Source organism: Dermochelys coriacea, chromosome 9 (genome assembly GCF_009764565.3).
Source record: "Dermochelys coriacea isolate rDerCor1 chromosome 9, rDerCor1.pri.v4, whole genome shotgun sequence".
NCBI lineage: Eukaryota > Metazoa > Chordata > Testudines > Dermochelyidae > Dermochelys > Dermochelys coriacea.
This window is the reverse complement of record NC_050076.1, coordinates 100,061,243-100,205,421: the sequence shown is the minus strand read 5'-3', so window position 1 is coordinate 100,205,421 and position 144,179 is coordinate 100,061,243. Positions and strand designations below refer to the sequence as shown.

General features: G+C 42.2%; 3 protein-coding genes, 1 long non-coding RNA gene and 1 other non-coding gene across 11 annotated transcripts; 1 reads left to right on the top strand and 4 right to left on the bottom strand.

The window, feature by feature from the left end:
* Positions 1–27,672: 27,672 nt before the first annotated feature.
* LOC122455754 lies at positions 27,673–41,760 on the bottom strand. The gene is made up of 3 exons (XR_006274206.1): positions 41,631–41,760; positions 40,766–40,889; positions 27,673–27,809 (listed from the first exon to the last, which is right to left on the bottom strand). It is a non-coding gene; the product is annotated as an uncharacterized LOC122455754 (long non-coding RNA).
* Positions 41,761–46,671: 4,911 nt separating this feature from the next.
* LOC119861227 (P2R1A-PPP2R2A-interacting phosphatase regulator 1-like) lies at positions 46,672–61,790 on the bottom strand. The gene is given in 13 exon segments (XM_038416056.2): positions 46,672–47,378; positions 48,659–48,755; positions 53,632–53,696; positions 54,427–54,515; positions 55,952–56,053; positions 56,265–56,319; positions 56,396–56,439; positions 56,869–56,925; positions 58,768–58,846; positions 61,230–61,438; positions 61,441–61,710; positions 61,712–61,736; positions 61,738–61,790. Coding segments are annotated over 13 exon segments (1,296 nt in total). The 3' UTR covers positions 46,672–47,227.
* LOC119861990 lies at positions 47,470–47,615 on the bottom strand. The gene has a single exon (XR_005295105.1). It is a non-coding gene; the product is annotated as a small nucleolar RNA U109 (small nucleolar RNA).
* Positions 61,791–73,994: 12,204 nt separating the features above from the next.
* Positions 73,995–102,364, top strand: LOC119861225 (P2R1A-PPP2R2A-interacting phosphatase regulator 1-like). 5 transcript variants are annotated; one of them, XM_038416053.2, is made up of 10 exons: positions 73,997–74,460; positions 83,770–83,848; positions 91,595–91,651; positions 93,927–93,970; positions 94,053–94,107; positions 94,664–94,756; positions 95,399–95,487; positions 96,812–96,873; positions 98,490–98,586; positions 100,237–102,364. In XM_038416053.2, the coding sequence occupies exons 1-10, from the start codon at positions 73,997–73,999 to the stop codon at positions 100,394–100,396; spliced, it is 1,200 nt and encodes a 399-aa protein (XP_038271981.1). In that variant the 3' UTR covers positions 100,397–102,364. The 5 variants fall into 5 exon arrangements, with proteins under 5 accessions (XP_043348225.1, XP_038271981.1, XP_038271980.2 ...); XM_038416052.2 differs by having other exon boundaries at positions 73,998–74,460; positions 96,809–96,873; XM_043492290.1 differs by lacking the exon at positions 100,237–102,364 and having other exon boundaries at positions 73,995–74,460; positions 96,809–96,873; positions 98,490–98,590.
* Positions 102,365–113,811: 11,447 nt separating this feature from the next.
* On the bottom strand, positions 113,812–142,941 carry MOSPD1 (motile sperm domain containing 1). 3 transcript variants are annotated; one of them, XM_043492292.1, is made up of 6 exons: positions 142,638–142,781; positions 136,197–136,454; positions 135,928–136,003; positions 130,288–130,511; positions 125,784–125,945; positions 113,812–113,852 (listed from the first exon to the last, which is right to left on the bottom strand). In XM_043492292.1, the coding sequence occupies exons 2-6, from the start codon at positions 136,348–136,350 to the stop codon at positions 113,827–113,829; spliced, it is 642 nt and encodes a 213-aa protein (XP_043348227.1). In that variant the 5' UTR covers positions 136,351–136,454; positions 142,638–142,781; the 3' UTR covers positions 113,812–113,826. The 3 variants fall into 3 exon arrangements, with proteins under 3 accessions (XP_043348227.1, XP_038272856.1, XP_043348226.1); XM_038416928.2 differs by lacking the exon at positions 113,812–113,852 and adding an exon at positions 116,980–117,374 and having other exon boundaries at positions 142,638–142,941; XM_043492291.1 differs by lacking the exon at positions 113,812–113,852 and adding an exon at positions 123,857–123,933 and having other exon boundaries at positions 142,638–142,782.
* Between the last annotated feature and the right edge of the window lie 1,238 nt (positions 142,942–144,179).

Here is a 144,179-nt window from a genome sequence, read left to right as displayed (position 1 = left end):
TCTTTTAAAAGGCAAGGGCTCTTGGTCTGGAGTGATCTGGTATATGGTAATAGATGGGGTGAGAGGTACAGTGGCTGCAGAAGACGGACTCAGAAGTAAACCATATGGGAAAATGTTTTTCCCTTGATGGAGGAGACCTGCACCATCCCTTCCCATTGATAAAGAGCCATGAGGAATGTGGGTGCTCTTACGCACGTTTAAAACAAACATTATCCCAGCAGACAGGACAGACTCCATCTCTCAGTAAAGTGACCGTTACTTACTACAGTGGCTTCTCCTCTGCAAACGATAATGTCGCCTCTGTCCAATACATTCTTCAAGGGAAGGATTTTCCAAAGCACTTGGCAGCGGCCTGCCTCTGTTCCTGTTGAAGTCAACAGGAGTTTTACTGAGTTTGGCCAAGGCTTGAGCACTTTTGAAAATCCCACTCATAACAGTTGCTCTGGGATTGATCCCACTCCCTTTTCAGTCAAGTGGCTTCAGTGGGAGCTGGAAAGAGGCCATGAGCTCTGGCACTTTGCATTGGTCCAATGCAAGGTAAACACACGGAAATACAGAACAACCAAAGCTTTCTTTGTATGTATTGGCTCCCAGTCACTGCAGAATGGCCTTTAAAGAGCTCTGTAGATAGGAAGACCATAGGGTACGAACTAGGCCCTGGGAGATCGAGGGTCTATTCCCAGCTCTGCTACTGACCTGTTAGATAACACCTTAGGCAAATCATTTCTCTGCTCTGTGATTCAGTTTTCTCATCTGTCAGATGAGGATAATTGTCCCTTTTAATGACATGTTTCAGAGTAGCAGCCGTGTTGGTCTGTATTCGCAAAAAGAAAAGGAGTACTTGTGGCACCTTGGAGACTAACAAATTTATTTGAGCATAAGCTTTTGTGAGCTACACTGAATGCATCCAATGAAGTGAGCTGTAGCTCATGAAAGCTTATGCTCAAATAAATTTGTTAGTCTCTAAGGTGCCACAAGTACTCCTTTTCTTTTTATCCCTTTTAAAAATGCTTTGAGAGCTACAGCATGAAGTTGCTCCATAATGACTAAGCTGCTATTATTATAGGCACCAGAGACAGAGTCATTATGTGCCTTTTTTTATTCTCTAATATTGTCATGCAAAATTTAGTCAATTTCTTAAATGTTTCTGCAAACATATACATTTTTAATCAATAATAATGTTGCTTAAATATTTGGGGAAGTGCCTGAGCTTTGTAGCTTTTCCTGTGTTTATTTTTCCCCCAGGAATACTATTTTCTTAATCTTCCTCTTTTAACATATTTTTCCTGCTTTGTCCTCTGACCTTTTTGGTACCATTTACTGTAAATAAACAGCATGTACTGTTTAAGTACTTACATGTAAAAGTATATTTGCTTCATGAGTAACTGAATGAGAAACATAGTCAGAGAGGATTTAAGGTGATTACTGCTCGTGTCTGCTAAATTTATTTAGGGGCTTCAGGGGCACAGGAATAAATGGAACGCGGTCTTCCCCCCCTTCTGAGGGTCTGTATTGTACCATATATGAGGGAGGGGTCAGAAGGGTCCTGCCCTCCCATGTAACACGGCTTAGTAGGCCAGGTGCTTCTGTAGAGCGGAGGTGGGTTGCCTTCTTCTGGCATAGTCTAACAGCTGAGTCACGGACCCAGACTTGACGGATTATTGGTACATTCCGGTATGGCAAATCCTGTGTTTCAGTAACTAGGCACAAGAAGTCCCAGAACTGATTTATATAGGTGTCATGTAACTATTTGCCACAGGACCATACAGAAGCACTTAGTGCAATAATGACAGAAGTGATAGAAGGCTGGCCTGGCTGGACCCGTAGAGTTTGATTTAGATATGGAACATGTTTTCATAATATTACAATAGGGAGTTCTGGTTTTGGTACAATGCATTGTTACATACGCCAAGATAAGCTGACATTTTTGGCTCTGCAGTTCCATAGGACAGCAGAGTTTTGTTGTTCTCCCAGCAGTATATTGTGACCTGTGACCTACACATGGTGTCCTTTGGTGGTGTTCTTTACTACTTCTGTAACAGACAGCACTCCACCTAAAAAAAATTACTCTGGGATGGTGAAGAAATTTGCTGCAAAAGGAATCTGGATTTAATCTGGGAGTTTGCAAGTAATAGGTGTCTCAAGAAGGCAGGTGTGGGGAAAAGATCAGGAACTCTGTAGGGGAGGAAGGGAGTGGGAGGTCACAGAATCATAGAACCATATGGTGAGAAGGGACTGCCAGGGTCATCTGGTCTAACCCTCTGCCAAGATGCAGGATCTAAACCATCCAAGACAGATGGCTATCCAGCCTCCTTTTGAAAACCTCCAGTGAAGGAGCTTCCCTGGCCTAGGGGAAGGATCGTTACTGTACTGGACTTAAGATATCACTAAAGAAAGGTCAGTATTGTTTTTCCTAGCTACCCAATGCAAGAGACACTGGGGTGTCTCAGATCCCATGCACAGTACAGAGCCGATAGCAGAGCAAGAGGAACTGTTTCCAGCTCTACTGCTGCATCTCACTACCCAACAGTTTATGATAGTATCACTTCGGTGTTTGGAACCTGGGGAGGTGCGGACGGGGCTGCCTAATACCCCTTTGCTGTTTGGAGCTGCGGATGTTACACCTTTAGGCTCTGGATCTTTCTGCGTGGTCAAGTTCCACGGATTTATCAGAGTGGCAGATGGGTTGATTGAAGATTGAACCTAAGTGCAAAGTAACTTGTAACCAGGGCCCTCTCGCTGGGCTACTTTGGCTACTTGGTGATCACTGTGCTTTCTGGTTGGTGGCGCTGTTGTAATCAAAGTGAGGGACATAACTGACTGGCTGTACGTTATAAGACATAGCAGCCCCTCCCCAGAGAGGGAAGATGGGAGACATGAGTAGTGGGCGTCCCTGGGAGATAGCCAGCAGAGCTATGGGAATAAGAAGAAGTGGGCGTGCTGGTCACTCATTTGAGGGGTTAGAGGTTTGGCACTTGCCCTGTAGGTCAGTGCAGAAATGACAGGCAGTCTGGAGAATGGTGGTAAGGTGCCAAGTTGGCAGAGTGTCTTTCAGCTCCAGACCTGGCATGGACTGAGCTGGCAGTTAGCAGGAACAGTACAAGCACAGAGAGATTTCTTGCCAGAAGAAACTCTTTTCCTTTGGCTCCATTGGCCTGGTTATGATCACTGTATCTCGATCATCCAGGGGCCCCACTGGTTGTTTAGCAGGCTTCCTGCTTCTGATGTACTTAAAAAACATTTTGTTATTACCTTTTTGAGTTTTTGGCTAGCTGCTGTTCACACTCTTTTTTGGCTTTTCTTATTACATTTTTACATTTAATTTGGCAGTGTTATGTTCCTTTCTATTTACCTCACTAGGATTTGACTTCCACTTTTTAAAAGATGCCTTTTTATCTCTCACTGCTTCTTTTACATGGTTATTAAGCCACAGTGGCTCTTCTTTAGTTCTTTTACTGTGTTTTTTAATTTGGGGTATACATTTAAGTTGAGTCTCTATTATGGTGTCTTTGAAAAGTGTCCATGCAGCTTGCCTGGATTTTGCTCTAGTCACTGTACCTTTTAATTTCTGTTTAACTAACCTCCTCATTTTTGCATAGTTCCCCTTTCTGAAATTAAATGCCACAGTGTTGGGCTGTTGAGGTGTTCTTCCCACCACAGGAATGTTAAATGTTATTATATTATGGTCACTATTTCCAAGTGGTCCTGTTATAGTTACCTCTTGGATTAGATCCTGCACTCCACTCAAGACTAGGTCAAGAGTTGCATCTCCCCTTGGGGGTTCCTGAACCAGCTGCTCCAAGAAGCAGTCATTTAAAGTATCGAGAAATTTTGTCTCTGCATTTCGTCCTGAGGTGACATGTACCCAGTCAATATGGGGATAATTGAAATCCCTCACTATTATTGAGTTTTTTTATTTTGATAGCCTCTCTAATCTCCCTTAGCATTTTGTTGTCACTATCAGTATCACTGGTCAGGTGGTTGATAATAGATCCCTACTGTTATATTTTTATTAAAGCATGGAATTACTATCCATAGAAATTCTATGGAACATGTGGATTCATTTAAGATTTTTATTTCATTTGATTCTACATTTTCTTTCACATATAGTGCCACTCCCTCCCTCCTCCCCCCAGCACAACCTCTTCTGTCCTTCCGATATATTTGTACCCCGGAATGATTAGTGTCCCATTGATTGTCCTCACCACCAGGTTTCTGCGATGCCTATTATATCAATAGCCTCCTTTAACACGAGGCATTCTAGTTCACCCATCTTATTATTTAGACTTACAGCATTTGTATACAAGCACTTTAAAAACTTGTCACTGTTTATTTGTTGCCCTTTTCTGATGTGTCAGATTCTTTATGTGAATGTTTCTTGTCTGATCCGGCCCATACTTTGTCCTCTTTCATCCTCTCCTCCTGACTAAAACCTAGAGAATCTCTATCAATAGACTCTCCTCTAAGAGAAGACGCCGTCCGATCCACGTGCGCCTCTGCAGCAATCGGCTTTCCGCCATCTCTTAGTTTAAAAACTGCTCTGCAACCTTTTAATGTGAAGTGCCAGTAGCCTGGATCCACTCTGGTTTAGGTGGAGCCCATCCTTCCTGTATTGGCTCCCCCATCCCAAAAATTTCCCAGTTCCTAATAAATCTAAATCCCTCCTCTCTACACCATCATCTCATCCACACATTGAGACTCTGAAGCTCTGCCTGCCTACTTGGCCCTGCGTGTGGAACTGGAAGCATTTCTGAGAATGTCACCGTAGAGGTCCTGGATTTCAGTCTCTTTCCTAGCAGCCTAAATTTGGCCTCCAGGACGTCTCTCCTACCCTTCCCTACGTCATTGGTACCTACCGGCTCCTCCCCAAGCACTGCACATAAGTCTATCTACATGCCTCGAGAGATCCGCAACCTTCGCACCAGGCAGGCAAGTCACCATACGGTTCTCCCAGTCACCACAAACCCAGCTATCTATGTTTCTAATGATCAAATCTCCCATTACTAACACCTGCCTTTTCCTAATGACTGGAGTTCTCTCCCCTGGAGAGGTAACCTCAGTGTGAGAGGATACCCCGACATCATCTGGAAAGAGGGTCCCAACTACGGGAAGGTTTCTCTCTGTTCCCGTTGACTGCTCTCCTTCTTTGGTCCTTTCATCCTCCTTAACAGCGCAGGGGCTGTCTGACCAGAGGTGGGACAAATCTACAGTGTCCCAGAAAGCCTCGTCAACATATCTCTCTGCCTCCCTTAGCTCCTCCAGTTCTGCCACCCTGGCCTCCAAAGCCCGTACATGGTCTCTGAGGGCCAGGAGCTCCTTGCACCAAATGCACACATACGCCTCCCGCCCATAGGGCAGATAATCATACATGCTACACTGAGTGCAATAAACAGGATAGCCCCCATTCTGCTGCTGGGCTTCTGCCTGCATTTTCTCCTACAGTTACCTGGGTTAATGGTAGGGCTTTTGATTAAATCAAGAAGTTTTGATAATAGTTTAGTGCAAAGGTTTTAAAGAATGGCAAGTGTACCTTGTCCCCTTCTCACTCTCCATTTATAAAGCAGTGAGTAAGCAACCAGGGAGCTTTGCGAACAGGGGCCACTAACAGGGCGTTTCAAGAGGGAGTTCTCAAGGTGAAGGAGGAGCAAATATGGGACCCTTGGGGTAAGTGGCTGTCTGTATGTGTGTTTGTGTTTGGGGGTTATGTGCTGTGTGCTGAGCTTGTGTTTGTCCGTCTGTCTGTTTGTTTGAAGGACCATGTGCTGTGGCTGGCAGTTGGAAGCTGTGAGCTTCTAAACAAGGTTTTAAATCTAGAAGGCTCTGTTCATTGGCTGAGCCTTAGGCAGGGGGTGGGGCTATAAAGGAGGCCAGGGCGTTATAAAGCAGTGAGCAAGTGACTGGGGAACTTCGCGACCAGGGGCCGCTAACAGGGAGTTTCGACAGGTGAAAGGAGAGAGAGAGGAATGGGAGATGTCAACTCTTCTTGATCCCGGCAGTTAGTCAAAGCCCAAGGCCCTGGAAATGTTCCAGCTGGGAATACAAATTGATGATGGATTCTAGTGTTTTTTTTAATACAATCTTGTTTATTTACAAGGAATGTGCAGAGTCCTGCTTCTGTGAACACAGGAGGAACCAAAAGCTTAAGGAGGAGTTTCTTAGCTTCCTCTTCGTTCTTCTCTGCCTGCCTAGGTAGACGTTTTCCACACCTGCAGACACAGCCACCCACTGGGCAGAATAATGCCTCATTGAAGCCTCCGTTGCATCTGATGAAGTGAGCTGTTGCTCACGAAAGCTTATGCTCAAATAAATTTGTTAGTCTCTAAGGTGCCACAAGTACTCCTTTTCTTTTTGCTCCGTACACATGGTGTTAGTTTCTGGGCAGACTTTCTTTGTATGTCTACACAGCATTTTGGAGCAAGCCTCCCAGCCCAGGTCACAGACTCAAGCTAGCAGAGCTCGGGCTAGTGCTCTAAAATAGCTGTGTGAACAGCCCTTGGAAGTTGCAGGTCAGGCTGTGAAGCTCACCACCTCTCCCTTGGCTTCAGACCCAAGCTTCAGCAGGAGTCCTGCTACACCAAGTCTGTGAATCCGGCTGGAGGTTTGCTCTACTTTGCTCCAAAATGCGGTGTGGACATACCCTATGAGGCCTCATTTCAGGTGTGGCCCCTTTACTGTCTGTTACAGCGATCTTAAGTGAAGGACGTGTTTACACATCAGTTTCAATGAGGTTTTAACTCGGCCCATGACTAGGTTTAACCCAGCTCATAACAGCAGGGCTTGAATGACTGAGAATTAGTAATTTTTCTAGCTGGAGCCAGATTTGTGAGCCATAGGCAATTTTAGACACACTATGTGGGTGTTTAGCACTCTGGTGGGGCAGAGGGTGGATTATACTGGGCCAAAGTCAGCCTGGCTCCATTGAAGTCAGCAGGGTTACATTAATTCACATCAGCCAGAGATCTAACCCAGTGTGTTAACTGTACAGATATGACTCTTCCATCCAGTTCCATGCTTACCAAGCACTCAAGAGGCCTTGTAAATTTATCACATCAGTCTAAAATAAAACTAACTGAGACAAACACAACAGCAGGGAGGGCATATGCTTTATGGACTATGTAAACTAGTCCCTGTTCAGTCTGGCTAGTGCCAGTTGATTCTCTTGATAAAGCACTGGCTTTTGCAATGTCACTGAACTGTTTCTTATTGCTTTATGTTTGCTTCTGGGAAACAAAGAAGGACAAACCAATCAGTGACCCAGGACACAGTCTGTGCCTCTTTTTGCACCACATCCCTTGCACCAATGTGAACCATTAGTAAGTCCACTGTGGCTCCACCTTGGGAGGGACAAGCCTTATGCAGAGGTAGTGGAACAATGGACATGATTTGATTCTCCTTGCCACAACCGGGTGTCCATCTATTGACTGTGGAATATCACTGCCATGTGTCATTGCTTACCTCATGTCTAGCCTCAGTGATTTCATTATGAGCTTAAGGCCATTTCACCTTGTTTAACCATTTGCCAGTAATGTGAAAATCCCCTCTGTTCGCTGATATTATTTCCGAGAAGGCATTTCCACAGCAGTAGCAAATTCCTTCTCATGCTCTCTCTCATAGACAGGATAGATTGAAATCATTTATTCTTTCTGCCTAGGCTTCTCCTCTGGTCCTCGAATGATGTTAGCTGCCCTTTGAGTTACAGTCAAAGGTCCAGATCCTCAGCTGAGCTCTCTGCAATCATGGAGCAATTCTGCAGGCTCCTCAGTCACCCAGTCACCCTTTGCGGCTCTTCAGGGAGTATCTGAACACATGTGCACTCTGGCCACACCTACTTTTGTTGGTCACAAAAGGCCAGGGATGGAGTGGTGTCAGAGCCATTGTGGCTCCCCCAACAGATCATTTAAATCAGGTTCAGTGAGACTGAGGATTTGGTCCATAAACTTCAGTACCCATAACATCTTGTATCACAGTTACACACAGGAAAAGTGTATCATAAGGTAAGTATGTCTATCAAGGCCATTCAGGACTCTGTGTGTATGTCTTAATATATACACAAGAAAATGATTTGTGACAGATAAGTATTTTTTCCCAACTGGAATGCTTCCAACTGAGCCACATACAGAACTCCCTTTACACTCCCTGCTCTTCATTTTCTTGCTAGATGCTGCGTCTAGGAAGATGTAGAACAAACAAATGAAATGAACAATGCTTTCCAATAACAGTTCACTTCCGTCGAGAGCTTCCAGGGCCCATGGGCACTACAGAAATACTCTGCTCTTTTAATAAAGGAGGAGCTAGAAGGGTGAGTGTTTATCTCAGCTATCATTCCAATTTACCAAAAAAACAACAACGGATTTGTGGCAAACACGAAGAGCCTCCTTCCACTGAGGTGGATTAGAAAGTTTTTTAGGAGGTGGGGTGCAGGACAGAATACAGCTGTGAGGAACAGACAGAGTGCTTACTGTTTGCATGTTGATGTTTCATGCAGGGTCCAAGGAAGTGCTGATGAAACATTCGCACTTAGCGGGTCATACAAACTGGGGGCAGAAAGCTGCAGAAGAAGGTTGTTCCCAAAATTCTGAAATACCTCCTGCCAGAATGCAGTTGCAGAGTGGCTGCATATAAATTATCCATAAATAAGCTTAACATTATTAAGCAGGTGGAACAGGGCAAGGTCCAAGAAATTATGCAAAGAGAGAACACACAGAGACTTGCCAGAATCATTCTTTGTTCAGGAAAGCTGGGCTTACTTTCTGAGATCGCAATGAGGTAGGACAGGGCACAAAACCAGGCAGCTTTGTGTCTGATTAAACTGTTTGACAGCATTCATATGTTAAATAATTATATGCTGCTATCTAATGCTACAGTGTGTATGTCTCAGCTGCATCACAAATGGATTCATTGAGGCCAGTGTATAGGGTACAGGCCATGTAATTAACAAGCTAAACACACACACACACACACAAAAGGAAAATTCATTGTGGTTTTGACTCTGAAGACATGTCAAGTCAGGAATAAATGAGTAATGCAGAGCGGTACAGATGGGTGTTCAGTGCTTCAGAGTTTTTCTGAGCAGGAGGAAAAAGATTTAGGCAATCCCTTGTCTCACATTTTAAAATCCTTTGACATATATGAGAGACAGGTGATATCTTTTGCCCAGGCAGATGACTGTGGAGTCAGGTCAGCTTAGTCTTCCCAAAGTAAGCCTAGCTTGGTTTTATGCATGCTGCCCATTCATTCTTTTTAACATGCCCCGAGGAACTGAAGGAAATTCAAAAAGAAACAGGGATTAGAAACCCCTACAAGGTCAGTGATACAGACCAATGATATACGGAGGATACTGGAAGGCAAGGCTGGCAAGAAGGAAATAATTTTCTCTGCAGAGAGTTAATGAACTAGCCTTTCCACCTGGGGAGTCCTGTGTTCAAATCCTTTCTTTGGTCACAGGTGAAAATGAGATTGATGAGCTCATCGTAGTAACCGTGTAGTCTCATCATGGAGCCACACAGTTCTGCATGATTTTAGCAGTTCCTGCTTGCGAGAGGCCTAAAGCTAAAATAGCAGGGATTTCCAGGCAGAATTAAGGCCAAACTGCATAGGGGAGGTTGTGCGGCACTGCCTCACAATTTGCCTGCACAAGATAATTTCATTAATCCCTTCCAAACATCTCTCCCAGTCCCCCAATCAGACCTGTATGATACAGTCAGAAATCTTTAATGGCTATGCAAGATCATAGCATAGCAACACAAACTCCTTGTCTTGTAATGTGTGTAAAACACTGGTAGTCCTTAGGCTAGTGAGGAAGAAAACTGACCAATAGAAGGACCTAAGTGTGTTTCCTCAAACAGTGTATGGCACACTAGGTACATGGTGAAAATCAATACAGGGAATATGCCGAATAAATGAATACAGGAAAAAATGCATGATTGTAAACTACTGAAATATTGGTAATCTGGCAGAAAACTTAGTTTCAAAAGATATGTAGAGGTAACCTATCCTACCTGTCTTAGCATGGCATCTGGAATTTTAGATTTTAAAGACTAAACCACATGATAAACCTTCTTTTCTGCCTCCCTGAAATCCAAGTCTCTGAGGTTAGGAAGGATTGATTTTTCTTCCTCTATCCTGGCAGGCAGGTAAATCAGCCTTTCTATTTTAGGCATATCTAATGCACTAATCACCTGGCATCCAGGTTAGCATTGTATGTTCCTCTGCATGTATAGAGAAAATGACCTCACTAGACTACATCAAAGGCCTTCTCTCTCTCTCTGTCTCTCCCTTTTCAGAGTGGCAGCCGTGTTGGTCTGTATTCGCAAAAAGAAAAGGAGTACTTGTGGCACCTTAGAGACTAACACATTTATATGAGCATAAGCTTTCATCCGATGAAGTGAGCTGTAGCTCACGAAAGCTTATGCTCAAATAAATGTGTTAGTCTCTAAGGTGCCACAAGTACTCCTTTTCTTTTTGTCTCTCCCTTGTAGTTCCTATAACCTGAATCCTTTGTTAACTGGAATCTTAGTAGCCATCAGGTAAAGACACTCCTCATAACAGTCACTTTTCCATGAAGGATTATACCATGCCTTTTAAAGAATAAAAATCTACTACAGAAATACAACTAGCCTGCAAAGAGTACTAGGAGGCAATAATTTCCACAGAGAATGAAGCAATTAAAAAGATCCATTTAGATGAAGTAATCAGTTCACTGTGGAAGTGAAGTGCTGGAGTGAAATTTTTATATTTATAAAAAAAGCTAAAACAGACAGTGACTGCAGTTTATCTCCTACCACTTTTGTTGTTGTTACTTTATCAAAGAAAGGGAGGTTAAAGAGTGGGTAGTAATTTGTAAGGCACTTCTTTTGTATCACTTAAAACCAGCAACATTCAATGTTCAAGCTAGATTGCTTCAGGTGTCACAGAGTGGATGACAAAGAAACCACCAGGATACGATTATTTGCAACATTGATTGACAACATGTTCTGTAGTTTGAAGTCCATTTCTGCAATCGCAAACAGGATTGTGTCTCAGTCCCCATTTATGGAGGAGGTAGGTGCATCTGCCATGTGATGTGCAGATGTGGTTCAAAGTGCACCATATTTTCCACAAGAGGGAAAGGCCATTGGGTTCTCTGGTTGATGACATTTTTGTTTGAGATGTTGTCATCCTTTCAACTTGCTCGCCATTGATCTTTGGGCAGGTAGGATGGCCCTGAGTCTTCAAGCTCTTGCACTGAAAGCCAAAAAGGTTTTCTATATTTGAGATGGAATCTTCGTACATTATTTAGGTCTTCATGTATTGGGAAATATTTGTTCCCTTGAATACAATGGAACTCCCAAAGGAGTCTCAGGTCACAATGAAGTTGGGATTGGTAGATGTGCACCAGTACAGGAAGCCATAATTGTGGCATTGATTTTTCTGTGCACATAATGATCCATATGGTGGCGTTAAGATGAGAATTGACGAGTGATGTGTGGGAGCTGTATGTCCAGACAAGAGAGTAATGCTCTGAGACAGAATAAACAGGGCTAATGAAGAGGCCTGTAGGATTTTTGCATTGGCTCCCAAGGTCGCTCCTCCTAGTTTCTGGGTGAAGTTTACATGCATCTTTATTTTGTCATGGACAAGGCCAGTAGTGTTGTCTTTTGAGGATACATTGGACTCTTTGCCAATAGCTAGTTTCTTCCCAGAGAGGTACTGACGGTCTCTGTCTGTGACAAACTCAGATATTCTTTACCAGTGCAGATGGGCTTGAGTCCATTTTCCCTCCCCCATTTCAGAGCACTTGCTCTTGTGGGATGGGGCGGTTCAGTTAGGGAAGGTAGGACAGGGGTTGGTTCAGTTAGGGAAGCTCGTGTACTTTCTCCCTTCTGTCCAGAGACCTTATCTCTCAGCTTAGGTAATATGGAACCTATTTCAAGTGTGACCTCGGCCTGGTCTCTAAATCTGAATGCGCAGAATATTCCTGGGTTTGCAGTTTTGGGCAACCAAATATTCTGGCTGCCTCGCACCTCTGATTTGCTCATGCAAACAGCGTTTGTGTAGGCAGATCAGGAAGTTAAATGCAGAACCCGATTTGCATACACACATCAGAGTTTTGAGTTCCCTGAATTACACAACCAAAACTGCCAGTTTAGAAAAATGAACTTGTTATTTCTCAACAATACGAGTTGCAATCGGGTCCCTCTAATTGACACCTAGTACACAGAGCAGAGAATTGGCTCATCTCTATTCAAAGATGCATCAGCTTAACTAAAGATGTGTGTTTAAATCAGTTTAGTTAAAGTGGCGCAAAACCCAGTGGCCACTCTGTAGCTGAATTAAGTTTAACTGGTATAAATCAGGTTTAAATTGAATGAAGAGAGTCCGCACTAGGTTAAGTTCTACCGTAACTACATTGATTTAGAAACACACCTCTAGTTAAACCAGCGCAATTTTGAAAAGGAATAAAGACCCAACTTTCCTAATTTTGAAATAAATGTTCATAGATTCAGTGTGTTTAAGGCTGTCAAGGCTAATTCCCCACTCTGGCACTTCAAGTGCAGAAGGTGGGGGCCCACAAGGATTCTAAAAATTAATACTGGCCACTCCAGGCTTGTATTAAACTCCCAAGGTTACAGCTTTTCTCTGACCTTGGATTGGTAGATGCTGCCACCATCCAAGTGCAGAACCCCTTTTATAGTCCAGGAAGGTGCACTTGAGAATTCCTTCCTGTGGGGTACCCTCAAGCTCTTTCACCACCCACGCCCCCGGGGAAGAGCTGAGAAGGGGGGGGAAAGGAAATTAAACAATGTGCACAAACCTCTTAAGACACAGAAATCCAATTCTGTTGTTAAAAAAGGTAAATTTTATTAATTAAAAAAAAAAAAGAAAGAAAATACACCTGGGAACTCAGGCTATTGCTAGATTTTAAAAGAGCAACTTCAAGAATTAAGCACCAAGAATCGTTTTCTTGAGGTCCAGCTTAAAGGTTACAAGCAAAACAAAAGCACCTGTGAGTAGCACAGGGGAATCCAAAAGCCATAACAAAATAAAAGGGATAAACCCAATTGTGTAATCCTAGACATTTCCTGATCTACTTACATATCTGAGGTTTTAAATGAGTACATTCTAGGTATGATATTGATGATTTTTTCATACCTTCTTACAATATAGCTGTTGCCCTGTCAGCCTCCCCGGGAGAACAACAACAGACGGACAAAAGGGGAGTCTTTCTTCAATTTTAAAAAGTTCTGGCCTTCTCATTGGCTCTTGTGGCCAGGTGCCCACTCATTGCCTTTTACCTATGCATAGCAGTGAGACTTTTTAACCCTTTACAGGTAGAGCAATTGGAGAACAGTTACTAAGAGGGGTTTTATAGCTACTGGCTGGCTGAGTGCCCATAAAAGGGAGCTCCCCCCATTCATTATCACAAAGGCTGATGTGTTTGGTGAGGGAAAGGCAAACTCTGTAGGCATTGCTACAATGTGGACCCCAAACGTTCCTGGCATTTGGGAGTGTGTGGTATCTCCAAAGCATTTTAATGAAATAAGTCTTATCTAACAGTGTAATTACAATGAATTTACTTTGAATGCACAGTATTTGGATCCAAGTGAAGTGCATTATTCTCCTCCTTATCAAAGTGGAATGCATTTATAAGCATAGTCAATGTGATGTAGATGACATTTTCCCCCAAATCCTTTGACTTCATCTGCATAGTTGCCAGCTCATTTGTCCAAAGCATACAAAAATGGTGAGACAATTTGATATGGAAAAAAGGAAATTCTTGGCTAAGATTCAACAGACCTTGCCTGCCTTGCAGCAGAGGAGGGCATGACTGCATTCTGAACAGTGAGCTATACACTTGGCTAGAAGAGAGCTTGCCAGGGTTCACAATGAACCAGATTGAAATTAAAAATTTTATTGCCCAGCCATCTAGCCCATATCAGCTAGCTGTTTGGCTTGTCCATTCAAGGGCAGCTTATTGCACAGTCTTTATTTTTATTTTAAAAGCATCTGGAGATTAAAATCCTCTTTGGCACTTGGCCACCTTGGATAGTAATCCAAGCATGTCGTCTGGCCAGACAGCTCCGTTCTTGTCTAAGTGGGTGGATCTAGGTCTGGTACACTTTTCTGACTTGAGCAGACATGGACTTCTGGCTACTTTCCAGCAGCTTCAGGATCTTTACAACGTCCCACACTGTGAGTTTGCTTGTTCTTTTCACTGTAAGCATCACACTCATGCACGTCACTTGGAGTCTTTCAGCTTCTACCAACCTCTGAACTAGTTGTTCATACTTTTTTTTTTTTTAAATTCTTCTCAGGCCTCATCTGCAATGGGAATTAGTCCCAGTTTAATCTGTAAGTTTAGCTGAATCACTGATATGGACAGCAAAGGTGCAAAAGTATCAATGGAGCTGGTAAACTACACCAGTGCAAATCATGGATTTTCTTGTCTACACTGGGCACTTGCCCCATGCAGCTACATTGGTGTCTGGCCATTGATTATTGGAATTGGAGCGAATTACTGATGTAGATAAGGCCTATGAGAACTATCTCCAGTTACCACTACCTACCATCATATATGGCAGGAGACAGTTCTACGAAAAATGGTCTTTGAACTGTGTGATATATACATTTATTTTTGCACACTCTCAAAATTACAGACATGCTAAGAATTGCATTACATCTGTAACAGAGCCTTGAAGAAGCTGTCTGTGGACTCCTTAGACTTTGGCTGCCTGGCAAACTCTGATAGTTTAAAATGTATATTTAAAACCTTGGCCCCAAAAGCAAAATTGATCTACATTTCTTCTTCTGGATAGTGCAGGACTGTGGCTGGGTCATCCCTTTGATAGGTTTGGAAAACAAAACAAATTAAATAATAAAATGATCTCATGTAATTCCATTTATGTAGAGCCTTTCGTCCCGCAGGATTCTAAAGTGCTTCCCAAACAGTGAACCACATTCATTGCTATGCTCTGGCTGTTTTGTGGTGCTCCAGTGATGCAAAGTAGCCACAAACTTAACTGGTAGCTGAAGCACACTGGTGAATCTCACTGTCTGTATATATACAGATGTTACTTCACCTGGCATCTCTGAGGCACCTGATTAACAGTATGCAGCAAACTAAACAGCAGTTGTCCTGAGGACAGAGGAAATAAGGCAGAATATCTTATCTGTTTTATACTGTAGGGAGAAATTTAGGAAGCATGTGGAGAAGAACTTTGGGTTTCCATTCCCTGTAATTAGGCCTACAGGGTACTACTGTTGCAGCCAAGAGGGCATTTTTGATGAAAAGGTAAACAAGATGAATAAGCAATTGCTCTAGAAATCTAAATCCTCAGTACTCAACCGAAAGAAGCACTTTAGGATCTCCTAGTATAACTGAAACATACAGCCAAAGTCTGAGGTCCTCAGTTAGTGTTAACTCAATCCCTCAAGGATAGCTTTGCCTGGATAAAGACTGATTAAAGATGTGAGAATTGGGCCCATTATTTTTTTTTTGGCATGCCAAGAAAGAAGAGTCTTGACATAGTGAAGGATTACACTATTCCTGAATGTAGGGCCCCAGTATTTGGGGTGCTGGGATGGTAGCTTCCTCAGCCATCCTTGCCTTATTCTGTCACCATCATTAGATGAAAAGGAGAGAGCCTGTTCCATGTGACCATTCTTGCATTTCAGCAGAATGTGTTGGATGTGGGGGGTAGACAATTGTGCAGTTGTGGAAGGTCAGCACTTCCTGAGTCAGAATTGCTGCTTGGGATTTTTGTTACATTCTCCTTTACCTGGTCTTAGTCCAGAGAGAAAGTGAGCAGCTACTGAGCACCTGTAACTCCCACTGAAGTCAGAGCCTGCATTTAGTAATAGTAATGATGTAAAACACTACCCAAGAGTTCTGGAAAGGATAAACCCTCCTGCTTCAGGGCATAAACCTGCCTCTAACTGGGATGGGGGTGATGATGTGTGGTTAAAGATGACTATTTTATATCATTGACATTACCACTGTTAGACTATTGCAACAAATCTTGCACACACACAAAACAAGGAGTCCTTGTGGCACCCTAGAGGCTAACAAATTTATCTGGGCATAAGCTTTTGTGGGCTAAAACCCACTTAATCAGATGTATGAAGTAAAAGATACAGGAGCAGGTATAAATACATGAAAGGATGGGGATTGCTTTACCAAGTGTGAGGTCAGTCTAATGAGATAAATCAGTTAACAGCAGGATACCAAGGGTGGAGAAATAACTTTTGAAGTGGTAAGAGAGTGGCCATTACAGACAGTTGACAAGAAGGTGTGAAAAGAAAAGGAGTACTTGTGGCACCTTAGAGACTAACTAATTTATTAGAGCATAAGCTTTCGTGAGCTACAGCTCACTTCATCCGATGCATTTGGTGGAAAAAAACAAAAAAAAAAGTTTTTTCCACCAAATGCATCTGATGAAGTGAGCTGTAGCTCACGAAAGCTTATGCTCTAATAAATTTGTTAGTCGCTAAGGTGCCACAAGTACTCCTTTTCTTTTTGCGAATACAGACTAACATGGCTGCTACTCTGAAAGAAGGTGTGAGTAACAGTAGGGAGAAATTAGTATTGGGGAAATTAAGTTTAGGTTTTGTAATGACCCAACCACTCCCAGTCTTTATTCAATGGTATCTAGTTGGCAAATTAATTCCAGTTCTGCAGCTTCACATTGGAGTCTGTTTTTGAAGTTTTTTTTGTTGAAGAATTGCCACTGTGGGGTCTGTTATTGAGTGACCAGAAAGAAAAGGAGTACTTGTGGCACCTTAGAGACTAACAAATTTATTAGAGCATAAGCTTTCGTGAGCTACAGCTCACTTCAGATTGAAGTGTTCTTCGACTGGTTTTTGAATGTTATGATTCCTGATGTCAGATTTGTGTCCATTTATTCTTTTGCGTAGAGACTGTCCTGTTTGGCCAATGTACATGACAGTATATCATGGAAGGTGTCAATGGAAAAGTTACAATTTATCAAGCATGATCATCCTGATTAATCCATGTGACATCTTATATCTGAAGTTATGAATATTGGCTGTGTATTGGTATCTCCAACGCGCGTTTTGTTCCTGGGTAAGATCCACCAGATAGAATGTACATGAGGGCTCAGCTCTCACAATGGGCCATTGAAGAAACTCATCCTGTCCAGATAGCTCTTCCTGAGGATGCCTCAGACAGCGAAGAACCAATGACCAACCCCTGTGATTCAGCAAAATATGTATGGACATGTGATTTGCTCATGTGATCCTGGACTCCATCTTGGGCCAGTAACTTTCTGCGTACAGGGGCTGTAAAATTCCAAGCACATGGCAGAGGATATAAAAGACCCCTGATATATCTCTATTTTGCCTCTTTCCTGCTCAAATTCTCTGGACAGTGGATTTACAACTAAAAAGCAGCATCCTGAACTAAGGACTGAGGACCTTCCAATCTTTTGGAAGTTACCAAAGAGACTGTACGAGCCAGCAGTCGATTCCATCACTGCTACAAACCTAATATAAGGTTTTTGTGATCATTTATATGTATATGATCTATTAACCATTTATAACTCTATTCTTTTCTTTCTGGTGTTAGGGAGTATCCAGCAGAGCAGTTGCTCAGGGCCCCATGCTGCACAGGGCCTCATGAAACTAAATTGCTTGGGCTTCGGCTTCAGCCCCAGGCAGCAGGGCTCAGGATTCAGCTTTCTGCCCTGGGTTCCAGCAAATCTAACACTGGCCCTGCTCTCTGGTTTATTTTGGTGTATCCCCTGAAGCCTGCTCACGGCCCCACAGGGGGCCCCGGACTCCTGGTTGAGAACTTCTGGAATAAACCACTGGTTTTTGGGGATCATCTGCCCTATTTCTTGCAGTCTGACCTGAGTGAGGCATTCTCAGTGTGGCTCTTCGGTACCCGGTCACAGGGTGATTAAGAAGGAACTTTCCCTGTGGACAGGTTATCCCATAATCATGAGGTTCTTTCACCCTCCTCTGAAGTAGCTGGTTCTGAGCACTGTTAGAGATAGGCTACCACACTAGATGGACCTTGGCTTTGATCCAGTCTGACAATCCCTGTGTCCCTAATAAGAAATGAGGTCGTTGATTGATTAGACAAACACCTCTGTAATTTGGCTGAGCTGCTCATCTCTGACAATTTGTTGACCTTGCCTCATGGGAGAAACATGAGCATGTTATCTCTCAGCTGAGATGCTAAAAGTGCCAGGAGGAAGCAGTCTCCTGAACTCCTTCTTTACTCTGCGCAAGGGGACTCACCATGGTTAATATATTCTCCACCACATACACAACTGTTGGATCATCATTTGTTTCAAAGTGGTTTTAGAGACATCTTGTATCTTCTTCAACAGGAAAATACATGTGATGGTGTAGCTAGACCCTCATTGTCATTGCACCATTTGTGCAATGACCTCAACAGACTGCAGAATGATACACAAGCTTTGCAACACCTTCCACTGACTAAATATTACAAACGGCACCACCATACAGTCCTCCTGGTCCCTTGGCAGTCCTTCAGAGTCACAAATGAGTGTGTAGTTGTGCGTGCTAAAGACCTGAATCTGATTGTGCTCAGGATGGAATTTCACTACTTAGGTCGTTTCTGTCTGAAGTGAGGTGGATATGGACTGTTGGCATCTTCAGCTCCTGAAAGGTGTTTCACCCTGCTGACACCTCCTGTATTAGTTATATGTCAGAGGTACTTGTACAGTCATCTTGGTACCAAGGTAGGCACCAATGGAGAATTTATTTAGAAATTTTTCTGCCAAGTTGTCATAATTTATGGAATTTTTTAAATGACTCTCCGTATTTAGAGGAAAACCAAGCAAAGATCCCTTGGGAATTCACCCACTCTTTCTCACAGACATTGTGATCCTCGCAATATTATGATAATCTCCAGAGGTGCTCATCTTTATGTCAGAGGATTATAGATGCAGGAGGGGAACAAGCACCAGAACAAACCAACTCTTAAAAAAATCAGGGTTTCTCTTTTTATGCAGATACCCCTAATGATATATAAGATGAGAAGAGAAATACAGAACATATTACAGTTGTTTCTAACATGAGGGTGCAGCACAGAACTCATAGCCCAGAGGAGGAAAGACTTAAACCAGCTTTGCAGCCGCACAATCCAGGGCTACTCCAGGGGCTGATGAGGCCACAGTGTGATTTAGAGAGCTCTGGGGGCCAGTCTATTAAAGCACTCGACCAGAGTGCCTTAAGGTCTGCAGTGTTCAGTTTTCACAGCATTGTGTGCTACAGCAACTGCCCTGTCTCAGCACATCCTCTACACTGGGACTTATGAAGGGGTCTTCAGAAATCAGCCTTGTAGCTATTTTCTGCCACGCCTGCACCACTGGAATCCTGCCCTGGCCAAATGTGGGGCTTTTAGGGCCCTTTTACATAGTTCTGGCCCTTTTACGCAGTGTACAATGCCCAGAATCAGGGTGAGGATCTCACTCAGTGTTTTTGTAATGTTTTCCAGGAGGCATCAGGCATTCTTTAAAGAGTAGCATTGGCCTAACATCTCTAAAATAGGCATTTGCTAAGTGTAACACTTCAATTAGTTCTGAGTTACCTTAAATGGAATAATGTTATCTGCCAAGCATGCGAGAACTGTGCATTGTTTGAAAACCTATTTGTGTTATAGATTCCTTTTTTTAAGGTAGGTAGCTTTTTTGATTTAACAGTGGTTGCCAGAGCTCTGAAAACCCTGCTCTGGTCTAGATTGTCTTCCTCTATGGTTCCTTACCTGCCTCCTGTCATTGAATACATCTTTATAAACACAAAACAGCTGCTGGATACTAGCAATAAATGCAGAGTCTGCCCCCCATCCCCAAGTAATGTGGACAATGACTCACACTTTTAGCCTCCAGACCTTATTTAAAGCATTCTGAAATCCTACACAGTGGTGAGGCAAAGTCTGCCTGAGAAACATTCACATTAAAAACAATCTCTGTCTGTAGTAGCTACAAAATGAACATTGCCTTGCCATGTGACTTCTTCCAGCCCCAGTGTCTCAGCCTAACACGAACATTCTGAATGTTGCAGCTCTTGTCTAGTGCATACGATCACTTGAGTGATTCGTACCTAAAGATTTAAAAAGCAAAATAGTGCACCATGAAAAGAGAATCAGGTGCCGTGTTTTAAATGTACAGGAAAAGTGGTTTATGTAAAGCATATAGGTGTGCTGAGCATACACTGGCCAAGCACAACATGGTGAGCAGCTAGGGCTTTTCTTCAAAAACTACGAGCCACAACCTCTTGCAGAAAAGACTGTGCCTTATTTTAAGCCAGGAGGCATGTCCGGTTGGACATTTAATGATGCTGACTCACTAGCTTCTGATCACCAATATTATCTTGGGCAGGTGCAGTGGACTCTTTGTTTGATCTCCTGGACTTGGCATGACAACCAGGCAACGAGGCATGGAACAAGCCTCATAGTTGGGATACTCCCCTTGGTGAAGTCATTTTTGGGCTGGATATGGGTTGCCCAGGAATGGGGCTGATCAGCTGGATATAGTGATGGAAGACTCAGTTGTCCTAACCAAGAGAGTTAAGAGTCTTGGCGCTGGAAAGCTACAGGGGTAGCAGACTGTCAGCTCCTAGAGAAAGAGGTTGTGAGCCCTGTAACACTTAGCACAGGAATCCTGTTGAGGAGATAAGCTTTTGTATGGTACTGATAAGTTAGTGCTTGTGGATTGGGACTGTCAGGTTTCAGAGTTATTTCTAAAAACCATTCACTATTCTTTCACTTTCGTATGTGGGCAGATACTTAGTCCACAGTTTTCTTTGCCTTGTAAATACCTTTACTGACTTTTCCTCCTCCCTTACTCATAAGTGGTTGCTGTCTTCAGTCTTTGAAACAGTAATTGGGAAAGGGGAAAATCACAGGGACTGCCTAGACAGGGAAATTTGCACTTGACATAGACTATGTTGCGCCAGTGCAAACCCCTAATGCAGGCATGCAGCACCAATGCAAGAGAGAGCTTTACCAATGAGATTTTCCTGTACAGCACCTCTACACTTCAACACGGTTAGCAGGAATGGCATCTATAAGATCCTGTTGAAAATTGGCTGTCCACAAAAGGTGGTCTCTCTATTCAAGGAATTCCATGAGGGAATGAAAGCAACCATCCATTATGAAAATGAAACATTATCCAAGTTTATTATTGATACTGGTATGAAGCAACACTGCGACTTAGCACTCACTGGTGTTGACATCTTCTCTATTCTCCTTAAGTACACCTTTGGTAATGATCGATCTAGCATATTAATTGAATCGAGGATGGATGGCAGCATGTTTAACATCAGACAATTCCAGAGCAGAAGGCATGTCACCCAGTTTACTATTCAGGATCTACTTTTCACAGGTGACACTGTATTTGTCTCTGACTCACCTGATAAACTGCAGATCAGGATGAATAAGTTCTCTGATGCATGCACCAAGTTCAGCCTGGTAATCAGTATCAAGCAAACCGTTGTCTTGTCACAAGGTACCAACATTCAACCTAAAATCTATGTCAATTATGAAGCTCTGGCCAACATGGATCATTTTTTGCTATCTCGGCTCAATTCTTACCAGTTCACTTAACCTTGATAGAGAACCTGATGTTAGAATCAGCAAAGTTTCTGTTACCTTTGGCAAACTTACCTCACGTGTCTGGAACAACAAGTTGCTAACCATGACAAACAGACACCTTTGTGTTCAGGCTTCTGTCCTTAGTACCTCCTTTACGGTTGTGAAAGCTGGGTTACATACTCCAAGCAGGAGCAGAGATTGAACCATTTCCACCTCCCCTGTGTTAGAAAAATGCTTGCATAATTGAGAACTGGCCTACAGTCTATGCAGACTACACTGGATGTCACTGGTTGGGACACGTGGAGCACATGCCTCCAGATCATCTGCCAAAGGCTGTGTTCTATGGGCAAAATTAAGAACCACCTGCAGCGCCAAGGAAGGCCAAAGCTCCCATACAGTGACAAGGTCAAGCAAGGCCTCAAAAAATTCAGCATTCCCATTGACAACTGGGAAAATTCTGTCCAAAATCGATGAGTCTGGAGAAGCCAGATTAAGACTGGTGCTGTCATGGCAGAGAGCCATCAGAGAGCCCAGGCTGAGGCCTGCAGGCAAGCCAGGAAGCAGAGTAAGCTTCAACTTCCATCTGGTGAGTGGACCTGTAGCCACTGTGGAAAGGTGGACCAACTTTGTTGCATCTCCTTTCATCTGACAAGATGTTAGTTGGCTAGATATAACCTCTACACTGATGTGCAAAATCCCCCAGCATAGAAAAGGCCTAAACTGTACACCTCCAAAATACACTGCCAAACATCTTAGAGGGAAGAGGATCTTTAGCCCTGATTCTGGTTTACAAGAAAAATGTGAGTTGATCTGATGGCAATAGCTCTGTTTTGAATTAAGTCCTTTAAAAGGCAACCCAGCAGATTTCCTTGTCACAGTCACTACTAGGGCTATATTGGAAGCCATTACAAAGATAAAATGAGTAGTAATGAATACACAAAAAACCAACTGGGGTTTCCTGTGAACCTTTCCAGGTGTTCCGGCATTTACCATAATTGGTGGTAGAATCGTTAGAGAGTAAGGCTGAGATTCGAAAAGCACCTAAAAAATTTAGAAGCCAAATCCCACTTTTTTTTTCAAGCATCTGAGCGTCTCGGATGCTTTTGAAAATCCAGCCCTAGTTTCCTAAGTGGCTGTGTGAAGTAAGATGGACTGGATCGCTGCTAAGTGGATCTTTTGGTTGACATGGCAGCAGAAAGAGAACAGGTGACAAATTAACTCTTCTGGTTTGCCTGGGATTTATAAATCATTAGAGTTAGGCCAATGTACAGAAATGTAACTGATTTGTTCTCTCAGAGAGAAGCTGAAACACTGAGTCAAATTTAGAAGCGACATAAATAGTGGTAAGTATCAGAGGGGTAGCCTTGTTAGTCTGGATCTGTAAAAGCGGCAAAGAGACCTGTGGCACCTTATAGACTAACAGACGTATTGGAGCATAAGCTTTCGTGGGTGAATATCCACTTCGTCGCATGCATGTAGTGGAAATTTCCAGAGGCAGCTATAAATATGCAAGCAAGAATCAAGCTAGGGATAACAAGGTTAGTTCAATCAGGGAGGATGAGGCCCTCTTCTAGTAGTTGAGGTGTGAACACCACGGGAGGAGAAACGGCTATTGTAGTTGGGAGCCAGTCACAGTCTTTGTTTAATCCTGAGCTGATGGTGAACTGAAGCTCAGCAGTTTCTCTTTGAAGTCTGATCCTGAAGTTTTTTTGCTGCGGGATGGCTACCTTTAAATCTGCTATTATGTGTCCAGGGAGATTGAAGTGTTCTTCTACAGGTTTTTGTATACTGTCATTCCTAATATTTGATTTGTGTCCATTTATCCTTTTACGTAGGGACTGTCCAGTTTGGCCCATGATAAATAGTGGTGTAAGTCTTATGCCGGCAAGTTAGTGTGAGTGTAAGTTCCAGGCAAGGGATATGGAAGGGTGTAAGAAATGAATAGACCAATGAAAGCAGTGGGAGCATTCTTTCTCCTACTGTAACACCTTCTTCATGTTCTTCCTGTTACAACCCCGCTCTTGTCCCTTCAGTGTAAGTTACACCAACTTGTCCTCAGCACATGCACTCATCCACTGCACTCCAGGCACAGTGTAATGTGATTTGTCATGTCTTCATATATCATGCCCTGTGTAACTCAAGAAGCTAAACCTAGCTGTGTTCTGTACTTATGCGTATGAGAGAGAGAGTGTGAGATAAACAGATCCGAAGGTCAGGTGCTTCATCCATAAAAAAGCCCTAGAAAAACCCCTCCAGAAATCTGGCAAGCTCAATAAATGCTCTTGAAATGATTCATTCCACTTGTTTCTGTTTTCTTTTGGGCTGTTTAATTCCATATGTGAAAAACTTTTTATGTGTATGAGCTTTTCCAAAATTGCATATAACCTGGTTCCCTGCTTGATTTCAAACTGCTTGCTCTATTTTCCCCGCTCATGGGTTCAAGTTCATTCTCATTGCACTTTGTAGACCTGACACATCACTGAGGTATCTTCTCCTCAGTTTTAATGTTTGCAGCTCTGCCTAACCCCACCGTAGGATAACCCTTACCTGAACAACTAGAAGAGAGATTGGTTGCCCTTTAACAAAACGTTTTCTTTCATTCCATGTCTGAATTATAATGAACCAACTGAAGGAAAATAATCCTTTGGTGTCAGAATCTCTCCTTTATTTAAATGTATTTGGTACCCTTTGGTTCCAAAGCTTTTAGTCAGATAAAAATATACAAAACAGGATTCTATAGAAATATAATAGTCCTATAGAATATGATAGAGAATAATATTTTTTCTGTAGGTTTTCTGAGCCATCTGATAGAATTGTATTATTCTTTTAAATTATATAGGATGGTCCCAAAAAACAACTCACCCTTTAACAAAACACACATTTTATTAAATTCTCTAGGACTTTTTCCTGTAAAGGATGATTCATCAACATGCCTGGTTATTCTCTTTCTACAATGCACCATAAGTCTGTTCTGTTTTCTTACGATTGAGATACAAATCACAGGAAAACTTCTCTCCCATGGTGCTGTGGGTGGTTCACAGTAAACAGGAATCCATTACAGAAGGCTTTCAGTTATTAAAAACATGCTAGTAAATGCCAGAAAGCTGAAAATCTGATGTACTTTCACATCTATTGTGCCATCACCATCATAAATGCTTTCTAATTAACAGCCATCTGATTTCCTTTCGTAAGCAGTAAAATAGTGACCGATGCAGAAGGAAAAAAGCAAACATGCAGATAAAGTATTACATGTATACAACCCCCAGTCTTAACAGAGACTTTGTGTGGTGATATTAAAAAGTTATTTATATTAGGATACAGCTGAGGGATGAATATGAGTGAGCGCTCAGCAAAGGAATCACAGCTGTTTCCTTTCTTAAACTTGCCTTTCTCTAATTGCTAGGATTAGCATTTAGAACAATAGCCCCTGCATTAAAACACTGGCAGGCGAGCCAGGGTGGTGATGCACTGTTTGCAACAGCTAAAACGTGAGCCTGATGAAATGCAGTTTGTATGTGTGTGTTTTTAAAGTGATGAATGGAATAGATGTTAGTGGTTTTTCTTTGGACTGAGACCTGAATGGAAAAACATACTAATACTCACTAATGTTTTAAGCACAGTGAGAATTGAGCATATTTTATAATCTTATTCATCATTAAGAAAATTTCATTTATTACTTTTAAAATCTTAGAAACTCTTCCTTTTTGAGATGGATGGAAATTGGTCATTTCCGAAGTAGGCTACAGCTGTGCATGGCTGAAAGTGGATTGAAGTCAGAGGTGGAATTAGTGCTATAGCAAGGCATATGGTGATCATATTTAATGTAAATGACCATCTTTATGTTTCTAATGCTCAGTATATGATGCACAAACAGAAAAGAAGAGAGTAGACCCTACCCAGTGTTTAAGAACAGTTTGCAAAACTTTTCCACCATCTATAATACTTCTGTAGAATTAAATAGATATTATACTGCATGCAGTGAAAAAAAGTAAAAACTAGTGTTGAGCCATGATTCAGAACAAGATACCAGGACCCAAGGTTCCAATCTACATGTCTGAAAAATCAAATAAAGTTTATTTCTGAACAGCAGTGCTGGAACAATTTGTACACTGGGGGTGCTGAGAGCCATTGAACCAAATTGGAAACACTATATATGATGGAAACCACTTCAAGCCAGGGGGTGTAGCAGCACCCCCAGAACCCCTAGTTCCAGCACCTACGTTTCTGAAAGACACTTGTAAAATCACAATATGTAAAATCAAGAAACTCTGCTGTCATATGTTTGTGATGTTTCTTCTCATGAATGTCATCATGGCTTCTGAATTACTTCATCTTTTGACCATGCCTTAATGAACTCTTAACCCTGATTAATTAGCAAGTGGTGAGGTCATCTTACTTTGCTGGTCCCATGCATGCAAACAGAAAGATGACTGCTGGTGAAAGTAACAAAGAAATTCAGTCATTGCCACTCTTATCACTACAGTGGGGTAGAGAATGTTATTGTAATAGCAGACAATATTGTATTGCATTAAGGTAAAGGGATTCAATACATCTCCTCTTTAAAAAGTTCACTATTTAACAGCTGTTCCCACACAAGATCTTCCTGTTTTAGTATAGTGACAGATTTCAGAATGGTATCCGTGTTAGTCTGTATCAGCAAAAATAACGAGGAGTCCTTGTGGCATTTTAAAGACTAACAAATGTATTTGGGCATAAGCTTTCGTGGGTTAAAACCCACTTCATCAGATGCATGGAGTGAAAATACAGGAGCAGGTATAAATACATGAAAGGGTGGGGATTGCTTTACCAAGTGTGAGGTCTAATGAGATAAATCCATTAACAGCACGATACCAAGGGAGGAGAAATAACTTTTGAAGTGGTAAGAGAGTGGCCCATTACAGACAGTTGACAAGAAGGTATGAGTAACATTAGGGAGAAATTAGTATTGGGGAAATTAAACTTAGGTTTTGTAATGACCCAACCACTCCCAGTCTCTATTCAGGCCTAATCTGATGGCAAACTGGATACCATCAGATTTAATTTCCCCAATACTATTTTCTCCTTACTGTTACTCATACCTTCTTGTCAACTGTCTGTAATGGGCAACTCTCTTACTACTTCTTACTTACTCCTCCCTTGGTATCCTGCTGTTAATTGATTTATTTCATTAGACTGACCTCACACTTGGTAAAGTAATCCCCAGCCTTTCATGTATTTATATCTGCTCCTGTATTTTCACTCCATGCATCTGATGAAGTGGGTTTTAACCCACGAAAGCTTATGCCCAAATACATTTGTTAGTCTCTAAAGTGCCACAAGGACTCCTCGTTGTTTTAATATAATGGGGACCTGTGGTATCTCAAATGCCACTCAGGGCAAATGTTGGCATAAACTGGCTTTTTAAAGGCAACTGCTGTAGCTAGACTTTAGTCAGCCTGAGGGCTTGTTTACATGGCAATGTTCTACTGGTATAAGCTACAATGTGAATTTAAACTGATACGGTTATCCGCTTCACTGTGCAAAAACTTATTCTGGAATGAGTGGGTTATTTCAGTTTCTTGTGTGTCATTTGGGAAGGGGTTTAAGCTAAACCAAAAAAAGCCACTCTTATTCCAGAAGAAGAGTGTCCGCACAGGGAGTTATACTGGTTTAACTCTTGCAGTTTAATTACACTGGTATAACTGGTAAAACTTCCTGTGTAGACAAGGCCGCCCTTTGCCATTTGATATATTATGTGCAAACAGATTGTTACAGCAGAGCCCAAGCTCTCCGCATCCAGCTACACCAAAAATAAAATGGCCAGCAACAAACCAGACCAGGGAGGTGAAGGCATTCTACGTCACTGTTCTGTTGGGTCGTTTTTAAATCTCCAGCTCTTCTCCCCATTCTCTTGCTCTCTGCTGGTCTGATGCTGTACATGCGGTTCCAGTGGGCTCCTCTTCAGAAACTGAAAGTTTTCCAAATATTGTTCAGAGAACAAGCTAGAAATAAGAGCAGGCATCAATTTTCCAGCATCAAGATTAGAAACATGTGACCAGGTGCCAGTGTAAAGAATCTTCCTTTGATACAAAGCTGGCCACATACCTAGCTTACTGAGACCAAAGGAATGCACACACAGTCAGATTTCTGTTAACGCACATGGGATAAATATTCTGTCCTCCAGCAGCGTGGCATTTGCCAGGAGTTGAAAGTTGTATTAGCCATGCTTCTGTGGGGCGTAGCCTGCCATCTGCAGAAATGGTATGTCCTAGCAACAGACAAAATAATAAGTGTTGTCAACCACTACATTTTTACTTTATTCATTTAAGTGGCACTGTGTGGTACCCTGGAATAAATCGTCATAATGCACTAATTGCACAGCATTTGTATTTAAGATAAATAATTCTGAAATATCCTTTGATGGCCACACATGCAGTAGAGGGGAGGCTACTGGTGGGGACCCTTTGGTGGACACGTGTGAGTTCAGAGCTAACCATTCACAGAAGTTAAATCTGCCAAAGGGCAGCTTTAAATCATGCACCAGAATTTTTTTTTCCTGTTTGTTCACTTTCTGGAAGAGGAAATCTATGCAAGTTTCTCACTTTGGGCATTTCCACCAATTTTTGTGTCTGTTTCCTGATTCCTGTAGAAGAAGTTCAACTGCTTTCCTTCCACAGCTCTATGCTCAACACTGATTTTTTTTTTTTTTTTTTTTTTTTTTTTAAGGAAAACAAAGTTAATTGACATCTTGGAGTTTGTTTTGAACAGAAATAATGGCAATGAGGAGATGCTTTTCAGTTACATCATTTCACAGTCACAAAGGCATTGCCTCTTCTGTCAGCCATCTAAAGTTTGGACAATGATAAAGGCAAGATATAGATTAAAATAAAAAATGCCAGCAACAACCTGAAATCAGCTTTCAAGTTCAAAAAAGGATCCATCTTATGTTCAGTAAATATTATCATATCTTAAGATGGTTCTAGACATTAATTGATCTTTAAATATTCAGGGTAAATAGGCCTAATCCCCTGAGATGGGATATTAGATGGATGGGATCTGAGTTCCCAGGAAAGAATTTTCTGTAGTATCTGGCTGGTGAATCTTGCCCATATGCTCAGGGTTTAGCTGATCGCCAAATTTGGGGTCGGGAAGGAATTTTCCTCCAGGGCAGATTGGAAGAGGCCCTGGAGGTTTTTTTGCCTTCCTCTGTAGCATGGGGCACGGGTCACTTGAGGGAGGATTCTCTACTCCTTGAAGTCTTTAAACCACGATTTGAGGACTTCAATAGCTCAGCCATAGGTGAGGTTTTTCGTAGGAGTGGGTGGGTGAGATTCTGTGGTCTGCGTTGTGCAGGAGGTCGGACTAGATGATCAGAATGGTCCCTTCTGACCTTAGTATCTATAAATCCACACAATAATCAGTATATTTTAACATAGTATTATTATTTATTTGTATTACTGTAGTGCCTAGAAGTTTCAGCTGAGATCATTGTGCTGGGCACTGTAAGAGAGAGTACCTGCCATGAAGGGTGGGAGAGTGGAAATATTATTACCCCCATTGAATGGTTGGGGAACTGAGGCTAAATGACTTGCCCAGGATCACAGAGGGAGTTTGTGGCTGAGCTGGGATTGGAACCCCGGTCTCCTGAGTCTCAGTCCAAAAGATCATCCTTTCCCTCCAGCTAATAATCAATCAATTTGCTGTTACAGCTCCTAGCTCTGCTTTTTTCAGTGAAGTCCTCTCGGTTATAAGGGTAGCCCCCAGGTAGGTCAATGTTGTTGGGAGCTGTCTCTGCTGTGACACTGAATCTCTTCTGTGAATCAGTGATCCTAGATTTATTTGTAGTGGCTGGAGGAAAGATGTATTGGGCACTCCTTTTGAAGCACAGCTGAAATTCTTGTCCTGGTTCTCTCAGGAATGGTCCCTCCTCAGAAAGGCACAGTGTGAGCAAACACACGAGCACCAGATCCAGTATAAGTGCACAGATACATCCCAACCCTTTAAAATATCTTCTTGTCTTACAGGAAGGAAGTGTGGGGGGGGGTGGGGAGGGTTATTTTGTTTTTTTGTGGGTTTAAGAGGAACTCAGTGTTATTCTGTGGCATTCAACCTGAAAGGCATGAGGAATTAAAGAGCAATGAATGGCTGTTAATGGCTCCAGGGAGTCAAGAGTACCACACAAATAGAAGCAAAATTGAAAGATTTATTGAGGGAGGCAAGTCAAAAAGATAATGACAACAAAATCTAGACAGGCAAAAGGCAATACCAACTAATAACTGCAAACAGCACATCCCCAATTGAACATGCACTCCTCGAATCCAAACATTCTGAGGACCTCTCCACAGTACCCTTATGAGCTAAGTGCACCTCATTTAAAGTTGGCAACTCCAGATATGTAAGAACTTATTGCATCTTTTGTAAGTGCTTATAAGTTTCAGGCGCCATTTCACCTCTCTTCTCCTAACATATTAGTGCACAGAATGGCTCCATACCACATGACTCCCCCCAAACACATGCATTTCCAGAATAGCAGAATGTACTTTTTGATTGTTACAAGAGATAACCAAATTCAGTTCCACTGAGGTGAAAATACAACATAGTTTGCACACCAGTGGTAGCAGTATAATGTGCTATAATCACCAGTATAAGCATTGCTTCCCCGAGGAGCATGTTTGATATTAATCCAAAAGGGAGGCAGTGATTAGGGCCCAGGAATGGGAACCAAAGCTCCTGGGTTCTTTTTCCAGCTGTATCACAGACTTACTGCATGACCTAGAAAAAGCCACTTACCTTCTCTCTGCCTCAGTTCCCTATCTATACAATAGGTGTAATAAATACCTCTCTCACAGGGGTAGTGTTAGGTGATGTGAAGTTAAACGATGAGATCTTTGGATGGAAGGTGTCAGAGGAAAAACATCATTGCTGTTGCTGTACTCTTATAATACCAAAAATGTCTTATAGAAGTTAACTTTCTAACCATAATTCTGTATAGGCTATTTGATATAATCAGCCAAGTAAAAAATCTAAGTAGCAGATACAGTATCGCCTCAGAAATTATTGTAGTGCATAGTTCCTTGGATTGGTAACTATCAGTGCTGCTTGCAGACATAACGTGGGCTTGACAAATACAGGGTTTTATTTTTTTTAACAGATTAAACTATCAGTAAATTTGTATGTGCAAACTGCACATTTTGTAATAAATCACTGATGCTTGTCTCAACTGGCAATAACATTTCTACAAGTCAGTCTATTCTCCATGGATGTTTTATTTGCTTCAGGATTAATTATGCAGTAACTGTTTTGTTAATGTATTATTTTACTTTTAAAAAATTAAATACTGCCAATGCTGTTAAGCAATATGTTCATACAAATGGCAGACATTATGGAATAGGTATTTTAGCATATAGGAAACCCTTATGAATTGGTTTTACACAATCTTACACGTTTATTTCCATCTTTGCTGACAGCATAGAATTGAATTTTGGTTTTATGTCCTACATTTCATGCTCCTCCTTCTCCTATTGAATCTAATGGCAAAACTTCCCTTAGCTTCTTTAGGCTCTGAACTGAACCCACTGTGTATCTCAAAGCAGGTTAAGTTTCAGAGTAGCAGCCGTGTTAGTCTGTATCCACAAAAAAAAAAAAAAAAAGGAGGACTTGTGGCACCTTAGAGACTAACAAATAAATTTGTTAGTCTCTAACGCAGGTTAAAAAGCAGTTGGTCCAAGGTAATATAATGCACAATCTGATACAAAAAGAAAAGGGGGGAACCTTTTATAGTGATAATCAAGGTGGGCCATTTCTAGCAGTTGACAAGAACGTCTGAGGAATGGTGAGGGTGGGGATAAACATGGGGAAATAGTTTTACTTTGTGTAATGACCCATTCCCTCCCAGTCTCTATTCAAGCCTAAATTAATTTTATCCAGTTTGCAAATTAATTCCAATTCAGCAGTCTCTCATTGGAGTCTGTTTTTGAAGTTATTTTGTTGAAGTATTGCCACTTTTAGGTCTGTAATCGAGTGACCAGAGAGATTGAAGTATTCTCCAACTGGTTTTTGAATGTTATAATTCTTGATGTCTGATTTGTGTCCATTTATTTTTACATAGAGACTGTCCAGTTTGACCAATGTACATGGCAGAGGGGCATTGCTGGCACATATCACATTGGTAGATGTGCAGGTGAACGAGCCTCTGATAGTCATTACACAAAGTAAAATTATTTCCCCATGTTTACCCCCCCCACCCCACACTGTTCCTCAGACGTTCTTATCAACTGCTGTAAATGGCCCACCTTGATTATCAGTACAAAAGGTTCCCCCCTTTCCCTCCCCCCACTCTCCTGCTGGTAATAGCTCACCTTAAGTGATCACTCTGGTTACAGTGTGTATGGTAACACCCATTGTTTCATGTTCACTGTGTATATAAATCTCCTCACTGTATTTTCCACTGAATGCATCCGATGAAGTGAGCTGTAGTTCACAAAAGCTTATGCTCAAATAAATTTGTTAGTCTCTAAGGTGCCACAAGTCCTCCTTTTCTTTTTGCGAATACAGACTAACACGGCTGCTACTCTGAAATCTGATACAGTACGTTAGACTTTCAGTGGCTTAGCGCCCACAGAACATTATCTTAATTCAAAAGGAGTACTTGCGAATACAGACTAACAGGGCTGCTACTCTGAAACCTATCTTAATTCAGTAGCTATTGTTAAGCTTACAGAGCTTGCAGGACACTGCTTCTGGCTTTCCACTTTGACTTCCACCTGTTTTAACCCTTTCTGTCTCCTCTACTGCCATGGCCCTCTCTAGGCACTAGCAATGATGAGAGCAGGCCCAGGGAGTCTAGGCATTGTTTTCTTCGCATTAAACAGCCCCTCAGCTGTTGTGATGTCAAGTTGGCTTTAGCACTATGACAGAAAAGAGGAAAATGCCTTAAGAGATATTGCCAGGGTTTTGCTAACACATAGACCCAGATGTTTTTTTTTTTATTAGGCCAAATCCTGATCCCATTGAAGTCGCTGGGAGTTTTGCCATTGACTCAGTGGCTCAGGATTTGGCCTGTTGGAGGAAAACACAGCATTCCATAGTTTGCCAACTCTCTTGATTTTATCGTGTGTCTTGCAATATTCAATGTTTTTACTTGTAGTCCAACAAGTGATTACTTGAGACTATCAGCTCTCTCTCTCTCTCTCTTTTTTTTTTTTTAAAAGCAAGTTTCTAGCCCTTAGGGTAGCAGAGAAAAGTTTGTGCACAGAAGGCTCAGAAACCAGCAGGCAAAGAAATGTGGTTCTAATCCATGACTATGTCTCCTTGGTGCTACAATAATACAAATAATTATTAATTATAATAAAATGAAACCCCAATTGTTTTTAAATCCCCACGAGTGTTAAGCCAACCTCCTGATTCTAGGGAGCCCAGGATTTTTGAACATTTCTGGTTAGTTGTATGGCCACATAGGACAAGTTCCTAGGGGTGCTCTAACTTAACTTCTAGCTTCAAGGGCACCTTATGGACCATCCATGAGCCTGGAATAGCCGGAGTGCAGAGTGCTCCAGCCATGCCCCAGCCCTCCATGTTCTTGGCACGCCCTCTACGTGGGCCTGCAAGGGGGGAGTAGTAGGGAGCTGTTGTGGCAGCTCTGTGCTGTTTTCCAGGAGCTACTTCTTGGCCCCTTAAACCACAGGAACAGTGTAAAGGAGCTGGCATGCAATAGTGACTCAGTCCCCTTTACACAGGTAGATGGCCAACTTGCAATTATTCACAAATGAAAATATAATAAGGCTGATTATCCCTTTACAGCTAGGTCATGGTGAGCATCTGTGCTCCTTTTGCTCTGAAAAAAGAAAAGGAGTACTTGTGGCACCTTAGAGACTAACAAATTTATTAGAGCATAGGCTTTTGTGTAATGAGTGATCAGGTAAGGTGAGCTATTACCAGCAGGAGAGCGGGGGGGGCGGGCGGACCTTTTATAGTGATAATCAAGGTGGGCCATTTCCAGCAGTTGCTCTGAAAGAGACTTGCTTATGGCAAATGCAACATGAGTCTGGCTTTTCTTGCTGCTATTGCCCACATGATTTTTCTGATGGTGTACACAGGGGCATCGCATCACAGAGATGGGAAGACTCCCAACCTGTCTTCTCAGCCTTTTGTGTAAGAACAAATATAATCATTCACAGTCTCCATTGTGGGACAGACTGCATAGGAACTAACTCCAGTAAATCTGGACCTTTCTCATCTCTAACAACTATAAACCTATGACCAGAGAGCCTTCCACACACTAGTGCATGCCATGCTGCCTTTATACTTAAAAGTGTGATGGGGGGGGGGGGGGGAAGGGGGAAAGTCCTAGCAAGCCCCTAGTGGTCTCAAAATATAGAGACTGGGGATGTTGTTCGATTGGTGCACATTATAAGCGTTTGTTAGGCATTGTTGCTATGCAGAGGTAATGGAAAACAGTGGGAGGATCTGGGATACTATTGCTTCATGTTATGAAGTAATGGAGAGAGAACTAATGTTCTTAGACACTCTTAATCTGATGTCCAGTGGCTAAACTCCACCTTCATTTAAGTCATGCATAGTAATAATAAAAAACTAAAACACAGGGCAACTAAGAGCTGTGCACAAGGTCACACAAGAATAAACTCAGATCTCCTTACTCCCCATCCTGTGTTTATACCAGAAGACCATCCATCATCCCCTTAACTTCTCTCTCTCAATTGCTGTGTTTCCCCTAGTCTGTTCCTTCACTGCTTCTGTGGCCATATACCACTCATTCTATTGGCGTAAGGTGCCCTCCGCTCCAGCAGTTTTGTAAAGGTCTGAGAAGCTCTGACAATTCCTTGCAGTGAAGAATGAGACCTTAGTGTCCAGGGGGGTTGTTGTGTGGAAGCGGAGGTCCACTTTCAGCTGCCGCTCAGTGGAAGTACTCAGCCTTTGGTCAAGTGCCCCCACTGTGCATAGATAACTTGTATTGATGAACAATAATAGTCCATTCAAAAACAGTAACAGTGCCTGCAACTTTCCTCACATGATCCCCTTGCATTCCATTCGATTTTGATTTATACACAGGATGCAATAAAAGAGCACATATTCCCTGCTGTAAGCACTCCTGATCATTCCATAAGCATGCCAATTATGATATAGACAGACAGTGCCTCTCTCCCTCTTTTCAGCCAATAATCAAAGTATCAACAGCTGATTATGGCCCAGCAGAAACAGCTGTATTAGCACATACTTTCTGGGGGATGAATGAAATTGCTGGAGCATGGGCACCACAGGCCCATATAACTCACCACTCCTGTGCACACCAGCTCTGCACTGCTGAGGCCTCACCTTTGCCCTTTCTGGGAGCACAAACATTGATTGTGTCTTGGCCTTTGCAGGAACACAAAGGGGGACATCGGGAGGCCAACTGCACCCTCTCCTTCCCTTGCATGCATTCACCAGTCCTTTGGGACTGGGAGTAACCTGAATATTATTGTGATTTTGGGTGTAAGCGACCATCTATCTCAAAGGCAAATTTGCCTGTGTGGCAAGAGAGACTGGAGTACCCCAGGGGCCTGTCTGTGACACCATGGTTAGGCTGTTACAGTGCTTGAGGAGTTCACACTTAAAACTTGGTTGGTGAAATCTAAGTATAGAACTCACAACCAGTTTGCGCTTTGTGCCCTGCTTCTTCACAGGCTGCCCTGGAGTTGGTATTCATACTCATGAGCTGCTCCAGACAGCCTGACATTTGCATTTCAGTGAATCGCCAATGAATGACCTTATGGGGTTTCTCACTCCAACCAGAGTGAGGCAGCAGTTGAGTTCCATTCAGGATATTCTAATAGATATAATAATTGATAAAATTTAAATGGTTCAGAACACAGGAACACTGCTCTGGATTCAATAAGTCAGTCTCCACAGAACAAGGACATTTCCTCTGCTAGAAAGTTTTAGCTGATTAGGGAGGAGGCTTAGAAAGTTGTGATCATCTGTAAAACTTTAGCCAGTTTTAACTTTGGGGCAAGTTGGCTATAATGTGCTGAATTCATCCCTAGGGCAACTCCATCAAATACAGAGGAGCTACAACAAGGATGGATTTGACTGATTGCCTTTACACTTGTCCTCTTTAATTTCCATTTTTAATATACACCAAGCTGTGCTGAACTATCAGTAAAGGAAGTAGGAAAGCAATTCTATGGAATGAAAGGAATATGGATGCTCCACAACGAAACTACGAATTCTACCATCAATGTATGCTATTTGGAGGGCCTGACAACAGTGAAGGTTGCACTTCTACAAACATACAATATACAGAGATTGTAACTGTAAGCCAGTAGGATACTGCTTCCACCAGGCAGCACAATCAATCACACTGCCAGAAGTGGAAATACCTAATATAGTTTGTTTTAGCATGGAATGGCCTAATTCATCTGTGTGATTCTATTGGCTCTGTGGTTTTACACTAGAGATTTGTTTGCCCTTATAAATCTACAAGTTCTGAACAAAACTAACCTGTCGGCTGGGCCTGTAGTATCAAATACAGGTTATGTATGGCAGGTAAACCCAGTTTGGATTTTACATAGTTTTCCCTAGAAGAAGGGATCTATTTGCATGTCAAAAGAGGAGCTAAAATCTCACACATCCCTTCCATCTGACTCTGAGATCACCTTAAAACAAATTCAGAAACCACGCTGGGCCAGATGTCAAGGTGATGGAAGTTCCATCCCAGTAAGGGATGTGAACCACTGTAACTAACAAGCCAAATGGGTGGGAGGGTGAGTTTCTAGCAGGCAAAGCAGCCAACAGGAGGGTGTAAAAGTGCAAGGATGGGTTGGCCTGCTCTTCACCTCAGACTTTAACACTCTGGTTGGTTGCCTGTCAAGCGACCAGCCCCCCTCTGCTCCCTTGGGGCATGCTACACCCACTCACCATCCTGTGACATACACTAACTTTTAAATTGCTTCTGAACTGGATCTGCTTGTCTAAGCCTGCTCATGATCCCGCAACCTGAGGATACAGTCAGCCCTGGCTCGCTCCTTATGTACTCCCTTTCAGGAGTTACCATGTACAGTTACCTTGAAAGGAGAAGAGTTTAAATGCAGAGTCGTGTGTAGTGATCAGAGCAACAGACTGGGTTTCAGGACTCCTGAGTTCAATTCCTAGGCCTCTTGTCCACTTACCCTCCTTGTGCTCCATTTACTCCTCGATAAAGTAAAAATACTGACTTGTGAAGATTGTGTACAAAAGGTGCTAGAGAAGGACAGAGTTATAGCTGTGAGCTCTCAGGGGTAAACATTTAGGTTCATTTGGCTGGTGAGTGGGAAACAGCTCAGCTCAGTCACTCTCTAGTTCAGAGATCTTTTTGCATTATTTTCAAACTTATCAGGAGTGACTTGAATTGTGAATTAACTTTGGTGAGGCAATTGGCAGCCTGCTGCAGTGTACAATGCCTGCTGAATCTACACTTCCTGGCATACACGTGCAAAAGGAGAAGGTATGCTGTGAAAGAGTAGAGGAGCCACTCCCAAGCTAAAGCTGCACTGAGGGCCAACAGGACTGTTCCTTGACGTGGGCTGCAAGCCCAAATCCCATATTTGCGGTCCCCCCTCACCCACCAACCTGAAAAGGAGACTTGCTTGGAATGGAGAAAGTAAAAGGGAAGGGAAGGGGTCTGACTATTAATAATTGGGACTGGGACCCTTTTAGATATAGCCTGAACCTGTACTTTAGCCAGGCTTGCTGGGCTGGTGAGCACAGGATGGCAGGTAAGAGTTTAGCTCCTTTTGCACCTAAACTTGCAACAACAAAAATCTTGGCATCACAAATAGTAGCATTGAGCTCATGTTCCAGGCAGGGGCAGCCAGACTTGGACCTGTGGTCAGTGCACAACTGTAACTGGACACCCACCCAGTGCAGTTAGCCTAAAAAGTAGGGGGAATGATATGGTGTTGTATGCATCTAGGGGGACGGCCGGGAGCAGAAGGGGGTCACACCCCAAGGTAGGAAAACAACAGCATAAGAACATAAGGCCCTACTGAGTCGCACCAAAAGTCCATCTAGCCCAGTATCTTCCAACAGTGGCCAATGCCAGGTACCCCAGAGGGAACGAACAGAACAGGTAATCACCAAGTGATCCATCCCCTGTCGCCCATTCCCAGCTTCAGGCAAACAAAGGCTATGGAGCAACAGCACTTGTGATAAAATCTAAGCTTGTACTTACCCTCCAACCCGCATCAGTTGTATTGATATAAACAGGCTAACCATAGAACTATACGAGTGGACTTCTAAAAAACTATTTACAGTGCTTTAAACATGTTCAAGGAGAACAAATATACAGCACATTCACAGCCAGGCTCACAGTCTCGGAATAGGGCCTTTTAATTAATAGCCTTCCAATTAATTCAATCACTAGTAAATTTGAGCATAATCTCTACTGGAACCAAACTATTTTTAGTACAGAGAACTTCCCTTTAATTTTGATTAGTTTAATCCCTTCACTGTAAGTAAATCCATCCCTAACTATTGAAATTGTCATTTTTCTAGAAAGCAGCAGCTAAGATTCTGAATGAGAGAGAATCAAACTGGCCTAAGACAATCCCACAACAGTAAAATGAACACAGCTCTTAGCTGTACTTTTTTGGACACTGCTATTGACATTATTTTAAGATGCTACTGTGTGCTTTGCAAACTGGTACGCCCCGTGTGGTAACATAAACGTCTTAACTACTTGCTCCAATGAAAGGAGCCAACTGTAATGAAATAAGACAGTATCATAGTACCATTTAGTGAAATGTTTGAAAATGTCTCCAAACATCTAGAGTAACTGGGGAATCCTGACAAGCAGGTGAATTTGGTTATTGCATGATTAGATTGCTGTTTGTAACAATGAAAACTCTCCTGCTTTCCTAGCTATCTATCCTCTCTCTTCCCAGGCCCACTGCCAAGATCACTGCCTCGAGGACAATATATTTTGAATACAGTAAACTGAGTGACCAGTAGCAGTAACACTTTTTAAAAGCAGCTGGTTTTCAGTACGATTCCAGTTCCTTTTAGCTCTTGGCTGTTGTTTCTCTGCACAAAACTGTTTCTTTCTAGTCTTTTTCAGATGAAAACCGCGGCACACACCAACCCAGAACATCCTTAATTCTTATTTAAATACATTTGTCCCAACTCACTAGATTATGGCAGTTCCAGTAGTATTCTACTCATTCAAACTAGTTTTAGGGCAAATAAGTCAGTGGCAAACTGTGGAAGGGCTGGTTTGAGGCAACATAAAGGGTAACATCAGTAACAGATTCAGATGTAGAAAAAGGTCAAAGTCATTGCCGCCAAAGTTCGTTTAACTCACATTGTTTGATAAATACAGCGCACCTTGATTTCATATAGCATTCAGCACAAGCCGTATGTCCAAATGCTTTACAGAATTAAACTTCACCTGCATAGTACACAGTGGAGAATTTTTTTTAACCTTCTCTTTAGAGCAAAGCCATCAATTATCTTCAAAAACAATCAATACCAAAAACCTACCCCAAAAGGGAGAGAGTGTCAGAATCTATGGAGTTCACTAGGGACCTTGCTCTTGGTTTTTATGTGGAAGGCAGCAGCTCGATCTACGTGTTTATCTTAATCAGAACACCTTTCCCCCAATCAGCCCAGCAGCTTGAAGGGGCGCGACTTGTTAACACCCGGGAAACAGCTGAGAATTTTTTTAGGCCATTGCTCCAAGAGAACCAGAAAACAAGGGAGGAAGGAGACAGATCGGTCCATTTACCAGACTATTGAATCTAGGAGATTGTACTTCAACGTATTACTCAGTGACTGAGACTGCTCATTCTCTTTTGTTCTAATGAACTGTTTGGCCCTGTAGTGCCCCAAAAAAAAAGTTCTTATCTGCTACCTTACTAAGAGGGATCATAATGGTGTTGTTCCTGGGATGCTAAGAATGCATTGAAAAAAAAAAACAAACTATTTCCTACATCTTAGTAAATAGAGGCCTGATAGCAAAGAATAACCAGTCTGGTTTCTAAAAGCAGATGTTGTCCTCTTTTCCCCACCCCCTCTTTACTTCCATCCTTTAAAGCTGCATCTTGAAAGATTATTCCAAGAGCAACACAGTAATGAAAACAAATGGACCCTAACTCCCTCAATTGATTAAAGCAGTTGCTCACACTACAGTAACTATGGTTTCTCAAGAGGTTGTAGTTAGTGTGGATCTCACTGGAGGTGAGCATGTGCCTCATGTAAGTGAGATTTTTTTTTTTATAGTGACCTTGGTTGCTGAAGCCAAACATGCAGCCTGTGCCTCTTTGTGCACCATGTGAGGGCCAAGGGCACAGAGGGTGGAGCGGCCGTGGCCCTCCCTTAGTTCCTTTGCAATTAGAAATCCAAGGTAGGTGAAGACTCCAAAAAGTAGGAATGGAGAGTAGGTCATGGGACTCGCACTGACATCATCTCAAAGAACCACCCTAGAGTAACTGGGGTTAACCATTCTTTCTTCAGGACTGTGTCAGCGTGGATCCCACTATAGATAACTGGCAGATCTCATTCCCACCATCCTGAGGAGATGCTGAGTTTCATTTGCAACAGTCCAAATGTGATTGCAGTACTGCTCCTCCAAACTTAGTATCTGGCCTTATGGCTAAGTCCAAAGCATAGCATGTGGCAAAGGACAGGGATTAGCGAGATCTGCAATGTGATGAGGTGGATATTGGCAGCTATTGAAGTAGGCGGAAGAATTGCTTGCACTGTGTGGGGTGAGCCTTGATGTTTGGTGGGAAGGTACAAAGATGCACTGCGTGATCCATTTTGAGATTGTGTGAGGCGACATCAGGGCATTAAAGGTCAAACTATAGCCAAAGAGATGGAGTAGTAGTTTGAATGGTTTTGTTCTGTTAACGTAATAAAGCAAAGTCCTGGCTACATCAAATGCAATTTCCTTTTTCCTAGAGCAGTGTTGGTCAACCTGCAGCCTGTCAGGGTAATCTGCTGGTGGCCACCAGACTGTTCGTTTACATTTGCATGGCTGCCCACAGCTCCCAGTAGCTATGCTTTGCCATTTCCAGCAAATGGCCTCCCTCCCCACCCCCCTATGGGGGCAGGCCTGGGCTCCTAGGGAGGTGCCCCTATTTGGGGACCACTGGTTTAGGGCCTTTCAAAAAGGGGTCCCTTTCTGCATGTTTGCAGGAGATTGCTAGATTCATTGAAAAGTTATGGAGAGCCTGGGATTAGCCCATGTACCTCTTTCCTGCAGAGGTGGATAGTACAGGGCCTTGCAAGTTTTGCACTTGCTCTTGAAGAGTCCTTTATCAGCAAAATCAGTCCAGTTGGCAGGAGTCAGTTTACTTCCGTTGAGGTGTCCGAGCTGCTGCGTACAAGATAAAAAAGTGTCTTGCTGGGTGTTCAACAACCACAACATCAGAACACACACTAGACTTTTAATTTACAAATAGGGTTGCCAACTGTCTCATCGCACAAACACCCACACCTTGCCCCAGCCCCTTCTCTGCCCCTTTCCTGAAGCCCTACCCCTACTCACTCCATCCCCCCCCCTCTGTCGCTCGCTCTCCCCCACCCTCACTCACTTTCACCAGGTTGGGGCAGGAGTGCAGGCTCTGAGCTGGGGCCAAGGGGTTCAGGGCTGGAGCAGAGGATTGGGATGCATGAGGGGGTGCAGCCCCCTGCAAGGCAGGGCTTACTTCAGGCGGCTCCCACAAGCAACCAGCATGTCCGGCTCCTAGGCAGCTCTGCCCGCTGCCCCTGCCTGCAAGCGCTGTCCCTGCTGTTCCATTGGCCGGGGTTCCCGGGTGGGGTGGGGGTAGTGTGCAAAGACTCCCTGGCCACTGCTGCACCTAGGAGCCAGAGAGATGTGCTGTTCATTTCCGGGAGCCATGCGGAGCCACGGCAGGTAGGGAGCCTGCCTTAGCCCTGCTGCACTGCCCACCAGACTTTTAGCGGCCTATTAAAATCACCCGGCTGGCTTTCATTAGCTGCCGGGAGATTGAGGCCGATTCTGGGAACCAACCCTATTTACAAAAGTGGTGGTAATCCTAACTGTCCTCTATAGCTGCAAGATTTGGGGGAACTCAGAAAATACCTGACAAACCTCAAACACCAGCACTTTCTCTGGAAGATCCTCAACATAAAGTGGAAGGATCACCATACTGTCGTCAGAGGCCAACACCTTCACCGTTGGGGCCCTGATTATCCTGTACCAGCTGAGGTGGAGCAGGCACTGTGTGTGCATGCCTGATGCACATCTACAACACCACTTGCTGTACACCCAACTCACTAAAGGAGAAAGGAAAGAAACACTTCTAAGACACCCTCAAGACAAACATCAAGAGATGTGGCATGGATACTACACACTGGGAGACTAGCCCAGGACAGGGCTTACTGGTGAAGACTTGTCAGAGAAGAAACCACCACTTTTGAGGAAAATTGCTTTGCCCTGCTTGTAGAAAAATGCCAGAAAAGAAAAGATAGACACTCATGCAGTAATTGTGGCCCAATCCTGCCTTCTAACATCACCTGCAACATGTTAGGCAACGAATTTGCAGCTCAAGGATTGGACTCCTCTGTAACCAAAGGACCTATAAAAAAACCCCACCTGTGGAAGATGATATCCTCGACCCTGAGATATTGCCACCACCAACAACAAGATAAAAATGTAGGTTTGGAGAAGATAATTTCAGATGGTGTGAGGTTTCTGTTTTTAAGGGGGTTGGGGGGAATATCAAAATCCTACAAGTGAGTAGGACCTTTGAATACAGTGCCCTACAGCAACACCCTACATCACATGCTACTTCTGAACTACACACTGGAGATCAAACACCATTTTGCTGCAGGCCTACCACTTGGTTTGGAGGGAGAGCTCCTGACATTTTGGGGGGGGTGTTAAAGTCTCCCCACTTGAGATATGCTATTAACATTGAGTTAAAATAGATCATTTTAAACCATTCTTTAGAGACTCCAAGGTGAGAACCTCAAAAATTCAAGGCAAAAAGCACCCTGTCTCCTTGAAACATTAAGCTGTTAAACAAATGTGATGGGGTGTTCACCCCACACTAGCCTAGGAGGTGTTAATGAGGCTGAATATGGGATAGTTAATCAGATAGACCACTTAATTCCCCTCAGCTGTGGCCTAAGTAACCCCTGACCAATGGAGCCCAGCTGAGAAGCAACAGGCAGGGCTAGGATAAAGCCAGAAACAGAGGGCTGTATCCCCTCTCTGGACATTAGAGAAGGAAGGAAGGAAATTGAGAAGGAAAGGGTATAGGAAAAGGCTCAGGGGAATAGCAGTAAGGTTTAAGATGGTGCAGACCTTGGCCACTGATTAGAGGATCCCAGAGCTGGAACTTGGAGTAGAGGGCAGGCCTGGGTTCCCCTACCAGCCACCGGGGAAGTGTTCACTGCCCAGCCAGAGCATGAGGAGGCTGCCCGAGTTAGTTTACATGGAGAAACTTTGCTACCCTGGAAAGGAGAAAAGCACACACTGACTTGGCCAAAGGGCCAAGTCATGAAGCAGGAGCACCCCAAACTGCAGAGAGAAAAAAACAGTAGGTGTGCAAACGAGTGACAGAAGGGGGCTTTGGACCTGGAAAATGCTAATTGCCAGAAGAGGCACCTTGTTACAAAAGTATGTACTCTGTTACAGACAGAAAAAAAGGCTTTTTTGGTGGTTGCCAGAAATGAAGTGGCAAAAGTGAATATCCTCCCAGTCTAAAAGGCCTTTCTCGAGACACAGGTGGAATATTTTTAAGACAAATGAGAAATGCAACACTACTATTGACATTGGCTGTCTAGTGATCCTAAAAAACCGAGCTTTTCTTAAAATAACCTTACCAAATAGCTCTAAGGCAATATTGTTTTGCTTGTACTCTAAAGGCAAAGTAATCAAAGGCTGTAAAAGCTTAGTTAAGAGAAGCAATTCAGCTGTACTATCCATTTCGGATAGTAACTTCATAAAAGGATTATGCAACTTTAATACAAAATTACTTCTTTATGGAGTTGCCAGGAAGAGTGTAGGTGGATGATATTCCTTCAGGGAAAAGAAGATCCCTCATCTCTGCCTTTGCATGATAAATGGATTGGTGGTTGGCTCTACAAGAAGTTAACAATTTGCATCTGCAAACTAGTTAACATGAAGCAGATGATTCCATCCTATCTACAAAAAAAAAAAAAAAAAAAAAACGTTTCCCAATCCTGCAGTGAAATTGGCTCAAATAAACCTACACAGAGCCCCATACGCTTAATTAAGGCTCTGAGGGCAAAGGAGTCTGCCCACACAGCTCTCACTGTGGGTCTGAGACCTTAGATTTTCTGAAAAATATTTAAATGCGAGATATGCTGGTTAGTGCTTACAAACACATTTCAGTTTAGTCAGTGACCAACTCTTCTCCCTTCAATGTTTCTACACTACTCAGCAGGAGGATTCATTTGCCTTATGCATAGTAAGACTAGATTTCCCCAGTGAAGTCTGTACCAACTATTGACACTTTCACATCCAACTATCTTACATACAAATAGTGTAGGAAAGCTTGTTTAAACATACAGAATGCAGACAGGAAATGACATTTAAGCACAGGCTTTTGTCCATGATCCCACATTTAAAATTCAGTATTCGCATGAGAAACAGTGAGGTACCCCCCTCCCCCGACACACAAGTCACCAAATCAGAAAAGGGGTAACAGAATAAAGATGATCCGCTTATTAGAATGGGGCTTAATCTACTTGATAGTGATTAGGGCAGCATCCAGTTAAGATTAACCACCAACCAGCCACATCTGGATTGGCCTATGTATAACTATATATTCTGAGACAGTATCCAGAAGGCTGCTTAATCAATCAGACTTACCCTGACATTCGGGTATTTTGATTAGTGGACTTTTTCCTCAACTACTACAGCTGACCCTGACCATTCTGAGAAGTATGGATGATAATACAGAAAATAAGGTACTCCGCATATGTAATACACTATATTTGTTTTCCTTACACCTTTTGGATTTCGATAGTTGGGGCTGGATTAACAGTTTGGGTATCTTTTCCTTAATAGCTTTAGAGTACCAATGATTCAAAATTGGTTCATAACTGGATGTGTATATGCTGGTCGCTCAGATGCAATTTATTCTAAAGTGTATTTCAAAGGAAGATTGACATGTCTAGTTTTAAAAGGAAGTGGTTTTACATACAGCTAGTTGTGTGAAACAAATCAGAGTATCTGAGACTAGGCCTGTCAGGACCACAAGATAACATTCATCATCAAACAAGTGGACAGTATCTTAACACAGTTTTAGTGAGCAGTAGAGACCTCCAAAGAGTGGAGAACAGCCAGACCATTTTTAAAAAAAATGCTGTAACAAAATTGAATAGTTGTGCATTTGTTTTATGAAGATTACATTCTACAAAGGCCAGCATTTTATGACTCCCCACTACTAACAACAGAAATCTTGAATACAATCACTTGTACAGATAGATTAGTCAGCTCCCCCACCAACCCCAGAATCAATAGCTGTGTTCTCAGCTATAAGAAAGCATGCAGAAGCTTTATTGTTTTGCTACCTCTTGTGCAGATTTCTAAGTCATAGTACCAATAAACGCATGGTATAATGAAATTGGGGCAATGATAAGTTGTACTTTCACAAACTATTGATCAATACTTTGCAAAATGTCAAAACAACCCTGCAAAGTATTAACATGGATAAAAATTCATTAAGTTAAAGCAATCCAAGATACAGCCAAAATGCAAGAAATAGCACTGTGCATATACAAACATTGAATACTGTAGAGCTCATTTAAAAATGGCACCACTGGACAATATTTTACAATAGGCACATTTATTTGAGGCAGGGAAACTAATGCTCCACAGGTGAAGTGATAATACAGATAAGTGCCTCTATTGGCCATTTATGGTACTTAGTACAATTTAAAAACAAACACTTGAAAAGTAAAATGCTATGTAGGACAGGTCTATTGGAAACTAAACATCTTTAGAGTGGAAAAAATATGGTGCTCCCTCCCCATTCTTAGCCAGACAGTATTGCCAGAGACTGTGCTCATCTTTAAAGCACGCTTACTTTAAATTCAGTGCTATTTTCTTTCAGAAAATCAGAAGTTGTACTTTTAGATGACAAAAGCATTTGTGTTACTTTACAAACATTCAAACTGGAAGCTTAGGATTCTGGCAGACAATGTTGCATATTAAATAGAAACTACCTAGCAATTGTTACTGAACATAAAAAACCTTATTCAATCATAAAAAAATACTATAATTCATCACCACAGACTTTTTTACATAGTTTATAAATAATAAATAACAGTAGATTACAAATGGATTTACTTTAGCCCAGTTAGGTCTTCTTAAAAAGTATACTATTGTATTACCTCAGACTGACCAAGGTATTGTATCAAGACTCCTACTCAAATAACTCCTTAAATGATATGCAGAGCTAGTATCCAATCCAACCTTAAAGCCTTTCCCTAGAAATTAAAGTTAATTTAGTGGCCTGCCCTCTGTAAGGCAAACAAAGGCATAAAGCTATACAGCAGCTTTGTGTGTGTGATGGGAACACACACACTGCTATCTTACAAAATAATTGGGATTCTCCATAGCACCTCCCAATGGAAGAAACACCTTGAAAAATAGCAAGCACTAAGAGAAAGCAGCACTGAAGACAGCATCTGGTAAGCACTCTACAAACAACGTCCTTTGCCCACCCACCAATTTTACATTCCTTAATTTTAACAATGTCCCCTAAGGCACAAAAATACCTATGGCCTCAATGCCACAGGAGACATTGATGGCGCCATACACATTCTTCTTTACTCAGTAGTTTAAGTAACTTAGTTACTTGCACCATACATTTTAGATCAAAGCAGGGATTATTTCTCCTTGGCCAAATATCTATGAATATTTACCATATTCCATAGAATCTACTGGATGAAGGGTGTGGGGAGAAAACTATGCAGTTATGTTAACCATGTTTCACAGGGTGTTTGTATTTCCCCTATTGATAAATATGCTAGTCACCCTAGAAGGGTCTGCATTTTGTTTTAAACACAACCAACTTCTAGAACCATAGTGTTCAACTGCAATGAAGCAATTACCAGTAGCACTACAGACAGCCAAGCATTTCTTCCCATTCTGTGGAAGAAATGGCTCGGGATAGCTGCAACTACAGAGTTGGGGGAATAATTTTACTTTGAGTTGGTGGGAGAAATTAGATATTTACCCCAACCAGAAATTGTGTTTATGAAATAAAAATCTAGCAAAATCTAATTTACTAAAAATAATCAGTCAACGAATAAATGAGTATTTCCCAAACATCTCTGCAACCACCACGTTTCTCCAGACAAAGTGACCATGGCAGTAACAGTACACAGTATTTTCCTAGAAATAACATTAATATTGTAAAAAGATACCTGTTCAGGAATCAAAAGGTTTTTTCTTTAAAACAAAGAAGAGTTAGTATAAACTGAACAGACATCTTATTTGTAAAATAATCAAAACCAGACATTAATATGGTCTAAAGTGTCCATTAAGGCTAAATCAAAACCACTGGGAAGAGTTGTCAAGAAATAAGATTACATTAATTTTTCCATTAGTATTTTAATCCTCATGTTAATGATTCTCAAGGATCAGAGTTCTTCATTTCTCTGTACGAGTGTACAGCACAGCTAAACACTGAGTCAGAACAGATTAAGTCACTTAGGTGAGAGATCATCCATCAAAATGAATGGAGAGCATGAATTTGAGCATGTTACTGGAGATTCTGTGGTAATGCTGCCTTTAGCCAGTGAATCAGAGGAAGAACCAATACTGCTGCTACTCCTATCGAGAATATCTGAAGACAAACTGGAGACACAGGAAAATGGTTACTTAAGAACATGTGAACTATGAATTGGCATACCAAGTTAATGCACTTGGGGGAAAAAAAAAAAAAAAAAAATGTAGGAGAGACATACTACCACTCAGCCTTTACTGCAAGACTGGCAGCCCTGAAGACTCCTTATTTTCCTCTAGCATGTTATGGATACATTCATGCTCCTTAAGGGAAAGGGGAGCAGAATTTTTTTTTTTTTAAACATGCATTATAAATTGATACAAACTTCAACCAGCTGTAGAATAGAAAAGTCAGTTAACAGAAGTAGTGCCTTTAACAATTACAAGGAAATAAGGAATTTTTTTTTCTGATGAAGATTCCAATGACACAGCTATTCTGATGCCACTGATTAGCCTGTTTGCTCTCAAATAAAACATCTTTCAAAGCAGGATCTTGCAAAATAGTTTTTTTTCCCTTAAGAAAATTCTCCCACACTTGAATTTTAAAGGCTATCATGATTCCAGATTTTTATTTGCAAACTGGCACTTCATAAGAGTTGAAAAAATGACAATTCTCACTAATTGTAGGTGGCTTTCCAATTCTACAAAACTCAGGAAGAAGTTTGTTATTTTAAAACCACTTTATCTGATGTGTCTCCTTGGAAAGAGACAAGACTCAAGCCAGACAAGTCACCTTCCTGTTTCTATGAAATGGACAGACAGAGATGCATCAAATTAAGATGCGAGTGACATCAATATAATTTTATCTGTGCAATATCATAAGAATTTGGCTTCATATCAACTATTAGCCTATGGGAATGCACAGGAGATATGCGATACTATAATTCCAAAAATATTCTGCTCACTATACCTTTCTGAAACAGATGGGCACCTAGCAGGTGCTGCGGACAGCAAATTATAGTCAATATTGAGTGATTTCTGCTTTGAGGGAAAGTAAGGACACCACAAAATAATTTCATTTACTATGAAGCATATGACATGTGTGCAACAAGGATTCCCTGCGTATTCCAGGTATCAAAAAGGGTTCTTGTGAGATGTTTAGATGTGACCAAGAAGAGTGAACCACTTATGGGCAGCTCATCAAATCAGCCAAACAGCAAGCAAGAAAACTTTAATTCCAGAGAGTTGGGGAACCTTTATTATTGCTGTGATGAAATTCCAAGTATAGTTTCTACTAGTCTGCAAATGCAAATATTTAGCACAAGTTAAAATTTCTCTGAAAAACCAAGGTGCTGAAGATATCTAAGGGACCTCTGCTTTGGCGTTTCAGTGTTTACAATACAATATTTTACCATGAACTGAAATCTGTCAGATGTGTAACATCAGGAGAAAGCATGTTGGTAGTTCCTTGGAAAAGTCTCTTTGGCTGACTTTCAGTTTCCACTTCACCTGAGAAAAGTAATTAACAGTCAATCTTGTTTGGTTCTGTGAAATACCTCAGCAGAGTAACTTCAAAAGTTCTCGCTATCCAAGACTATTTTGGGTGTCCTATATAGTAAGTAATTACATGCATAACATCTTGCACTGTGATCTGGTCAGATATCTAATTAAGCTTGGTAAGAGCCCTAACACCCCATAAGCTATAGGAAGTGATTTGATTATTCAGTCCAGCCTTTGAGTCTGTACTGAACTAATGCTTCAACATTGTTTAAGGGACACGATGCTACTGAAAGTGCAGTAAAACAAAGGTTCTGGTTACTCTGTCTAAGATCTCACAGCACTTTTCATAGGAGTTGGGATCTAAACCCAGTGTCTTGCCAAATTCAAACCCTGATTTCATTCTGCCTATATCAACTCCTTTTGCAGTTTCATTTGCATACCTGTATTCGTCATTCCCTGTCCTGAAGTAATGTGTAGTGTTGCTCTGTGCTATTAAATAAGTGCTGGGTTCCAACCCAGAAGTGAGCACTCTGCAGTGTTTGTTGAAATGCTGAATAGCAGTTTGCGTCTTGTGCAGCGTCTCATACTCAATATTTTAAAAGGTTATTTCTCAGATGTTAAGCTTAAATTGTTATATATTTAGAATTATATAGATTGTATAAGCTTTAAACATAAGTTTTAAAAGCAATACAAATGTCAAATGTAAGTGATTTTAAAAGGACTCATTTTTACAGCCAGCTGTATAACTTATTTAAAACTGGGCTGCTATACGGACCATTTTCTGGCCATCCGCATATCATTCTCTTAAATTAATATTTAAGAGCAGGCAATCACTCCCATTTTGTTTACTAAAAAAAATTTCTATTGTCACAATATCAGTAACTTTGAGAAATTTAAACAGCATGTGTCCATTCTGGACCCAAAGATGCCCTTTTGGATATTCATGCCAATACTGACAAGCATGAAAGCACACTCACAAAGCCTAACACAAAAAACATTAGGCACAACATCTAATCACTTCCGCTTCCTCACTGTGAGACAGATTACGTCCTCACCCCCCCCCCATGTAAACCTATTGACTTCTTTGGGATTGTAATGTGAAAGGCAGAATTGGGTCCCACATGTTTAGTATGTTATACCAGTAGTGGGCAACCTATGTCGCAGCAGGGTAATCCACTGGCAGGCTGTGAAATCCTTCGTTTACATTTGCACAGCTGCCTGCAGCTCCCAATGGCTGTGGTTCGCCATTCCTGGCCAATGGGAGCTGCAGGAAGCAGCGCGGGTTATCATGACAGGCTGAAGGTTGTCCACCACTGTCTTATACTGTGGGATGATACCCAGTTCATTTATCAGTTTCTTATACAAAGTTCAGTTATCTTATAGTTTGGTATTTTTCAGTTTCGTTTTTATTGCCAGGTTCATGAGTTTTCAGATGTAGTTTAATTCACAGTCTACCAGCAAAAGTGTATTTGAAATTTGGGCACTACTTTTTCAGTTTCCAGTTAACTTACTGCAGTTCTAGTGTCAGCTTGGGGAACTAATTGAAAGGTTTCACATTAAAAACATACTATAAATGAACTTTGTGTAGATAATGTAGGAAAAATAAGACTAGCAGCCCTGAAAACTCATTTTCTGTAGCATGCAAGGAATATGCTCATTCTCCTTTGATGAAATAATGATGGCTTCCATCATGCAGATTGAAGCTAAAGAACATAGATATAAAATACTCTGGATCCTCTCACAAACTGAGAAGAAAAAGGTCAGACAACTCTTTCAAGAAAGATGAAATTCTATAGGAAGGCTGCATAGTAACATGCATCATTTTTACCACTAGAAGATATTTTAACAGCTAGCATTTCAAGGTTGTACAATATAACACTTTGATATGCCGAGACTTTCCTATTAGGGATTGTTTCAGTTTATGGCTAGGACTATACATGTTACCATGTAATAAATGCAGACTAAGGACTGCTAAGCAATTCAAGAGTTTAAAATTAAAGCCACCAGAATTATATATTTCAGGAGGATAAGAAGGAATTAGGTGTATTTAGAGTGACATTTATGATTAAGGACCGTTCATAATTAAGGCTAAGATTTTGTCACGGATTTTTTAGTAAAAGTCAGGGACAGGTCATGGTTTTTGTGAATTTTTTTTTTGCGCCCATGACCTGTCCCTGACTTGTACTAAAAATATCCATGACAAAATGGGGATCTGCATCTGCGGGTCCCCACACCACCTAAAGTTGGGTAGCTGGGTGGTGGCTAGGATCCCCTGTGGCAGCTGCAAGAGGCCACAAGGGTACTCAACAGCTCCCTGCAGCTCCCAACAACTGCAGGCTGAAGTCACGGATTCAGTAACTTTGGCGACCAAATCATAGCCTTATTCATAATTAAAATTAGTTTGCGTTTCCAGTAGAAGAGCAAACTCACATTTCTACTTGATCTGTGAGAACTGCTCCAAAGTGAAGTGGGGAATGGGAAAGCAAGCTCCAGTTTGGACTTTACTTGTCCTGTGCTTTTGCTTTAAGTGGTGTGCTCTAATGTACTTTGGCATCTTACATTCAGTGAGTTTCACTATGGGTGCTAAAAGCTGCTTCACATTTAATATTGCAACTCAGTTTCTATTAGAAATCCGATTATTTTTTTTTTTTGGCATGTGCTCTCTAAAATCCACAAAGGAATCCCCATAAAACTAAATAAGTAGTATCTGCACCAAAGGTAGGTTTTTTTTAAATCAAATTTGAAATAAATTAGACCAGATTTGACAGATTAGAAGTAGGTCAATTTTGCCCCCCCCCCTTTTTTTTTTTTTAAAGCAAACAACCAACTTCACAATTTCATAAATACACACTTAGGGAGAATAAAAGGAGATGTCACTGGTGTGGTTGAGTAAGGAAAGATCAATGGAATTGAATGGGGGTAGGTGGAGAAGTACTTGCCACATAAGCATTGGTAAATAGCTTTTTTAATCCCTCAGTTTAATGCAGTGTCCATTAATAACAGTATGGAGAATTTATATAAATTTTACTTCAAACACCATATCACCACCATATTTCTTGTTAAGAAAAGCAGATTTTTCAAAGGGAAAACATTATCATGTACTCTGCTACTTCCATCCCTCTAATTCTCAAAATATCCATCTTTTGAACTTTCGTAGTGTAAAACAAACATTGGGTATAAAATTTCAAAGATATTCAGTAAACATATAAAAGGGAATACTTCCACAATTAGAATAAACTTTCGAAATCTATTTCCTTCAGAACATCATTTATGGAAGCCAGATATATTTCTAATGTAACAAAGATGGTTAAATACAAAGGGAGCCACAGTACTAAAGTAATCCCAGAATACAGGGCAGACACCAATTTTAATCATAGAATATCAGGGTTAGAAAGGACCTCAGGAGGTCATCTAGTCCAACCCCCTGCTCAAGGTAGGACCAATCCCCAATTTTTGCCCCAGATCCCTAAAAGGCCCCCTCAAGGATTGAGCTCACAACCCTTAACCTTAAACTCAAGCCGGAAACCTTGATTTAAATCATTGTTTTTAATTATGTTTTGCATTTGTACTTGTTATTTTCTTAAGGACAGGTCAATCCTCATTAGTTGGTATCCATTGAACCATGGTGATCTGCAACTAAATAAAGCTTTTTATATCAAATTTATTTTTGCTAACCAGAAAGATACTCTATATTTAAGCAATTATATAGCTGAATTTATTTATTCAGACGACGACATTTTATGCTAAAATGCATAATTCATAAATTTCTATTTACCAGATTAACTTTTTACTTGTGGTTTGTGTCAAGATCTATTTGGCTAGAAATTCAAATTCAATTAAATGCATAAATACAGCATTTTTAAAAATAAAACTACCTTAAAATGTTGGCTATATAAGAGAAATCAAAACATGTTTTGTATTTAACACTAACTGATTTATTAAAATCAAAAGGAAGCATTATCTGTAGTTAGTGAATTGAACTGATTGGTTTTGGTCACCATGTCCTTCAAGGTTTTATAACTAGCAGACCTAATCCTCTCTCACATTCTTTTTGTTCATAGAGTGGAAGAGAGAAACAAGCTTTCCTGACTTTTCAACTCCCAATAGGTTTAACTTTGAATGAAGTAATAACTGAACTGGATGCATAAACTGAAAAGAAGAAAATATTCTCGCTATACCCTCAGAAGAGTGAGTCCAAACCTAGTTTAAAAACTTAGACTCTGGCTCCAGGTACTTAACCTGACTTCCACCAGTTCAGTGGTATAACTGTCTTTAAAACATGACAGCAAACATGTACTGCTTAATAATTTTTGTATTTAGTTTAAATGACATTAGCGCATAAAGTAGCCTAGTAAAACATAGGGTTGTCAATTTCAAGTTTAATTTTAAATAGGTTTATTTTAAAGACAAACCTTTTTTTAATTTAAATGAAAATCAAATTGATTTTTTTTTTTTTTTAAACATTGTTTTGATCCACCCTGCCAGGGAATCTAAAAGAGCCTCACAGAAGGTGAAGCATATTTATCTTAGAATTAGTCTTAATTTACAGCTTCCTGCAGCTAAAAATGATTGCCCATCTAGCAAAGATTTTTATTTACATCTGATTTTTAGCAAGTCAGTCTTTCTAGTCTCCAGCCCATTTTAGTCAAAGGTGGAAAAATATTCCAGTTTTAAATAGTAAATACTAGTGACTATTTTGAAAGTGTAAAGTATAGTAGAAGTCAGTTTTGTTTTTATTTTACAGCTGGAAGTTTGGATTGGCAAATTCCAATACATCAGAGGAGCATGCACTATATTTTGAGGAAAAGCTACTGCTTAGCTTAGCATTAGGATTTAAAGGCAGAAAGTCTATCATCTCTACAATATCAGAAGTATTTAAACATACCTTTCCTTTTAATGGGACCAAGAACACTGGGCCTGATACAGTTGATTGGACTCTGACTCCTCCTGCTAAAGAAGCCAATACTGGTAAAAAAAGTTTAAGCTTGAACTAAATGTTTTCTATACTACATCAATATACAACCACAGTGAATTCCTGTTTTAACAGTTCTGTACAGTTCAAACACGCAGGCAGTTGGGAGTCTGATACTGTAGTTAAACAGAAAAGTTAGGTTTTGAATAGTGTCTCGTTAGAGAAGGGTATCTACCATATGATCTTTGGTAGATCATTTAATTTCTCTTTACTTATGGAATGTCAGTCTCATTTTATCCATTTGTAAGTTCGATATACTGCTTGTATACATCTGAGGGATTTAAAAAAAGTTTGTCTGGTAACCATTAGGAGATTCTCTATTAAGGACCCAGTCTAATTTAAATTTAAAGAGAATTCAAAGAATGCTAGCATTCAACTTCCTCTTGCAAAGTTGAACGTTCAAAGATTTTTGCGGGTGTGGGGCAATGGTGGGGTCTCTAATTTCAACATCAGGGCAGTTTAAAAAGAAAAAAGCTTTCAATATTTTGTCAACAGGTCATTTTTAAAGGAAACTTCAGACACCTTTTAAAGCAAGACAAAAACTAGAACCATCCAGAAGTCACTATTAATGGATTCCAGTTGAGATTACAAATGAAAATTGCTTCAAATCAATTTCCAGGCCTGAATTTTAATACTGAACTCTTAAACTGCCAGATTATTATTGAAACAAAGTCAGTATGCATTTGTTACTGAGACAAATAGACTTACTTTGAGAATCGCCTTGTTGGACTAGGAATAGGACTTGGAGGTAATCCATTACTACTCACAAACATTTGTAAGGATGGTGAAAAACATTGCTGGGAAAAGAATTAGACAGTAAAATACTTCTGCAACTTCCTTTTAAATAATCAATATTTTTCCCACCCCAACCAAAATCCCCAGTGAAAACAACAAGGCCAACAATACCACAACCACCTACTGGAAGCTTGAACAGGAAATTAAAACCAAATCTAAGGTCTGTAAAATTGAATTTACAGGATATTCTAAAAGCATCACTTCATTCAAATTAACAGACAAAATGCTTCAAAATAAAAACTCTGAAATCAAAAAGACAAGACAGAAAAAAAGATTGTTATCCAAATAGGATTTGGTCCCTGTTCTGCCTTTACTTCTAAAAGCATCAGTACAGAGGACTATATTAATCTTTAAACCACTCCTCTCCAAAAATATATGGAACATGAATTTATCAAAAAAGAGAGCCTGACTATGCTCCTGCAGCTGAGCTGAATTCAGCCCAAGGAGCTGCATGCACTCTGATGTTTGTCAAACTCAGTCAAGTTTGCTTTTGAGACAGTTGTAATTCTCCCAGTACAAACACTACTATACAGACAAACAGCCAGCATCCTACCATCACATATGCCAGCACTGCTTGGAGCAGGTTTCCCTGACAGTGGTAAAAATACTGTGGCTGTTCTACACTAGCAATAGTGGGAGTGCTAAGATTGGTTGACTTTCCATGATACAGTAACCATGGAAGAATGTGGTAACTTCAGTAAACACAAGGTCAAGAAGTAAACATGGTTGCTGATTTCCACCTCAATCTCTACCTGCTTCTCACTGGCGGAAGGGGGGGGTAAAAGGAGGAGAAGTGGTGCTGGGGGAGGGTCTTTGTCTCCTCTGCACCCTTCCCGGGTTTGCAATGAAGAGACCCAGGAGCAACACAGACTAAAGGGAAAGGGCCATCCATGTAAACTTAACATGGCCACAGCTGAACTCCTAATCTTTCCTCCCAAAAAGGCTGCAGTGACCCCAAGCTATCACTACTGACACCATCTTTCCCAGCACTCAGACCTGTTCACTGGGGTCTTGCACTCCTCCCTCTCTTCCTCCACACATATACAGCTTGTATCCAAATCTTACTGCTTCTTCCATAGTATTTCTAAGATCCATCCTTTTCTTTCTGTTTAGGCAGCTTAAGATCTCATCCAGGCTTTCGTCTTTCAATTTGATTACCACAGCCGCCTCCCTAGCACCTCCCCTCCTTAAAGCACACAAAATGCAGCTGCTGAAGCCACTCAACATGGTGAGGGAACCAGGAGGTCAGCAGGTCAAATTTTGCAGGCTTAGATAGTAAGTTTTAGATTTTGAGAAAAGTCAACAGTAGTTAGATTTAACAATGGTTATAGACTTCTTTAAAAACAGTAAATTATTTTGGGGAGTTTAAAAAAAATCCTATGAAGTTCATCTTAATATGAAATTTGTGTTCCCTTTCTTGTTTTTCCATGTATCCTACCTTCCCTATTCCTCGGGTGGGTGAAGGTGCTGGGGAAACTGGGATGAAGTCTATTCTCTTTGGAGAGGAAGATTTCTCGGACTTGTCCAAGTCATTGTCACTCTGTAAATACAAAATGTTGTCCTTACGCTGATATAGGACACATCTTTAGAACCCGAGCCACAACATTTCAATGGCCAAATCAGTGGTGCAACTCAAACACCAAACATACGTTTTCTAAAATTATTTCCAAAGTCATTGCTACTTTTTCCTTAAAGCCAGTGGTTAAGCATAGAAGTAGAATTAAAAATTTAAACGTCTGTAAAGAGATTACCAGGCTCAAGCTTTCCTCCCATGACTGGCTTATCTGCATTGCTGTTTGCACTTCCCTAAAACACAAAAAGTTCCATCAGTGGCTACAAAGATGAAAAGTCTGGATACTTATTTTATTTCAGTCACACTCACCTTTCATGTGCTGTTTCTCTGTTCATTAAATCCACTCCTTCCTCCTGCAGAAGATAAGTGCTATAAGCTTTCATAATATTTAGTTCATCATGGTACTCAAAGCTGAATGAACTCTTCCTAGTTCAGTCATCTGCCTTTAGAATTTAAACAAGCCGAAGTAACACTCCAGAAGGAAAGGCCTGTCATCCATCCCAACTCACCATGTCTCCCTGTTCATCCCAGAGCCCGATATGTAGATCATAATAGTAGCTTTAAAAAAAGTGCTGAAGCACTTCAATGTGAAGAATGAACAAGCCCTATGAGGACACCACTCCAGACTGTATGTGACACTCTAGGTTAGGGGATGAAACAGAGCTAAATGATTTAATGGAAAAGAAATGCCAGCAGTATCATTTCCATATCAAATACTTCACGAAGAGAAAGTGAAATATTTTGATAAAATATCACATGTGGAGTAGAATAATGCAATTTACCCTTCTGATTTGATGAAGTCTGCTGCTAGGAATTCGAATGGGAGATGATGACAGCAACTAGAAAAGAGTAAACATCCACTTCTCAATCATAAATCAGTAGTCTGTATTCAACTTCTTCTCAGTTACCTATGTTCTCTTTAAATTAGAATTAAGATAGCCAGGTGTCAATAAGTGCCCAGAACTCAGACCACATTGTAATAAGATGATACTAAGATGACCTTAGTATAGCTAGTGCTCTCTTCTTACCAAGTTCATTCCATTAATCAGGGGATGGCACAGTTCTCAGAACTATAGGAAGCCACTGGCTACTGCCCTCAAATGTAGTAGCAATAATCTAAACAATTAAGGTAGGGTACTGTAATAAGGATGTGAGCATGAGTTAGAACGATGGTTCTCAACCAGGGGTACGCACATCCCTGGGGGTACATCAACTCATCTAGGAATTTGCCTAGTTTTACAACAGGTTATATAGAAAGCACTAGCCAAGTTAGTACAAACTAAAGTTTCAAACAGACAATGGCTTGTTTATATGGCTCTATGTACTATATACACTGAAATACAAGTCCAATATTTATATTCCAAATTTATTCTATAATATGATAAAAATGAAAAAGCAATTTTTCAGTAATAGTATGGTGTGACATTTATATTTTTATGTATGATTTTGTAAGGAAGAAGTTTAGGTGAGGTGAAACTTGGGAGCATGCAAGACAAATCAGACTTCTGAAAAGGGTATAGAAGTCTAAAAAGGTTGAGAGCCATTTAGTTAGAACATTACAAAAATCTAACTTTGTACTTAACTGGTAAGATATTATTCACATACCTTAAACACACTTTTTCTCAGATAAGCTATAATGGTATCACATACATTTTCAGAAGTGCTAACAGGAAAAGTTGTAGGGAATTTAAATATTGGAAATAGCCCTTTGCAATAAACTTAACCCCTCTGGGGCAAAGATTGTCTCGTAGCTAGGTCTGTACAGCACATAGATCTAATTCAGGGCTTTGGGCACTACCATAAAATAAGCGTTTACTATAACTAACAACACTGTTAGGCATGGGGCAGACAGTGAAGTGACAGCTCTATAACAAAAAGTTTAGACCCAGAATTCTGTCATTCTTTTGCTATGTAAGACAGAGGCAATAGATATTTTATTGATTTTAGGACCTTTCAAGTCCCATAACCTCTCTAAAGAGCCAAGACCTACTCTTTACTTCCTATAAAAAGAGGAAGAAAATGATTTTATCTGAAAAACAGTAATACTATTTCCCATGATTTGTCCAAGTTAACAACTGATGGGGAAACACTTAAGAGTGACCTATAAACATCTTTGAAAAGTGAAATAATTACAGGACTGTATGCTGAAAGCCCTAAACAGTAACGAGTAGAGTAACATTCAGCATATGAATTATTTTAAAATTAATTTCTCTTAATCTGATCCTGTGAAGTCTGCTGTCCACCTCTATCTCTCATCACCTTATCAGAGAGTCAAGTAAGTAGAAGGTTTTTGTGGTGGTGTTTTTTCAGACAGTTCAACTGTGCAGGGTTATTGTAAAATGAGACTGCAATTACTCTTTCCCACAGGCAAATTCCATGTACTGAGCTTTGAGACCAGAAGAGATGCTAGATTCCACTCTGCTATGGTATCCCAACTACAGGCAATGTTAACCAAAACAAAAAGGCAGGGAGTTATCAGTAATATGCTTTGTGGAGTATCCTGCTTACATCTACAAAATTTCTTGATTTTTCAGAGGAAATTTTCAAGTAATTTAAAGAAATCCATTTTGCAGCCAAGAGATCTGTAAGAATATTTTAGTACAGCTTTAAATGAAGTTTAAACTTTTTATTTCCCCTCACTCAATTGTTGAGGTGTGAACACTGCGTTTAAGATTACTTACTATACTGTGACGGTTCATAACTGTTGTACTGTTCCTGCGGGTTCGCAACACATAAGGCTGAAAAACCTGTGAATTATCACTGAAAGAGATTACAATAGTTACTTTAACTTAAGGCACACATCAGTTGTACAATCTTTTTGTATTACATTTTTCAAGATACTGACATGTTCCCATTCTCTTTGGCGTATTACTTCAAAAACTAAAGAAGGTAAGGGCATGGAGGATACTAGCTTGTCATCTTTGACTAGCTAAGTATCAGGGAGTAGTCATGTTAGTCTGTATCCACAAAAACAAGGAGTCCAGTGGCACCTTAAAGATTAAGATTTATTTTGGCATACGCTTTTGTGGGTAAAAAGCCCACTTCTTAGGCTCAAAAAAATCTGTCTTTAAGGTGCCACCAGACTCAGTGTTGTTTTTTGAAGAGCTTGACTCAAGTTTCTCTCTAGCTGAGTGAAATTAATAGTCTCATTCTACTTTTCAGTATCTGAAATGCTAGTGTTTTTTGACAGACTGCTCAGGGGTCTTTTGTAGACAGCCATCTTCCTTAAGTCTAAAAAAATTGTTTTAAAACCAGCTACAGATAGGATATTCAGAAAAGGTTTGGTTGCACACTTCAAGTTAGTGTGTGGTATTCAGCAGACTAGTCCCTTGGACTGAGATTAGCAAGCAGACAGTAGGCTGGCACCCACACTCTTGCTTCCCCCAACTAGGGTTTATACCATTAACACAATTCTAGCATTGCAAAGGTTTGAGGATGTGATAGTTAAACTGAGCCTAACCTACATGGAGAACCTGCAGAATTATATGGAATTAGTTGTCCATAAACATCAACAAGAAATGAAGTAACTACTGACTGTATGGAAGGGGAGTGCCTGTCTTGCTTGCTCAAAGACTTAGTGCACCCCACAAAAACACTGTATAATAGACCCATTTCAGGGCCAGCCCAATGGATTATGGAACTCCATGATGCAGTGCACTGTGCAATCAGGTCGGGGAGCAGCCACGTGTGGGCATTCTCCCAGCTAGAGACTGTACCAAAGATGGAATAGGGATCAGTTGGATAAGCATCAGCATGGGGAAAGGAGGACTGACAGACGTAGAAGATCCATCCCCTCACCTGACAGGAGGGCAGCAACCATCAAAACCCACAGCTTCCTCTCAGACATGGGGAAGAGGAGCCACAGGATGGCAGGAGGATGCCACAGCCGGGCCCCCATCCCACCTGAGCCCAGGAATAGGCACACCCCAGGCCAAAGTCCCTCAACCCGAGTCTATGGACCATGGGGGGGGGAGTGGCGGCTACCGCGCTCCCGGGGTTGAAGTCGTTTCCATCATATACAGAGTTTGGTTCAATGGCTCTCAGCACCTCCACTGTACGAATTGTTCTAGTGCCCTCGCTCACCTCAGCCCGGGGGATGGGGGGGGAGGGGAGGGGAGGCCCGGGCCTCGCTCACCTCAGCCCGGGGGATGGGGGGGGAGGGGAGGGGAGGCCCGGGCCTCGCTCACCTCAGCCCGGGGGATGGGGGGGGGAGGGGAGGGGAGGCCCGGGCCTCGCTCACCTCAGCCCGGGGGATGGGGGGGGGAGGGGAGGGGAGGCGAGGCCCGGGTCTCGCTCACCTCAGCCCGGGGGATGGGGGGGGGGGAGGGGAGGGGAGGCGAGGCCCGGGTCTCGCTCACCTCAGCCCGGGGATGGGGGGGGAGGGGAGGGGAGGCGAGGCCCGGGTCTCGCTCACCTCAGCCCGGGGGATGGGGGGGGGAGGGGAGGGGAGGCGAGGCCCGGGTCTCGCTCACCTCAGCCCGGGGGATGGGGGGGGGAGGGGAGGGGAGGCGAGGCCCGGGTCTCGCTCACCTCAGCCCGGGGGATGGGGGGGGGAGGGGAGGGGAGGCGAGGCCCGGGTCTCGCTCACCTCAGCCCGGGGGATGGGGGGGGGGAGGGGAGGGGAGGCGAGGCCCGGGTCTCGCTCACCTCAGCCCGGGGGATGGGGGGGGGAGGGGAGGGGAGGCGAGGCCCGGGTCTCGCTCACCTCAGCCCGGGGGATGGGGGGGGGAGGGGAGGGGAGGCGAGGCCCGGGTCTCGCTCACCTCAGCCCGGGGGATGGGGGGGGAGGGGAGGGGAGGCGAGGCCCGGGTCTCGCTCACCTCAGCCCGGGGGATGGGGGGATGGGGGGGGAGGCCCGGGCCTCGCTCACCTCAGCCCAGGGGATGGGGGGGGGGAGGCCCGGGTCTCGCTCACCTCAGCCCGGGGGATGGGGGGGGGAGGGGAGGGGAGGCGAGGCCCGGGTCTCGCTCACCTCAGCCCAGGGGATGGGGGGGGAGAGGCCCGGGCCTCGCTCACCTCAGCCCGGGGGATGGGGGGGGGAGGGGAGGGGAGGCGAGGCCCGGGGGGTGGGGGGGGAGGCCCGGGTCTCGCTCACCTCAGCCCGGGGGATGGGGGGCGGGGGGGGGGCCCGGGCCTCGCTCACCTCAGCCCGTGGATGAGGGGGGCGCTGTTCGATCTCCTCAAGCTCCCCCCGTCGCTCGGGGCCGGCGCGCTCCCCGCCGGCAGCTCCAGGTCCAGCTCCATTTTCTCTTGAGCCATCGCGGCGGCTCCGGCTGCTCCTGCTCCGCCGCGAGGCCCATTCACTGGGGGCGGCCGCAGCGGCTCCTCATGCCGCCCCCCGCCCCGATCCGATCCGGCCCGGCCGCCCCTACAGGCCCCGCAGAGGCCGCTGCAGGCAGAGCCCGGGGGCGCTGCGAGCCCGGCGAGGGGGGCGGCACCAGCAGCGCCCCATGCTGGGGAGACGAGAGGGGGCGGCTCCTTCCCTCCTCCGCCGCCGCCTCCGCCGCCTCTTCCTCGGCTCCTCTCGGCCGCCTGCGCGCGGGGCCGGCCTTGCCGCCTCCTCGGGGGAACAGGCGACCCGGCCTACTAGAGAACCACCACACACAACGCGCCGCCGCTGGAAGCACTGCGCATGCGCCACAGGCAGCCGGCGGGGTGGGGGAAACTGGTGTGCTGGAAACGCGCATGGGCTCTGTAGCCGCATCATACCCATACGCATGCGTAGAAGAGCCTCATCCGGTAAGCTTTGATTTCAAGGAGAAGCCCGGGCGCCTGGGAAGGGCGGGTGCGCTGATTGGCCGAACCGGGAGGGCGTGTATTTGAAATGGCCCAATAGGCAGTAAGAAATTTGACGTTGTATGGAATCCTTGGAGCCAGAGTTTTTGAATTGTGGATGTAGGGTCTGTGGGTTCGAGGCCCCCTATTAACCACCAGCGCCTTGTGGAATTTAACTGTTTCCCCATGTTATTTCTCCACCCCACCCCACCGTTCCTCAGACGTTCTTGTTAACTGCTGGAAATGGTCCATGTTGATTATCAGCACAAGAGGTTTTCCTCCTTCCCCCCCCTTCCTGCTGGTAATAGCTCATCTTAAGTGATCACTCTCCTTACAGTGTGTATGCTAAAACCCATTGTTTCATGTTCTCTGTGTGTGTATATAAATCTCCCCACTGAATTTTCCACTGAATGCATCTGATGAAGTGAGCTGTAGCTCACGAAAGCTTATGCTCAAATAAATTTGTTAGTCTCTAAGGTGCCACAAGTCCTCCTTTTCTTTTTGCGAATACAGAGTAACACGGCTGCTGCTCTGAAACCTATTTTTACTCTATTATCCATGATGGCAACACCTCATAGCCGCTTTCCTATGGTTCGCAAAAAGAAAAGGAGTACTTGTGGCACGAATACAGACTAACACGGCTGCTACTCTGAAACCTTTCCTATGGTTTGCTCTAGTAGATTAGAACATGACCATAACCACATCACATAGTCTGGTGGAGTACCTTTGTGTATCCATCCAATCGGTTAGGTGTTTATATGATTGCCAAAGACAAAGGAAATCATCTGGGATTTGGGGCACCATCTGTGCACAATTTACAACCTTATCTTCAGGAATTTGCTACAAAAATTTGCCCAAATCTGTACGATACGATTCCTGCAAGAATTTCTCACGTAGTTTTTGGCTGTATGTGATCTTATCCTTTGTTGGCCAAGCAAAGCAAGGTCAAACGCTCAACTTGATTGCATTTCTATCTTTGTCTGCCTGCCCTGTAACATAGTAAGTGAGAAACATCACATCCACTCGTATGCAACAGGATGGTTTACCAGCACCTTTATGAAGATGCTGTCTTTTTCTCCAGAATCTCAGGTTTTGGGGTTTTTTTCCTGAATCTGCAGGAAGCCTGGAACAATAGTTCTGATAGGGTTGCCAGCTATCTGATCACACAAACCCAAACACTTTTGCCCTACCTCTTTCCTTCTCCCAGGCCTTGACCCACTCACTCCATCCCCCCTCCCTGTGTTGTGGGCTCTTCCCCACCCTTACTTAGACTTGCCAACCCTCCAGGCTTGGTCTGGAGTATCCAGGAATTAAAGATTAATCTTTAATGTAAGATTATGTCATGTGATGAAATCTCCAGGGATACATCCAACCAAAACTGGCAACCCTACTCACTCACTTTCACCAGGCTGGGGCAGGGGTTTGGGGTGCGGGCTCTGAGCTGGGGCCAAGGGGTTTGGAGTGTGGGAGGGGGCTCCTGGCTGAAGTTGGGGAAAGGGGTGTGGTGTGCAAGCTCTGGGAGTGCTCTGCTTGCACCCACAGCTCCCATTGGCCACAGTTCCCAGCCAATATGAGAGCTGCGAAATGAGGGTGGAGGCAGCGCACAGGGACCCCCTGCCCTCCCCCAGGGGCAGCGGGGATGTGCCGGCCACTTCCGGGAGTGGCACAGAGCCAGGGCAGGCATGGAGCCTGCCTTAGCCCAGCTGCGCCGCCAGACTTTTAGTGCCTAAAATCTCCTGGTTTGGCTTCAGTAACCTCTGGGAGATAGAGCCCGATTCCAGGAGACTCCCTGTGAAACCGGGAGGGTTGGTATTCGCAACCCTAGATGTGAACTGTCCCATTTATTTCAGAGAGGTGTTAACTCAGGCCTTATCTCCAGCAGTAGTTTTCAACCTGTAGCCTGCAGACCCCTGCTGGTCCGCAAACTATATCTAATAAGGTGTCTATAAAAGGTTGTCATACAACTGTGGTTTTCTACCTGTGGTGTGTGGACCCCTGGGGGTCTGCAGATTATGTCTTAGATTTCCAAAGGGGTCTGCACCTCCATTTGAAATTTTTGAGGGGTCCGCAAATGAAAAAAGGTTGAAAATCACAGGTCTACAGTAAAAAGGGTTTGCTGGTATAGTTATAAGGGATATTGTCAAGGTTCCTTCCCCACTCTGAAGTCTAGGGTACAGATGTGGGGACCTGCATGAAAATCCCCTAAGCTTATGTTTACCAGCTTCGGTTAAAACTTCCCCAAGGTACAAACTATTTTACCTTTTGCTCTTGGACTTTATTGCTGCCACCACCAAGCGTCTAACAAATATATAACAGGGAAAGAACCCGCTTGGAAACGTCTTTCTCCCAAAAATCCTCCCAAATCCTACACCCCCTTTCCTGGGGAAGGCTTGATAAAAATCCTCACCAATTTGCATAGGTGAATACAGACCCAAACCCTTGAATCTTAAGAACAAAGAAAAAACAATCAGGTTCTTAAAAGAAGAATTTTAATAGAAGAAAAAGTAAAAGAATCACCTCTGTAAAATCAGGATACCTTACAGGATAATCAGATTAAAAACATAGAGAATCCCTCTAGGCAAAACCTTAAGTTACAAAAAGACAAAAACAGGAATATACATTCCATTCAATACAACTTATTTTATCAGCCATTTAAACAAAATCAGAATCTAACGCATATCTAGCTAGATTACTTACAAAGTTCTAAGACTCCATTCCTTTTCAGTACCTGGCAAAAGCATCACACAGACAGAGAGAACCCTTTGTTCCCCCCCGTCCAGCTTTGAAAGTATCTTGTCTCCTCATTGGTCATTTTGGTCAGGTGCCAGTGAGGTTATCTTTAGCTTCTTAACCCTTTACAGGTGAAAGGGTTTTTTCCTCTGGCCAGGAGGGATTTAAAGGTGGTTAGCCTTCTCTTTATATTTATGACAGATATATATACTTGAGATAGCTTATAATAAGGAAGTGATACATAGAAATGCTGGTAAAAAATATTTATCTTCTGACATGTGTCAGGATTTTTAAAAAGACAGATGGAAAACTGTGGCACTAGATAAAGAGAGAGAGAGAGAGAGAGAGAGAGAAGGATATATGATTACAGACAGGAATGTATTGAAATAGGTGCACCCTATATTTCTATGATTTCTATGTATGCCTATTGTATTACATATATAGATAAAGTACCCATGACAATATGTTATACCAATAAAATAAAAACCAGCAGGATCTTATTAAAGGGGAAAAGGCAAAATGCCACATTTATTGTGAATACAGAACGAATCATAGTAAGCAGTTAGTTATAGCTATAACATTCCATTCAATTTCATATTTATTCACACATTCTTTCATACACACACACACACACACACACACACAGGTTCTACAAGGCTGTTATCATAGTTACCAGCCTTAGAGTTGCTCATGCCAAACCACTGGCCAGGTGGCCTGGACATGAGGAGGGAGCAGGGCCTTGTCAGATGCACATCTGATGCTCCTGGAAGTTGGTTTGCAGAATCAGACCCCAAAGTTGTCACTTTCTAGAGTCCTTTTTTATAGGAATTTCTTCCTATGCCAGTCTGTGGGAATTGCTTCATCATGCTGTTGCTGAATCAATCAGCAGATGGCACATTCCTGACGGCTCCGTGCTACCAGATATTATCTTGTTCTTTGGTTCTCCCATTCTTGAGGCTGTTGTGTGGATTCCAGTCTCCCCTCCAGAGGTCCTCTGGTTATTTCCACTTGATGCCTTCTTCAGCCGATGGACACTGGATTCTTAGGCTGGCACCTCCCATTGTTTCATGTTCTCTGTGTGTGTGTATATAAATCTCTCCTCTGTTTTTTCCACCAAATGCATCCGATGAAGTGAGCTGTAGCTCACGAAAGCTTATGCTCTAATAAATTTGTTAGTCTCTAAGGTGCCACAAGTACTCCTTTTCTTTTTGCGAATACAGACTAACACGGCTGCTACTCTGAAACCTGATCATTCAGTTATTGATGATACACACCAAGCATCCATCCACATACATCCTCTATCTCTATTTTAATCACAATTGTTAACAAAGCGAGATGAATACAACAAAAGGGCAGGGAGTCTCTGGGTGCTGTTTCTGTTGTTACAGAGTATTGCTTTGAGTCTCTCTCTGTGTGAGTAGTTGTTGTTACAAATAATTGCTTTGAGAACGGACTCCGTCTTAGAATGTGCTAACACAATTAGCAGCTTGCAAGTTTCACACAGAAAGGGAGAAAAACAGTACCAAAAACCAAGAGACCTCTTAATTAGTAATACCCTGGAATTTAAACTATGGGGAATCAAACTCATTTGTGATTTTAATACAGAACTTCTTTAATATGATCCAACAAATAGCTATATACAAAAAGGAATATGTGTCATTTGAATATGAATAATATGGTATGAGGATTCATAGACAGATCCATAAAAGGTTATGTATGACAATAGATACATGGATGAGTATATATTTATGGTAATAAGAAGATAAATAGGTATAAGGATATTTAAGATGATAGGTACATATAGATACAGGAGGAGGTATCACAATATATAGAAAAATAAGTTTGGCATAAATACATATTTTAAAGGGGTTTGTACTGCCAAACATCACTGTAGTATCTGAGTATCCTCCATATGAAATAGATTATCATGATGAAGTTCGTAATGGACTTAATGGAGTCTCTACTTCTTTTTCCTTATCAGATTATAGGAAGATCTACTTAGGTAGCTGTATTAGGGGTAGATAGGTGGTTGATGTGAGTGTTGTTTTGTTTATGGTGGAAGAAGTTTATTAAACAGAAAAGTTTTGAGCATTTAATAAAAGAGTCAGGATTTGTCCAGGATTTTGTCTGGAAGATAGCTTCACAGCTGTATGTCTACACTATGAAATTAGGTCAATTTTATAGAAGTCGATTTTTAGAAATCGATTTTATATAGTCGATTGTGTATGTCCCCACTAAGCGCATTATGTGAGCGGAGTGTGTCCTCAATACCCTGGCTAGCATCAACTCATGGAGCAGTGCACTGTGGGAAGCTATCCCACAGTTCCTGCATTCTCCGCTGCACATTGGAATTCTGGGTTAAGCTCCCAATGCCTGATGGGGCAAAAACATTGTCATGGGTGGTTCTGAGTACATGTCATCAGTCTCCCCTCCCTCCTTCCCTCCGTGAAAGCAACTGCAGACAATCATTTTGCGCCTTTTTTCCTGGGTTACCCACGCAGACACTATAGCATGGCAAGCATGGAGCCCACTCAGCTCACCGCTGCTGTTGCGAGCATTGTAAACACCTCGCACATTATACTGCAGTATGTGCAGAACCTGGCTAAGAGACAGCAGCATGAGGACGATTGTGAGGAGGATATGGATACATGTTCCTAAAAGCACGCGATTGGCAATTGGGACATCATGGCAGCAGTAGGGCTGGTTGATACAGTGGAACACTGATTCTGGGCCCGGCAAACAAGCACAGGCTGGTAGGACCGCATAGTGTTGCAAGTAAGGGATGATTGCCAGTGGCTGCGAAACTTTCTCATGCGTAAGGCCACTTTCCTGGAACTCTGTGAGTTGCCTTCCCCTGCCTTGAAATGCAGGAATACCAAGATGAGAGCTGCCCTGACAGTTGAGAAGCAATAGTTGAGTGGCAATAGCCCTGTGGAAGCTTGCAACGCCTGACTGCTACCAGTCAGTCGGGAATCAATTTGGAGTGGGCAAATCTATTGTGGGGACTGCTGTGATTCAAGTAGCCAATGCAATCATTGATGTTCTGCTATCAAGGGTAGTGACTCTGGGAAATGTGCAGACCTTTGTGGATGGCTTTAATGCGCTGGGGTTCTCTAAGGGGTACTTCTCAATGGTGCTGCAAGCTGGTGGATCACAAGGGACGTTTCACCGACATCAATGTGGGATGGCCGGGAAAAGTGCATGACACTCGCATTTTTAGGAACTCTGGGCTCTTTGAGCAGCTGCAGGAAGGGACTTACTTCCCAGACCAGAAAATTACTGTTGGGGATGTTGAAATGTCAATAGTTATCCTTGGAGACCCAGCCTACCCCTTGCTCCCATGGCTCATGAAGCCATACACAGGCAGCCTGGACAGTAGTAAGAAGCAGTTCAACTATAGGCTGAGCAAGTGCAGAATGGTGGTAGAATGTGCCTTTGGACGTTTAAAAGCTTGCTGGTGCTGTTTGCTGACTAGATTAGACCTCAGCGCAACCAATATACCCATTGTTATTACTGCTTGCTGTGTGCTCCATAATATCTGTGAGAGTAAGGGGGAGATGTTTATGGCGGGGTGGGAGGTTGAGGCAAATCACCTGGCTGCCAATTTTGAACAGCCAGACACCAGGGTGATTAGAAGAGCACAGGTAGGCGCACTGTGCATCAGAGAGGCTTTGAAAACCAGTTTCATGATTGGCCAGGCTACGGTATGACAGTTTAATTTCATAGAATAGAATACCATGGTTGGAAGGGACCTCAGGAGGTCATCTAGTCCAACCCACTGCTCAAAGTAGGACCAATCCCCAATTTTTGCCCCAGATCCCTAAATGGCCCCCTCAAGGATTGAACTCACAACCCTGGGTTTATCAGGCCAATGCTCAAACCACTGAGCTATCCCTCCCCCCATAGCTATCCCTCCCCCCATAGTTGTGTGTGTTTCTCCTTGCTCCAAACCCACCCCCTTTGTTGATTTTAATTCCCTGTAAGCCAACCACCCTCCCCTCTTCAATCACAGCTGGCAAAGGAAATAAAGTCACTATTGTTTTGAAACCATGCATTCTTTCTTTATTAATTAAAAAAAGGGGCAATAACTGATTAGATAGCCCAGGTGGGGTGAGGGTGGAGGGGAGGAGGGAAGGACAAGGCCACATTGCTTATTGTAGCCACACTACAAATCAAACAAATTTATTTCAATCAATCAAAACAGTTTGAATGACAGCCTTCTGTTGCTTGGGCCATCCTCTGGAGTGGAGTGGTGGGGTGCCTGGAGCCTTCCCCCCGCATTCTTGGGCGTCTGGGTGAGGAGGATATGGAACTTGGGGAGGAGGGCAGGCGGTTGCTCAGTGGATGCAGCGGTGGTCTGTGCTCTTGTTGGCTTTCCTGCAGCTCCAACAGTTGCTTCATCATGTCCGTTTGCTCCCTCCATTAGCCTCAGCATTGCATCCTGCCTCTTCTCATCGTGCTCACTTAATGCTTTCCTGGACTCTGCCACTGAATGCCTTCATGCATTCAGCTGTGCCCTATCAGTGCAAGCGGACTACATGAGCTTGGAAAACATGTCATCATGAGTGTGTTTTTTTGGTCTTCTAATCTGCGATAACCTCAGGGATGGAGATGATAGGGGGAGCATAGAAACATTTGCACCTGTGGAGGAATAAAAAGGAAGAGTAAAATTTAAGACGATACATTTCTGAGAACAAAAGGGAAACTCTTTCATAGTGAATCAAGCAATTCACAGCAGACAGCACATGTGCTTTAGGTACAAGGTCGCATTTTGCCTTTTATATTGAGTGCCTGCCAGTATGGTGACACATCACACATGGCTGGGCAACAGAATTAGGTTTCCAGGCAGCCATGGTAAGCCAAAAGGTAGTGGATTAACGCCTTCATAACATGTGGGAAGGTTTTCAAACTGCAGTGCCCTCCTTTCCCATAGCAAGCAATGCTGGTTGGGTTTGCCATTTAAAAGGAGGGACTGCAATTTTTGGGTGGATGTGCAGCACACATCTCCCACACCCCGCCGCGTGGCTATTCGGGATGATCCCTTCATCCCTCCCCCCTGCTGCGTGGCTATTCTCAGGGATGATCCCTTTTAGCCAAACACAAACAGCCCAGCATGAATGGAATCCTTTTACTGTTCCCTTACAAAAATTCTCCTATTTCAACCAGGTGACCGTGAATGATATCACTCTCCTGAGGCTAACACAGAAAGATATAGCCTGAATTTTGCTCGAATGCAACTAAAACCCAGGACCATTCGCTGCCATGCTTTGTGCTGCAGTGATTCCAGACTACTTGCTACTGGCTTGGCATGGTAAAGTATCCTATTGTGGAGAATGAAATAAGGCAGCTGTCCCCAGAAACCTTCTGCAAAGGCTTTCAGAGTACCTCCAGGAGAGCTTCATGGAGATGTCCCTGGAGGATTCCAGCTCCATCCCCAGACACATTAACAGACTTTTCCAGTAGCTGTACTGGCCGCGAATGCATCCCAAGTCTTCAGGGCAAATCACACATTAAACACTATTGCTTTTAAACCCTGTACCTTAATTACAAATGTGCTCAATTACTCACCAGAGGTGCCTTCTCTGCCTTCAGGGTTGGGGATCCTGCCTTGGGAGGGTATTGGCTCCAGGATGATGAAAAGGTCCTGGCTGCCGGGGAGAACGGATTCACCATTTGCCTGCTGCACATTCTCCTCCTCCTCCTCTTCCTCATCCACAAAATCCTCCTCTGTGTTGCGTGAGACTCCCCCCTTGTAGGTGTCCATGGACAGTGGTGAGGTAGTGGTAGGGTCGCCCCCAGAATGCCATTCAGCTGATCATAGAAGCGGCATGTATAGGGCTCTGACCCGGAACGTCCGTTTATCTCCTTTGTCTTTTGGTAGGCTTGCCTGAGCTCCTGGACTTTCACGTGGCACTGCTGTGTGTCTCTGTTGTAGCCTCTGTCCTTCATGCCCTGTGTGATTTTGGTATATATATATTAATATTTCTTCTTTTTCATCAGAGTTCTGCCTGCACAGATTCTTCTCCCCATACCACAATCAGATCCAGTGTCTGCCGTTCACTCCATGCTGGAGCTCGTTCGCGATTCTGGGGGGACTGCATGGTCACCTGTGCTGCTGAGCTCGCCACGCTGACCAAACAGGAAATGAAATTCAAAAGTTCCCAGGGCTTTTCCTGTGTACCTGGCTAGTGCATCGGAGTTGAAAGCGCTGTCCAGAGCGATCACACTGGAGCACTCTGGGTTAGCTCCTGAAGGTCAATAACATCAATTTGCGTCCGCACTACCCCAAATTCGACCCAGCAAGGTTGATTTTAGCTCTACTCCCCTTGCCAGGGATGAGTACAGAAGTCGATTTTAAGAGCCATTTAGGTCAATGGAACGGGGTTGATTGTGTAGATGCATTCATTATAAAATTGACCTAATGCGGCTAAATTTGACCTAACCCTGTAGTGTAGACCAGAGCTCAGAATGCTTTGTCTCCAGTTTCCACATGCTTCCACTATTTTCAACTCTCAAAATTTCATTGAGAGTCTCATTCTGATTGATATTTTTCTTAAAGCTCCAGCTCCTGAAATGATGTGATTATGGTTGAGTTTTTTAAAAAGGCTTTTGACATAAGAATGGCTATACTGGGTCAGACCAAAGGTCCATCTATCTCAGTATCTTCCAACAGTGACCAATGCCAGGTGTTTCAGAGGTAATGAACAGAACAGGTAATCATCAAGTGATCCATCCCCAGTCGCTCATTCCCAGTTTCTGGCAAACAGAGGCTAGAGACACCATCCCTGCCCATCCTGGCTAATAACCATTGATGGACCTATCCTCCATGAATGTATCTAGTTCTTTTTATGAATCCTGTTAGGAACTTGGCCTTCAAAGTATCCTCTGGGAAAGAGTTCCACAGGTTATCTTCATGGTTGTGGAAAAAGCTTGCAGACATGACCCCTAAACACTAAGAACCCAGAGGCTGATATATAGGTATGTAGTATGGCAGTAGATAGATGAATAGATAGATGAGCAGGAACATGGCAACGATACTTGGGGTTATCAACTTGATTCTTATGAAATGTGCCCTGGGATGTTTAGTGTCCCCATCAGGTAAATTCCACAGCTTAATTACATATTGCATAAAAAAGTATTTCCATTATAGGTTCTGAATTTCCCACGCTTTAATTTAATTTAATTAAAGAGTATTCGTGAGACAGCAGTTCCCAGGCCACTGAGTTCCTGCCTCCAGCCCAGGGGCTCCCAGCTAACAATCCACAACAAAGTCCCCAAGGATCCAACCTTCTGAAGTTACAGGCAGGGAGCAGGAGCTCGCTGGAACTGCATGGGTCAAGCACAGCCCATCAATAATGGGAACGAGGACATGCACACACAGCAGCAGCAGCAGTCCCCCACACAGTAGACCACTTGATACTTGTGCTATGCCGCAAAAATAAAAGGAGTACTTGTGGCACCTTAGAGATGAACAAATTTATTTGAGCATAAGCTTTTGTGAGCTACAGCTCACTTCATTGGATGCATTCAGTGGAAAATACAGTGGGGAGATTTTATATACACAGAGAACATGAAACAATGGGTATAACCATACACACTGTAACAAGAGTGATCAGGTAAGGTGAGCTATTACCAGCAGGTGAGTGGGGGGGGGAGAGACCTTTTGTAGTGATAATCAAGGTGGGCCATTTCCAGCAGTTGACAAGAATGTGTGAGGAACAGTAGGAGAGGGGAAAATAAACATGGGGAAATAGTTTTACTTTGTGTAGTGACACGTCCACTCCCAGTCTTTATTCAAACCTAAGTTAATTGTATCCAGTTTGCAAATTAATTCAAATTCAGCAGTCTCTCATCGGAGTCTGTTTTTGAAGTTTTTTTGTTGAAGAATTGCCACTTTTAGGTCTCAGAGTAGCAGCCGTGTTAGTCTGTATTTGCAAAAAGAAAAGGAGTACTTGTGGCACCTTAGAGACTAACAAATTTATTAGAGCATAAGCTTTCGTGAGCTACAGCTCACTTCATGCATCCGATGAAGTGAGCTGTAGCTCACGAAAGCGTATGCTCTAATAAATTTGTTAGTCTCTAAGGAGCCACAAGTACTCCTTTTCTTTTCACTTTTAGGTCTGTAATCGAAAGAGATTGAAGTGTTCTCCGACTGGTTTTTGAATGTTATAATTCTTGACATCTGATTTGTGTCCATTTATTCTTTTACGTAGAGACTATCCAGTTTGGCCAATGTACATAGCAGAAGGGCATTGCTGGCACATGATGGCATAGATCACATTGGTAGATGTGCAGGTGAATGAACCCCTGATAGTGTGGCTCATGTGATTAGGCCCTATGATGGTGTCCCCTGAATAGATATGTGGCAACAGTTGGCAACGGGCTTTGTTGCAAGGATAGGTTCCTGGGTTAAAGTATTTTTGTTGTGTGGTTGCTAGTGAGTATTTGCTTCAGGCTGGGGGGCTGTCTGTAAGCAAGGACTGGCCTGTCTCCCAAGATCTGTGAGAGTGATGGGTCGTCCTTCAGGATAGGTTGTAGATCCTTGATGATGCGTTGGAGAGGTTTTAGTTGGGGGCTGAAGGTGATGGCTAGTGGCGTTCTGTTATTTTCTTTTTTGGGTCTGTCCTGTAGTAGGTGACTTCTGGGTACTCTTCTTGCTCTGTCAATCTGTTTCTTCACTTCAGCAGGTGGGTATTGTAGTTGTAGGAATGCATGATAGAGATCTTGTAGGTGTTTGCCTCTGTCTGAGGGGTTGGAGCAAATGCAGGTATATCGTAGAGCTTGGCTGTAGACAATGGATCGTGTGGTGTGGTCTGGATGAAAGCTGGAGGCATGTAGGCAGGCATAGCAGTCAGTAGGTTTCCGGTATAGGGTGGTGTTTATGTGACCATCGCTTATTAGCACCGTAGAGTCCAGGAAGTGGATCTCTTGGGTGGACTGGTCCAGGCTGAGGTTGATGGTGGGATGGAAATTGTTGCAATCATGGTGGAATTCCTCAAGGGCTTCTTTTCCATGGGTCCAGAGGATGAAGATGTCATCAATGTAGCGCAAGTAGAGTAGGGGCATTAGGGGACGAGAGCTGAGGAAGCGTTGCTCTAAGCCAGACATAAAAACGTTGGCATACTGTGGGGCCAGGCGGGTACCCATCGCAGTGCCGCTGATCTGAGACTTGTGCTATTCCATTCATGCCCTCTGGCCCTGGCCGCTAGCAGAAGACAGGATACTAGGCTACCTGGACCATTGCTCTGACCCACAATGGCCGCCCCGATGTTCTTAACCACTTTCTCCCGGCGTTGATGTACTGCGCAGGCGCAATGGCGATTGAGGCGCCGGGCGCCTTACTACGGTTACACTGCGCATGTGCGGACACCTCTTGACTCTGCTGCGTCAGGGGCGCTATGGCGCATGCGTACTGCTTTCCCAGCGATTCCGCGGGCCCGGCCGCTTCTTTCCCCGAGGAGGCGGCAAGGCCGGCCCCGCGCGCAGGCGGCCGAGAGGAGCCGAGGAAGAGGCGGCGGCGGCGGAGGAGGGAAGGAGCCGCCCCCTCTCGTCTCCCCAGCATGGGGCGCTGCTGGTGCCGCCCCCCTCGCCGGGCTCGCAGCGCCCCCGGGCTCTGCCTGCAGCGGCCTCTGCGGGGCCTGTAGGGGCGGCCGGGCCGGATCGGATCGGGGCGGGGGGCGGCATGAGGAGCCGCTGCGGCCGCCCCCAGTGAATGGGCCTCGCGGCGGAGCAGGAGCAGCCGGAGCCGCCGCGATGGCTCAAGAGAAAATGGAGCTGGACCTGGAGCTGCCGGCGGGGAGCGCGCCGGCCCCGAGCGACGGGGGGAGCTTGAGGAGATCGAACAGCGCCCCCCTCATCCACGGGCTGAGGTGAGCGAGGCCCGGGCCTCCCCCCCCATCCCCCCATCCCCCGGGCTGAGGTGAGCGAGACCCGGGCCTCCCCCCCCGCCCCCCGGGCCTCGCCTCCCCTCCCCTCCCCTCCCCCCCATCCCCCGGGCTGAGGTGAGCGAGGCCCGGGCCTCGCCTCCCCCCCCATCCCCCGGGCTGGACTGTGGTGAGAGTTCCTCACCTCATCCACAGAGTTCTCCTATTATATTCCAGGGTGAAGTGAAGAAGCCTATTCTCTGGACACAGATTTCTTGCCTCCTTTTTGCATGGCAGAGCAGGAGATGTAGCTTTTGGTCCACGCATGCTTCCCAGTCCCTTCCCCAGGAGCTAATGCACTGAGGAAGTGCCCAGGCTGGTCTTCATCTTCACCTTGCCTCCCCAAAGTGGCTGTTGGGAGCAAGCTCACTTTTGATATTTGACCGCAGTTGTTCAGGTTAAATGCAGGATTTGATTTTCCTGATGAAAGTTTAAAACACTCCCTCCCCTTGGAATGTGCTTTAATGTACTTCTGTTATGTATGTTGTCACATACATAACCATTTGCCAGGGGTCAGGAGCATATGCCCACTGCATTATCACCAAATTAGTTTTTCTGTGAGAGCCAGAGATGGAAAGAGCCAACTGGCTGACCTATCCTCAGTGGATTCCTGGACTGGATTTAATATGCAATTTTTCACCTTAGCTGATGTAACTGGGCCCTTATGTCAAGGTATCTGCCCACTGCAATACTTCGATTTTGTTGTTTCTGAGGCAACAGCAGCTTGAGTTTATTCCACTACATTTTATAGACAGCCTTTCTCATACTTAAAACAGAAGCATGTTTTGTATCCAATTGCATCTCAGTAGCTAAGCAGAGTTAATATTTGGATGAGATATGCTGATGCTGCAGAAAGTGGTATTATGATTTGATATGTTTTTCCATATGAAACTGTAGATATACTACTAATGCTTCAGAGTGGTATCTGGTGCTCTGTTCTCTGTTGGATAAGATGTAAAATTGAGACCTTATCTACTATTTTGGCCCTTGTATCTGTGGAAATATGTAGGTAGCTAGTTAGAATTTTCCTGACTAGATTTTCCCTGATGTTTCAGTTAGACACTGTATTTTTTACTTCTTATTCTAAACTATTTTGTAGTGGTGATATGTGGAGTTAAAACAGCTGTTGCATTCAGTTGTGGCAGTGGTGGATGGAATAGTAATCATCTGTTTGTGTTTCAGTTTGATTGTAAGCGCTCTTAAGATCCTTCATGATGCAAGGCACTATACAAACGTTAGAATAATAAATTATCTGAGAAGAATTTAATCAAATCATGAGGGAACATTACTTACTGGGCCCTTTAGCCTCTAGGGGTTTCACTTCTGCATTAAAGATGAGGACAGTTGTGTGTGGTAACAGGTCTGTTAATATTACTTTGGATAATTGTAGCTTGTGTTGGCAAATGGAACACTACAGTGAGAGATTCAGGAACTATATTGTAGACGTTAGACTACTTAAAATGCAGCCTTATACATGTATCTTTTTCTAAATTCATTTTGTAGATTATAAACATGAGATTTATAAGAAGCTATTAGTAGATGGCTAACCCCGAGAATGGTGTAAATCTTTCTACTCTTAAGGACAAATGTTACTATAACTGGTTTAAAAAGAACAGTAGAGAATTTTGTGCTCATTTTTTTATCCCCAGTCATCATTAATGTTAAGTGAATATCATCTTATAAGTGTTTGACTGTTACTAGTTTCTAAAATGTTTCCCATGAAAAGGAAATTCTGAGTTTCAACCAGCACTGCTGCTTGTGTAGAAAGAGTTTGCAGATCAGGGCCTTTGTGTGTAGTCTTCAGTTTTAGCATTTAAATGTTAAAGAAACAAAGCTTTAAAAGAGAAGTAGTTAGAATTGTCTAACTGTGGCCACTCTTCGGGCCCTCCATGGCCCCTTAACTGTTTTTCTCTGGGTTTTGGTTCCATTCCTAAATCTAGGATGTATTCTTTATGACCGCTGCCTGTCTACCTATAAATTAGATGCCATAGATAATTCTTCACTACTAATCTCAGCCAAGGAAAAAGCTCATCTCTAAATTTTGGGTCATAGTCCCTTTCAGCTTCTCCCTGACTCACTTCCTATATAGATGATAACTAATTGGCACATGCAAGAGAAACCGGTGAGAGGATTTTCTTCATGATTTTCTCAAGAACTGCGATTGCCAAATATGGGCAAATAAAGATGGGGTATAATTTTTGGTGAAAAGGCCTACACTGGATTCCTAATGAAGAATGGAAAGTTTCTGAAATAGCTTCTGTGAACAAGTTGATATTAGCTTTTTCCTGCAGAATGTAAAGCCTTATTTAGTAGCTTTATCTTATATTAATTTCCAACATAATGTCATTGAAAGTTATTGGAAAACAAATGGGTATATAAATTGTAATGCCGTAAAATTCTTGTTTTGTATGTTATCATCAAACATTTAGATTATTAAATTTATCAATATGGAACGATACCTGTTTGAATCTTAAATCTTTACAATTTTTTAAAGGACAACTGATCGTATGACTGAACAAACTAAAAATATTCTAAAGTTCTTTTTGTCTAACAGATACAACAAGCATTTTGAACTATGAGAGTTTCAGCTTATGAAAACTTCTCTACTGAACTAGAGCTCAGTTCCAGCTTGGAGAACAAGCTAATGCCACTGTCTAGCTTGTATTTTTAAAAACGAAAAGCTTCTTATAAGGTGGTAGTTGTGTCCATCCATTTGAGATCAAAAATTTAGTTAAGATAGCAAAAGATAAAGTAGGTGACTTTTTGCACTTCGATACAAATCTCGCAATCAGGTTGACACATTCAGAAGTCAGTGGAGCTGTGTGTGGGCATGTGGACCAGATTGTAGGACTGGGCTTTAAACTATAGTATTAATGACTGTAAAAATGTGTTCAGTTCATACAGTCTGATTATTCATAAAGTGCAACATTTTGGCTATCAGGAATGTAGGAAATGGCAGAAAAACTTGCTACTAGAATATATTTAAAAAGAGAGCGTTTTGCATTAAATAATCTAGTCCACTAATCTTAAATGAATCTGCCCTTTCTTCGAGTGATGTCCCTATTGTATTCCACTGTGGGTTATGCATGTGTTGCATGCACCTGGAACTGGAGAATTTGAAAGTAATGTCCGTTGGTCTGTGCATGTGCCCTGGCTCACCTCATGACTCTGACCGAGGTTATAAAAGGTGAGACAGACTGACCACCTCTCCAGTTCCTTCTCACTGCTGCATGGTCCAGGTTGGAACTTCTCTGTGTCCTTAGCTTCGTCTTCATCCCTTAAGATATGATTTAGATTTGTAAATCGTTTTTAGCATCTTGTACAGTTTATAGTTTGTGGTTTTCATAGTTTTTTGTGCTAGATTAATTGTTGGGGGAACACTTCCTCCCCTCACATCCCCCTGCGCTGTGCTGGTACTAGACTATGCCCAGGACTCTGGTTTCAAACTCTGCACTTCCTGCCCACAATCCTTCTCAGTCAGTGATGACCACCAGCACTGTGTACTGCCCCGGGGAATCACACGTCGTAGTGAGGTGCAGTATCTGCCACTCATTCCCCAGCCATATTTGAGAAGGGCAGGAACTCTCCATTCAAAAACACCTCATGGAAAAGGGCCTGAGGTCTCAGTTGGACCCAGGCTGGGACTTCCCACCCACCCACATTTGCATTGACCTAACTCAGCAAGGAGTGAGCCTCCAACACTGGTGCCAGATAATTTACCTCTACAGAACCACTGGCGAGATCTTCTCAGAAACCCAGGAGGGACTCTCATATGCATGAGATTAAGTGTTCCTCGAAATCCATTTAGAAGAAGTTGGATTCAGCTCTGAGCAAGCCTGGCACCTCATCCCAAGAGGACTTAGCATGTCCTAAGTCCCTGAGGCTTGACAAGAAAGCCAATAAATATTGGGCTCCATCGGTACCAAAATGGGATCTGTAGGTACCATCATTCTTGGCACCTCCCAAACCTCAGGCTCCATTGGCACCGACATAGACTGCTCGCTGCCTACCCCTGGCACCATCTTTGATAGCACCCTCCCCAGCTACAATGATCTGGGCAAAAACAACTCCTTTCACGCTGGAGAGACCTGGGTCCCATGCTGCTCCACAGAACATCTTCGCTCCCCCCTGATCTGGAATCCCCTCCATTGAGTCCGTTTCGTTCCAGAGATATCATAACACCACCTGGGGAGTCGATCACTCGGAGAAGTTTATCACCCGCTCCTTCCCCGAGGTACAGCTTTCCTTCAGTAGCACCACGGTACCACCTCTGGAACAGAACTCAGCTTTCTCCTCATCGGGAGGCTGATCCACCCAAGGAGCCTTCGTTTTCTTACTCTGTATATCCTCCATTTCCCAAAAGACTTGCACCAACTTGCGACCAAACTCCACTTTTAGCTTGGAGTTGCTGGCACCTCATGTCATGGGGGCCACCATTTCCCCCTTTCGAGACTTCCTGCTAGCCATATTGTGGGTCCTGGGACTAACACCCACCCTGCAGAGTTGATAGGGAGTCTCTTCTTACTTCCCCTTGAAGGAGGCGCTCAGATCACTCCAAGATCCTTCAGAGGAGAAAGAGCAATATGCACTGGATCTGGCAGTTCGACTGGAACCAGCAAGATTACCATCTTTGTGTCCAGACAAAGCGGTAACCCCTATGTCTTCTTTCCCTCCCTCCAGAAGAATTCAGGCAGTTCCAGGATCATCTTTGTAGAGTTGCAGGTGAACTACAGATTCCTCTTGAGGAGATTCAGGAATCCAAAAACAAGCTCCTTAACATCCTCCCCATTTGGATCCAACAAAATTGCACTCCCTTTTAATGAAGCTATAATGGAGTCAGCAAGATTTGGCACACCCCTGCCATTGTGCTCCCACCCCCCAAAGGGCAGAAAAAATCTTATGTGCCAGCCAAAGGGGCTAATTTCTTGTTTTCTCACCCCTCTGCCAATTCTTTGGTCGTTCAAGAAGCTTCTGAAAGGGCTAGACGGCAACACCCCGGTTTACCACTGTGGACAAAGAGGGTAAGCACCTAGACCTACTGGGCAGAACGGTCTTCTCATCATCTGGCCTCCAGTTCAGGATAGACAACTACCAGGCACTAATGGCCAGGTATGACTTTCTGAACTACCCAAGTTTGCAGAATTAGCTGACAGACTTCCACAACAGGACAGAGCTTGTTTCCAGGCTTTGATAGACTAAAGCAAACTAGTAACAAAGACTTCTCTCCAATCTGCAGTCAATGCCACTAACACATCCTCCAGAGCCATTGTTATGCACAGAAGATCATGGCTCCCTGTGTCAGGGTTCTCTCATGAGGTCCAAAATACCATGGAGGATCTCCCCTTCAATGAATTACAGTTATTCAATCAGATGAGTCATCTTGAAGGATTCTAGGGCTACCCTCTGCTCTCTGGGGTTATATACCCCCGTCCCTGTGAAGAAATTCCATCAACAGTCATCTAGACCTAGACCCATGGGGTTCAACAAGTTTTTTATCGGAGGCCCTATGAACCGCCACATAAAAGGCAAAGTGTTCAAAGGAGCTGCTTTCCCGCACCTTCTGCAACCGGCTCAGCATCACAATCACAACCGCACTGGCAAGGCACTGTTTTTGATAGGATCTCAAGAGTTGTGAGGCATTAAGCCCAACGTTGCCCCATCTTTACACACCATTTGGAGGTCGTCTAGCACTCTTTCTCAATACTCAGAGTACAGTGACTACAGACCAGTGAGTACTGAACTTCATCCACTCTGGCTATATGATCAAGTTTGCATCCCTGCCGCCTCCATCTTTCAAGGAGCACTCTCAGGAAACTATTCTCAAGCAAGAGATTGGACTCCCTATTAGAGCAAGGAGTGATAGAATGTGTCCCTCCTCAATACCAAGAGAGTAGCTTTTACTCTTTCCTTGTACCCAAAAAGAAGGATGGATGAAGACCAATTCTCAACCTCTGCTACCCCATTCACTTCATTCAAGTTCTCTCAGGTTTTGTATGGTCATGTAGGGCTCTATAATACCATACTTAGAAAAGGACATGAAGTTTAAAGCTTTCGATATCAAGGATGTCTACTTTCATAGAGATACTCATCCCATTCACAGATGCTTTCTCAGATTCTTGATGGGCTTTGATCATTTTCAGTACAGAGTGCTCTCTTTCAGCATAGAGACACCCCTCCTCCTCCCCCCCCAACCCCCGAGTCTTCACCAAAGTATTCACAGTAGTGACCAATCACGCCAGATGCTTTGGTCTCATTGTCTTTCATTGGCAACAAAATCACCCTATCAGCAGCCTCCCTTCCCAGAAAATGAAATATGCTCGCAGACACTCTCAGCAGATATTCTGCAGTCGACCATGAGTGGGAACTCCACAACTTGATACTGCACAATGTCTTTGATCTATGGGGAATCCCATCCAGGGATCTGTTCACCTTCGTAACAAACAGAAAATATGTCACATACTGCTCCAGACGAGCCCTAGGTCACCACTCTCAAGGCAACACTCTACTTTTTCCTTGGTCAGATCACCTGAACTATGCATTCCCTCTGCTACTGTTCCTACCATCAGAACAGGGCATGGGTTATCCTGATCTCCCCCTATTGCCTCAGACAGTTTTATTTTTCGAATCTCCTGCACGTGTCATCCTGAGCACTGATCATCTCCAACATTTCCCGAGCTACTGACCCAGAGGAATGGCAAGATCAGTTACCCCAATCCATGTTCACTTTACCTCAGGGCTTGGTTTTTGGATGATCCTCCTTAGAATGGTCATGTTCCACAGCAGTATGAGACATACTTTCTAATAGTAGAAAGGAGTCCACTAGGCAGTTTTAAGAGAGCTTCTCCCCTCGATGTAGTTAGCTGCTGCCTCTTGGGGAGGTAGATTATGTCGGTGGGAGAAGCTCTCTTGTCGATGTGCTAGCTACATGGAGGGTTAGGTCAGTATAAGTACATCACTATGGTGTGGATTTTTCACATCCCTGAACGATGCAGTTATACCGATATAGATCTGTAGTGTAGACCTGGACTTAGTGGAGATATTTTTCTTCTTGGGCACATCAAAGGAACATTCTTCCAGAAAATGCAGATACTCCTCTCATTTTAGTCTGTATGCTTTCTCTAAAGGCATCAGGCCTATCCATTAGCTCCTTCTGAGTCCTCCTGGCAGTGATTAATGTATACCATCTTCCTTCTCAGGGTTATTTTGTCTTCACTCACCCTTTGACCACCAGATTTTGAAAAGGCCTAATCAGAACCTTTTCACCTGTTCACAAGCCTATTCCTTAGTGGGACTTGAATCTTGTTCTCTCAGAACTCACAAGGCCACCCTTTTGAGCCCCTATCTTCCTGCTCCATGTCCCTTCTCTCCATCAAGGTTGCCTTCCTTGTAGCCATCACCTCAGCCAGAAGGGTTGATGAGCTTGGAGTGATGATGGTGGAATCTGTTGACACTGTGTTCCATAAAGATAAGGTTTTGTTATGTTTACACCCCACATTCAGAGTTGTTTCTGAATTTCATTGAACCGATCAATCCACATACCTGTGTTCTTCCCTAAATTGCATGCTTCCTTAGAGGAACAGAGACTCCATGCTCTTGATGTCTAGTGGGCCTTTGCCTTTTACCTACACAAAACAAACCTAATCAGGAAGTGCCAGAGACTATTCATCACTATAGCAGAAGGAATCGGGACAAGCAATCTCCACTCAGAGGATATCCAAATGGATCTCTGTCTACATTCTACTCTATCAACTATTAAACCTTCCCTGCTCCCCATGGAATAAGAACTCATTCAATGAGAGCACAAGCAGCAACTATGGCATTCCTTCAGGACCCTTTTTGTAAAGCTGCCAGGTGGGGCTCTGTTCACGCTTTTGTGAGACATACTGTGCCTTAGTCCAGGACTCCTCTGCTGATGACTCCTTTGCTCAACCCTGCTGTCTACATCGGTGTTTCTCAAACTGGGGGTCCTGACCCAAAAAGGGGTCTCCAAACTATTGTGGAGGTGTCATGAGATGGTATGGTGTTGTCACCCTTACCTCTGCACTACTGCTGGCAGAAGTGCTTCCTTCAGAGCTTGCTGGCCAGAGCATGGTGACTGCTGGCCGGGCGCCCTGCTCCAAAGGCAGCACCACCCCAGAAGCAGCGCAGAAGTAAGGATGACAGAGTATGGTACTGCTGTACCCCCCACGCTCATCAGTTCCGCCTCCCTCCAGCAGTGTCCTCTATTGGGGAACTTGAAATATGGTCACCCTTCTTAACGCTTTTTGAAAGGCTTCAGTGCGTTTGACTGCAGTATTTTCAAAGTGGGGGGCCCAGCAAAAAAAAGTTTGAGAACCCGTGGTCTACATCCTCGCTTCTTTTTTACTGCTTGTTAATCACTCACTGTGGAAAACAATAGGGACCATCACTTGAAGAGGTTTCTTACATGTAACTGGATGTTCTTTGAGATATGTGGTCCCTATCTGTATTCCACTACTCGCCCTCCTCCTCTGCTTTGGATCCTCTCTGATTCACAATAGAGAGGGAACTAGAGAGTTCCCCTTCTGTTTATCCCTTGGTCAGAGGCAATAGGTGATCCAGGGTGTGTTCGTGGATCAGTGGACATTACTTTCAGATTGTCCGGCTCCAGGCACATGGTGCGCACACACAACCCACACTGAAATACAGATGGGGACCACACATATCGAAGAACTTCCAGTTACAGGTAAGTAACCTCCTCTTCATTTTACTGAGATACCACTTCAAAAAATAATTAGGACTTTCTAAATGGAAATACTGAGTGCTTAATTTAACATTTTGAGTGCTGTATCAGCACCTTGGTGAAGAGGGGTTGTAACTTGTAAGGTGCTCCCAGTGACAAAACTTCTGACCTGCAGTGTGATTTGTCTTTGATACCATGGGTACTGAGGCTTGCGTCAGTCCATCTGTTGATTATGCGTACTCTCAAATTCTAGTGAATGAATTGTGTTTGGTGCTAAGGACTGCATATAGAGAGCTACACTCTAAACTCATACATTTCCATAGAAGACACATATCCATACAAAATTTGCAGCCACTCTAGTGAGGACTCAGCATGATTAATATCATTAACTGGGGTAATTGGAACTTGTTTTGGGGAGAGAGACTTGAGTTTTTGACTTTGGGTTAAGAGAGGATGAAAGCACACACTTACATAGCTTATATTGAGGCACTTTTTTTTAGGAGGTGAAGGAGAGGGAAATGACTCTTAAATTTGACAAGTGTTTCTTTTCACAGTGATAATTCAGAGGTGTTCCAGGCCAACATTTTGCGAACCCGCAGAAACAGTACAACAGTGATGAATCGTCATAGTCTGGTAAGAAAATGCTTAGTGCAAACATGTTGCCCACTTGTTCTTTGGGTTTAAACAGGATTAAAGATAAGAGTGTAAATTGAAAATTAACACTACATATTTTGCAGTTGTAGTGAAATTCTTTTTAAAGATCAGCTAGCTTTAGAAAACACATTTGTGTCATTCTGAAGACAGCCTAGTTCATAACTTATTTAAGCAGATGTTCTAAGATTGGATAAGAAGACCAATTTGGAAAGAGAATTGATATATTCAGAAGCATCAGTCATTCATTCTTAGGTCTCAATCTCTGCTTTGAATGTTTGTTTTTAAATAAATCCACTGACTTTACATTTATATTGCATTGTATATTATAAACCAGAAAGGACTGTTATGATGATTTAGCTGAAATATTTTTGTCCTTGACCTCCAGTAAAACATAGGCCATAGGACTTCACTGAATTAATGCCTGTTTGAGCTAGAGTATATATCTTAGAAAACCATCCAATCTTAATTAACAAATTTCCACTGTCACAATTTTGTAAACTTAAATGACTTCGTTAGTAAATGTTTGCCTCAAAATTTAGTACAATACTTATTTATGAACCCAAAGAAGATACAACTTCTATTTTAAAATAGTGTTTCTTTCAAGTAAATCATTATAGTCTGAGTTATGGTCAAAAGGTGATTTGGACTGATCCAGTAGTATTTTGGAGTCAGTGCCGGCATATTTAAAAAGAATTTCTTGACCATATTGAAAGAACCGCAGATACATAAATTGATGCATTTCTGGGGGGCATGGCAAAGAAAAACAGTTCTCATTTTTTTTTTAACCAAGAGGAATTTTTGCCTAGATTTAAAAAATATAAAATTTAACTGAAGACTGTCACATTTCTCCTGAAATGTGTTCTAACTTTAAGAAACTGGCACAAGTGCAGTTACATGTTGATTGCATACAGTTTACAACTAATGTACTGGACGGATGGAGTGTCTTGTGTTAATGTCAGTTTATCCTTTTCTTACATACAGTATACAAGATGCTCATGATCGTTGATGATTGTTTGTTGCTATTTGGGTTACTTTAAGTGGAGATAACTTTTAATTCCTGTCCACCCCTTCCATACAGCCTCTCCGCCCTAAAAAAAACTAAAATTCCATTTCAAAACTAGGCCAGACAACTGGTTTGGTGAGGATTTGTTTTTGTAGTAGTCTTGAGATCCTTTATTTAAAGGCCTCAACAAATGAGCATAACATAAAAGCAATGTGCCTGCCACTTAAGAAACAAAACATGATGTAGTGCTAGTAACACTGTAATTATGCAAAAAGAAAAGGAGTACTTTTCTTTTTGCTAATACAGACTAACATGGCTGCTACTCTGAAAACTGTAATTATGGTTGAGGAAACATTTAGTCAGAAGCCTTTCTATTTGGGCATTTGTTTGAAGTTAAATTTTAGGCTGAAATTTCTATCCTTGCTTTCAGACCAAAGATAAATTGCTTTCCTTTCCAGCAGTTCACTTGGTTTTCCTTCGGTATTGAAGAGATTCACTTAACCAGTAGTCAGCAAGAGTTAGCACTTACAAAGAGGACAGTAGCCCTTTAAGAAAAACAGTTTTGAAACACTAAGGTTCTTTTTCGGTTGATCTGGATACAAAGCCAAAGAGGAGCAAGTGGGGTGATCTAGTTCCTTAGTCTGTCCTGAAGATTAACTGAACTAAAGATATTTCATGTACTTCACAGAAGTTACACTTTTGATTTTGTTACTTTTTTTTAAAATAAGATCTACAGTGGTTTAGAAAAGGGTATTGTTGACCTCACAAGTGACCCAAAACATGAAGATGAAGCAGCAATATAAACAAGGTTGGGGAGCAAAGAAAAGTAACTGTTAGCAATGGACCGTCATACCAACAGCAGCAATAAAAATATTCCAGAGAATGAGGTATCTGCTTACTTAGTAAAAGACAGATATTTCCCAGGAAAGGGAGAGATGATAATTGAGAGTATATGCAAGATGCAAGAAAGAACTGTGAAAGTCAAGGAAATACGTAATTGTTTTTTGGATTGAGAGCCCATTTCCCTGGCTGGGAGCAGAGTAGCCTTGCAGAAAAAGGGCAGAATGTACTCCTTATTAAGGCCAATAGCCCTACATCATGGCCAGAGAAGAGGTCTAAAGCAAGTCACCAATTCAGCTGAAGAATCCTCTCTCCAGTCATGCACATCTGGTATTGCTGGGGATCGCACATCCTTCCTTACACCTTCAGAGTGCCATACACTAGGAGTGCCTCACCCCCATTCATTATGCTCTACCAGTCTGGCCATGCACAGTAGGAATTGGGTGGAATCTAGCTCAGAAGTCATGGGAGTTGGTTAATATGTATGCAGTCCTTGTAGTGTATGGTGGAGCATACTTGAGGGTACAGTATGACATTTTATGCTGTCTTTCCAAGCCCCATTCAGATCCAGCTAACTGGGCCTTTTTAATGTTAGGGCAATTCACCATCTGTCAGTAATGCACAGCTGATTCTGCTCATCAGAAAAAAAAATTCATACTATCAGCATTTAATTTGTTTCAGAACAGATGCATCTTTAATATTACCCTTTTATTTTAAAGGTATTAGTTTAAAAGGAATCTAAAATCTATAAATCCCATTTGATAAAGTTTCCTTTTTCCTTCACCCCTCCCTTCAACCTGCCTTTTGTCATAAACTTAAAAGGTTGAGTTGGGAACCCGAAAGCAACTCCTTGTTCACTTTAGGACTTGTCTATTCAGGAAATTAGCTAGGGTGTAAATTTAGAGCACAACAGCTATTCTACACCATTTTCCTATGTGGACACTCTTATTTTGCACTAAGGGCACGTCTACACTTCCACTTGAGTCAATGTAATTTACGTTGCTTGAGGTGTGAAAAAGACACTCCTCCCATCCCCCCCGAGTAATGCAAGTTATATGTTTTCCTGCCGACATAGCTTCCACTTCTTGCAGAAGTGGAGTAATTATGCTGACAGGAGAGTGCTCTCCCGTCGGCATAGAGCATCTTCACTAGAGGCGCTACTGCCCTAAGAAACCAGTGCAGAATAGCTATTCCTACCTTTTTTCTTGTGTAGACATCGTCTTAGGCCTGGTCTACACTACAGAGTTAGTTCAACGTAAGGCAGCTTGACCTAATTATGTCAATGTCTACACTACAGCCTTGCACCCATCGATATAAGTGGCCTACTACACCAACACCATAATAACTCCATCTCGACGAGAAGCATAGTGCTTATGTCGGTGTAATTAGGGTGACGCAGTGTTTGTGTAGACACTGTGTGCTGTTAGCTGTCATTCTCAATTTCAATTTCACATCAGGAGCCTACCAGCCTTTCTTGTTGATTTCACAGCTTCAGCTGTAAACCCCTCTCTCTGAGCCTGAGGCACCAGTGAAATTGTCAAGAAAGACTGATTGTCCCCCTGCTGTGAACCCTACATGGGGCTCACAGCTCAGACTGTCACTTTGAGACAGCCAAGATCCCAGTGGGGAGCTGCAAGCCTGAGCTCTCAGATGATGCCCCTCTTTAGTCAGTGCAAGCACTTTGGTGCTCCTGACAGATGGAGGGTAGTGTACCACTGTATTACTGACAGAAAGAGCTGACCTGAAAAACCACAGTAATTACTGTGGTGGCTGTATGTGAACTTAAGTCAACTTAAGTTTGTAGTGTAGACATGCCCTTAGAAACAGTGTGGCTGTGAAGGTCCATAGCTCTGATTAAGTGGGTCAGGCTGTTTTGATATGAAGTAGGCTGAATTGGGATATGGTTTAGGGCTATCAATTTGGCTTTTAAGTAAAATTAACATTTTAAAGCTCCCAAGAGAAGCATCATTGCTGGCAAAGTAAGAGATGGGAGAAGAAAAGGAGGGAGTGGGGGGGCAATTTCAATTTTAAATTGTCCCTACCAGAGGATCCCAGATGACAATAGGTGGCCAGAAACTGCTGATTAAACTCTTTTTTTCTAGGACAAAAATCAGATCAGTAGCTAATCAGTGTTGCTACTGAAATGTCATTGGATCTCAGGTCTATAAAGATGGGACTCAACTAATCCAGAATACTTTAAAGGAAAAAAAAAAGTTAAGAATAGTGTTCATCCTTTTTTCTAGCACTTTTATTGTTCTGTTATGAAGTAATCTTTTTCAGCGGACATTGCATAAAACTCTAAAACTTGTGTTTTTAAAAAGATTTGAAAAAGAAGCGTAACATGAAGGAGCTATATTCTATTAATAAACCAGCCACGGTGTGCATTAAAGGACTACTAATGTACTTTTCTAATGGCAGAACGAGTAATGTAGAAACCTGCATCATATGGTGGCTTATTACAGTGATTGAGTATAGTGGGTGAGGTAGGTATAGTCTTAAGTTGCATGGGGAAATGTTTTTTTAAAATACTAAACAGGGTTAACTTTAATGGGGTGTTTAATGATTTTTTTAAAAAGTACTTTCTTCCTTTCATAAAATTAACCTTTGGAATTCAGGAAAGTTCATTCAAGTTTTCATGCAAATTAAATTTTAGTAGTGAGGGAAAAGTGGGTCTGAGAATGTGACTATTTTAATTTTAATCATGTAGTCAATGTGTTTTTAATACTATATTAACACTTTTGGCGTATTAAGAAGATTTAAGTTCCTTCTGATTGAGGTGCAGTCAGTAACACTGTCTGCCTAGTTTGTGTTAGTCTGCTGTTAAGGAAACAGTTCGGAGTATATCTAGAATTATAATCAGGGCTTCTCATGCTTTGATTGTGCTTCCATACAAAATTCCAGTCCCACCTCTGTGGGTGTGGAGATATCACAGCTAGGAGGCTAACTGAAACTCACTCTGACCTCTCCTGATCTCTTTGCATGCACCCACCTCCAGCTCTCAGACCTCAAGTCATTGTCTCTCTTAGGGTGGAACACACTCTTAGACCAGGCATTGGGCTGCAGTTCCCAGATACTAACCATGACTACATCGGCAGCCCTGAGTTATGTTCAGTGGGCTCGTCCAGATTATTAGGACCAGAGTTTGTTCATAGTTTTTAACTGTAAATAATAAATTGCGAGTTCATTAAGTCAGTCTGGAGTGGTCATTAGGAGACCGTGAAATAGAGCACTGAGTCGATATGCTCGTGTCATCCTATGTTGCTCAGCAGGTGGGCTTCTGTATTCTGTACCAGTTGAAACTTTTTCGGGGCAAGTAACTACATTTCTACATAGGAGTTTCAAGCTGTGAGGTCACAAAAATGTATTCCACTTATCCAGGTCCAACTTTGATAAATGAGCTGTTTCTTGCGGCTCTGCAGATGGAAGAAAATCTTTCACAATTGTAGCTATTTTTAAATCCAATGGTATTGAAGTCCAAAAGGAGCTCTTATTTATTATTAAACTTTTTCAATCATTTTTTCTTATAACAAACCAAATAAATTCTAAGTTCCAATGTATAAAACAAGTAAACCAGCACTATACATCAGAAAAGAGAAGACCAAGATGTTTACATAATGCTTGAATTCAGCTTTAACATTTGATACTGTTGCTGTCTGAACATCGAAAGGTCACAGGGTGGATAAGACACCCTGACATGAATCCATTAATTCCTCTCAAACCCAGCCCAAAGGATTATAATAGGAAACTTGTTCCTCCACTTCTGGAGCCCTCACCTTGGAGTTCATCATAACTCACTGGTTTGTTCTCTGGCCTAAAATGTGATGATTGAGAGTGAGTGGTTCAGAGCACTGAGTTAACAGTTGAAACTGGAGACTGTTCTCTGTGAACTCTGAAACCAGCTAACTTGAAAATGAAAATTAGATGCTGGGCAGTAATTTGTGAAGTCAGTTGCACTGAGCAGTGGTTTTAAGTTCTAGGTGAGTAGCAGGATTTTGCATCTTTCACCAGCCAGGAGCTTCAGAGTTGCAAGTGGTAACCCATATTATCATTAATGATTTTGTGGAAATGTTTGTTGGCATTTATTACGCTACCTTCCTTTAATTCTTTGTTGATTGAGTCCTGCTTCCAGAACTAGTTTTGAGCAGGCTGTTTTGTTGGTCTTGTGTTCAGCTTATTGTCTTGAGAGACCATCTCTTAATATGCTCATTCCCCAAGCAAGTAGTGCATGCTGCTTGGATTGAGTGTATGCAGTCCAAGTTTTAAAGCAAACAGTAAAAGTTCTATTCTCTGTGTGACTTTTCTAAAAACAGGAGGATCTCTGAAGAAGAGCTGTGTCTGGCTCAAAAGCTTGTCTTTCTGACCAACAGAAGTTGTTCTAATAAAAGATATTATTACCTCACTCACCTTGTCTTTCTAGGAGGATCAATTTGCATTCTCCATAGCACTAATTGAGGTAGGATACGGCTAGCTGGTGATTGAATGCTGATCCACATCCTGTAGCTTTGGACTTCTAGAAAACTTAAGGCATGTTTTGTATGAAACTGAGGAATCCCACTATCTGCAGGGTGGAGTTTAATTACTAGAAAGTGCATGTAATTTATGCTATGTGATTCCCTTTACTTTTCATCTGGCAGTTTCCATGCAGTCTGAAAGAATGAAGCCCTCACTCCTGTAACACTCATCCTCATTACAAAGCCACAATACAACGTGGTAAGGTTGATCTTTGTTCAAAAGAAATAGGTCATTAACAGAACTGTGTGATTCATGCCTAAGGCTTCTGGTCCCTGATGGTCATGAGCACCATAAATTACTCAAATGTGTAATGGTAAGGGAAAGAGAATGACTCAATAATTGATTCAACGTAAATATGCTTGTAACTAATTGTAGTAAGTAGTGGGGGATTAAGAAATTCCAATAAAAAGATTTAATAAGTAAGACCTGTCCCGTAACTTGAGAATGTCTATGCTGAGAATCATCATGAAAGTTTTGCTTTCTTTGATGAACTACAGTAAGTTGTTGGCTCAATATCTAGGAGTTAATACTTCTATCATTTTTTATCAAACTAGCAGTCAACTCAAGTATAAAACTAAAGCATCTAGAGTCCCTAGAGTGTGGCTTATGTCTCTGCCAGATTGACTTTGTACTTGATCCTTCAGATTTTTCCTTGTTAATAGAAATCATTTTACAGGTTTTGTTTTTTATTTGTCCTATGCAACAGCAAGGGAGAAAATGGTAACAGAGTGCTCAAAGGCACTTCTTCTCAGTGAGGCCATTTCACTCTCCTATTTTAACTTTCTGTCATTTTAAGCTGTTGAGGACAGAAGAGCTGGAGAAATATTTTCACTCTCCTTACACTTTAATGGCCGAATCTCTCTTGCTCTGCCATGTCAAAAATATTCACCTGCAGGCAGAGATTAGCCCTGGAAAACTCCTGCTCAATAGACTTTTATTTTTAGCATTATGAGCAACGTACAACAGCTTTAAGATGGAAGTGCTTATGCTACCTTACCTATTGTGCTGTTGCAAACATGATGGGTGGCCAGTATTGCCAATACAATTCGTGGAAGGTAAGGGGTTTTAGTAGTGTGAGACTGAAGTGGCATGGAGGTTGGCATGCAATAATTAGGAGTCATTTCTAAGCTGAGCAATTTCATAATGAAATAGTCTAGTGCTCTCACTTATAAAACTAATACACACTTATAATTGTATGCAAAATGTATTGCATTTAACACATGCAAAATGTGTTGGATGGTATTTTGGTGATATTGAAGTGGCTGTTATCTTTTTGAGAATGAAATAATATATTAGAAAAAAAAGTGTCCAACCTCCCTGATTTTTGCAGTTTTTAAAAATGTTTCAGCTATATGGTGTTTGTTTTGCAGTTGGTGCCATCATCTCCTGTTCGTATTCCTAGCAGCCGCCTTCATCAAATCAAACAGGTAAGAAATGATTCTAGTTCTGTTTTGTAAATAACAAGACATAGAAAGATTGCTTTATTGGCTTTACACAAGCTGGTGTATCCTACTAATGATCACTGATGACTTCACTTGGAAGTAATAGCTGATTTGTAAAGAGTGTTCAGCAAAAATCTGTCAATTCAAGGTGCAGTTTGAATCAGTTTCCAGAGATACAAAAGTTTACAGAAAATATAGAATGTGTCCTAATATATTATACTGAAACCAGGATTTTGTCCCGTTTATAAAAGTGGTTAGCCATCAGACATCTTTCTCCCCACAAAGAAAGCTGGCGGTCCCTATCTCTTGCAGCCCCATTTCCAATCTAGAACTTAGTCAGTTGCATTTTTCTGGGCTCATATACTGTCTGCCTTCCTCCCAATTGAATTGTGCATAACCATAAATGATATTCATTGGAGTCTGTGGTGTTCAAATCTCAGTCTCCATGATTGGGCAAACCTAAAAGTTTTGTGTAGTGCAGCATGGTACGCTGTATTTAATCAGTCAGAGAAACTGACAGGAGATGTACCAATGTTCAGCACAGAAGCAGTTGGGTGCAGCGTCCATCAGGGTAAGAAGATTGCTGCCGATTGCTGCCTGTTAAGCTTGGAGACTCTCAAAGCTGACAAGCTAATGTGAAGTTCAGGGATATCAGGATAATGGTATACAGTCCCACAACTTCACACTTTCTGAACCATCTAATCTTCCTTCTTGTGAAACGCTGGTAGTGCTCAGTTGTCCACTTTTTGTTTAAAAAAACAAAAACCCTGGTTACTATACCTTCCCCAAATCTATTAATGCAGTAAGTGCATTAAAATGGTGAAGTAAGAATGCACTTCTGTTTTGAATACAAGCCTGTTTCTCAAAGTACAGTTAGATTTAATACAAAAACAGTTATCTTGGTTTTCTTTTGGAAGAAGAGGAAGATCATAAAATGTAAATTTCCAAAAGGAAACCTCTAATAGTACAAACTCTATCATAGGGATTTAAGCTGTTAAAATAAATGTTTAGTTAAAGCTGTGCCATATGATAGGCTGCCTTTTAAAGTCTCATTTTGGAAAACACATGATTTCCAAATGCTTGTAAATCTTGTGGCTTTTATTTTTCTCACTTTGTAAAAGCAATTTAACTCTCCAGGCATTATATTTCCAGGGTACATGTTGCAAGTGGTTGAAGGTACTTGGTCTCCAGCTTCCTGCATCCTCAAAACACTTGAGGCACATAGTAATCCTGAAAAAATGCACTGTTTTTATTGTGTAATTTATTCATTTACTAGCATTAACAAGGACAAGGAGTCATCAGAGAGTTCCTTTTATTCTTAATATAGGAAAGGACTAATGTTAATCTGTACACACAAATGGGATGGAAGGGAGGTGCAGGGATGGCACAATATATGTTACTTCATATTTGACACTGTGTTTCTATTAAAACTTCAAGCTATAAGGTGGTATAGTAATTGTTTACTAACTTTCAGATTTTCGGGGATTTGAGGCCTTCATTTTTGCATAGTCAGAGTAATTATTCCATATAAAAACTCCATTAAAATAGTTTGTGAATCACTGAAGGTTAAAGTTAAATCAGGATATGTCAGAGTTAAAGCTGCACTCCTTGAAAATATGTATTACGATAGGAGGATATTGACGAAGGCATTAATGGGTGTTAGGCACATATCATCCGTTTGTGCCTTTTAAAAAAAAACCTTCTTCATAGTCTTCAATTACATAGACTGCATCATTCAATGCCTAGGATGCCAGCAAGCAGTGGATGAATCATCTAACCTATATTTATTCCTCCTCTGTTCAATAAGTGGATCCCTACCATGTTTCACTGCACACTGTCCAATCTATGCATTGAATGAGTTCTGAGGAATGGTACATGCTTGTGTATTTAAAAACACTATTGTAATGCATACATACAAGGAATGAATTAAGTTTGTGGCATGCAATTTATTTTTCTTTAAAAAAAATGCTTTGTTTTGCTATCATAATACATTTTAACAAGTTTTTTTGTAGAATTTCTTAGTTTTTTAGAAGAAACAATAAAAAATTCCATAATGTGGAACAATTTGCTAACCATCAGTAAAATGCTCTGTTCTGCACAAGTCGCACACTCACTGGGTATGCTAATGGTGTATGGAATGAGGCGAGATGCCCATCCAGATTGTGACCTGAAGAGGAAGAGTTTGTCTGAATCGTTTTAGCAAAAGAAAGCTCTATAAAACAACTCTTAACTGTTTCTCTCTTATATTAATATTTTTCAGGAAGAAGGAATGGATTTGATGAACAGAGAAACAGTACATGAACGGTGAGTGTTAGTATGCAAATGAGAATACCTAAACTCTGTGTCTCTGGGTCAGTGATGATGGATTTTTTTTTCTTCTTTACAGGGAAGTGCAAACAGCAATGCAGATCAGCCAGTCATGGGAGGAAAGCTTGAGCCTGGTAATGTGTTTATGCTTTATATTTGAGTTTCTGTCTTCAGTATTCTGACATCTCGTATTGCTGCATTTTGTTGTCCATAGTATCTTAAATTTCTTTTAGAGGAAAATCAAACAGATTAGGCTCGCTGCTCAACATCAAATTGTTTCTGTCTAGTAACACACTTTTTATTGCTGCCTTTATAACAAGTTTTGTACTAATAAGGTATGAAATCACCAGTAGCTTAATGACACATGGCTGTCACCACAGCTATTGGACATAATTTTTCCTGATGTGTCAAAAGGTAGTTCTATTCATGTCTATATCTTTGTTTATAGATACTTTAATATCGGAACATAACGCTTAACATTATTTTGTTTTGTCAAAAGTATGAAATTTGTCTTCTACATAGTCATAGTAACAAATTCTTGCGTGTAGCCATTTGTGAGGCTGACTTGCATCATGTGGTTCCATTCCACAACAAAGCAATGCTTTGTATAATATTTAATGTATATCCTGGCCCTTGAAAATATTGCATTAAAGCAATCGGCTATAATTACATGATCTGTTATACTTATAGAGTGACAATGATTTTGAGAAATCATCCTCTCCCAAGCAAATAGACTTTGTCCCAGTTTCTCCAGCTCCTTCACCCACCAAAGGAATAGGGAAGGTAAGAAAAATGAAGTGGTAGAAGTCTTCCTTCATGAGTACCGAAAGTTAGGATTTTTGTTTAACATTAATGTTAGCAAGGGATGAAACTTCCCATATCCCTGACTTCTGCATGGGCATTCACTGCAGACAGAGAACTAAAATATTAAAAAGGCATGCTAACAGCTGTACATCCCATAAATTTATCTACAGAACATCTCATAAATGTCAATACCTAGTAGGTATATTTATTGATAAATAAAAACCATATTCTTTGTCTGCCTTTCTGTGGGGGAAAGTGGGGTTTTTAGGAACTAAATCAGGTGGTTTGTGCCAAGGTAAAGAGAGACATACATATTCTGATCAATATAATACTACCAACTTGCATGCATTCTGTACATACATGAGAAATCAGTCTAAATTGTTCTAGAACTTTCTTCAAGACTTAACCAAAAGTGATACCTTTCCAGTCAAATAGATCAAGTAGTCATTTTAGATGAATGATGAGGTGCTTGTTTTAAAATGGTAAAATTCTCTCATTAAGGCCCTACTTGTGTTCCTCAAGTCCCTCTAGTTCTCTGTATGTCAAGAATGATTAGTCTGATGCAATAGGAATGAAGCATGATGTTTATATTTAAAGTATTGCAATATATTTTGTTTTCAGCAATGTTTCTCACCGTCTTTGCAAAGTTTGGTGAGTAGCAGTGGATTACCTCCAAGCCCTACTCCCAGTCCAACAAGACGATTTTTAAAGTACGTACAAGTCTGTAAAACTGACTCTGCATACTGTTAATACAGATTGTTCACTTGAGGCATCGGAAACATCAGGACTTAACTGATGCGTAGTAAATCTAAACCATGTTTTTGGTGACTCAGATCTCCAACTCGCATAGTAAATCTATACAACTTAAATTCTAGAGTTTATAAAGTACCAAAATATATATTCCTGACATCAGGAAGCTGGGTTACAATGCCGCCTATATCAGATTTTTTCAATAGGTTTTGTTAGCACATAATCACATACAGAGTAGAATGAACGTCTATTAAAAGATGATGATGAATTAATTCCCAGGTTTTGAAACTGGGACAATACTAGCCTGTGTAGATTAGCAAAAAGTATTAAGAGGAAACATTTAAGTTTTTAAATTATAATAGCATCTATAGGACCCAATTAGAGATCATGGCTTCATGGTGTTATGGGTTGCCTGACAGAGAGGCTTATTAATATTGTCTTTCTCCCACCTTAATTTAATTTAATGTTGACAGAAATAGGATAACTTTTTTGGGTGGCCAGGCTGCTGGAAGACACTGTTTGGGCTGTGGAGAGTATGGTTCTGAGTGCAGGTGAAAAGGAATTTAACTGCCAAATCTGTTGCTGTAAGTGACCTTGTATTTCTGGCAGAAATGACTGTTAGTGCAGGGATCTTGGGCATTTTTAATTTTCTTTACCAGTGGCCAGGGCTGCCTCTCTGTCCTGAAATTCCTGGGTCATTCACAGTCTTCACCAGTCTGTGCAAGACCAAATATTTTGGCTCTCCGTGTTTTGTCCAGCAACATAATGCAAACAGATGGTGAATCTAACTAGTCCTGCTACTAATCTACAGCCTCACAAAGGACAGCACTCTGCTAAGTTTGTGTTTAGAGGGGTGGCTTACTTTGAGTTACGCACGGACCCACCTTTAGTAGGAGTCGGAGAACCTGACCAGGTTTGTGTGCTCATGGGTTTAGTTGGATGCAAGCACTAAAAGTACATTGTAGAGAAACTTGCTGGCTCATATAGATGTCTGTATTAGAGGAAACGTTGGGAATGCTTTTTGAAGACTTCAGCCTGTAAACCAGACTTTCTGGAAAAGTATTTTGTGGTTAAACTTTTAAGGGTCAGTCATGTCTTGTGTTTGTTTTTTAAAATATTTTTTTGTTGGGGCTATCCCCTTATTGTCTACTGCCCTTTATGTTGGTGTTTGGCCTTAAACAGAGCCGCTTGCACTGAATATGCTTGTTCTGCATTTTTAGTTGTTTTCTGTGCTATTTATGCCAGTTATCATGTACCAATATACTGTTTATACTCTTTTAGCAGGAGAAGTCAGAGTCCTATTCACTGCATTCGTCCAAGTGTTCTTGGGCCAATGAAAAGAAAAGGTACAGCATGTGTTTCTAATTGTTAACTTTTAAATCATTCAAATAGCTTTCTTGATCATCCTGTTTTCGGACTGATACTTGCTAGGAAACAGTTGAGTTTTAGCAAAAGATATGCTATAAAGAAATGGCCAGGAGTTTGGACTGTTGAAGTACAATATTTGAAAAATTAACTGTTCAATAAATCTATCATTAAAATGGTCACTCTGTCCTACTACCCATCCACTGATGCAAGATTACACATTTGGTAAAGAGCCAATGGAATCTCTAATATAAAGATATTAAGGAATTCTTTTATAGAAAGGTTCCAGTTAACTGAAGCACAGAGATGCTGTTGAGTTAAGATCACAAGCATATGGTTTTCTTGGTAACCATACAGAAATGGCCATACTGGGACCATCTATCCCAGTATCCTGTCTTCCCACAGTGGCCAATGCCAGGTGCTTCAGAGGGAATGAACAGAACAGGTAATCATCAAGTGATTCATTCTGTCACCCATTCCCAGCTTCTGGCAAACAGAGGCTAGGGAAACTTTAGTTTTAGAGCATGGTTCTTTTTTGAGCCCTGTTATAGGTATACAAACCTCTGCATTCTCATTCACTACAGGCCTCAAAATTTCAACATCTAGATGCCCAGAAAAAGTATGGCCATCTCATCTTGTAATTTTATTTATAAGTTGTTTAAATTTTGGAAGGTGTGCCTCAATCTGTACACCTACACTTGCTTCTCTTAGCCTCCATTTCAACAGTCATGGTATTGCATCTGTTTTTAAAAGCTTTCTCACCCTTCACTTCCATAACAGTAACATTTTGGCTCATTAAGTCATGTTTCAAGTACTGATAACCAAACTGTTCTGTTCCGTAGAAGGAAGGGAATGTGGTGGGCCAGGTTGCATGTGAAACACTCTTGAGATGCATCTCTCTCTCTATGAGAAAATCTGTGAATTGGAAGTTGCTGCTGGGAGACCTTCCCTTCTCATTTATCCCAGCCCCTTTGAACTGCACGTATTTCAAAATGGACTTCAATGAGAAAATAAATTATTGTTGTTGAGGGAGTTTTACTAATTACTTTGGGGGTTGTTGAGGAGAGGATCTCAGTACCATAACTTAAGAACTATTTGAAGGAGGATGCTTTTTCACTGATTTTCAAAGCGCTTGCTTACTCAATTAATGAAACTAAGAAATAGGTAAATATTTTAATATTTTTGTTTGTCGTAGTTACACGTTCAAATTAATAATTGTTAACGTGGCTGACAGTTTTAATCCACTGGGCATTTCAAATTGTCATTGGATGTGTCTCTTTGTTAATGTTATCCTTTGAGGTTAGTGTTTCATTATATTTAGGTTAATATCTTTACTGTGGCATAGTAAAGCACCTCTATCGCACCCATTCTTGAGGTGTATTTGGAAAATTCAAATTAATACGTATTTTAGAGAAGGGGGAAAACATCTGAATGTTAAAAATGTGTATGAATGTGTCACAATCTATTTTCATCTGCACCAGATCTAAGATAGAAGTTTGTCTAAAGTGGCTATGCTAATGATCCCTCTAAATCTGGACAGAGTTGTATTTTAACTGTTAATGCATAATATGAATCTGATTGCATGGTTTTGTTAAAGGTGAAATGGATACTGAAGATGAACCAAAGAGATTTTTTCAAGGAACTACTAGCATGCTTTCTCCTGAAGTTTCACATCTGACAGACCTTGGTGCATGGTAAGCGTTACTTATGCCTTGTAACTTTCATCAGAAACTGCTCAAATGTTTTCAGTCTCTTTTTCTAGATGTCAGGCATGGGTGGGCATTGGATTTTTGCAGCATATCCAGGTAAGTATTGCAAACAAACTGGATATTTGGGTACCAGTGCCTATAATTTAAGGACTTCAAAAACAGATAAATGACTTCTGTTCTCCTGTTGGTATGCTTAGCATTTATGGGAATTAAGCATGTTTTGTAACTAGACCCCCCAATGATTGGCTATTTTGGAGCAAATAACTTCAGATCTTGAGATCGTTTGCCTTTTAATTTTGCATATTAATGCAAATTGTCACTTTATACTCTTGCTCTTAGTTACGTATGGTGAATGCTAGTCTGATCTCTCTGCATATGAACTGTGACTGTGCTAAGATAGAGAATGAACTATGCAGCAAATTATACTGAACATCTGGTTTAAAGAAAAGAGTGAATGGGTTTTTTTGAATGTTCTTTTAGAGAAGAAAATAATAGTAATAACTCTACATAGTTATAATTTTCTTATAATATATACTGTAAAACGTAATCAGTAGATACGTTTTAATGCACTTTTTTTCCCCAATACTTAAGCACCTACTTCAATTGTGGGATGATTGTAAAAAAAATTGTGGCTGAGTTGCGAACAGGCCATAGAAAATTGAGGAAAAATAATAATGGACCTTATTATTTACAATAATAAAGACCATTATTACTTTTCCATGATTTTTCGCTGTCGGCCACCAGGGGGCTCCTTGTTGGCTGCCTGGGACTGAGCTCCAGCTGTCAAAATTGTGGTAGAAGTCCTAATATTGCGGAATCTGCAATTTCCGCAATATTGCAAGTTAAGTAGGGCCTTAATAATACCACATATTGTGAGGTATAAGTTGCCATTGCCACTGAGCCTGCTGGCAGTTGTGTTGTCAGGGCACCCAGTCTGAGAATTCCTGTAATAGAAGATAAAAATGATGATTGAGTTTGCTGAATGATTGTCATTTTTTCCTTTGTATATGTTCCATTGTCTGGCCATTTCTAATGTATAAGTAATTCTTTGAGTCAGCTGAATGAATTAACTACTTGATAAAATATTATGGTTTGACTGGAGAGCAAAATTATTGTAGACTTCTTTGTATTTTTAAATGAAATATAAAACTTTTTGAAGATGACTAATATTTGCTTTTAAAACGACTTAATAGCTAATCAAAACCAGAATTTTAAACATTTAAAATTTAGTAAGAATTAGAATATCTTATTTTGGTTAATTAAAATGCGGATGATTGCTTTGTGGAAATTAGACTGCTTTGCATTAGCAATATACCTGCACCTAATATCTTAAAGCAATCAATATTTCAGTTATTTTTCCATAGGATCTGTTTAATATCATTTAAAATGTTAAATTCCTTCCTGGAATTCAAACTTCAGTAAGTCGCATGAAACCCTATTTAGTGGCAATCAGGTAAAATTAGAGTCTATAGTTATGTCACTTTAAAAGACCGTTAAGTGTGTGTTTAAAGCTAGTTGTTTCACATATATATGTTAAAGATGTTGAATAATAAACCTATTTAAATTAATGCATTGCCCCAAAAATGCTGCTCTTGTATTTTCCATATCCTCCTGTTACATTCCCCTTTTTTTCAGTCTGACTTCAGGTACTCTTGACAGCAATCAAAGCAGTGCTGGCTCTTCCCGTGATTCACCAGCCGAAGTTGTCACCACCAGAGATTCTCCAGCCTCACTTTCCAATTCCAGATCGCAATTTAAGCCCATAGATTTTTCAGCTAAATTACCCACAAATTGAGACTTTATTACTCCTCTGCTGGAGGGTAAACAGCCAAGCTGGAGAGCAACAAGACAACGTTCTACAATGTGTGACTGAGTTTCTTATCTGATCCTGTTCCTCATAGGAACTTCCAGAAGTGTCTTTATTTCTAGAAAACTTCCATAATAGTTCCTTGAGGAAGTTTATAGTGATTTGTATGACATTTTACTAAATATAGTTCGTGTTTAAACTCCAAACGTTCTCTTTAATATGCGAATATCTGCATACATGTTTTGACTTGCAATAGATCTTCTTGATTGGCATAATAAATTGCAAATACATATATTATTCTACAAGAGGAAACAAGGCATTTTAAACTACATCTTTTCAGTTGTCACTAGTTTGTAATGGTGCTGATCCAGGTAACAGATAGCCTTTATCGGATCGGATTCTGTCATTTTTTGTCAAGCTAATCAACGGATCAGTTGATTAATATTAATTTTACTCCACAAGCTTTGGGTATTTCATTTGCTGTTTTTAAAAGGTAAATGTGGGTATCAACATATAATTGGTGCCTAAGTCCTAATTTAGGACACCTAATTTGTTTGGCTGTTAATCAATGTTATGTTCTGACTGGATGAAAAGAACCAGAATGGATGAATTGTCTATATGTTACATTTTATTTGTAATCATAATTGCTGGTGTGACTAAATACAGACTTAACATGGAAAAAATTGCCTGCCAAAATCACCAGCTTCCTTTTTTTCCCCCTGTGTGACTATCTAGAGTGGTAGGCATTCTCCTAGCACTGTTTTCCCACAGAAGGAACTCTAATAGTGTGTTGGGACAGGTCATGAAATGCTAAAATCCCTAAATTAAATGCTTCAGATAAGAAAATTAGAGGCGGTAGAGTCTTAACAATGGGTTTTAGTTGGAGAGAAAGGAAGCCGTAAGGAGGGACCCTGAGTATGTCCAGACTGAAGTGATAATCCATGAACATTTAACTCTGCTATGTGACCACATACCATGTTTTAATCTCTTCTGTAGAGTAATAACTCCGTAGAAGCAGCCTCCAGTTCCTCAGTATCATAGCATAAAGAGATTTCTGATGTTATAAAGTGAAAAATTATTGATCACAAGTGTAGAATCGATCAATTTAGAGATGTTGGAGAATTCCTATAATGGATTTGAAAGAAGCTACTATGTCCAGAAGCACCATGATAGCAAACCTAGAAGACTCCCAAGACAGAAGCAAGAATCTGCCAGCACCCAAGAGCTTAATAATGAAGCAAAGCTTTTCCTTCCCAAACAGTAAAACTGTAATGCAGAGCTAAAGGTGGGCACTGACTGTAGTGAGCCTTTCCTAAAACAAGATACGGTGGTAGTTCTCTACCCTGTCATATGGTTATTTCACAGAGACAGAACTTTGACAGGGCAGCAGCATACAAGGTTAGGAAACAGAAGATGTGAAGAACCTGGGATGAATGAGGACTAAGGATTTATTTCTCCTGTATAATGTGGAGATATGGAATCTATGTGGTGGTCTCACTCGTAGCTCGAACACTGTGAACATGGTTTATTGTTGACTCTCCATGTTTATCTAAATTATTGCAACTGTCAACTGAGCTTCCTTACTCCACAGATCAGTTTTCATAAAGTTCTGAGACTCATGCTTACCTTTCCCAATGGCAGACGGACAAAATTGTGTATAACATCTGCTTGCTTGCTTTAATACAGCATGGCTTTATTTTATAATCTCAGCCATATGCCAAAGACTTACTGTGCATTCATTCTTCTGTGATAAAGGCAAAATTATAGATTTTTATCTTGCTTATCTCATTTTTCATGAATGGGCCTCAATATCTGATTGCCAATCCTTTTAAAAGATGCATGAACGGAAAGGTAATTACGGTAGTTATATTGTGTGTGGGTCAACATGTCTCTTCTCTATTAAATATTTATGCTGGTTTTCCAAATAAGTGCCAATAAAGAGAACTGAAAAAATAAGTAAAGCTGTTGTTTCTTCTGGAGCGTGCACTGTGTCCAGGATTTTAACCATGTTTTTGTTACTTTCACCTGGGGAGCATTGGTGTTTTTGTTTCCATCAATCAAAGTGCTTATTTCAGTCAATGTTTCATCCTCTTCTTGGCAACCTGGACCTAAATTCTACAACACTTTCTCCTAGTTTCTGCAATGTTCCCACACAGCAGATTGGAAGTTCTCGACAGAATTCAGTATATTTAAAAACAAACTAGGTTCTAGTGATTTGAAGAGATATAAAAGCACAGTCTCTTCCTTGTACTTACTTAGATATTAAGTAAAATGCATGTGATGCTGCTCCAGGATTATCCATGTTCAGTGTGCTGGAGATGTTTGTCCTGAAAATGCATAGCTCATTCTAGAAGTTTCAACAGCTAGGTAATAGACACTGGGGCTTTTGGCTCCCAGGAAGGAGTGGGGAAGTCTTTGTGATTTGGCATTCAGAAAGCAGTTAATACTTTTGGTACTGAGGAAAAGAGAAATCTCCCCTTCTCTGTGTGCTCCCCCTCCATCCCACTTTGTACAAAAGCAGAAATCACTTCCAATTTGTGAGGAAAGAGGTGCTTGGATTCCTCATTGTCCATGCTATCAGCTAGCTGCAACACACCTTGGAAACACTGGGAGGAGAATTTTGTCCTCTTTAAATGAAGGATTAAAATCTGGAAAGCAACCAGGCTGCAAGATCAGAGAATAAGCAGATTGTACTGATTTGCATGGCCACATAATTGTATTTACATACATGGCTTTAGTCAGTGGTTAATAGTCATGTTAACCCATATAGTGTTAGTTGCCTTTTACTAATTCTCTGTGTAAATACCAAAACAGATGAATGTTGTGAATTTATTTGACTAATCTCGTCAGTATAGGGCTAGCTTCACCCCTCTCCCATTTCTGGTCTCTGAATGCACTCCCTCAGGTGTCAGGCCTCATGCCTTTACTTATCCTAGAGTGTAATTCTGTAATTCTCCCACTCATAGTCTGGGCCAGGACTATAGTATTCTGCAGGTCCAACTGAATTTGGACACTGGAGTTCCAACTTTCAGGAGTCTGTGACCAGTGATAAACTCTAATTAGACAGCCTTCTTAAAACAAAATTTTGTTTTTAGCGATAGGAACAAAGCTTCTTTGAGTAGTGTCCCTATGGGTGCTCCTACTTCAGGTGCACATGCACCTCTCACGACCTTGATCGGAGATTTTCCTTTAATGTCCGTTTGGCCTGCATATGTTCCCTATGTCTCCTCATATTGGACACCAAGGCTATATAAGGATGAGGGGGGCAAACTGCCCTCAATTCTTTCTCAATCTCTGCCTAAGATGGAGCCTTAACGTGTCTGCCTTGAGTGTGCCTCAGCTACCTTTTATTCTGCATTTCTATAGTTGTTCATTAGGATCAGGTAGTACAGTAAGTTGTTAGTGATTAGTTATAGTTAGAGGTAAGTAGTAAGAGAATTGTTTTGTTCCTCTCTCCCCTCAGGGAGCCTTATTTTCCTGGCCAGGCTTGCCTGGCTCACCAGGTTTTAAACACTGCCCCTCCCCTGCCTAGAGGTTATACTTGTAGGCAAAGGCCACTCCAAGTGTGTCCATTGCTTTGCGGGAGCCTCACGTCTCCCAAAAGTGCCACTTCTACCTGGCCCTCAAATCCGGGCAAGGAAAAACAGGAATATGAAACTCAAGACTATTGATGATGGAATGCTTCCTTTGACCAGCTTCTGAGTCGGGTCAGGAGTCCCCCCATACATCTGTCTCCACATATACAGCACCCCTTCAACCTTGGAGGCTTCAGAGAAGACATCCAAAAAGAGGAGAGTGTAGACTCATTTTAAGGAGCCATCACCAAAAAAACCCAGTTCCCCTGTGATAACTATGGTCTCTGAAACCTCAACCTCTTGGCTTGGTACTGTTCAGGTGAAGGATTCCTCCTCTAATACTGGCAGGACCAGAAAGTCCCAAAACAAACAGCTCCAAAAGGGCCTCAGTACCTTCTGCCAGGGACAAAGATGGCAAGCATAAGCATGAGAGCTCTACATAGATAAAGAATTAGTATCCGCATCTAATCCGTGAGCCACAAAAATGGTCCGTGAATATTTCTGCAGATTTGCAGGGCTCTAGAAATTTTGTGTCAACAGCTGATCTGCAAAAATGGTCTGTGGATGCAGATATCCGTGGATATCCGCAGATTTGCAGGGTTCTACTAAGCACTCGGTACCAGACACCATTGGTGCATGCATCCTTACACCTCCCATTATAGTAATATTAATGTTGTTGTCTGCTGCATCCTTGGCTCCCGCATCAGTACTGATCCCCTACATGATACCACAAGAATTCTGCTACACTAAGGATCTGTCTGTAATGGACAAACCAGACTCCCCACTCCTCCTGGGTATCCAAGCATCTCTCGTTTCTGAGACTGATCTCCAGACTGCCAACTTCCTCCAGTACCACAGAACTTGCCACCCTTTTCTGCAGATCTTCTGCATTGGATGATATTGAGGAGGATGAATGAGACTTCCAGTTGGTCTCTTCTGATTAGGTTCAGGATTCTCCAACATATCCTTTCAGGAACACATTCTTTGACAGTCATAGGGAAGATTATGCTCATCAGCAAGGGTGGTGGAATCAACCCTGCTTGCTATCCCCATTCCCATATGCCTCCCTCTCACCACTGGCCATACTGGGACCTCTGGGCTGCCTGTTGGCAACAATTCACTAGCCCAATGGTACCATCTCATAGGGAGCCTAGACTTGAACAGTCCTATCTTCTCCAACCAGCCACCTTCCTCCCCACCCCCCACATGAGACATCTGAGGAACAGGAGGCCAGGGCACCCCTCAGACACCTATATTATCCTTGTCTCCAGACAAGGTAATTTTGCCTCTGCCACCATCCATGGCTAACGATTTTTGGCAATTTCAAGACCTCAGAAAGAGGGTAGCTGACACTCTCTTCAAATTGCACTTGAAGTCAAGGACTCACAGCATAAACTGTTTGATATTCTACAGACAGCGATACCCTCCAGGGTGGCATTACCCATTAATGAGGTGCTCCTGGATCCAGCTAAGACTGTGGCAAGTGAACTCAGTATGACAAAGACCAAAAAAGACTGGATCTCTTTGGATGGAAGTCCTTCTGGTCAGCAACCCTACAATTCAGGATCGCAAACTATCAAGGAGTCATGGCCAAATATAGTTTTTACAAACAATTATTAGATTTACAGCATTGATTAAACATCTGGGGCAGGAACAAAGAGAGCCATTCCAGTCCATCATCTGAGTGCCAGTTATTGGCCAGAACTCTGCTCTTCAAATGTCCTTGGATGCTGCGGACACTACTGCTGGGGACACTGTCACAGTGGTGGTTGTGCACAGGACATCAAGGCTCCAACTTTTGGGGTTTCCAAGAGACGTACAGAACACTGTGTTGAGGATCTCCCTATCAATGATTGTAAGCTTTTCTTGGAGACCACGGATGAGTCTGTGTACATGCTGAAGGACTGTAGGGCTACTTTATGATCCCTGGCCACCTACAAATAAGAAATGGTTTGCTGGTCACAGACTACCCAGAGAGCGTGTCCTGCTCAGTTCTCTGGATTCTATAGATCCACTGAACACCCCAAGGAAATTACACAAATTTCAGAGAAAGAGGGCTGCTCACCCGCCCTGCACAACCACAGAGTCATCTTCAAAGCTTTCAAGTTTTGACAAGCTGGTTAAAGTTCAAATCCTGCACCTCTGGTTTTACAGCTCTCTCTCATTTGCTCTCCTGCCCCCCTTTGGAGATCACCTTTCCCATTTCCAACAGGATTGGAGGTGGATCACTACAGATGTGCATTAAGGGGTCATGAAATTGGGCTGTATTGTCCATTTTATGTCACTCAGTCCTTTCCAGTTCTGGTCTTCCCATACCTCGGTGACTGGTACTCAAGGCCCTTCCTATGAAGCAGCACTATCTTCCATCCAGATAGCTCTTGCTCTGTTCCAGGAATTGGGTCAAAAATCCAATTTAACCCCTGTACAGAAGATACAGTTTATAGGCATGTCTTCAGACTCGTTGACAGCCAGGGCTCACTTTCTCTTAGATTCCTAACTTTGTCAAGTGTGGTATGGGTAATTCAGGGGACCTCTCGGACCACAATAAGGAACTGCCTTCAGTTCCTGGAACACACATCAGCTTGCATCTTTGTGACTGATCACGCAAGGCTGTGCCTCCACGGCTTCCAGGGCTGGCTCAGAATGACCTATTCTACAGTCAGATGCACCTTGGACAGACAGATGATGGTTTCTGTACAAGTGAGGAATTCCCCAGACTGGTGAAAAGATCAACTCCACATCTGTGCAGGTGTTCCTTTGTTGCTCACCTCCATCCGTAACTTTAACTATAGATGCATCACTGTTTGAATGATGCAGTACTTTGGTTTGTAAGTATTTGTAACAAATCAGAAAAATGAATTCTGCATTTGAGCCTAAACCTGCTGCCATGAAGCCAGTTGCTATTGCTGTAAATGAGGGCAGGAGCAGCCCCCTATTCTGTTACAACTCTATCTTCACAGTAAGTAACAGCTCGTGCACCATTTGGCAGTGGTCACTCATGAAATGTTGTGCTTTTCATCCACCTTGTTTTTATCATATCATAGAACCTCAGGGTTGGAAGGGACCTTAGGAGGTCATCTAGTCCAACCCCCTGCTCAGAGCAGGACCAATTCCCAATTTTTGCCCCAGATCCCTAAATGGCCCTCTCAAGGATTGAACTCACAACCCTGGGTTTAGCAGGCCAATGCTCAAACCACTGAGCTATCCCTCTCCCCCCTTTTGTATCCCTGCATCCACTGGCTTATGGTGGTGGAATCATAATTACCTTAAACATATCCTGTTTTCAGAAGATTCCTTTCTGGTCACCAGGTGGCAGTATGAATTCCAGTGGGTGCATTTTTTTTTCCTATTTACTCTAATTTTAGTAATTGGAAAAGATAATTTCATGGCTTTGGATATACAGTAACTGAGCTGGAAGCCTAACTAATGCTTTACAAGACTTACAAGAATCCTTAACACTGACTGTGGGAGTGAGAATGGCAGCTTGGTTCTACTCCAATCCTGATTGAATTGGAGCCCACCTGCAGGCTTGTGTGTGGGTGAACACAGATACCCTGGCAGCAAAATCATCAAACAGGACAGGGTTACAAATGCAGGCAGCCAAGATTACTTCTGGGCCAGGTAGGTAGTCCCCATCCCATGTGAGGTTCCCCCCTTCACATCATGAGGCAAATAAGGTCAAATACCTCCAGTACCAGAAGATGCAGACCCCATCCTTACAAACAACTTGCCCATTTCATGGAAGGGCTTATGCTTTCTGTGGCCACAGGTATTTGTGGTAGATGAATCAGAGAATATGGGAGGGTTAAGGAGGATGACCTTGTTTGTGCATGAATAGCTAGCTAGGTGATGGGCTTATTGATTGATTGTGCTTAATTTTTTGTGCATATTTAAAAAAAAAAATCAGCTCCACAGTAATCACCTGTGCCTGTCAAGGGGTCTTATCAGCCTCATCTGCTTCTGTGCAGCATGGAATTCCTGATTACTGAGCTGGGAGCTTGGCACGCCTGACTTAGCATCCCCTTTCTGTGCCTCCATAAAATGTGGATAATATTTAACTGCCTCATAACCGTATTATGAGGATTCATTAGCTAACATTTACTTCAAAGATGCATGGTACTGTAAGAGTTGCTGAGTATTTTCCTGGTTGACATCATATAAGCTTCTCTCTCTCAAGGCTGTGTTAAATTAAAAAAAAAAAATCCATTGTATGAAATGTAGGCCCTGATTAATTATTACTCTCTCCCCTTGTGGATTTCATGTCTCTTCACACATTATACAGCCTCTTTTGTATTATGAAACCTATGTATTATTTTGATCTGTGATCTCTGAACCTGTCTGAATTTTCAGTTGCTTAAGTTATTGAAATGTGTTCATTATGGTCCTTGAAAAATATTACGCTAATCCTGAAATTGTCACCTGGTGTATACTTTACATAGGCACGCCTCACATAGTGTCTATACTCGGGTAATACCAGTGCCTGTGTGGCTTTTTTGCATTATAAATAGTACCCTGAACCATGCACCATGTTGGGAGAATCAGTAAGAGTAACTGAGCCCATCCACGTTCTAACACTGTCATCACTGCAGTTTCCATTGTAATTTATTTTAATGACAAGAATCCTTTCAATTGAATGGTTCCAAGTGCCAGCAGTGGAGGTTGTGCTGTGGACCACTGGCAGGTTCCTGAGGTGAAGGAGTTAATTTGTTTTGTGAGGATGGAATCTTGAGATTCTAGTGCCCCACTGTAGAATTTGGCTTTCCAAAGAATGCCGTTTACTTGTTTCTTGAACGACACCCAGTGCTGATGCCTTAATTTTGCTTGATAAGCTACTGGCTGTATGTATAGTTCCCTGAGTGGGAAAAAATGCACCCAAGTACAGTATGTTAATTCTCTGTTTGTTACTTCTTTGTCTAATCTTGTGTGTAAAACGGGAAACACCGACCATTTAAGATACCTTTGATTACATTTCTTCTGCACTGGTCTTGTTTGCTCCTCCCTCTTAAGCATAAGAGCAATGTGACTCATAATGACTGCAGTCATTTATTATTTCTGTATTTATAGTCCATTACTGTAGCATAGCAAAGCAGTCCTGCTATTTGGTTAGCCTTTTCCCCTCCATATGAAAGAGGTCATCAGTACCTGATAGTGCTTCTAACATCATGGTTTTCATTAACTACAATTTCTTGTTTTGAGTCAGCAGCAAATGAGTTTACAGCAGGGGGCTCTGTTCAGGATATGGTGTTATGGTTTAGAAAAGACAGACTAGTAATTCCTATGGAATTCCCTTGATACTTTCCCTTCTTGGCCATAGTTATTCCCATCACAAGTGCTACCTATATGCAACTTCAGCATCCATGTTCATGTCCTATCTTGTATCCTTGTGACTCTCTGATGGATTTTCTCTGTGCCCCCATTGTGTGCGTATAGAACTAGAAAAGTTTTTTCTTTATTAATCCCCAAAGAGTGTACAACATCACTGCCAGTGTTGTCAGTAGTCACATTTGGCACAGACTTCTGTACCACGTGCCTCAACTCCACGTCTGTTCAGCAATTCCATTGTTTATGATGCATCATAAAAGCCCTAAGAAACTTAACCTGTCTCCCTTGTGGTACAGCTTCCTTGATTTGTTTTGGATGGGGACAAGAGGTCTTTTATACACTGGGTCCATGGTTCAAGTGCTCCATTTGCTCAGTTAATGGGGTCTGAACAGCTCACTCTGGAGAACCAGACAAACATGCTTCCTGGAGACACTGAGTGTACAGCCTTGGAGATGATACAGGCATTTCGTATTCCAGGGAGCCATGTTGATACACTAACATGTTACAACATGAATTACTACCAAAAACTGGTATTTGTGAAAAAATGTCATTAAAATACATACAGGGAAAGCCTAGTGTCACATGCCCTACACCACCATATAATCAACACATTTTATAACCCCAGATAGATCATTTGTCCCATTTCTAGTCATACAAATACTCGAGTCCACACTTCACACTAGAACTTACAGAACTCTGACATACCTTAATGCCCCCTGGAAACTCTGCTCCTTTTAAAATGTCTACTGTGCACTTAATAAGCAATATATTTAGGTCAGCAGCATACCTCCAGCAGCACACTTCCATTACAGAACAAAACAAGGGGCCTAGGGGCAAACTGAGGTGCTACTGCATGGGAAAGGATCATTAGATGACAGTGGGGAACTGGCTGCGTTCTTTAACCATTGATCTCCCGACTTGTTACATTTTTGTCTTAGATTTGTGCCAGTGTGGTGTGTGGATTTTTGGGGTGGGGTGGGGTGAGGGGTGTTAGCTGGACACTGGATATGCTTTCAGCTAAGCTACTTTTGTTTGTGGATAAGTTTCTTATTACTAAGGCCATGTATAGATGTTCTTCTTTAAAGCCTTTATTTCTGGAGAGGGTTCAAAGGTGGGGGGAGATGGGAATTGGCATGAAAGAGATAAAACTACAGCTTAAGGCACCAAACCCCCAAAGGTGTGAAATGTCCTTACTACAGAGAGAAAGTAAAAGGACTTTGCCTCATTCAACACTACGGCCTTCACAATGATGCCACTCTTCATTTCTCGTTAGGTTATATGTAACAAGCCAGAAAGCTGTGCGCTGAAGCATAGCTAAACAAACCACGCTGAAAAACGTAGACTGCACCTAGACTAACTCTTGATTTAGTTGGGGAAACAAATATGACCTTTAAGTACCTTTGTGAGCAAGAGATGGCTTTGTTCTTCCCTTTCAGAAGGATGGTCACACATTATGCGAAAGTCAGTTTCCCTGGGACCTGTTCTGTGATAACGTTTTAGTGAATGATGTGCTGGTGTTTGCATAGTTAATGTATGGCAGTTACCTGTTGCTGAATACCAGGTGGCTGATGTTCTGGCTGGGAATCCAGAGACAGAGAGGACTTCTGGAAGTAAGTCAATTATTTCAAAGGTTTTTTTAGGTATGTAAAACTTCTGCTACCAAATTCTAAGCTAAGCAGTTACAATCCTGAATGGTGGGATAACTGGCAGGTAGGAAGCCATTAACATGGGCAATAGAGTGTGTTTAGTAGTTGGTGTTTGGGTACATCTCTTCCATTTTTTGGTATTTTGTCCTCCTAATTCATTTCTAAATGCAGTCGAGGATAAGAACTGTTGAACTACATTAGAGCTGTTGAGTTTTTTATGAACCTGTAGGTTGTCTGTGTGTGTGTATTGTGAACAGCTGTTATAAAATTTGGGCCTTCTCACCCACCAACTCAGATAAATTGCATTTGTTTTTGGAGAGCTGTTACTCAATATCTACAGTCATACACTAACTCATGCCAGCAGCCAGTGTCAAGATAGCATCATTTTGATGGTCTTGGGATTCATAGATCATAGAATATCAGGGTTGGAAGGGACCTCAGGAGATCATCTAGTCCAACCCCTTGCTCAAAGCAGGACCAATCCCCAATATCTGCCCCAGATCCCTAAATGGCCCCTTCAAGGATTGAACTCACAATCCTGGGTTTATCAGGCCAATGCTCAAACCACTGAGCTATCCTTCCATTTCTTCTTCAGGTGGGCTTCCTCTTTCACCTCTCAGGACTACAGCTGAGAATACAATCCTGGGGTTTCAGCCCAGCTTGCTGTTCAGCTATGCCTCCAGATGGGGACATTCCTATCTGAGCCTGCCCACTGCCACCTGGACTTGGTGGCCTAGGTCTGCTGCTGCTTCTCCAGCAGCTGCACCTAGAATCATAGAATATCAGGGTTGGAAGGGACCTCAGGAGGTCATCTAGTCCCACCCCCTTCTCAAAGCAGGACCAATCCCCCAATTTTTGCCCCAGATCCCTAAATGGCCCCCTCAAGGATTGAACTCACAACCCTGGGTTTAGCAGGCCAATGCTCAAACCACTGAACTATCTCCCTCCTGTAGCTTTTTGTTTTATTATTATTATTATTACTGTTATTTAGTTCATTGTACATAATAAACGTTCTTGCTGAATAAACAGATTCATGGGGTTAGTATATGGAGCAAGTGGGAAGTTTTTTTCTGAAACACAAGGGATGAGCTATTTCTAGAGGCAGGATACAGGACTAAGATGGCCTGGCAATCTGTTCCAGTATCACAAGTTGTGTTCTAAGTGTTCAATAGGCAAACTGTGGAACTTAGATTGATTTACTGAGGGTGGAACATTGGTTAACTGACTGTATCTACACTTTCTCTATTGTAGGCATATGCATTTTATGATTCACTTTTAGAGAAAATGGGAGCTTGCAAGCATTTCCTGATCCAGAGCACTGATCCAGATTAGACACAAGCACATACCGCAGATCTTACAGGCAATGATAAATTAACAACCATATCAGGTATTAAGTGATGACAACATTGATAAAGGTATTTCATCGCTTAGTACCCAATAGGATTGATCACTTACAATTGTGTGAGAGTTATATTTGTATAGCAAAAAGAAAAGGAGTACTTGTGGCACCTTAGAGACTAACAAATGTATTTGACCATAAGCTTTCATGAGCTACAGCTCAATGCATCCGATGAAGTGAGCTGTAGCTCACGAAAGCTTATGCTCAGATAAATTTGTTAGTCTCTAAGGTGCCACAAATCCTCCTTTTCTTTTTGCGAATACAGACTAACACGGCTGCTACTCTGAAACCTATTCGTATAGCAGGTGCTGAAAGAACAGAGTGTTTCAGTCCCTACTAGTAAACATTTAAAGCAGTTCTAGCTCTGTGATCAAAGCATTTATCTGTTCCCAGAAGAGGAGGCTGTCTGGTTTGCGTCAGGAACTAGGAATGAGAAATGGCACACACCCCTTTTTTGGGGGGTGTATTCACTTTCTCAAGTTGCATTTCTGGGTGTTAAATGCCCTACATCTTCCCTTCTTTTCTTGGCTCCATTTTGAAAAGCTCATTTCCACCTACTCTGGATCACATCAGGAAATGCACACCCCCATTTTCTTAAATAAAGTGATTTCACACAGGGTTGGTGACTAACTGAAATGTGAAAAAGAAAAGGAGTACTTGTGGCACCTTAGACTAACAAATTTATTTGAGCATAAGCATAAGCTTTCGTGAGCTACAGCTCACTTCATCGGATGCATATAACTGAAATGTGGTTAAAGTGAACTATGGGGCTGACTCCCACTGTGATTCTACACTGATTGCTACCAATACATCGTCTCCTACAGTTCCCTCCAGAACAACTGTCACCCCGCTACTCAAAGGTGCTCTGATGCAGTGACCCCTACTCGTCTGTTAGAGATTCTAAATCTAAATGGCAGGGATGAGTTTACATACTCTGATTCACTCCTAATGAAATGAAGTTTACGGGCCCCGTTGTCCTGTTTGAAGTTAAATTACATCAAGCAGGGTTTGATTCTCTCTGTTTTTTGTGGCTCTTCACTGAGCCTGGATTACTAGAACATAGCACACTAAAACAAAGGGAAGGTCCAGATCTCTCTGCCAGCCAGGAAAGAACCCTTGTGCCCTATACACACTATTCCAGATAGGCTTCTCGGGTACTTCTAATACTATATTGCCTTTCTGTATCTATCCATCTGCTCACATAAAATCCTGCTTATCTCTTGCTGCTGCCACATTCCCTTCAAACGGTTTCTGTAAATTTCCCCTCAACTAATGCCAGAGTACCTGCTAATTTCCTGATGTCTTGTTTTCAATATTGGAGTTATATATGTGGACTGTACAACCCTCAAGAATCTCTTGAATATAATGAAGTTAAAGATTCACTTATTTTCTGCTCATTTCTTTTAAGTCAGGGTGTGTCACCTGCACTTCATTTGGACTTGCATACACGATTTAACCTTGTCATTTATCGGTGTACTAGCTGGCTCCTTCTCTTGTGACCCCTGGAAAGAGAAATGCTTTCTTTATTATTTCTGAGAGTCAATTACTATAACTATTACCTCCTTTGTCAGTGCTTCATTCTGAGTCAACCTATTTTTGTAAAACAATTGCATCTCTAATTTCTTTGATGAAGAAACCTGTACTGCCAACGTTCCTTTTCAGAACCTTGGAATTTCCTGTTGTCCTGCATTTTCAGTTAATTTCTAATCCTGGAGATGTTAATACACTAATTATGCACAACTGAGAACATTAGCTAGGGCTGAGTTTCTATGATGGTAAGCTCCTGGGGTAGGGACAGTCTTTTTTTGTTCTGTGTTTGTACGATGCCTAGCACAGTGGGATCCTCCTGGTCCATGACTTGAGCTCTGAGGCTACTGCAGTACAAATAATGATGAACATATCATGTTAAAGGTACAGTTCAGTGATTGTGTTGAGATTAACTACCTCACCTTGGATGTCAGAGCTGCCATGGTTACACGCACAGTAGCAAAACTTAACAGACCGTCTTCACACACAATAGAAATGGACAGGGCAATACACAACAGTATGTGTGCTGTTTTTCTCCTCTATCCACGTCTACCTTCTGTTACAGAGAAGAATCAGAAGAAAGAAGTGAAGTGATTTGAGAAGAGGTTAATGTTGAATCTGAAGGAGAAGGGTGACTACAGCAGTAGATTAAAAAAGGAGCCAAACTTGTGCTGCTTGGTAATAAAAGGATGACATGTAGAATAAGGGCAGGAAGAAGGCTACAGGAAGGGAGGGGTTGCAAGCGCTTTGGAGGACAGGATTAAAAATGATTTGGAGAAACTGTCTGAATTAAACAGGATGAAAATAAGGACAAATGGAATGTACTCCAGTTAGGAGTACAAATACAACATGGGAAATAACTGCCTAGGAATGAGTACTGTAGAAAAAGGTCTGGGAGTTGTAGTGGATCACAAAATAAATATGGGTCAACAATGTAATACCAGTGCAAAAAAGAGTGATCATTCTGAGATATATTAGCAATAGTGTTGTAAGGGAGATATGAGAATTAATTCTTCCACTAGACTCAGCAGTAACAAGGCCTCAAAGGGACTACTATGTCCAGTTCTGGGTACTACACTTAGGGAAAGACATAAACAAATTGGAGAGAGTCCAGAAGAGAGTAACAAAAATTATTAAAAGTCTAGAAAGCATAGAATCACAGGACTGGAAGGGACCTCGAGAGGTCATCTAGTCCAGTTCCCTGCACTCGTGGCAGGACTAAGTATCTAGACCATTGCTGACAGGTGTTTATCTAACCTCTTAAAAATCTCCAATGATCGAGATTCCACAACCTCCGTAGGCAATTTATTCCAGTGTTTATTGACCTATGAGGAAAGATTTTAAAAAATTGGTTTGTTTAGTGAGGAGAGAAGACAAGACTGGGGGGAAGAGACATAAGTTTTCAAGTATGTAAAAGATCGCTATAAAGCGGTAGGTGATAAATTGTTCTCCTTATCCACTGAGGAAAGGACAAGAAACAATAGGCTTAACTTGCAGCAAGGGAGGTTTAGGTTGGACATTAGGAAAAACTTTCTAACTGTAAGGGCAGTTACGCACAAGAATAAATTACCTAGGTAGGTTGTGGAATCTCTGTCACTGTAGAGCATTAAGAGTGGGTTAGACGAACACCTGTCAGAGACCATCTAGATCAGTGATACTCAGACTGAAGCTCTCTAGTCACAAATGTGTCTCCTGCTGCTCTTTGCAGCACATGGTAGTAAGACACTGTATGATTTAGTTATTAATCTAAGTTATTAACCAATTGTAGTTGATAAAATACTACTTGGTCAGTCATTTTACTGTGAGAATTATGTATACACACTAAATATTTCCCTGTCAGACTGTTTCAGTATGACTATATAGTACTAGAGTAAATGAAACAATGAATTCACACTATTTTAGCTCTCTTTTGGGTGATGTTGATTACTGATTTAGTTGGGGATTAGGTCCTGCTTTGACCTCCTGAGGTCCCTATGATTCTACAAATCTGGCTCCTGAACCACTGAGTATCACTGACGTAGATAAGATTTAGTCCTGCATCAGTGGAGAGGACTGGACTAGATGACCTACTGCAGTCCCTTCCAGTCCTACATTTCTGTTATTCTAGGATGGTACATGCCCTCAGCTCCCCTTGAAGTTAAGCTAAAGTAATAACGTTATTGACTATTCCTACGAAGACTCATTATGTAAATTAATATCCAGGGCAGCTCTCACCTAAGTACTTCAACTTCACCACCTTTTGTGCAATCACTGTTAAATAACTTTTCATCTCTACATGGTCTTTTCCTGCCCCCTCTATACATAAACAGAAAGGTAACCAATTATATGCATGGAGAAAGGAGGTTTAATTTCCAAAATGTTTTTACCCAGCTCAAGGCATGGTATATAGGCTTTTCATAAATAAGCAATGTAAGATTTTTGTGAAAGAACCAAGCACAGTCTTACTGGGCCCTAGGTAGGGATCATTCAGCTTTTCTTTCAACATAGACAGATTATATTTACTTTGGAGGTCAAAGAGAGCTTGTTTCTTTTCCAGCATGAGACAAAATAGAAATGTATAAATTCTTCCAAACTATAAAAATCAAAGCTGAACTTCAGTTTCTTGCAAAACATAAATCAAGTATATTTGTCTAACACGTGTATATAGAGGACCTTGGCTATGTTGCTAAATGTATTCAGGTCATTACCAATGTAGTGGTACGGTTTATTTCTGTACTACTTTGAAGTGGGAGTCCTGGACATGTGATTTTTCTCTTCAGGATGTTATGTATCTATACTTAAATATCTTGCTACATTTGTATGTTACATGTATTTATAAAAAAAAATTACAAAAATGTTTTATGACTTAGTTATGATGCAAAAAAAGTCTAACTGATTCCACAGTTAAGAGCCCTATATATCCCATATATTTGTTGTTGCTGTCATGAATTGAGAATTAATTACTTCATCTAAACTTAATTTATTTCATAGCTTTTAGTGATGGAATTTCAAATTTCATCTTAAATGACAAGTCTTACGTAAACTCTGATCATGCTGGTATTTATACATAAAATGTTATGTAGTAACCTCTCTACTTACAGCAATGGAATAAACAAATGAACCTTTCAGTATGAACAGTTTGCTTTTATAGTGATCAAACACTGATGTGAACATGGATTTAAAATAACAAATGTTGCTTTGTCTTTTTTACAGTAGATGTAGATATAAAAGTTTCTTCAAAATAATTTCACAGATATCACTAAACATTCCATAGCTGTAACAGAAGCACCTAAGAGTCTTGTTGTTTATTTATAGTTATACATAGTTAAAATATATTACATTTTTGAAAGTATTTTAAATCACTGAATAGCTTTTCTAGCATCTTAATACATCACATGAGAGTAAAAGGCAGTCCACATTCATGATGTAAATATATAGTAAGATAAGGTTGGGGTTCTTTTTTTTTACATCCAATTAAATCATTACTCATGTCCTCAAGATAACCATGGTGATAAGACCTGAAAGATGAGAAATGAAGAACAGTTAAATTAAACTGAATACAGCATTCAAAGTAAAGGTCTAACAGTTTCCTGTCACAGGCCAGAAAACAAGATAAGAGTGCATAAATCTACAGAGTGAAAATTTACACATTTCACTTAAAATATTTTATAGGAATAACTTTCAAATATTACTCAACAAAAGTTTGGCTTAATCAGAATCAATGATTGTTTAAAATGTTAGTTCTAAAGAACTAATCATGCCTAGATCATCCAGTCTGAACATATCCAGAGATTTTAGTAGCAGAAGTGATGCACATTCAGTGAACAATTATGGATCAGATTGTCTGGAAATTAACCTATTGTTGCTAGTTAGATTCTGGGCAGGAACTGTCTTACTCTGCACATACAGTACTTAGCACAATGAGATACTGATCTTGATTGAGGCCTTTAAGTGCTTTTCTAATATAAATGTTGCTGGCACCACCTAAACTAAGTAACAAACATTGTTTTCATTTCAGCTCAGTGCATTTAACAGCACCTTTGTTTATAGACGGTCATGTTGGGCAGCTTGACTTCCTGTCATCACTCGCGCAGTGTGGGAAGTTCCCTCAGACTCTTCCCCAGCACCTATCGGAGTGTGCAACCAGCAGCAGAGCTACAGCGAAAGGGGAGATGCCTAACGGTGTTTGGCATTGTTGCTCTTGTATCCACCTGCTGCCTCCACTGCCAAAGGCCTTCCCCTATCAGCAGGGGAGCAGATTTAAGAGAAGTGTCATACTTGATGATTTACAAATAAGTTCTCTAGCACTAATCATGCAACCTTCAACTGCCCCCAGTATTAACACTGAACTGCTGACACTCCACTTAAACCTGAAATGAACCTACTCCATTTGGCAGATTGAGTCATATTATTTGACTTGGTTTGCTTGACCCTAATTTTCTGACTGTCCCAGATTATATATTAGAGTCCAGACCTGCAAGCGCAGAAGCACCTAATGCGGCACTGTGGTGAACCCTGTAATTGTTAAGTAGTAACTGATAGATGGTAGAGAGAGCTGAGTTCAAAGGCAGCTAAACACAGCTGCAAGTAAAGTAGTGCTCCCTGAACCAAAAAATATCCTTCCACAGGAATGCTCATGATATCCTCTCCCTCAGCACATCTTTAAAGTGGAAGTCCACAGTTAACTCTGAGATTACTGTACAGGGCAGATGAAAATTTGCTGGTCATTGAGAGTTTCACATCATCCAGGGTTTAAAATTAGTTAACCAATAGCTTAAAAAAAACCCTTGCTCATGTGAAAGTACCAAATGAGGTTACTACTCTGCACCTGCAGTGCAGTCGGCCGCAATGCAGGTAGGTCACAATGGAAAATTAATGTGCTGGTGTTGGCCTGCTGCTGCCATACAATGTCCTAGGTTGCAGGCTGTATTTAAGAGGTCCAGGATAGAGCATTCATGGAGCAAAGCTGCAGGAGTACTTTCCCTTTGATAAGCATTTCAACCATTCCCAAACCTAAACTTGTTGTTCATACTATAGTCTAGTCTATGCTACACGGTTAGGTGGATATAAGGCAGTTTACGTTGACCTGATTATGTCAGTGTCTACACTACAGCCTTGCTCCTGCTAATGTAAGTGGTCGTCTACACCAATGAAATAACTCCACCTCCACAAGAGGCATAGGGCTTATGGCGGTGTAGTTATGGGAACGCAGTGTCTGTGTGTTCCTTACATCGCTTGTTGGTAGGACCTGTGAAATAGACAAGAAAGCCAATTGACAAGAATCCAGCTTCACTCCCACTCCCCTGGAGAGCTGCACCCCACTCACAGCTGCAAGCCGGGGCGAGAACCCAGGAGGCCCTGCCCACTCCCTGCCAGGAACCGGGCAGCCTTATCAATTTCATGGCTTCCTGAGAAGCCCCAGGTGGCTCCCCCGTCCCCGTCCCCCCAGCTCCTGGTGTGGAGCAGGGAGTGGGGGAGGGGGCAGCCTGCCAGGAGCCCAGCAAGAGCTGCCAGCAGAACTGAGAGACCGGGCTCTCAGCTCCACATACTGCCCCTCTTATGTCCATGTAAGTGCTCCCAGTGAGGACATGCACCACTGACCCAAGGAGGGTAGTGTTGACATGCACCATCATGGTAATTACTGTAGTGGCTATAAATCAACCTAATATAGGTCGACTTACATTTCTAGTGTAAACATACCCTCTGGCAGGCACTAGCATAGAAAGTTATGACTACCAGAACTGGAGAGAACCTGAGCTTATCTAACTCATTTCACAACACCAAATACTGGGTTTATTAAATAGTGCATAATGGCCACTTATGCCATCTGTTCAAGGGACCATGTAAAGCATTTAACTATAAAAAAGTGACTATGAACTAAAAGCAAAGACACTTTTCTCTTTCCCACCAATCCACCCAGTTACAACAGGTATAAGCCTGAGAAGAGAAGATACACCATCTTCTCTCCATGTCAACAGATGTACATTTTGGACAAGCAAGCAAAGTGCATTCAAGTCTAGGAATCTTCACTCCCGGAAGAACACCCAGTTGTTGGATTTTTAAATCTTGAGATTATTAGCCCAAGCACCTTATCTGATCAGCTGCTGTAATGGTACAGAGGGGAAGAGACCAGGACCCAAACCACATAAAAACCAAACACCTCAAATTGTATCCAGAAGCAAGGAAGCTAATGCAGCTGTCTGAAAAAATCATGTATTATCCCATTTCTAGCACTGCACTTTGCACCTGCTATAGCTTCTGAGTGGTTTTCAAGAACAGAGCATATTGCAATCATCCAGAAGTTACAAAGTCAAGAATTACTGGATGCAGGTCTGAAAAACAATCACCACAGCCTCATATGAAGAGGTTTTTGGCTACTGATACCAGGTGAGTTAAAATGCACACCCACAATACAGACTTGGACAAAGGGTGAATAAACCACCTCTAGAAGGCGCAAGGTCCACCACGCAATTGAGTTGTTCCCCACCATCCCACTAGCATCACCTCAATTGGATCTAGCCTAAGACCTGGTCTACACTAGGAGCTGAGGTCGAATTTAGCAGCATTAAATCTGCAAATTTAACTCTGCACCCATCCACATGACAAAGCCCTTTTTTCTGACTTAAAGGGATCTTAAAATCGATTTCTTTACTCCACCCCCTACTAGGGGATTAGCGCTTAAATTGGCCTTGCCAGGTCGAATTTGGGGTAGTGTGGATGCAATTCGATGGTATTGGCCTCCGGGAGCTATCCCAGAGTGCTCCATTGTGACAGCTCTGGACAGCACTCTCAACTCAGATGCACTGGCCAAGTAGACAGGAAAGGCCTGCGAACTTTTGAATCTCATTTCCTGTTTGGCCAGCGTGGCAAGCTGCAGGAGTGTGCAGAGCTCATCAGCAGCGGTGACTATGATGGAGTCCCAGAATAGTAAAGAGCTCCAGCATGGACCGAACGGGAGGTATGGAGAGAGGAATCCATGCTCTCAGAACTCTGTTCCAGTTTTTGAAATGCCAAAACATTTGTGAAAATCTCCCAGGGCATAAAGGACAGAGGCCATAACAGGGACCCAAAGCAGTGCCGCGTGAAACTTAAGGAGCTGAGGCAAGCCTACCAGAAAACCAGAGAGGCAAACAGTCACTCCGGGTCAGAGCCCCAAACATGCCGCTTCTATGATGAGCTGTATGCCATTTTAGGGGGTTCAGCCACCACTACCCCAACCGTGTGCTTTGACTCCTTCAATGGAGAGGGTGGCAACATGGAAGCAGGTTTTGGGGACGAGGAAGATGATGATGAGGTTGTAGATAGCTCACAGCAAGCAAGCGGAGAAACCGTTTTTCCCGACAGCCAGGAACTGTTTCTCACCTTCGACCTGGAGCCAGTACCCCCCAAACCCACCCAAGGCTGCCTCCCGGACCTGCCAAGTGGAGAAGGACCTCTGGTGAGTGTACCGTGTTTAATGATTGATTTGCCCTGGCATTTGCAGCCAGTACAGCTACTGGAAAAATCTGTTAGCGTGTCTGGGGATGGAGCGGAAATCCTCCAAGGACATCTTCATAAAGCTCTCCTGGATGTACTCCCAAAGCCTTATCAAAAGGGTTCTGGGGAGGGCAGCCTTATTCCGTCCACCATGGTAGGACACTTTACCATGCCAGGACAGTAGCACGTAGTCGGGAATCATTGCAGAAAAAAGCATTGCAGCGTATGTTTGCTGGCGTTCAAACACCATCCGTTCCTTATCTCTGTGTTATCCTCAGGAGAGTGATATCATTCATGGTCACCTGGTTGAAATAGGGTGCTTTTCTGAAGGGGACATTCAGAGGTGCCCGTTCCTGCTGGGCTGTTTGCCTATGGCTGAACAGAAATGTTCCTCGCTGTTAGCCATGGGGGGGAAGGGGTTAGCCACACGGTGGGGGGAGGCAAAATGCGACCTTGTAACGAAAGCACGTGCTATGTATGTAATGTTAACAGCAAGGTTTACCGTGAAATGTGTCTTTTTAAATACCACTGTCCCTTTTTTTCCCTCCACCAGCTGCATGTGTTTCAAGGATCACAGGATCTTCTCCTTCCCGAGGCTAGCGAAGATTAGACGGCGAAAAAAATGCACTCGCGATGAAATGTTCTCTGACCTCATGCTGTCCTCCCACACCAACAGAGCACAGACGAATGCATGGAGGCAGACAATATCAGAGTTCAGGAAAGCACAAAATGACCGGGAGAAGAAGTGGCAGGCTGAAGAGAGGGCTGAAGCAGACAGGTGGTGGCAGCATGATGAGAGGAGGCAGAATTCAATGATGAGGCTGCTGGAGGATCAAACTAATATGCTCCAGCATGTGGCTGAGCTGCAGGAAAGGCAGCTGGAGCACAGATAGCCACTATAGCCCCTGTGTAACCAACCGCCCTCCTCCCCGAGTTCCATAGCCTCCTCACCCAGATGCCCAAGAACACGATGGGGGGCCTCTGGCCACCCAGCCACTTCACCCCAGAGGATTCACCAACAGAAGGCTGGCATTCAATAAGTTTTAAAGTGCTGTGTGGCCTTGTCCTTCCCTCCTCCACCACCCCACCGGGTGCTTCCCTCCTCCACCACCCCTTCCGGGCTACCTTGGCAGTTATCCCCCTATCTGTTTGATGAATAAAGAATGCATGAATGACTTTATTGCCTCTGCAAGTGGTGATCGAAGGGGGGAGGGGAGGGCGGTTAGCTTACAGGAAAGTAGAGTGAACTAAGAGGGGTGGTGGGGGTTATCAAGGAGAAACAAACAGAAGTATCATACTGTAGCCTGGCCAATCATGAAACTAGTTTTCAAAGCTTCTCTGATGTGCACCGCGCATGTGTTCTAACTGCCCTGGTGTCTGGCTGCATGTAACCAGTGGCCAGGCGATTTGCCTCAACCTCCCACCCCGCCATAAACGTCTCCCCCTTACTCTCACAGATATTGTGGAGCACACAGCAAGCAGTAATAATAATGGGAATATTGGTTTCACTGAGTCTAAGCAAGTCAGTAAACTGCACCAGCGCGCTTTTAAACGTCCAAATGCACATTCTACCACCATTCTGCACTTGCTCAGCATGTAGTTGAACAGCTCCTGACTACTCTCCAGGCTGCCTGTGTATGGCTTCATGAGCCATAGCATTAAAGGGTAAGCTAGGTCCCCAAGGATAACTATAGGCATTGCAACATCCCCAATGGTTATTTTCTGGTCTGGGAAGAAAGTCCCTTCCTGCAGCTTTTGAAACAGACCAGAGTTCTTGAAGATGCAAGTACCTTACAAGTCACGTACCTTTCCTGGCCATCCCACGTTGATATTGGTGGAACGTCCCTTGTGATCCATCAGTGCTTGCAGCACTATTGAAAAGTACCCCTTGCAGTTTATGTACTCGCCGGCTTGGTGCTCCAGTGCCAAGATAGGGATATGGGTTCTGTCTATGGCCCCACCACAGTTAGGGAATCCCATTGCAGCAAAGCCATCCACTATGACCTGCACATTTCCCAGACTCACTACCCTTGATATCAGCAGATCTTTGATTGCCTTGGCTACTTGCATCACAGCAGCCCCCACAGTAGATTTGCCCACTCCAAATTGATTCCCGACTGACCGGTAGCTGTCTGGTGTTGCAAGCTTCCACAAGGCTATTGCCACTCGATTCTCAACTTTGAGGGCTGCTCTCATCTTGGTATTCTTGCGCTTCAGAGCAGGGGAAAGCAAGTCACAAAGTTCCATGAAAGTGCCCTTACGCATGTGAATGTTTCACAGCCACTGGGAATCGTCCCAGGCCTGCAACACTATGCGGTCCCACCAGTCTGTGCTTGTTTCCCAGGCCCAGAATCGGTGTACCACGGCATGAACCTGCCCCATTAGCACCATGATGCTCACATTGCCAGGGCCCATGCTTTGAGAGAAGTCTGTGTCTATGTCCTCATCACTCTCATCACTGCGCTGACGTCACCCACTCGACCGGTTTCGCTTTGGCAGGTTCTGGTCTGCATATACTGCTGGATAATGCGCGTGGTGTTTAATGTGCTCCTAATTGCTGAAGTGATCTGAGCGGGCTCCATGCTTGCCATGGTATGGCGTCTACACAAAAAACGGTGCGGAACAATTGTCTGCCGTTGCTCTGACGGAGGGAGGGGCGACTGACAACGTGGCTTACAGGGTTGGCTTACAGGGAATTAAAATCAACAAAAGGGGTGGCTTTACATCAAGGAGAAACAAGAACAACTGTCACACAGAATGGCCCCCTCAAGGACTGAACTCAAAACCCTGGGTTTAGCAGGCCAATGCTCAACCCACTGAGCTATCCCTCCCCGCGGTATTCCAGGCAGGACTGAATCTCCATTAAACTTTTCAAAGTGCCCCTGACAGACCGCACCAAAACGACTGTCAGTCATTGATTTCAGGGAGGGAGGGAGGGGGGAGCAAATGAATACAAAACAAATCTGGTTTATTTCTTGTTTTAATCCACTCCATCTATCTTTTACATCTTTGGCTGGCAGCAGACTATGCAGTAGGCCTACTAGCCATCCTCATCTCCTGGCTGGCAGAAGACGGTGCAATAGGACTGCCGGCAGGACTAAAGAGAATGACCTGGTCGAGTCACTCCTATTTTAGTCCCTGCGCCCATGTCTGCCCAGGCACTCCTGACCGACTGTACTGAGGCGGCCAAGAGCACCTCGGACATGATGACGATGGTTATCAGGCCTATTGCACCGTCTGCTGCCAAAAGGCAATGAGCTGCTGCTGTGTAGCAATGCAGTACTGCGTCTGCCAGCAGCCAGGAGATGTACGGTGACAGTGAGCTGAGCGGGCTCCATGCTTGCCGTGGTATGGCGTCTGCACAGGTAACTCAGGAAAAAAGGCGCGAAATGATTGTCTGCCATTGCTTTCACGGAGGGCGGGAGGAAGGGCCTGATGACATGTACCCAGATCCACCCGTGACAATGTTTTTGCCCCATTAGGCATTGGGATCTCAACCCAGAATTCCAATGGGCAGTGGAGAATGCAGGAACCATGGAATAACTACCCACAGTGCAACGCTCCGGAAGTTGACGCTAGCCTCGGTACTGTGGAAACACTCTGCCAAGTTAATGCACTTAGACACACAATCGACTATATAAAAACAATTTCTAAATTCTAGAACTTCTATAAATTTGACCTAATTTTGTAGTGTAGACATACCCTAAGTTTCAGGCTGCTCATCCTCATTTGAGTCCTGATCTCAGCCAGGCAATAGGAAAGCAGAGAGCAAGTCCAATGCTACTTTCCTTTAAGTCAGCATTGGTTGCTGATGAGTAACACAAGGTGCTCTCTCCATGAGATAAGTGGCTGCCTTCTCACTCCTGTCATTTTAAGGAGCAAGTCACAGGTTTGGGAATCAGATGCAGGTATTGCCCTTGTCCATTCACCCTTTAAGTGCAGTTCTATTTCTCATGACTAAAAGCTAGGGTAAAAGGAGACAGCTCTTCACATTAGATCTCTTCTGGGTTAGAGGGGATGAGAGAAGGAATTTCCAAAATCAACAGATAAGATGACTGAACTACAATTTTACAGTGTAGAAGTCCTGGCTCAGAATACATAGGAAACAGCAATGTATTCCAGTAGCTTTCTTTGACAAATGAGGTGGAGTAGACGCCTATGTGCCAGGTTCCTGTTCTGAGGGTCAAATAAGACACTAATCGAGAACACTTATATTTCTAATAGTGAGGGCTTCCGTCTCAACACCACCAAGTACTACTGTGACCTTCTATGTTAAGTACAGGTGGAAATGGAACAGAATGAAATTAGTCTTGACCCTGGCCCTGAGACATGAAAATACATCTTCTCATCAAGCCAGCAGTGAATTTCACACAAGTTCCTTTGATCAACATTTTGACTCCAGTAAAGGCTGGAAAAAAGCTGTTTTAAAAAATCCTTTTCAAAACACTTACCTAAAACATAAGCAGCTACTAGCTTTTGATTCACACTTAAATGGAGGTAGAGAGGCACCACGGATTCCACTTCCCCCAGTGTCGGTAGCATTAGTGCTCCAATGCATACTATTCCTAGGAAGACTGTTAGTAAACTAGGTCCCGATGAGGCAGATCTGTTTTCTGAAAAACAAAAATGGCATTCATCGCAATGAAAGTCTGCAGCACTTCAAATTTAAATGTTTTGCATTCTGGAAAAACGTTTATAGTGCATGTGTGAGAGATGTTGCATTTGTCATGCGCCTATGGTCTACACTCTGCCCATTTCTCCAACTCTGCTGGGATTAATTTTAACATTTCAAATAACCAGCCCACTTTCAAACATCCTTTTTCCTAAAGGATGACAATTACAAATGTGTTTTCTTCTTTTCCCTATCTCCAGGGCTCAAGTTACACTAGTGGGAGGTGCAGGATCTTTGATCCCATGGCACGATTATGGTCTAATAACCCATGATATCGCTGGAGAGCTGGAAATCCCATACATTCCACTGATGTAAGGCATTTGTTTCCAGCACTGGTATATTTGGATATCAACCGTAACAACATTATGACTTACAGAAGAGCTGTTTTGGACATATTTTAGAAAACATTGTTGCTTATGATCCTTTAAAGCCATCCAGAAATGCAAGCTGGCGCAGAATGCAGCAGACACTTGGTAAGTGAAGTACCTTACTTCAAACATATTAGACTAGCACACCGTGATCTGTACTGGCTGCCTATTGGTTTCTGGATGAAGTTTAAGGTGCTAATATTGACTTACAACGCCCTATATGTTATAGGAGCTGAGAAAGGGCCTCTCTCTGTGTGCTACTATAGCTGAGACCAGGAGAAGCCCTTGAGCTGCAGCCATGCTGGTATAAACGAGAAGGGTCTGCTGGCTGGACATTCTCAGTGAGGGCTCTGCAGCATTGGAATTCACTCCCCCACTTGGTCCTGGATCAAATGCCTTTAGGGTACTTTGCAAACTCATCTTTTCCCCAGGCATTTCTGGGTGGGAAAGTGCTGAAAAGGGTGGGGGAGGATTGGAGCTTGGAAGCTGCCCTGCTTGCTGTTGGTGGATTATACTGAATTTTACTGCTGCACTTGTAATGGATTGCTCAGCTATGTCGAGGGTATCTAAGGGCAAAAACTCCCCGAGCACCCCCTGTTCTGTAGCTGGGGAGGCTGCTCCCTGGTCTGAGGTAGACACTTGGAATGTGGCTTCACAGCGCTGCCCAGGTCCATCCCTTCTCCAGCGGTGGAGTCTGACAGCTCATTACTATAGACCTGGCAATGGGATGTTTCAGCAATGCTTGGGGATGTGCCAAGCACACTGACTCTATTCCCTGGCTTATTAGGGCACAGGATCTTCCATGGCTGACAGTCAGCAAGGGAAGAATATTTAAAGGGGCTGCACAGTCTGAAGAAATCTCCCTTTATTTACAGCTCCAGAACAGAACTCAGCCAGGGATAGGCAGCAGGCTCCCTTAGGCCAAAAAAGTTCCCCCCTTCTCAATTGCAATCAAGGGAGAAAAGTAGAATTGGCACATCCCCATCTCTGCCCCCCAACCCTAAATGGGTAGAATCCCTGACAACTGTCCCTTTTCAGTGCTGAGGGTAGAAGAGGCCCCTCCTCTGCATAAAAGGTTTGGATTTTAAACTAAAATCCCAGCACTGTCTTCCTCCCACGATGGAGCTGCACCTGCACTATGGCTATAGAACACCATTAACCCAGTAGGAGATAGTGATTCAGCCACGAGAGCCCATTTTCTAACAACACACAAGGTCCAATGTTGCCAAAAGAAGAGAATGCAGACAAAGATAGAATCCGATTCTTAGCACACCTTACTGGTTGTAGTACAGTAGGTAACTGTTCAAAGGCTCTAGAAACACTTAAGTATTACTGCCCTCCCCCATTTTTTTAAAAAAAGAGTTACTGGTATGTTGAAGTCTGAAAGATCTTCCCACAGAATCTTTAGAGCCATTAGCATTTAGCCAAGTTTTATACCTAGTTTTTTGAAGTACGAATTCAAAGCATACATGAAAATGGCTTCTGTTTTCAAAATTGATTTTGCAGTTCTCAGAGGGATGCCAGCAATGCTGGTCCCATTTTAACCCTACCAATCAGATGTTCTTAGTTTGCATGTTTGTATATTCATTATACTGTTCCTCTGCTCTGACTGCTCCATTCTTGTCAGCAAATATACTGTGGTAACAAACTAGATTCTTATGCACCAGCATGCCATATTGCATCAGCTCACTGGTCCACTGGTTGCATCACAACTGTCCCCTGCTAATTTGGGACTTACATTATGTAAAGACAGTTGGTCACTATTTTATTTTAACAAGAGGAATTCTCACATGCATCACATTTCAGGAAAGATGTGTGCAAACTGGAGAACGTCCAGAGGAGAGCAACAGAAATTATTAAAGGTCTAGAAAACATGAACTATCAAGAAGATTGAAAAAATTGGGTTTGTTTAGTCTGGAGAAGAGGAGAGACATGACAATAGTTTTCAAGCACATAAAAGGTTATTGCAAGAAGGAGGGTGAAAAATTGTTCTCGTTAACCTTGGAAGATAGGACGAGAAGCAATGGGCTTAAATTGAAACAAGAGAGGTTTAGGTTGGACATTAGGAAAAACTTCCTGTCAGAGAAGTTAAGCCCTGGAATCAATTGCCTAGGGAGGTTGTGGAATCTCCATCACTGGAGATTTTTAAGAACAGGTTAGACAAACACCCATCAGGAATGGTCTAGATAATATTTAGTCCTGCCATGAGTGCGGGGGACTGGACTAGATGACCTGTTGAGGTCCCTTCCAGTCCTACACTTCTATAATTCTATGCAAAGTTACCTAGGGTGGGATTCACAAGCGGGACTTCATCATTCTCTCTCTGGGCCACTGTATAGTTAATTATTTATACAAAGTGGGCAGCTTCAATAGGAGAGATCTGCTCCACAGCAGAGTGATTAGGGAATTCTCTTGGAAAGTGGGAGACCGAAGTTCAAATCCCTGCTCCATATGCAGGGAGAACTTGAATCCAGGTCTCCCACATCCTGTGTGCTCTAACCACTGAGATAAAGGTCATAAGGGGGACACTCCCCTCACCATTTTGTGTGGGTTTAGACATGCCCTAAGCCAGCGGTGCCCAACCTTTCCAGACTACTAGACCCCTGATTTGTATTGTGTACCCCAAGTTTCACCTGACTTAAACTACTTGCTTACAAAATCAGACATCAAAATACAAAAAAGTGTCACAGCACACTGTTGCTGAAAAATTGCTTATGTCTCATTTTGTCTGTATGAAATTTTAGTTTGTACTGTCTTCGCTAGTGCTTTTTATGTATTCTGTTGTAAAGCTAGGCAAATATCTAGATGTACCCCCTGGAAGAGCTCTGCATACCCCCAAGGGTATGTGTATCACTGGTTGAGAACTACTGCCCTAAGAACACCTACCAGATTGGACCCTGAAGACAAAAGAGGCAGGGGAATGCCTATTTTGTGAATCCTGCTGTGACTTAGGTGAATTAGGCACTCAGCTGTTGGGCAGTGTCAGTACTTTAATGGTAGAAATATAGGAGCCATTGGATTCTAGGCATCTCTATAGGATTAGGTGGCATCTGAGCAGAGCTTTTGTGCAAGCCAGTGGTGCCTAAATGTTGGACTTAGGTGCCTAATTGCCACTTTCAGCACCTAAGTCCCCCTTGTGTATCCCATCCCTTGCCTTTTCTGGAATTAAGCTGTCAGAGAGATTGGGGGTGGTGGGGAGGAAGGTGCACTATCAGCCAGGCAAGTAAAGATTAGAATTTTGTTTTAGAAGACAACAAAACAATTAATGAGTTACGCCTTCTCGCCCTGCCACCCCTAATTTGCAAGAGCTCATGCTTCAGCCATGGCTGTTGGTACATCACCTACTCTCTACTACTGCATGTGCATAGCAGATATTTGTAACTCCACTTTTCTGTACATTTCAGAGGTAAAGGAACATGGCACAAAAGAAGTGCCATGTGTGGAAAGTGTTTGAAAGTATCTGCTGCTGATCAGGAGGTGGAGGATTAAAGTTCTGACACAGACAAAAATACACTTGGAGATACACTTTGATAGAACAAATTAGTCTCCAAAGGCATAGTCCTGCAATCCTTTTGTAGCCACATCTCCTGCTGAAGTCAGTGGGAATTTGCTTGTGTAGAAGGACTGGCCCCTTAAAAGACCCATTACTCAAATAAACAAAACTCTGGATAGCAAATGTAACTTTAGGGGCACATGGTAGTTTATAGCTCTCTCATTTGACTAAAGAGGACATAAGCAAGACAGCAATAGCCTGGGCTCTGGAACACCATAACCACTCTTAACAATAACCAGTGTACTCTTACAGGAAAGTAAAAATGGAGTTAATTTAGACTATCTTATAGTTTAACCTCTTTCCAGTCATTTCAGCTATACCAAACTGTGATCTAGAAGAGGGCTAGGTAAGACTTTAACTACCTGGTTGACACAAAGTCTGCTCAAAAAAGACACTTTCAGCCAGGTGTTCTTTTATTCTTTTTTCCTCTTCTTCCTTTTGCTGTTGCTCTTTTGCAGATGGAAGTAGTGTAGCAATGACTTCTTTTCGCCCTAATGCTTTCCTCTGGCTTTGCTCAGACACTTGGAGACGGAATTTGTCTATCACACCATAATGACAAGCCCGAACGTCTCTGTGACGAATCACACTGTAGATAAAAAAAAATAAAATAAAATAAAATAAAATACTCTCTCTCTCTCTCTCTCAACATTTTTATGCAGAGCCCCTTTCAAGAGATTCATCTGCATGGTTTCAACTGCAGGATTGGGGTCAGGATACTTATATTATGCCCACAACCACTATCTGAGCACCCAAAATTATGCAGTTCTATAGTACTTCATGTCAAGTCTCATACAGGACCCATAAATAGCAAAGCTTAACTAAATGTCTTCCGTACCTCTCTTCTATGAACAGTAGTTTGTTCACTTGGGTCTTCACTGTAGTTATAAATAATTATGAAAATGCATGTGTACCTAGTTTTAAAATCCCACAATATTTAGCCACCATAATGGGTATTGTAACTGTTTTTTTCCAAAATGCAAATTATTTACTTGAATGACCATAAAAACCTTTTGAGAGATATTAAGAGAAAATCTATATTTAAGCCAGTTAGCGTCAGGAAATGTGTAGTCTGACAAGTTTCAGTTCAGAGTAAGTTGCAAACTCCTATGAATAAAGGTTTCTAACTACACTGGCATTGGGTAATGCCATTTTAACATTGTTCCAGGAAACTGATCACTTCAGCATTAAACTGATCACTTCAGCACAAAAAAAACCCAATGATTTCTGCATTTTGGACTGAATTTTAAGAAACTGGGTTTTGTGATCACATTAAGATACCCACAAAGGCTTGTTATTAAAATACTGGGTATGCCTAAAATTAACATGCAATTTAAGTAGGGCTTTCAAAAGGGAACAGAGAATGACAAAGGTTTGAAATACATCAGCCTGTAAACCATATGCTTATTGAACATAAGAGCTTCTCCATAATCTCAGAAGGAAATTAGTTAGGCCATGATGGAGTTTCATCAAGTAAATTTATTTCACCCATGGCAAGTCAACTACCATTTGGTGAAGAGTGGGCTCTATCTTGAGTAGATCACTGAGCAACGAAGGTTTGAGCCTGCAGTCCTTACTCAGGCATGCACTTTTGCTTATGTCAGAGCTGCAGCTTCAAGCCTTTGATTTTTATGTTAAGACTTCTTGTGTTGCTTTAAATTCTTTTCTATTGTTAGTACCATGCTTCTATGAATCAACATAAGCACAGTGTTATGTAACTGTGTATGCTCAAACAGAAACTTTACTGTCAAGCAAATAGATGTTTCTCTACATACCCATATAAACAGATACATTCTCCTGTTTCTTACTGGAGAGCACTGCATAATTAGAAGCTCTGTAGAATATCAGTTTATCTGGCAAAGGGCCATACGTATACAGCAGAGTTCATCTCTAACCTCACAACAATAAACATAGTTCCAAGAATGTTACCATACTACAATCCATCGGTGATCTTCCTGAAAACACCATCCTGGCCACTATGGATGTAGAAGCCTCTAGACCAACATTCCACACAAAGATGGACTACAAGCCGTCAGGAACAGTATCCCCAATAATGTCACGGCAAACCTGGTGGCTGAACTTTGTGACTTTGTCCTCACCCATAACTATTTCACATTTGGGGACAATGTATACCTTCAAATCAGCAGAACTGCGATGGGTACCCACATGGCCCCACAGTATGCCAACATTTTTATGGCTTAGAACAACGCTTTCTCAGCTCTCGTCCCCCAATGTCCCTACTCTACTTGCGCTACATTGATGACATCTTCATCATCTGAAAAAAAAGGCCCTTGAGGAATTCCACCATGATTTCAACAATTTCCATCCCACCATCAACCTCAGCCTGGACCAGTCCACACAAGAGATCCACTTCCTAGACACTATGGTGCTAATAAGCGATGGTCACATAAACACCACCCTATATCGGAAACCTACTGACCGCTATGCCTGCCTACATGCCTCCAGCTTTCATCCAGACCACACCACACGATCCATTTTCGACAGCCAAGCTCTAGGATATAACCACATTTGCTCCAATCCCTCAAATAGAAACAAACACCTACAAGATCTCTATCAAGCATTCTTACAACTACAATACCCACCTGCTGAAGTGAAGAAACAGACTGACAGAGCCAGAGGAGTACCCAGAAGTCACCTACGACAGGACAGAGAAACAAAGAAAATAACAGAACGCCACTAGCCATCATCTTCAGCCCCCAACTAAAACCTCTCCAACGCATCCTCAAGGATCTACAACCTATCCTGAAGGACGACTCATCACTCTCACAGATCTTGGGAGACAGGCCAGTCCTTGCTTACAGACAGCCCCCCAACCTGAAGCAAATACTCACCAGCAACCACATACCACACAACAGAACCACTAACCCAGGAACCTATCCTTGCAACAAAGCCCATTGCCAACTCTGTCCACATATCTAACACCACCACCATAGGGCCTAATCACATCAGCCACGCTATCAGCGGCTCGTTCACCTGCACATCTACCAATATGATATATATCATCATGTGCCAGCAATGCCCTTCTGCCATGTACATTGGTCAAACTGGAGAGTCTCTATATAAAAGAATAAATGGACACAAATCAGATGTCAAGAATTATAACATTCAAAAACCAGTCGGAGAACACTTCAATTTCTTTGGTCACTGGATTGTAGACCTAAAAGTTGCAATTCTTCAGCAAAAAAACTTCAAAAACAGACTCCAACGAGAGACGGCTGAATTGGAATTAATTTGCAAACTGGATACAATTAACTTAGGCTTGAATAGAGACTGGGAATGGATGTGTCATTTCACAAAGTAAAACTATTCCCCCCCGCCCCCCACTGTTCCTCAGATGTTCTTGTCAATTGCTGGAAATGGCCCACCTTGATTATCACTACAAAAAGGTTTCCCTCACCAAGCTCTCCTGCTGGTAATAGCTCACCTTAAGTGATCACTCTCATTACAGTGTGTATGGTAACACCCATTGTTTCATGTTCTCTATGTATATAAATCTCCCCACTGTATTTTCCACTGAATGCATCCGATGAAGTGAGCTGTAGCTCACGAAAGCTTATGCTCAAATAAATTTGTTAGTCTCTAAGGTGCCACAAGTACTCCTTTTCTTTTTGCGAATACAGACTAACACGGTTGCTACTCTGATATCTGTTACCCATACTGAGACTACTATCCACGAAAACGGGGTCGGGTATTTGCTGCTGAAAAAATATTCTTGGAGACCTAATTAAAGAAACTAAATATTTTCTGAGATGGACCCAAAGATAATCAATCAAAATTCCATAAACATCAGCTGGAGACCAGAATGACTCACTGATGCCAACTCTGTTCACATATTTATTCAAGTGACACCAACATAGGACATAATCACATTAGCCGTGCCATCAGGGGCTCGTTGCCCTGCACATCTACCAATGTGATATATGCCATCATGTGCCAGCAATGCCCAATGTACATTGGCCAAACAGGACAGTATCCATGCAAAAGAATAAATGGACACAAATCTGACATCAGGAATCATAACATTCAAAAACCGGTAGGAGAACACTTCAACCTCTCTGGCCATTCAGTAAAAGATTTAAGGGTGGCAATTTTGCAACAGAAAAGCTTCAAAATCAGACCCCAATGAGAAATTGCTGAGCTTGAATTAATATGCAAACCAAATACCATTAATTTGAGTTTGAACAGAGACTGGGAATGGCTGGGTCATTACACATATTGAATCTACTTCCCTAAGTTAAGTATCCTCACACCTTCTTGTCAACTGTCTAAATGGGCCATCTTGATTATCACTGCAAAAGTTTTTTTCCCCTGCTGATAATAGCTCATGTTAACTAATTAGCGTCTCACAGTTTGTATGGCAACGTCCAATTTATCTGCATGTATAATCTTCTTACTACATGTTCCATTCTACGCATCTGATGAAGTGGGCTGTAGCCCACGAAAGCTTATGCTCTAATAAATTTGTAGTCTCTGAAATTAGTCTCTAAGGTGCCACAAGTCCTCCTGTTCTTTTTGCGGATACAGACTAACACGGCTGCTACTCTGAAACCTGTCACTGAATTACAGAAATATAAACTTTCTATGCGCTGGTATGTGTTGATCATTTCTGTGCCATTAACAGTATTGCTGTCCCTACCCACTTACGCTTTTTATGAGAAGTGCTAGTTGGTTACACCCTTGAAATTCCCAATCCATCCTGATGAGGCCAATGCCACCGTACCAGATGGGCTCCTCATATCAGAGTAGTGTCATCTGCTTTGCAGAGAACCAAGAGTTCATTACAAGTAGGTCTTTTGCTAAGGGCATGTATTGGCCAGAAAATATAAAGAATGTTTTTTGGAGTAAATAAATGTTTAATCAGAAAACCCAATTTCCTTTTTATTTTTATTTATTTAGTTTGGATACTTCATGCTCATGAAGCACACGCTGCAGCCTTTAAGTCATGTAGATCAGCATGAAGCTAACATACAGAAACTGAAACATGTCATGCTATTTTGAATTAAATTAATATTTACCAATTTGTTCTGCTCTGAATTACAGCAGACAATACTGATAAATCATAGTTAAAGCAAAAAACTAGATGCCTTATTTAACATTTGGGGATTTCAAAGGTAACACTTAACTGGCCATCAGCCGTTCTCTGTGAGTGAGTTGGGGTCAAGGAAGGAGAAGAGAGATTTTTTTTTTTTTAAATGGTAGGCAAGAGTATCTTCACTGAACAGGACAACAGAAGTATGCTCGCTATGGTTACATGGAAAGCATTCTTATTAGAATTTTACAGATTCTCACTTTGCCAATCTGCAAAAAATTCTCACCCAAGCCTGGTGATCTCACCCATTTGTGCCTATAATACAAGGTTTTTTGCTAAGTATTCTAGTGTGGTTCATATCAGTAAGACTTGCTTTGAAAACTATACCACAGGATCTATTTATTAGCACTCTACTATTGTGTAAATATGAATAAACAAGTAAAAAGGGGCACCTATCCAATGCCCCTGCCATAAATTACAAAAAAAGGGGGGAAAAGAGCCAGTAGAACCCAGAACTATGATCTTGTTAAATGAGTACTGTACACTTACCAAAATAATTTTACAACATACATTTTGTGATTCATTGTCCTCGATTCACTGTTTGTTTACTTTTCTTGCTAATTCATGAAGTTTAGCACCATACAATGTGTTTCTGCTCATTAATATAACTTTAAGCTTCGATCAGATTAAATCAGGAACTCACTTTATATATTCAAGTATTTAATTTCTCTGGCTAATTCAGAATTACCAAGCAACTTGCGTAAGCACTACAATATTTTAATGTTCAACAAAATGTGAATGATGTAGTGGGATGTACTAATGTAGAGGTTAACATTTTCTGTAGTGTAGTTTAAAATATGCCTTTTAAATACTAGCTGAGGTTTAGACATACAATTAGCTGATGTAGTTATTCAAATCTTTAACAATTAAGGAAAACTGAGATATTTTTACTTACATATCAACACAACACTGAGGCTTCACTGCACCTGCAGCATCGACAACAACATATTTATTTGGAGTTGTACAAAGAACTGAAATGAAAAGAACACTGGTGGTTACATGGTATAAACCAGCAGTAGTAGAAAATTTAATAAACAGACTTTGGTAGAAGTCAAATCTGAATTTTTGCATAACACCATAGTTTTCATAACTTATGTTTGTTATATAAACTACAGGTAGATTGATAAAGGAAACCTTAAATGAAACTGAACCTAAGAAACCCACCTTTGAATTTTAAGGCAAACTCATAGGGGTTATATAGAGTCAACACCTGTTTGTGTGTTGACTGGTCATCTGCATAAAATATAAGCTCCGTAGGAAACACAAAAACAGGAAGATTTCCTTCCACTAACTCTGGCTGCCTTTTTTGTTGCTGCATTGGCACCGAATCCTTCCTCCTGCTTCTTCTGCTCTTATGATTTTGTATCCCAAACAGATTTCTGGTTTCGAGTCCTTTAAGAATTCCAACGCATTTTGGCAATTCTGCAGAAGAAAGGAAATGGAATGATGATTATGTTTGTTTTCATAAATCCACAGAACTTAATCAGACAGCAGATGATACATAGATACAGCACTTGACATTTGGTTTTGAGCTTGTTTATAATTATTTTAAGTGCCTTCAAAAATGTTTAAGCTAACATAACTCTACTCATCTTTGACATTTTGTTTTCGTTCATTTTAAAAACTACAATAAAGTAAGTGAATATGTCTTCCTTTCATTATTATTATTTGTATTGCTGTAGTGCCTCATGCCTCAATCAGGACCAGGACCCCACTGTCTCTACAAAACACAGAACAAAAAAGACAGTCCCTGCAGCAAAGAGCCTATAACCTGAGTATAAGACAAGAGACAACAGGTGGGTCAAGATAGACAGACAGGAGGGTACAAGGAAACAATGAGACAATATTGGTCAGCATGACAGAACATCAGTGGCCTAACTGAAACATCCCAAGGTACAGTACAATATGTTATGTATATCATGTTTGTATGAGCCAGGTCACAGTGCAAAGATTCAGAACAAAAGAATCAGGAAGACCTTCATTCTTTGTCTAATTGCACCTCTGAAGTCTGATCATAATAGGATTTCAGTGTAAAGGCAGTGAATTAAAAATCAAGACAGATGTATAAGATATTTGTCATTATTCAACAGTACAGGGTAGGTTTTGGATTTTTCCATCACATTTAATGAAGCTAAATTTGTAGTTATTATTTAAGTTGATGTTAAGAATGATTGTTTTCCCCAGTGTGTAACCAAAATATCTCCCCCCCTCCCACCCCCTGAGATTTTTCAGGTTCATTTCTGGAATCTCAATCCAAATAAAACAAAAAACAAAACTCCACAAACTGTTCATATCACACTCCCAAATGTAATTTATAAAATAAAAGCCCCAATCCTGCAAATATTTATACAGATGCTTGCCTTTATGCACTAAGTAATTCCACTGTAGTGAACAAGCCTATTCATAGTGCATGATGTTATGCAGGTGTTTAAGTCTTGGCAGGATTGTGGCCTAAAATAGTATTTCACTATGTTTTCTACAGGCTAATAGTCCTAGGAGGACACCAAGAGTCCTCAGTGGAGACTCTTAGGCTGGGTGTACACTAGGAAATGTTAATTTTAAAAAATCCCATTTGTGCTGTCACCCATGGAGATGAGGCTCCTAGTGGTTTCCAGCATTTTACCACCACATCGACTAAACCTGTTACTCATGTGCAGCCTAACTGTTGGTTACACCAGTGGTAATTTTGTTTCTAGAATTTCCTAGTGCAGACACAGCCCTAATGCTCTGGATGGTAAATAAATGCCTAATTTTCTGTTTTAAATCATTACATTACATTTCAAAGTGCCAATATTTTATATCAGAGCTAATTTTCACGAAACTTAGGCTTTTGATACCTAAACATCCAAAAGGGACTAAAACCACTAGTCCATGCTCTATCAGATGTACAGAATCTAGTTCTGGTTCAAGATGTATGTAAACACTTTCTGAAAGATATATATTAATTTATTTTTTTAAATTCTCCAAGAATAGGTGCATATTGTCCTTCCCAAGGACTAACTATTCTTATTCCAGTATCTTTTTTCCTAAAATCCAATCTCCTTTTGGAATCCAGAATTACTTTCCAGTAGACTAGAATGTTAATTATATTCTTTTGATAACAAATCCTTGATGATGATATTCCTGATTGATGTTCTATTTTTTTTTCAAAACACTTTTTAACTAGGCTACATATCAGCAAATGGCAATTTAGATTCTGTGCACTTCTCAGAATTTTGGTAAATACTTTTTGTTTCAGAAGAGATGAATAAGCTCTGCAATTATTTTGCCTAGCAAGTCTAATTAGAAGGACTTGAACATCTTAATGTGCTATTGCTAAATAATATTCACTGTTTCATTCAAATATACAAGAACTGTATCAGGGTCTAACTTGAAAGAATGCCAGCTCACAGGAATACAAAACTGTTTTCAAGTAAACTATTTCTTACAGACAATAGAAGAAGAGAGAATTCTAGGAAAGGTTAATTAAAGTACAATATACCATAAGGAATTCAAGAACATAAGAAATAAGATACTAGAAGCTCTCATTAATATAAAATCTATATATATGCATTTGGCTAAACTGCACAAAAGATTTTTTTCTAAAGATTGTTTTAAACAGAGGTGGGCAAACTACGGCCCTTGGGCCACATCCAGCCTGCGGGACCATCCTGCCCGGCTCTTGAGCTCCTGGCTAGGAAGGCTAGCCCCCGCCCCCTCCCCTGTAGCCTCAGCTCGCATGCTGCTAGTGCTCTGGACAGCAAGGCTGTGAGCTCCTGCCAGGCAGCGCGGCTGCGAGAGCTGCCGGCTTGCCCCAGTGTTCTAGACTGCGCGGCAGCGGGTCCCGGGAGGGGGTGGTCAGCGGACAAGGAGCAGGGGGGTTGGCTGGATCAGGGGTTCAGAGGTTGGCAGTCAGAGGGCAGGAAGTGGGAGGGGACGTATGGGGGCGGGGGCCAGGCTGTTTGGGAAGCACAGCCTTCCTTACCTGGCCCTCCATAAAGTTTTGGAACCCCAATGTGGCCTCAGGCCAAAAAGTTTGCCCACCCCTGGTTTTAAACATACTTACTACATTAGTGAATAACTAACAAAAATATATTTTTGGATATTTTGAAATATTTTATTGGATTACTAAAGTTCCAATAAATGTGATTCATTATTCTTCAATATTACATTTTATTATTGTTTCTTTTTATTTTAACACATGCATTGGATTCACTGCAGATTCCCTGATCCTACCTCAACTCCAAATGTCATGTTTTTTTGTTTGTTTTTTAAATATACATATGCATCATGCGGTTGCTTCCACTTGTCATTTATTGGCTGGGTAAAAAGTTATTATTCAAACTGGTATCAATGGAAAATGGTAAGTTTTCACCAATGTGAAGGACTAAGAATAGTGTACACTAGACTCTTTTGCATCATAGCTACATCAGTTAGGAATGTGTGACAATGCTTTACTGCCAAAAGCCTTTATGATGATAGTTACACCAGCATAAAAGTTCTTTCGCCAGTCTAACTTATTATGTTTGCTGAATCACTTTTTATAAGCTACCTCTATACGGAAGGGTTTGCTGTGTAACTATAATACCTACGTCTTATATAGCACTTTTCATAGTAGATTTCAAAGTGCTTTATAAAAGAGGTCTATAACAGCAAAACCCATTAGAATCAAAGGGACTATTAACAACACACAAAGCTAAGCATGGGCATAAATCTTTGCAGGATCAGGGCCTAAGGCCTCCTGCAAACTAATCCACACAGGTGGACTCCTGCACCTGTATGGAGCCTCAGTGATGACAATGAGATTCTGCAAGTGCAGGGATCCACATGCACACAGCTCATAACATCTTAGCAGTGTTAGCTGATTTGCCAACAGACTATACAATAGGACAGCTACTCTACAGTGATGACTTTTCAGCTCAATAAAGGAATCTTCCTCCATAAAGTATCTAAAAGTACGCTGCTTGTGTCATGATAGCACTGGTTTGCTAGCATTTCCCTTAGAAACTCCTTTTTACAAGAGGTTTTAACTTAGCAGAGAAAGCTGGACTAAAACGTAACTTATTTCTCCAAGCATAGAATTTTGATTTTGGGATACTTTTTAATTTAATAAAAAAGTGAAAATAAAATCAGGAAGTTTTCAAATGCAAGATTCTGTAACTATTCATGTTCTTATAACCAGCTCATCACCATGGTTTCTGAGCATAGTCTATACTCCTTTTTTGTATTCAGGACTACAAATGGCTTTTTTTAAAAGGGGAAATTGGGTAAGCAATTTATTCAGAACAATGAGCTAATCTTGAAAAAAGACCTTAGTACGCACATTACTTTTCTGAGATTTTAAACTGCACATCTCTGATTTAAGAATGTTACAATATAATATGTACAAGGCATTGTACTGGAGCTATTATCTACTAGCTCAGCGGTTTTTCAACCCTCGGGGTCCATAGACTATGTCTAAGATTTTCAAAAGTGTCTGTACCTCCATTCAAGATTTTTTAGGAGTCCACAAATGAAAAAAAGTTGAAAACTACTGTAATAGCTAAATAATGCATATTGTAAAAGTTTTCCCCATTGATATACTCAAACTGTGTCAAGTTCCAAAATATGATCAGGTTATTGATATGTTTTCATTATGTATATACACAGTAAGAAACAAACAGTCCCCTTCAGAATCATTAGAGATTAAAAGACCAGAAAGAAATTCTCATCCTTTCAGATTTGTCAAGAAATCCAATACAGTTTGAGGTTAAAGTTAAGTATTAGAATGAGATTCCAAACAGCTCAATCAATTTTTTTTTGTTTATTTATTAGGGTAATTTTAGATGGAATTTTAACATATACCTACATAGTCTACATGTTCAACTTCCTGTAATTACTTGGGAGGAAGAGTTATATAGTGATTAGAAGACAGAATCAGAAGGCAAGACAGCTAGGTTCTACTATTTCTAGCTTTCACTGACTCACTGTGTGATCTTGAGCAAATTGGTTAACCTTTCTGTGCCTCAGATTGTTAGTCTATAAAGGCCTCAATTCAGCAAGGTACTGAAGTGCGTATGTTGTCCCATTTAAATCTATGGGACTACTCAGAAGCGTATTTTGCAGAAGAGGAGCCAAAATGGTTGTACTACTATTTACCTACCTCACATGGCACTGTGAAATGCAAGTAATACTTGCAAGGTGCTTTGAGATCCGATAATTTCAGAAGTACTGTATTATCTATTACATCATATTAATGAGATACTAGTAGCATGATTTATTGTGTCTAATTTTATAAGTTTCTGCAGGAATTCTTTCCCTTGAAAGATATTTTAAATACCGAATGCAAAAATTATACTTGTCTAAAACTAGGTAGGTCACAAAGACAAAAACAAGGAAATTCTAAACAACACTTGTGCACAGTTTCTGATCCATTCTGTTTGCTAGGTAATACAGGATTTTCAGTAATGTAAATCAAATCTCAATCTGAATTTCTTTATTTTTGTGGTGCTTACAATAGTTTTAAATGGAAACTGGGTATGTTAATATTGTATGTTGTTTTTCTCCAAGTCAGGTAAAGCTTGGAGAAATCAGGAATCAGGAAAAAAGAAATCCAAGCATCTGTTAGAAACTGACTTTTGAGTTCAACTAGCTGGGAAAAATATCTGTTTTTCCTAAATGTAGTAATGAGACAAAGAGTCCATCTTGGCAAACCCTTTATGTACCACTGTCCTTCACACTGTTCCTTGACAAGGAGTTGGTCTTACTGTAATGCCGCAGCTGGGGCGCGAGAAGGGGAAATATTGACACACTCTAAACTTTTTCAAAATATTCTCCAGCCGTGAGCAGCAAAGCGATGTCATAATCGGCTCGCCCCTCGATGCTCCCCACCCCAGTTCGAGCCCTGCCCTACTTCGCAGCTTTTGTTTTTCTAGACAGGGGCGAACACGGCGGAAGGGCGAGTTGAGGAGGAGGAAAGGAGGACTTGTGGCACCTTAGAGACTAACAAATTTATTTGAGCATAAGCTTTCGTGCGCTACAGCTCACTCTCCCCTGCACGATGAACGGGCAGGCTGGGGTGAGCTCCCAACCCTTCCTCCTTCACCCCAGGCAAGTGGCAGCTGGCAGCGGGGCCCGTCCCAGCTCGGCTGCTGCTCGCAGGACCCCGCTGGGCGCCTGTGGCCGGGAGGGCACGGCTCCCTGCGGGCCGGCCGCTGGCTGCAGGTCCCCGTGCCGGCTCGGGGGCAGCCAGGCTCCGCAGCTCCCCCGCGCGGCGGCTCTGCGGCTGCTCCACGTGGCGCAGCTCACGTGAGCGTGTTTACAGCCGCCGGACACGGTGGCCGTGCCGGGACCTGTCAAGAGCCGGGGCGGGGGCCCGAGGCCGCGCTGCCAGCGGTCCCGGCCCTCTGCACCCGCCAGCGAGGCCCGACGCTGCCGCGGCCGCTGCCCCTGCCCCCACCGGGGAGGGGAGGGGAGGGGGACAGGACACCCCTCAGGGCCCGGACCCGGGCTGCCTCGGGCGGGGAGCCCGCGTCCCTGCCCCCACTCACGGGGGGGTGCCGGGGATCCCGCCCGGCCGGCCCCGCAGCCCCCCTGCTGGGGCCGGGGGAGCCGCGGACCCCCGCCCCTGCCGGCTCCCGCACTCACCCCTCGGAGCCCGCCGGGTCCTGGCTCGCCGACCGCCTGTGCGGAGCCCCTTTGTCAGCCCCTCCCCCGCCCGACACTGCAGGGAGCGTCGTCGCTACGGCCGCCGGGATCGTGGCTGACTCGCCCCCACACACCCCCCCCCGCCGTCTCCGAGTGACGTCACGGCCCCGCCCACCGCGCGCGCGCGCGCGTGTGCGGCGGCTCGCGCCCCGGTCTCTGAGCGTTCGCCTCGGCCCGGAGCCGGAGCCGGGCGGTTGCCAGGGCTCGCGCCACGCCGCCCGTGGGCCTCTTCGCCCCTAGCCGGGCCGGGCCGGGCCGGGTCAACCTGCCGGGCTGACCCCTTCTCTCCCCCCCCCCGGCACCTCCCAGCTAGTCAGGGACAGTCTGACTGACCTACTTGAGAACTCTCCCGCTGGTGGGAAATCTCCTGTAGTCTGTGTGGGTCACAGACCTGTGGTGATAAATGGGCCACAGCCACCATGTCACCTCGTCCTAGGCTAACACCAGTGACTCAGAAACAAATGGTACATACACCCAGTCTATGTGCCTGCCCCTTACCCTGGGCCTCCCTGGGCCCTCTTGATTGTGACCTTCCCTGCTTGTATTTTGGCTTTGTAAAATTGAACAGGGACCGCATCTTCCTGTGTGTGCAGTACCCAGCACACCAAGCGTTTGAGTCTGCTTTGGGCCCTTACGCGCAACCGTACCAATGCCTAACCCTGCCGGCTCGTTCCAGGCGGTAAGGTGAACACCCTGCCGTTTGTTTTCCGTACCGATGAATATAAGTAAAACAGTTGAATGATTTAGATTTATATTGGCCTTTCGAACAGCAGGATTCCAGAATCTTTTATAAGTTACGTGATGTAGTCACTCTACTGACAACTGAAATATGGCCACCTCTGATGCGGAGCACAGCAGCCATTTAATACTTCACAATAACAATATGCAACAATTCGGGACAGGAAGTGACTTTTTGTCCAGTTGCAATTATAGGGGGGTTTTAAAATAGGAAGAAAGGCATTATACTGAAACTTAGCCAAGATGCTAGTGCTAACACCCATCCTCTCACAAATGTCTCCTATGTGTCATACAATTACTAATGTCTGCACCGGGAACTGGAATCTTAGAACCACATATTATTTGCTTTTTCAGTTTATCATTAATTCTTAAAGTACAAATTTAAATCTTTTCAGAATCTCTGAAAATTTATGCAGTGAAAGTATAATAGTGGCAAGTATTCTGGTAATACGTAATATTTCTCTTTGAGAGACTTAAGTGAGCCAAAACAGCTTAATGTTCAATCTGTTAAAAATCAGCTGAAGAATTATTGTTAAACATTTATGCTGGCAGACTTTAAGTATTCAGAGTACTTTTGGAAAGCTAGGACCCTTGTATTATGCACTAATCAAATGTACCATGTTTTCTTTGTTTGAAAACCTGTCTTAGCAGAAGATCCCTAATGCAGTAGTCATGAACATGCTTCAAAAGCTGATCCAGCTCATTTATAAAAAAAAACCCTGGATTATTATAAGAATTCGTTTT

Coding starts and splice junctions, on each gene's coding strand:
- MOSPD1 (XM_043492291.1), bottom strand. CDS start 136,350: ATGCAGCAACAAAAAAGGCAGCCAGAGTTAGTGGAAGGAAATCTTCCT. Junction 130,512..135,927: donor CCTCAGTGTTGTGTTGATAT/GTAAGTAAAAAT, acceptor TTTTATCTACAG/TGTGATTCGTCACAGAGACG. Junction 123,934..125,783: donor AGTAGCTGCTTATGTTTTAG/GTAAGTGTTTTG, acceptor TTTTTTGTGTAG/ACGCCATACCATGGCAAGCA.
- LOC119861225 (XM_038416053.2), top strand. CDS start 73,997: ATGCGTACTGCTTTCCCAGCGATTCCGCGGGCCCGGCCGCTTCTTTCC. Junction 94,757..95,398: donor CCACCAAAGGAATAGGGAAG/GTAAGAAAAATG, acceptor TTTTGTTTTCAG/CAATGTTTCTCACCGTCTTT. Junction 98,587..100,236: donor CTGACAGACCTTGGTGCATG/GTAAGCGTTACT, acceptor CCTTTTTTTCAG/TCTGACTTCAGGTACTCTTG.